Below are 121,896 nucleotides of genomic sequence, written 5' to 3' on the forward strand. Positions count from 1 at the left end.
AAAATTACATTGTCACTTACCTATTAATGAAGACAAGTTTGCAGGCAATCTTTGGTCCATTTTAATTTATATTAATTCTCTGTCAGCACTCGTTATGGCTGTTATTAAACTGCATCCGGGAGCAGAACAACGCTTTTGACCCGTGCACGAGCCGGAATAAATCTCTCTCTATCGTTTGTCTGGCTGTGAGCAGCCAAAATATCTTCACAGACAACCAGGCACAAAGAAGTGTGTGAGGAGAATCCAGACGAGTTCACTTTAACTGAGTTTCTAAGAATATTTAGAAGTCTCTGAGTTGACGATGCAGATTTTAAAGTACAGATCCAGACCATTAAAGAGGAGAATATTGAAGATAACTTTGTGGTGTTTATGCAGTACTGCCATAGTGATGAAAGAATATCACACAGTCATGGAAAACTGTCATGGGACACTTGTAACGACATAATTAGTGTTTAAAGCTACAGTATGAGCTTTTACTACTATGACAAGTCCAAATGTCTGCTATGAAACAAACCCCTCTCAGACTGAATTAACATGATACAAATCGATAAACTGATTCGACCATTATGCACCTGCTTCCTTACCTGTGCTTAAAGTCCTCATAACAGTAATACATTCAAACTGATAACCAAATTTGGCAGCACCATCAGCACTTAGAACTTCATGCAAGGACAGAGTTTGTCCAATAAAAAATCAGGTGTAGCAAAACTACTAAAAACATAACCGTTTAACAGAGGCCAAACAACATGAACTACTTAACTCTTTTATTTCACACAGGTATGATGTATTTACATGTGAGTGATGTGATACAGAGAGAAATATACCATTGTTAGGTGTATTCTGTTGTTTTGTGAAACAGCTTTCCGACATTTCTTTTGCCAGATCAGTCAACTGTAATGTAAGATTAGTAGAATCAGCTTCAGGCTGCTATACTGAGCAGCAACCAGCGTAGCCTCTTTGGCAGTTAGAATCTAAACCTTTGACATAATGTGTGTGAGTAAATGTTTCTTGCTCCAAATTTAAATCTAGGTTTGTTGGCATCTGAAATCAATCACAGGAGATCAATTTGTCTACCCACAGTAACCTTATTTGATTGTCATGACATGCCAGATATACTGTAGCTTTAATAAATCTGTTGATATGGCATTTTTCTGGGGGGGGGGGGGGGAGGGGGGGGTGTACTGCTTTGGCTACTGCATCAAAGTCTTGATGGCTAATGGTGTTGAAGAGAAGGTCATGGCTCATGCCCACAGCAGAAACTGGATCATAACACTAACAGAATTAATGGGCAGTGATTGACTAATGAGGCTGAAACTGCACCATTCCAGACAATTTAACCAAACGTCCGGCCCTATGTTGTATTTTTATCACATAAAAGTACAAAAATATAAGTCATATGTCTACAAGTTCAGTACCCCCAATCCCCCCAAAAAATAAAAGGCTTATTGGAGACCAACCTTAATTGCCATGCTCAGTCATCTTTTACTAACAGTTGTCTTCTTGTCTTCCTGCCAGCCATATTGGTCATTTCATCCCCCCCAACCCTCCACCCTGTTCCAGGAAGAAGGAGCTATTGTTAAATGATCCATTCATTCTCTGTGGCTCCGTGAAGAGCTTCTGGTCAGTGGAGAGTGTCTAATCTGCAACGCTGTCTGTGTTTGTAGGGCCAGTGACTGAGAATTATTTGTATTCCCCATACAACAGTCTACCTGTTTGTCTGACTGCCTGTCTGTCTCTCTGACTGGCACACACATCTGCAATGTCTGCCTCACTATACTGCACTGACTGACCACCTGCCTGAACACATGATTGGGTCTAACTGCCTGTCTGACTGCATCAATATCACATTTCCTAAATGTCCGCCTTTTTTGTCTGAAAACCTGACCTGTTTGAATTTCTGTCCGCAGGCTGGATTGCGTGACTGCCTGTCTGTCTGACAGCTTGTCTGCTTGACTCCACAAACGTCTGAGTGTTTGACTACTTGAGTGCACACCTGACTCAGTTCCCTTCTACTCGTGTCAAAAGCTGCATGCTCGTGAGAGCAAGAAAGTGAGTAACATGCATTCCCGTCCAGTGATAGGAGAATGGATGAAAATGAGGAACCTTTTAATGAAAAGTGGATGTATAGCCTCATGATTTTCGGAAGGAAGCCGATCCTGAAGCTCAATGAAGCTGCAGTCTTTATGAAGGCCGGCGAGGGGCGATTCCATTTGTTGTGAGAAAGAAGTTAAACTGAATCAACTATTACTGGGAACTACTCCTAACTTGCCTTATTACCTAAATACACAAGTCTTCTTTTTCTTCCACTGTCCCAATTTTCTCAAACTAACTGCTCTCAGCTGATGGCTTTTCCCCAGTAATCTAGTTCTTTAAAGTTTCTGCATGTTAAACAAAGTTGCTAATTTTTGCAAGTGTTGCTCATAGATGGATCTAAGTTGGGTTTATATATATATATATATATATATATATATATATAGATAGTTGCTCTACATAACAAAGTGTTATGAAATAACTTAATAGCTGAAAAAAGGCTCATTGGTTGATTGAGTCAATAAATCATGATGTTCATTGGTTTAACTATGCTCCCAGTAAGAGTAAAAATGCTGGGGTGCCAGATAGCCTAGAGGTTATGTCGCCGGCCCCGTGTATGGAGGCTGTAGTCCTCGTTGCAGTGGCCATTGGTTTAAAATCCATCCTCTGCACTTCGCTGTATGTCATCCTCCCACTCTCTCCTGCCAACTTTACCTGTCTCTTCAGCTACCCAATCCAAGAAAGGCAAAAGATGGCCCAAAAAACATCTTTGAAAAAAAAGAGTAAAAATATGAATGCTTTTGTGCATGGCAACCTTTGATGTACAACTATCTATCTATCCATCGAATAGCAATGTAACAATACATATCAACACTCTCTACAAGATACATAGCTTCTGGTTCTAAAACAAATTGCAATTACATCTCTAAAGCAAGAAGGTGACGGCCGAACTTGAGACCACAAAAGAGGGCTCACAAACAATGGGTGAGGTCAAAGTCTACAGATTTAAACAATCTATAATTACAACCTGTTGCTGATAGTTTTCTTTCATCAAATGATTTTAATAATCTGGTAAAGCCACAAGACAATTAAAGACATCTGGCACAACTTCCCTGTAACATACTTTGTGTGCGATGTGACTCACTGCAATTCATTTCTGTCAAACTTCATGCCCTTCAAAGTAAAGTCATTAACTTCTTCGAGCTTTACTGCAGATTTAACTGGACATTCAAGGTGAAATCTCAGTGCCACTGTGATAATCAGAGCAAGACAAACCGGCCACAGCGAGCTCCCGAAAATGGATCTCTCGCCGGGCAAAAAAATTGCATGTGGTGCATTATTATTATTTTTTTATTAGGTCCAAAAAATGCTTTGTAAAGCATTTTATTTCAGCGAGCAGGAATAGCAGATGAATTTCTCACTGGGATAATGTGCAGCCGAGCTTCTTCCTCTGCATGTTGTCTCTATAAATATTCAGACCTACAGTCCAGGGGTCGTGTTGGGCGAGAGGAAAGCGGTGGTTATTCAAATAGTGTTTTTGCTGACGTGTTTTGAAAGGTTGATACAGGTCATGTTGACTGAGTGATCCTACAGCCCGCCTCATTTATCCTTTAATATTTAACATGTCCTCTATTTTATTATTCCTCGTCGCTCACCCCCCTAAACCCTCCACATCCTTATCTTCTCTCATCTTGTGAGATATCTTTCTTAACCACTGTTTACCTGTATTTGTCCTTTCTTCTTTCCTTACCTTTATATATTGCTATCTCTGACTCATCCTCGGTCTCTGCTTCTATGTCTTACTACCTATTTATCTGTCTGGGAGAGAAAACTCTACTTCCCATAAATCCCTGTTAAACTGCAATTCCTCTTCTTTCAGCTTTGGGATCTATAACCAGCACAAGATGATATTTATTAGTGAGCTATAGAGGTGCAGATTGGCTAAGAAGCTACCTTTGAGCTCCTGCCTTTTCCCCCATGTTTCCAGTATTCATGCTAGGCTAATCAGCTGCTAGCTTTAGCTTATTAACTTTAAACAAGAGTGGTAGAAATCCTATCATATATCCCTCAGCCACTGGCCAAAAATGGCAGAATTGTCCAATAATGTTATTCTGAGGTAAGTCCGATTGACTCTGTGTTACTTAAATAGTTTTGGACACAATATCTATTTGTGATGAAAACATGATAACATTGTATTTGCTAAGGGGATAGCTGAGTTTGACACTGGCTGCTGGTCAGTAGGAAACATCATCTGGCTCAAATTCTGATAAAGCCAAGTGTGATAATCTATTCTGACATATCCTAAAATATATCCTGTAAAGTTTTTATATTGTAAAGAGTAAACCTATCCTGGTACTCAAAACTTCGGATGATTTCTTAGATTTCCTGTTGATTAAGCTAAACTTGGGTTTTATTTAAAGGACAAGTTTTTAACTTTATAATGTTATTTGATTTTTAGAATAGATATTTTATAGAAATAGATCTTTTTACTTTGAGGTGAAACACACTACCCTCCTTTTGCTACAGATGATCTGAGGTTACAGCTAGGAGATAGGATAGGATAGGATAATACTTTATTGATCCCCAGAGGGGGAATTCAGGCATTACAGCAGCACAGACAAGAAAGCTAAAAAATACAAATTAAACAGAATAGATAAGCTAAATAAAAATAAAAATAAAAATAAAAACAGGAGGTATATACAGTACAAAATGAATGATGAAGTTAACTGGGGGGAATTGAGAATTGAGACAGTATTTACAGAGAATGACAAGTTAAAGTGACAAGTGATGATTGATAAAGTGATGATTAAAGTGATTTGGTATGATAAATAACAGCAAGTAATGTAAAAACAGCAGAGAAGAGAGGCAGTGTTGTACCACAGTAATGCAGAGTGCAGTTGTATAATATAATGTATAATATAATATAGTGCAATATGAACAATATAGTGTAATATAATGAAATGGTATATAATATAGACTAATATAATAAAAATATATAGAATGTACAGTATATATGTATATTGATGCTAAATAATAATAATACAATGATAATAATGAAGCAGGTCATGTGGGTAGTGTTTTATGGGGGTGAAGTTTTGTGTCAAGACGGACTGTTATTGTTGTCACAGGCTGCTGTTATACAGTCTTATGGCAGTGGGCACAAAGGAGTGCCTGAAGCGCTGTGTTTTGCACCTGGGGGGGATGAGGCGTTGGCTGAAGGAGCTGCCCATGTGCCACAGCTTGTCATGTAGAGGGTGAGAGGAGTTAGCTTAGTTCAGCATTAAAATTGGTATCAAGAGGACGTAGCCTGGCTCGCTGTAAAAAAAAAAAAAACACAGCACTTTTGAGTTTTTTTTCCATTAAGTTAAGAGATACTTGACCGTAAAACCCAATAGATTAAAGGCTTGGTGAAGCACATTATTTTGGGCTGTAACTTCATGAAAAAACCCAGATATGAGATTGGTTTAGATCATCTCCGTAAATGCTCTGCATGAATGCAGAATCTTTCCAAAATGCCAATCTATTCTCTAAAAACACATTATTCTTACTCCCTTTGTTCCTTCACCCAAGTTGCAGAAGTCACCAATTCAGGACATTACTAAAGTGAGTGCATTATAATTTTCCAAAAATACTAAAAATCTATACTTACATGTTCTCTTACCACCACCATATTTGTTTCATTTTATACTGTGTGCTTCATTTTCACAGATCTGTCTATTGTGTTCATGTTTTCCCACCCAAAATATCTGCACAGTTTGATACTATTTCATATTTCAAGAGCTTTGAAAAGTGTTGAATGGATATCTTAATATTTCTCAACCACACTTACACATCATATTTCTTCTGTTTGATACTGTTTTTACAGTTTCTCAGAATCTGATAATGACCTCACATCCCTTACCTTCGTTCCCCTGCACCTCAATGCTTTGTCCCTCCCTCACTCTGTTTTTTCATCTTCTCTTTTTTTTTTTTAAACCCCCATACCTTGTTCAATTAGCCATCTGCTAGCTCAACCAGCACTCGAGCAAGTTGTGTGACCGGCCTGTTTGATGGTGCGACCTCCAGGATCAGAATAGGCGATTGGGCGGCAATCAGCCACTTGAATTACTCCTTTAACCACTGCGGAGCAACCAACCTACCACAGGGTTACGACTGAACCCATTAACCTGTTAGCCCGCACACAAGGCAAGGAAATTGGATGCTGGAGGAAGGATGCTAGTGGTGTTTTCTAATGGAAATCATGTAACATGTGGCCTTCAGGTGAAGCAAAACGAGATAGAGAGGTGGTGTGAGTGCATGGTCCCTTGTGTTACAGTCATCCAAATGCAATCAGGAACATAATCCTAGAGATTACAATTTGAAAAATTACCTTTCTCTTGGGTCCTCACTTTTCATTTTGTGTCTTAAATCCTGGCTTTAACTGATACTGTTGTTATTGCTTTTTCCCTATCAAAAACAAATTTATCGCGGTCCCTGCAACATTAAGTCACATAGAAATCCTCCTACTGTACATGCTTCAGGGTAGAGCCCAAGACCTTACCACAAAGTGTGTGTGTGTGTGTGTGTGTGTGTGTGTGTGTGTGTGTGTGTGTGTGTGTGTGTGTGTGTGTGTGTGTGTGTGTGTGTGTGTGTGTGTGTGTGTGTGTGTGTGTGTGTGTGTGTAATCACAAGGTCAGCAAGAACAGGAAGCAGTTAAAGAGCTGCTTGTAGGCCCCTTAGATTATGCCGTTAATTGTTTTTTTCTGTTGGAATTACTTTGTTTTTTTCCACCACTTGGGAGATCATTTGCATATTCACTGCTTATTATAATTTTGAAGATAAGACCTTCATTCCCTAATGACTTTACAGTAATGATGTTTTCTCATGAGACTTGTGTTATCTTACAGGACAGAAGGTGATAGCTTGAATAGTTATGAGGTAAAATGTGTCATACAAACTATAAACAGCACACCCTAGCTAGCTAATTAAGGCAGTTTGCCTGTAGCCCAAAGCTTCAAAATAAGAAGCTAATCTAGGCAATCTCGCATTAGCCAGTTAGAAATAATAATAATAATAATGCAACATACAGTATGATAATATATAAATAAAGCAATCATGGTAGCTTAAAATACAATTCAAACACCTGGTTAGAGTATTGAAATAAAGCAAAAATTCCTGCTATGCCTATGATTGTGCTGCTGGAGGCGGCTGGTTGCATGCCTCTCTGATGGACCGCTCTGCCCCTTTGTGTTAAAGTGCGATGTGTAAAACAATGGAGGCGGACCCAAGTGCGGAAACAAAAAACTATTTAATATAACGATGAAAATTCCAAAACACGAAAAAACAAGGAGCCATGAAGAAGCACAAGAGACACTAACAAACTGACGACTGACTGACATACAACAGCAACCTACAACAGCAACCTACAACAGCAACCTACAACACAATGAACTGACACAGGGGGGGAAGAAACACAGAGACTAAATAGACACAGGGGTCATCAAACACAGGTGAGGACAATCAGGGCAATCACACTGGGAAACACACAGACAGGAATACAAGAAACACAGAGGACAACTACAAACTAAATCATGAAACACTAAAAACACACAGAACTCAAGAATGAACAAAACACACTAGAACAAGAAGAAACACTAAACACTGAAAAACCAAACTAGAAAAAGACCAAACCATAACACCTTCATTGCTGTGAAGGCTCATGGTGGACGGTGTTGCATTGTAACATTGTGGTTGCAGTTGATTATTATAGCACATTTGTTGTATGATCTCTGTGCAGTATTGTAGCCCATAAGAATTGGAAATATATATATATATATATATATATATATATCATGTTTTTCTTCATGGTTGCATTCTGTGGCCTAAGTTGTGGTTGGCAACTGTGCTTTGGCCTTATAATCATACAGTACGTCCAAATGGACTTGTGATTATTGCATCTGTGTCTCATTATCTTCTAATATGTGCCCTGGGCCTGAGATATGATCCCTGTGCATTGAGAGCATATGTGTGTGTGCATGTTTCTGTGTGTGTGGGTTTGCGAAGGTGCGGATGGGTGGGTACACGTGTGTGTGGGGAGCTGGTACGTTTAACCTGTTATGTGTCTTTAGGCTAAGTATTTGTGTGTACTTGTTTTGGTACTTTTCTTTTGCTTTCAATCTGATTCCTCTCATGGCAGATCTCTTAAGTTCTTGGGTTGTCCATTGCTTTGGCAATTGACTGTCTATATGCCTGTAAAATTGTCCTCCCCATTTTGTCCTTTATGTCACTGTTTTCACTTGTTTTGTTATCTCACGAATAAAAGGGGGGAAAAAAATGAAATAAAGATAAAGTGTATTTCATAAAAATTATGAATACACTTAAATGTTGGAAACGGTGGCAGTTTTGTCAGGTTTGAGCAACACAACTATTTTGCTGGGTTTAGGGAAAGGGTAAAGGTTTGGGTTTAAATAAGTGCAGACGTAGCTTTGTTGGTTGTGCACCTATCATGTTATTTATGTAATGGCTGATTAATCAGTCGGCCTCTAATTCTGTCTTCACATTACACTCAGTGAAGAGTCATGAAGTGGTAACACTGTGAGAGAAATTAGCAGGGGAATCAGTTTGGAGCACTTCATTTTTCAATTTAAATATCAATATTTAGAAATCAGGGATTCAATAGATGTTCCACAGAGGTCAGAACGAATAAATATTATGTTAGTGAAATCTTGTCCCATAGCTCCCTCTTACTGTTTGAAATGATTTCAAAACCTCCATGAAACAAAGTAGAAGAAAGAATCTAGACATAATGCTGCAGGGTTACCTACATCATCATATTTTGACAATGTATGCCAATAATAAAGATGCCATATGCAAATTGGAGAGAAAACTTGTTGATATAAAAACACTTTCAAGAACAGATTCTTGACAAAACGCATTATTTTTATTGTCCCCATTAGGGGAAAAAATCTAGACTGTGTTCAACTGCACCTACAAGAAGTAAGAACTTTAAAAAGTAAACAACTAAAAACATTTTAAAAAAACAGTTCAAGCTCACTATTGAAAATTAGTTTCACATAGTGTGCACACACGCTCTTATTAGAGTTCAGAAGGAGTTCACATCAAGGAGTAGAACTTACTCTGTTAAATAACCAAATGATTTTAAAAGAAAAGTATAATACTACTGAAATAATGGAAATTGTGGGACTTCTGTGAACAATTTAGCTCTACTATGCACTTAGAGTCAATTACAAAGGGCTACACTCTTACGGTAAAATGAGCCCACTGAACAAAGGGATATGATTGGGGGGGAGGATGAAAAGAAAAGAGGGATCAGTTGGGAGTAGTAACAGATCGTTCTCACATCAGTGCAGCGGGAGATTTCACAGAATACTGAATTAGCTCCGAGTGTTGGTGTCCTACATAAACCAAATCCTGCTACTACAGTGTTCTAACAAGGTCCAGGAGTGATGCAAAAAATACTGCTGAGAGAGGGGTTAAAACACGTGTGGTGAGCTTTAAGTTCAAAGCAGCAAGAGTGCAATTAGGAGGAGTACTGGAAAACTTGCATGTGCAGTGATATTCAGCATGACTCATAAGAATTAGCTCACACATTTCAATATACTAAGATCAGTATTTTGTCCTCATAAAGTCACCCTAATGATGTCATCACTAACTAACTCCGTTTGGCCGTGACATCATATTTCTGAGCGAAAGCTACATGTTAAAAACAGGGTTTGCTAAGTTTGTTACCTATTGCTAGGTAGTGCTTTCACACTTGCAGAAAACTTGTGAAAATCTACTGATATTTCCAGCAGTTATGTCTTACGTATGATCGCAAACAGCCAAATTGTTCGCTCAGACTTCACCCAGAGTTTCGCATGCCAGACCCAAGCTGATGTGAGAATGCAGCAGGATATTCTCCGGGGAATTCAGCTCCAGCCAATAGTAGGGGGGAGTGATGTTTATACACTGTACTGTGACATGCTGCGCCGTGCATAGTGTATTCATGTGACCGCTATGATCTCTGTGTACGTAATTTGAAGGCTGCATTACATTTTTCTGTTCACCAGTATGTTGTTCTCCCCTCATTTGTTGATCGTGTCATTCTGGCAAATATTCTCCTTAAAGCATCATATAGAACTCTGCTGCTCCGTCTGCTACTTCAGCATCTTTTTTTTTAAGACCCCCCTGCCCCCCCTCCTGTCTGACAGGGACAGTCTCCCACTGTGAGCATCGAACAGGCCTGCAATGTTTTTGTTTCATTGTGTGTTTCTGTGTGTGAGTGTATGTGTGTGTGTATGGGCCCATAGTTAAATGTGTTTAATTATACTTATTAAAGGTTTAATTTATTAAAGTTAAATACAGTTGAGATTAAAATCGTAACATTTACTATTGTGGTTTTCACATAATTAAGGTGTTGCTAGGTAATTAGTTTAGGCCAGTGCTTCCCAAAGTGTGGGCCCCCTGGTGGGCCGTGTGGGTACTGCAGGTGGGCCGCAAAAAGCCCTCCACCTGGTATAAAAATAAAATAAATATCACAATAATGATGATTTATCATGAGTCATGACTATTCATGGACATAATGTTTAGTAAACCTTCGTGTCCATCTTGCCATAATATCATGTTGTCATGTCCAATAATTTACCCTAACTGAAAGTGATAGCTGTAATCATAATTTTTATTTTCAAACGGGCCCCGACGTACTTTTGTATTTCAAAGTGGGCCGCGGCAGTCTTAAGCTTGGGAAAGGCTGGTTCAGGCTACTATTTGGTGTTATTCTAATCCTAAATGACATTCTTTTCATGTTGATGTTGTTGTTGTAAGTTTCAACTATAACTTCCACAAAGTTACAAGACACTTTTTTAGCCATGATTTTGATGGATTTTCTTTAAAAAAATAAATAAAAATAAGGCTAGCTTTTTTTGGCTTTCAGTCTTTTTACTAAGCCATGCCAGATTGTTGCTTTTTATTAACCTCGAAGATAATGGCATCAGTTTTCTCATTCAACTCTCAGAAAGAAAACGCCTCAACTTTTTAGAAAGTTAAATACTCATTGTCTGCAGTGCCTCTGTAAGATCTGCATGACAGGGGCAAAAAAGTAACCCTGCGCTCTGAGGTCACATGTGGGTGAACTTCAGCACCTTTTGAACAAAAACTTTCGGTCCCCTGATTGTAACTCTTTCTGTGTATCTCTGTACCCTTTAACCTCCCACACACAGCACAGAAATAGATCAAGCTCAGTCTCATACACGCTATCCTGGCAAGTCTCAACTTATTAACTCCGAGCGTCCTGGTTTATGTGCTGCCGTGTAATTCAGAGTGACTCTATCCACTGTTTGCATGTCATGAATCCTTAAGCATCTCTAATTTTGGATGTAGAAAGAGGAGAGCTGGAGGAAGGTGACCCAACTGTTCTTAATCATCCGTTGGTCTGAACGAGGTTAAGAATGGAAATTGGGTTTGGCTCTGTAGTGAATCTATTATCATATCTGCTCCGTCCTCCGCCCCCCCTCCGTCTTTGTTTCTCATCTCTGTTAGACACCATTTCACATCTTGCTCGCTCTTCTTGTCCGTCTCTTCTTTGTCATTCACTCTTTTTTCCCCCCGTCTTTCTCTTTGTGATGTAAAAACTGCCTCAGCATATCGATAATGGGATTTATTTAAATAGCCCTCCTAAAAGTGAAGGACATCTTCTATGACATCTGCAGTTATTATATTAAATCATGTAGGTGTCTGCGTTATTTCTCCTCTTTTACGATTATGTATGAAGGTAACGAATCAGATACTTCCTCTGTATTTATCAGAAATATCCTCACAAAACTGTCAATCACCTTTGGCAACATGCTTCAAACAGGAAGGGAAATACTTTCTGTCTCCGCCCCCGCTCACTAACAGTGTGAGGTTTCCTCTCACTACAAACATTTGTTGGTTCATTAGGAGCCTGTCTGAGTGACGGACTTACCGCGCCTTGTTAGGCTGATTAAACCGTCGCTCCAATTAGCGTCTGTATCACGGCTCAGTTCACAGCTGCTGTAAGCGCCAGAGAGATGGAAGATTCACTACAAGCTTTCAGAAATTCCTCGTGGTTTGCTACAAGCTTTCATGGCTGAGACTGGATAAACTAACTGTGCATGTGATGACAGTTGTCGACATCTTCACCAATCACAGATCTAATAAGAGAGTGGTCAATGTTGTCAAACTACTCGTTTAAAAGGGTGACCTCGAGCTCTCCAGAGGGCCCATTTGAGACAGCCGGAGGAGGTGTTATGGTCAGACGAGACCAAAATTGAACCTTTGGGTTGTCAAAGATAACACTTTGTTTGGTGTAGGCCAAAGACTGCAATTGTTCCATAAAACACAAAACATTCAAGGAGTTGGACAGGGAGACTTGTTCAACTCAAACATAAACTCAAAGCTACATGGGAATGGCTCAAAATCCTCAAACTGAATGTCTTAACAGTCCTCAACATAATGTAACACAACTGAGAAGCTGTGGATGGTCTTGTTAAGGGTTGTAGAACCTTTGGAGAGAAAAAGGTGAAAAAAATCCTCTATCCTGATGCACAATGCGGATAAGAATTTATTCAAACACATTCAAGCCTTTTTTTGCTACATATGGTGCCTGTACTATTAAAGGGATACTTTAAGGGACCCATTAGCATTAAGCTTTGGATCATTAGAAACCTGGTAGTATTTTTGAATGGTCGTGCATCCCGCCCTCATTTTCCACTGAGATGGGAAATCATTGTATTTGTAAGTCTGAAAAGGAGCTTCCAGTGACGCAAAATGACGAAACAGCCAGCTAAGCAGCCGAGACATGAAGCCTGCCTGTCGGCAGCAGTGAGGACGAGGAGCCCGGGCCGGCTCGAGCTGGGGCAGACTGGTAGTGTTGGTGCTCTCACTGTTTGCCTATGGACACAGACATGGAGTCTGTTTTCTGCCAGGAATTTCCAAGATCAATTCAGGAAGAAATCTCTGAATCAGTTGAGGAAATGGCCTTATGTGTTGAAGTAAATATGTCTGTAAATGTTTTTATTACTTTATTTCTGCTGCTATACTGTATATTTTGGAGAAACGATCAAATTTCCTTCTGGGATTAATAAAGTATTTCTGATTCTGATTCTGAAATAGAGGACCTTAGTGGGAGTGGCCTGCAGTGCTGTGCATTCTGGGATTTGGTGTCTTTCATCAACATGAGCCAAAAAGACACTTTCTGCCTTTTCTCAGTCAAGAAGGCACCAACTTCAAAATGTATTTCACATTTCTACTACATATATGACCCAATGTCAATACAGATTCATGTTTCAACAGGTGAAGTATACCTTTAACTTTACCTTTTTTCTGTATCTTATGTGCATGTGGTAGGGAAATCAAAAATGTTCTGTATAATGAGATCACAATAATTATAATTCATTTGAATTATTTCAAAAGGAATTTAAGGAAATGCTTGGTGTTTGTTAATTTGTTAACACTTATTATGTCCACAATCAAAATATTAAGATAATTAGTCAGACATGTTTTGGGGACCTCTGAGACTTATTTAAACTTATTTAAAGAAGTATAATATGTGATCTTTGAAATCTTCCACTTCAGTACAGATCTGAGGCAATACCTACAAACTCAAGTTAAAAAAATAAGCTTAGGTATTGGTTGCATTGGAGGTTCCTGTGGCACATTAGCATAAAGCAAAAGAAAATACCAAATCAGCAGTAAATAGAGCATAAGACTTTGTAGCTGCAGACCAAATACAGCCTCTCACACCTCCCATTAGCATGCATTATAGCAACACATTAGAGGAAAAGTGTGAATCTGCAGTCAGCAATTATCCCAATTAACTCATTCATGTCTAAACAGCATTATAACTGCCTCATTATCCAAATTGTTTGATGCAAATTGTTGTCTTTGCCTTGGAGGGGATAATTTTTTTCATTATGCCAGCTTGCTAGCGTGATGGCTAACACACTTTGCCAAAATAGTCAAATTCTCTTTAAAAAAAAACCTGAAAACATGCTGTCAGATAATACAAACAGATGTGAAAAGAAAGGCGCCACATCCTAAACACGAGTTTACACACAATTCACTTGATTTTTCTTCTCCTGCGGTTGAATGAGGCTGCAAATGAGTCAGCGGGAAGATATCAATAGCAGGAAATAACACGACTCAGCGCGTTGTAATTAGAGATTCAGAGAGATGAAGAGCGAAGATTTGCTCTTTGACACAGGTCGCCCACAGAGAGACACAAATACTATCTAAATGTCATCAGGCATATACTGTAGCTGCAGAATGTGCACCGTGAAAATTCAGTGTTTTCATCTGTTTTTCATCTCTGCGTCGTTCTAACTTAGTCAAAGGAGAGTGTGACTCGCAGGAAGAGAAACTGGAACGCAAAGTGAAAAGTCAGAGCCGACTAGTGTGTTTGATTTTTTTTTTTCCAAATCAAAACCAGAGATGCTCTTTGGAACAAGCCAGAGTCCAATATTAATTTGCCCGAGCAGATTTCTAAGCTGATGAAATGGGACAATCTCTTTATTATATATGACGAGCGGCTAGATTGAAAACTATCTGCTGCTTCATCTCTCCCCCTCGGACTTGCTAGCTGAAGCTATCAGCGTGCGGATCAGTAATTACTGCAGGTTGTCAACAATTTATCACAGGGCTCCCAGGGGCCCCCTGCAACAGAGGCTGTACGTGATTGCACACAAAAAATGTGGGTACGAATGTACCAGCTGTATAAGCGGCCTGTATGCATGAAGACTCAAAGTCACACAGGTGTCACTGTGACAGCGCAGCACCTCTCTGTCCTTTGTGATAGCACAAGAGGTTTGCATGGCTCTTTTACACACATAAACATAAACACACACACAGAATTCCTGTGTGTGTTGATAGGATGTTTTTTGAAGGGGCAAGAAAATTTGTTTCTATAAACATCATGTTTTAATATTTGTATTCTGTCCTTTTGCAAGTAAACAAACGCCTCTTATCAGTGCTACGCAACATTAGCATAAAGATCAATCACATTATGTTTGGCCAATAATTACCTTTTACACATGCATCAAAATTGAATAAGTGTAAAATAAATAGCAGTTTTTTTTTCACTCAGTGGAAGAAAACAGGTGTCCAGTTGTCGTCACACTGTCAAAATAATTCTATTTATGGGTGTTAAACAACAAAGTAATCCATCATCAAACAGCTGAGGTCACGTTGTAAGTCACTGCCGGTACAGCCTACACACACCTCTCGGCACACAGACACACTGATGCGAGCACACACATCCTTTATACGGTACTGTTAAATATGATTTATGAAAAGTGACAACAGCATCAGTGTTTTTAATTATTAACAGGGCCGAGTGCGCGGAAGTCATCTCTCAATCCTCCCACAAAGGTAATGGGGTTATTTTGTTGTGGTGGAAGCTTTTTAACACCTTGATTCATTTGACAAGCTTCTCTTGTGTCAAGTGAAACAGCAAACGACAGGTAGATAAGAAGGCTATTCCCTGTGATCCTGTGACATTGACCTCGCTTACAGGACAGCATGTGCACTCACATGCATGCACATAAACACAAGCTGCACACACATTACATTCAAACCCATTTCATCTTCCTGTGAGTGTGACAAGTCCTCTTATTGAGATACTGACACCACTACAGGAGCTGAAGGTCAGGTGGTGACCCCTTTTTTTAAATTGCACTTCAGGTGAACTGAATAAATTTTTTTTTTAAAAACGCATTAAGAGGTTAAATGAAAAGGTTAAGTGATCCTACAAACAGTGAAATAACCTTCCATAAAACCAAATGTCAACATTACACATTTTATGTTTATTCAGATTTAAAATGGAACTCTGAATGCAGTCTGCCAGAACTGTACACTGTGTTTATCATTCAAGGCATCCTTCAGGCTGCACAGGGGTAGGTGACTGTGCTCATTACAACCCCACTGTGAAGGTACACTGTTCTCCAAAACCTTTTCACTGCTCCTCATGCAGGGCTGCAGGAGCTCCGAACAAATTAGTACTAATAGCTGAAAAGTGCCTCCTAAGCAGAGGAAGAGGTCAACTAGCTGGAAACATGCTCAGGTGCGCTGGGCAAAGGACAAAGCAGAATATGGCTTTTTTTATTTTATTCTGAACAGTGGACAAGTGTAGATTCAAAGACTGGTGTCAGCATAATTGCTAAACGGCCAAAAGGGCCCCATTTGGTAAAAGCCTAATGTCTAAAGCTTCCTGAGCAAAGTGATTTGGGGGATCTCCAAATAGATTTAGCTAGTTATGCGGTGCAAAATCTGAGGTGCAGAAAGCAAAGTGGTTGGATTAAGTTGCTTCATTAAAATAAGGTGTGATTTGAATGAATCAAACCAAACGGTGTGTCAGCTCTCTCACCCTTTCAGACCAAATTTAAATGGTGTGATTTAATTCCATATTCAGGTTAAGAAGTTAAATATAAATATACAAAATACTAATTCAGTTTCTGTTTACACAAATTCCTGCCTATATTAAAGGGAGCGCAAGTTCATTTCCTATTTAAACAACATGAGTGCTGGGAATTAAAATGACAACTACAGGTGGAAATCAGGAAAGACATCTGCACTGCGTGCCAGGATGCTTTGCGCTGGGAGTGCGGTAGGTCTCTAAAACTCAGATTTGAAGTCAAGTTAGAATTATTTTCCTTTACGTTCCTTCCTGTTGCTACACTGTTTTGTCAAAACTTTTTCCCTCAAAGTTTTTTTTTACAAAACATGAGATTTAACAACACATTTTGTGTTCCAACTTTGAAACAAATTAATGAAGACACTAAAGTCGACTAAAGCAGCTTTCTCTTTCACAGTCCACCATAGTCCACTTTGGCCATGACATGTGAAGTCAAAGAAACGCCTTTGTTAACTCATTGGGTTGGCTACCAATGGCATAAGCTATAAGCTAAGCTACAACTGAATTCAACCACATCCTGTTAGCTAGACATTACAGTAGCATGCTAAAATTAGCATTCGCACAATACTACTAAGGAACATGAGCAATTAATTCAACCAAAGTAGTTACTATCCAAATCATTTTAACCAAAGAAAACATCTATTTCTTTCTAAACACTTTACTGTGGAAACACAGTTAACAACTTAATCTAACAAGCAGCTGCCTGCTCGCTAAAGCTGAGGAACACAGCACATGTCAGAAGTAACTTGCTTTCAATTCACCAATTTAACTCACAGTATTATTTAAGGCAGCTCAGTACTGTAGTCCTCTCCTTCACCGTCCTCCTTATTGCCCATCATATTCTCTGAGTCTAGCAGCCCTGTTTCTCCATGAGGGTAGCCAAAGGTCCAAGAATGGTCCAAACCACGCGCCCTCTTGTGAACAGTATTACAGTGGTGAGAGAAGGAGAACAGTACAATGCAATTACAAAAAGCATGCCAGTTTTACTTAAAGATAGAGACAGTAGCTTCCTCCTAAAAAATAAATAAAATACAGAATTAAACAAAAGTAATGCCGCTCAATCATCAGTTATTGGCCTCCATACTTGTGTGGTGGTGACCACTGCAGAGACCCCATCTGCCATTTTTAAAATATCACAGTGAGGCAAAACGACTCACAGATAAAACTCGTTCCAAAATGAGGGTGAATCTCAGGCTGGCAGGCAGGTGCAATACACTGGTGGTTAGCTTGTGCTAGATACAAGCAGTACACATACACACTAACCCTGTAGTGGGCGTGCACATGGTGACAATAAGCCCAGGAGGAGGGGCATAATTTCAATATTGTGTAACAAGCTTTCACAAACATTGATCTTACTCTACCTTTAATTTAACTCCTGGTTGAATGGTTTTATCATTGAATGTATGCAAACCAATAGCTGATGAGAAATAGTCATTTGGAAAGAGACATTAGGTAGATATGAAATTATAATTAAGTTTTGGCTATTAAGCAGAATTAATTAAGATAAGCTATGAATTATGTCAATTACCTGAATATATTTATGATTAAATATTTACATTTAGAAAAATGTAATTTCCTTTTACACTTTTTAAATGAGACTAAGTTTATATTTCCTACACTGTTTAAATGATGCAGTCATTGGAGCGGTAAATATTGTGTCAGCAAAGGTTTCACATTTAGTCTTATCATATCTTCGTATATTGGGCCTATAAGTACGATGCCAGCAAGTTACTTAATTTAAAAAAAAAAAGTTTTTATAATAGTTGAGCTTAAGTTGTAAGTCCTAGAAACAAGTAATCAATATGTGTGTCAAACATTGCTTAAGTTTTTCTCAATTTCAATTAATAACAATGCAGAGCTGCTAGCATTAACATAAACTCTGTTAGCATGTCCGTCGATTACATCCATTTGGTAAATAAAATAGAGTGAATGTACTAGTTATGGCTTCTTTTGAATATAACCTGCAACACAAGACACCAGTATCAGTTCAGTTACTTATTTGACTCTTAGTTAGCAAACACAAACATGGTTGTACTGTTGGTATAGCAGCTAGACATGCTAACAATGGAAGATAGCGGGTAAAACTTGTATCTGCTCTGTAAATGGTTTGGTAATGGCTTAAAAACGATATAAGCATCCTACTCTAAGCTTCATATTCCTTTTGTGGGGTTGTGTAGACAATCAATATATATACATGTTCATCTGGTAGGTTGACTTGAAGACACAAAACTGTGGCTAACTGAAATTTGTTTAATTTATTCACATTTTCCCTTGCCATTAGTTTTCCTAACCCATTTCAATATGTAGCAGCATTGAGTGTCATTTAAGCTTAAAAATCCCATTACCAGTGTGCAACTACTTGCTACACAAACAAAGTCAACCGTGAAAAAGTAACCAGAAAACCCATCTCTGCCTGTCAAAGATCACAGTGCTATCTGTTTGTTCATACCTCTGACTGCATCAGCAAACCAAATTAAAACTCATATCTTAGTGCTCCAGGCTTACCAATATTATTTCCAATCTGTGAGAGAATATTCAGCATTGCGTGACTAGCGATCTGTTATATTTGTTAACGGAGGGACTCCATTACCAGCATTGGAGGTACTGTAAGGACACGATGGACTTTTAATTTTGCAGTTATTTACATTGCAAATTCATATTAATCTCACCTGCTGGCTTTGCTCTGTCAAAGACCTCATTTCTGTTCTGCAACCATCAAGCTATAAAAATATCGAAGTCAGAATAGATCATTATTTTTAGATTCCATATAAGTTTAAAACCATTTTCAAAGTGAAGGCAAGCTGTAATGTGGTCCACTGTTGGTGTCTGATGTTCATCACTAAACATCATTCAATCATTTGACCTGAAAGAGCAGGTGACAATGAAATCATCAGCCTTTTGCACCTGCTGCAAACTTATAGATGAGGGTCAATACTGTATTTGGGCTTTCACACTTGCAGAAAACTCTGATATTTCCAGGAGGAGATGTATGTAATGTACTTCACCTGGAGTCTCTCCTTCCAGCCTCCTAGTATTTTCTCTGCAGCAAGTCCGAGTGAGCTGATGTGAGAGAGCGCAGCAGGATATTCTCTGGAGAAATCAGCTCGAGCCAATGGGGGGAGGTGACTTTTATATACTGTGACCTTTGTTTTTTTTGTTTCTTTAAGACACCATAGAAGTCAACAAAATATTTTTATGTGGCAAATATGTTAGCAAACTTTAATACTAACTTAAGTGTTGAGAAGGAGTGACACAAACCTTCATCTGGAATAGTATTTGTGGCCATTTTTATTCAACAGTCCCCCACATTTTTTTCCATGTAATGGTCTCCTCTGACTTCTAGGTTAATATTTGTCTCTTACTGTAAGCAGCTTGATATGTCACCATGATCATCAGCTTATCACTTACTTTGTGTTTAAATGTGCTGGGAAGGAAGTATACAATGGGTTCCCATCAGCCATTGTTTCGACTATACTACAACTGAATAATGGCACTATGTGGGCTATTAACTGTTTTGTACTGTTAATAAAAGTGATAGTCAAATCATTTGTAACAAAAATGATCTTCTGACCCATGGATTGAAATTTTTACTGTTAAGAATTGGTGTCAATACTGTTGCTGTTATTTCTATTGCAGGCGCATTAGCTCCGGCACCTTCTCATTATTTTCAATTTTTTACTTCTCACACTGCTCTTTCAGTGCTTTTAAAGTCAGAAGGTCTCTTTTTATCTGCAAATGCCACCGTGAGGCGTATTGTCACCAGCTGTTCTTGTTTTCTCCACACTCTTCCCCACACACTCGTCTCTTCCTCTGCCTCTGCTTCGACAGGCTGCTGAGCCACATATCTACACCGGTTCAGGACTAATGAGTAGGTTTGACACATTATTCTCACATTTATCGGGATGAACCTGCTGAACGTCTACCACTCCATCCTCCTCACTTATTGAGTTTGTTGTCTCAAGTTTTAGAAATTTGTGGTTGCACTTGCTTTGACTAAAACTGCCTTGGACTTGAATTTAGACTCTACTTTCACAAGGAGCAAAGTTTTGGAAATTTAAATTTGGAAAAGAATCCTGGAGACTTATTATGACCTAAGACTTCCAGACTGGGAACTTTTTCAATAATTTCTCTCGTCTCTTGATTCTGGAACCATCAAGTGAAGGTTTAAAAGGACATGCTGCATTGTAGTAAATAATAAATATCATACTCAAGCTCCTCAGCCCGCTTTTATACATTTTTCTGTGTTTCTGACCCACTTGGAAAAGACCTACAAACCCCCTTTTTCCCCTCTAATGAATAACAAGATTGTCTTTTACCAGCAGTCTTGTGGAAGAGACATTCATTGACGTTCAGTTACTAAATATGGGATATAACTGGCCTAATATGGAAATCTTTACACTGGGGGCAACAAAATGAGATTTGCGTGACAAGTCAACTCTGTTTCTTGCAATTGTGAGGTAATGGAGGAGATATCCTTCCATGTCTGCAGCAGAATAAGGGATTTGCTTTCACTGGAAAAACATTTTCCGACCTTGTTCCAAAGCCATTTGGGGGTGTAAATCCACCACGCTGCACTCTCAGAAGTCAAATTTATCCCAACTCCCTTGATAATTCCTTCCAATCTATTACCCAGCATGTTGATGTGTTGTGTTGTTTGTAGCTACTGTGCAGCTGCGTCGGGTGCAAAACATACAATCAACCAGAGGCCGACTGAACAGACGAGGAGGAATTTATACGGTAAACAGGGTTTTTTTAAATTTGATTTCCTGTTGTGCCGAGGCGTACAGTAGAGGAAAAATGATATTGTGTTCATTAGTTTATGTGCATTAGTGAAGGGATCTAATGGTTTATGCATACAAGGCCAACAGCAGAGGGCTGGGATGATTTAGGATGATGCTCATTTTATGGAAATCAAAGCAAGAAATAAGAACAGCTCTTTGCAATGCACAGATATTCCCCTCCTCCTGGTTTTTTTCTCCCACAGTTGTCTGTCAAGACTATTCAGTTCCTCCTCCCTCACCCTCTTATCCCCTTCGATTTTTCTCTTTCACCTTCCCTCCATTCCTTTCTCTTGTTGCTGTCAGAACAAATTAGGATGTTGCTAACCAGTGACTTAAATTAGGATCCCCTGCAGTCCTATCCAGGTGTGGGTAATGAGGTGGGAAGACAAGAGATCGGGGGCTCCTCCTCCATTCTTTCACCTTCGCTAAACAAGAAAGAAAGATCATTCAGTTTCTCCGATCAACACATCAAAATTTTCCTCTGTGGGCTCTGAGTTTGGTTGTACGACGGGGAGCGTGCCTATGTTCCCACATTTCCTTTTTCATAAATGACTCTAACCCTAATCTGTGGGAACATAGGGCTTCATTTTGAGAAAATTCTTAGAAATGTGGGAACATAGGTCTGACCCCGTACGACGTTAGCCTTTATGACACATGGACAATGAGCATTAACACATTTTTGTAGACCTTAAAACAAGACTGACACTGTTCAATTTGAGACGACGTTTATTTGTAATGCACTGCTGTGGATTTACGCAAATCTAGAAGTGACATGCACTAACACAGACGAGCTTAATGATATGGAAATTGAAGCCGTAAGTTCGTTGAATTGCAGTCGTGAGCTCTCTCCTCTCAAGGCCATCAGTTAGATCTGAGCTCCCGCTGGCTGATGGGTTGTGATCTGTTATCGTCCCTGTGGCCTGGCCTCTCACAGACGGGCTAAATAGGTGGTCTCCCTCCACTGGAGGTGGAAATGAATCTGGCCTCAGATCCCCGGCTCCTTTCTGCTCTCTCTAACACCCAGCTTGTCTCCCCTCCGTCTACCTATCTAGGCCATCTCACTTTGTTTGACGTGACCGGTGTGAGCAGCAGTTAAATGTGTGAGTGTGCAGTTCTGTGTGTGTGTGGGTTAAAACCTCAACTTTCTGAAGCTGAAAAAAAAAAACCTCAACTTTAGTAGGTTTACAGAATAATCAATCGCAGCTATTATATTTTAAAAGAATTACCTTCGATTCTTTAAAAGGCTGATTTGAAGCTTGGAAGCAGCACAGTCAGCGAAACACCGGGAGGCTCACATTTTTTTGTGCTTTCATCACTGTCCGTCAAGCCAGCCAATTTTTTCAGCATCAACAGAGAGGCCTTGACAAAGTGACATAGTCAAAAATAATGGCCATCTGCCTTGCATGGAAGTTTTTGGAATCTGATTAGCATCTCTTCTTGCTGTCTCAGCATGTTTCTGGTCCGGGGGCTTTCACTGTTTGAGTTACAGAGGAGAAGCAAGAGGCACAGACTTGGACTTTCCATATATACATGTAATAAGGTTCACTGGTTGTCTTGTCTGTCTGCGAGGTTGTAAAGCTGTCACTCCAGACAGTTACAAGGCTTCTCCTCTCAGCCTCTGCACTCTTTTATTAAAACCTTTACACCAGAACTGCTGTGTGAGGATAAAATGTGTGAAAGGCAACTCTGTGGGTATCGCTCAAGGTAATGCAGATGTGTGGCAACTGTGAACAAACCCTGGATCTGTCTCCAAAATTAAACTGCCATTCAGAAACAAAAAAAGAAATTAAACAAGAATTAATTATTAAACCTACTTTAAACTTCACTGAAGGACCTTTATTTCTCATTACTTTCTGCTTCATCTACTTCTTTAATTGTTGTCTTTCAATAGTTCAATAATAAGTTAGCATCAGTAAAATGTGCATTAGCATAAAACAAGTTAGCCTATCTAGCGCGTCTCATCTGCTATGTTTAGCTGGCAGCTAATTGAACCAAGTATCATGGATCATAAAACATGTCTGATGCTTGTTCAAAACAGACCGCTTTAAAATAATGTCATATTTCAAGTTATGAATATTTCTTATCATGGATAGCCTATTATTAAAGATTTACTAGACAGCTGCCCCTCTCCAAGATGGCGGCCGTGTTGAGCATCTCACGAGCATGGCTTTTATCCACTTGCTAGCAAGCACTGTGACATCCATTTATCCCTTGGCTACTAGCTTTGTTTTCCAAGTTGACTACTTAAAAGCCGACTAAGTAACTGTCGAACTTTGAAAAAATGAGTTGAATGTAAAGGAAGTCACATGTAGTACATGTGTGTTCTGCTGAGCTCAGTAACATTGGTTTATATGAAGTCCTGACTGAAGCTGAAAACTAAAACATGAGATGTTGACTTATGATATTCTATTTATCGCACTGTATTTAAAAATGCTTGGAATTCCAACATAACAATTTCATTGTAATTTATTTTTCATTTGTAGTATTTTCCACAAGTTTTTCGGTTGTATATTCCAGGGTAAATGAGGAATCATGTATTTTAAATTCTTTAAAGGAACAATGTATGACTTTTTGATCCAGTAGATGTCGCCCTTGTGCACCAACATGAAACCAAAACAAACTGCTGTTTGGACACAACTCCTCCATACTGAAGCCCTCACTCTCCTCCAGCAACACACATACAATCCCCCTCCCCTCACGTTCACACGAAGGAGTCAAGTGCAAGGGGCGGACGAACATGTCCTTTGCATTTTTGTGTTAGCATGCTAATGTTAGCACTCTTTAGTTACCTTGTAGCTTTACATTTCATGTAAATTTATCCCAAAAATAAAAACGCTTATGTGACTTTCAAAGAAGCCATGAGTATGATATTCTTATTTTCTCTAATCCTCGACTAAAACAGCTTTTATACTAGAGGGCAGGAGCCGGCCGTCCTCTCTATGTAAACATGATGTAAACAGGGCTACGGCAACAACACAGCTAGCGGAACTTGCACTTCTCACTCGTTGTAGAAAGTCATGACTCAGAGAGATATTTACATATGATCAACTTGATTTCTGCTGTATTCATGTGTGAAATGTCACACATTTTTCCTTTAGCTTAACAAAGACCAACTTAAGCAAACACAACTACAGTGTGTTTTTTTTATTCTTAAAAAAAAGCAGCTCTCTTGGGCACGTATTTGTGATCTCCACAATCAAAGCAGAGCTTGAAGATGTGCGCTGACAAAACGAATGTGACAAATTACAGAGAGATCCGTCACAAACTAAAGGACGAGCTGTCTCACCAGAGTCTCGGTGGAAGCTTATTGGACAGCTTGGACAGTCTCCAACACGTTGTTGTGGTGCAGATTGGTCCCCAGCAGCACCTGGTGCTTTGTCTCCACTTTAAACAGCCTCCACCTTCATAGCTGGCTCCCTTCCTGACACAAAATTCCCCTGTGGAAAAGAGAGAAGTGAATTGGTGCCTGCCTTCTTCTCAGGTACATCCTTCAACCCCCCCTACCTTCTCCTCCTCCTCCCCTCCCGACTGCAATCCGCTGCCCACTCAAGCAGCTGTCAAGGTGAGGCGGTTTTACATGGTGAGGCTCCAATGCCCTTGTCCAATTTCACTTTGGAGTGAAGCTGGGCTGAACATGCCAATCCTGATATTACCAAACAAATTAAATCACGCGGTTGGGCACAGAGGTAGAGGGAGAGTGCTGAGGATGCTGGGTTGGATTGGAGAGTGGAAGGGGAGGAGGAGGGGGAACAGTTGTCAACCCTGCTGAGTAGCCCTCTGCCTCCTCTGATCAGGACATCCGAGGAGGAGAATCATTAATTGGCTCTGGATGGAGGGCAACGCTAGTGGGAGACAGCTCTGTTGCTGGAAGCGATGTTCACGACAAAGCCATGATGGCAGCCAATTATGGGCCTTATTAGAAATGAAGGAGCTGTAGTAGCTGCGGGCGAAGTAACAACCCCCACCTGTCACACTGGAAGAAAAACATCTACCTGAATACGGTAATGTAACTTAGCTTCATGTAGCATGCTTGTTGTTTTGTGGTCTACTCTACGGATGAGACGGTATGTGGCCAACGGTGACAGATCTTTTTTGGTATCCTTATTGATATTTTACAGATAGTCATACACTTGAAAACCTTAATAAATGTTGACGATTTATACAGCCATTTGGAAGACTCATCCTAAGGCGAATGAAGTAGCCAGAACAATCTCAGACAGTCACCATGCTTTTGTTGGAATAATTCATATTAAACCCTATTGGCTACTGTAAACTCCAAACAACATTTCAAAAAGTCCCTCCCTTGCTTCCTTTTCAATGAAAAAAGTGACATTGAGGAATTAAATAGCAATAACCTCAACTTAAACAAGGAGAAACATGGTGAAGTTACTTGTTTATTCTACAGCTTCACTAAGTCAACAAGCTCACATTGAAACTAAACATGTTCTAATGGCAGGTTTAATGATACCATGCTAAGTTTTAGTTAAGCATGCTTAAATCTGCTTATAAGCAAAAAGCACGGCCTTGGTTTGGCAGGCAGATTGCTGAATTGAGGTTAAACTAAAACATGCTACATCATGTAATCAAAAGAGGCTGGTTCCAAGAGACCCCCAAAGTCACATACACACTCCATTGAATAATGCCCATTTTACAGCAGAAATGAACATATTTATAACACGGTGGAAAAATAATTTAGGTCTGATCAGTTATTGTCTTCATCAGCACACACAGATCTGTCTGATGATTAACGGGCGGGGTCGATGTAGCGGTTAGCAAAGGGGCTTAAAACCCACCTCAGCTCTAGCTTCAGCTCCTGTCATTAGGTTTACTGAAAGTTGGGTTGAGACAACTGGCCTCGTCCATTTATATTTTCAGTCAGTGGTGAAACTATTCTGGCAGTGCCTACATTGACAATGATGCATTGCAAGTGAGCAGCTGTGGCCTTGGTATTGCTCTGCTGCATCTATTATAACATGAGTCATCCCAAAAACTGGCAACCTCGAAAAAGACAACCTCGTCGATAACATCCTCTGCATCCTTATTTTGGTATTTTCCACTTTACCCATTTTCACTTTTTTTGTGTGTATTGTAGGGTTAATGCTGATTTTCAAAAAAGGTAAAGACCTGTAGTTTATCGAGGTCATCAACTTGGTCAAACGATGGGGCAGCTGATGAACTCAAACATTATAAGAAGTTAAAAATCTGAGAAATGTTCCTTGTTGTCAAGCATAGTGTCTGAAGAAGTAACTTAGCAGTAGGTAATGAATATGCCATGGTTCTAAACTTTTCAATTTCTTTGGGGATATATTTATAACTCAACCATTTATAGTAATTTTCACTTCCTTTGTCACAAACCTACAGTAGTTTTAATGAAAGCCAAATCCTTGTGATTATAAAGATTTTTGGAGCTTTACAAGCTCATACAGAATTTAGAGATAACTTCGAGCTAAAACAGCTTCTGCATTACCTCCTTGTGGATTCAAATCCAAACCCTTTTTATCAGACTCTGACTTGCTGGTTGGGAGCCTTCTTGTTCTCCTCCAGCAGAAACATTGACCACAGGCAGCACATTTCCTGATCTGTATCCCCAAATCAATGTGTGCAGCGGGAGCAGAAAGGTTCACACACCCAGCTCTACCGCACAAGAATCGATTTCTGCAGCTCTGTGATGTGCTAAATACAGTTTGACATCAGGAATCGTGTGAACACCACTCAGCAAGCCGCTTGTGTGGTTAGAACAATGGTTGATTAAAGCAGGAAATAAGGCTCGACCTTAGTCAAGAGTAAGTGGAGAATGGAAAACCAGTGATTTTACATGATGTTCATTCAAAGGAACAAGGGAAGCTCAACACTAAAGTTTAAGAACTAAGTCGTCTGATAGTAGCAAAAAAGAATAAAATGTACTTATATTGAATATATTTCTGTAGTCACTGATCACTTTTGTGTTGTGTTGAAGCTGAAGCCTCAATGTATCTTCTCTGTGTGTAAAACATGTGGTATATAATAACAACATGTTACTCTAACACTTTTTACGGTATTTTACTGTTATTGCTAATTAGAGTAGGTACAGTGTAAAACAACAGTAAGATGCAGGCAAATGGAGCTGTGAGTAGTTCACTGTAATTGAACAGCTGAGGGTATTGTGTTGACTAGAATGTTTAAGGCATGTTTAAGGTACTCTGAGCCAATAGATCAAATAGCCTTTTGTCAATTATTGGGGAAAACATTTAGCTTCAAAATCGTGTATAAACAATGGGTATGTATTACACGTTTAAACCTGACAGTGTGAAAAAACACCCATACACACTTCATACACACTTCCACTAATATCACTTCAGCATAACAGTGCCAAGAGCACTACATAATTAATCACACTTTACTGCTTCACACTCCAGTAAGACCGACGCTGCCAACTGGTAATAGACAACAATGCAGAGGAAGGATGTGATTGTTGCAGATTCAAGATGACATCAATTGAGTTTGGCTCTGCAATACCACTTCAACTTTTCCCCCCTTTTATTCACCTGAAATGTTGCCCTACATTATGGATGCTTTGTCTAACTGTGTTATAGAGGTTAAAGGTTAACTGTGTTATAGAGGTTAAAGGGACGTTCTGTGTCAAAGTTTGCATGTTGTATATTTTAAATTAAGTTAATTTGAGACTACTGCCGGAAGTAAATAAATGAATCCAAGTGTAGTCTTAACAATGGACACATATACATTAGTGAAGATACAGTTAACTCTGAAGCCTCTGTATTACCTACAAAAGCAAACAAGACAGTCAGCAACAAGATTCAAACTGTGTAGTTATTATGAATGCTTTAAGTTGCCTACCTTTGGGGAGTTGCCACAGGAGTTGATTGAGAGAAGATACACCCTTTTCTTCTCACATTTTCCACAGCAAAGACTCACAGTCAGTGATGCGTTAGTAACGCCAAATCAGGATGAGATTTCTCTACAGAAAACACTACTTATATGTTAGGGACAAAAACAAGGAAGAGATGAGAGATTGGCTACTGCTATGTCCACAGTGGTGCCAAAACCAACACAAACTGAAAGTTCACCCAAAAAACGTTTTTCATGTAAAACTTAAAACAGCAAATATAGTCAATGTTAAGTATTACTTAAGCTGAAATACTGTAAATGAAAAATAGCTAGCCGTCATGTCATGGACAGCAAAATCTGAATACTGTCACCTCAAAGGTTTAAAAAAACAAACAAAGGCTCTTTGTCTTGTTTGGTGACTCCATGGAGAAACATGTATGTATGTTGCTCAGATGTGCACATTTTCATGTGACAAAACCTGTCTGTGTGTCGGCTCTCCAGCCTCTATCCTACGCTAAGCTAACCGGCTAACTCTCTGCTATGTTGTTTGATTAAGTAGACCTACTTTATGTGTTAGCATATAGGCTCTATAGACAAAATATATATTATATAATATTACACACATTAAGATTTTTTCTCAGTCCACTGCACAGCTCCTACATTGCACCTTTTGTACATTATGTTTTTTATTTTTTATATTTTACATTTTTAAAGTCTATTTTATATATTGTAATAGCTTCTTCTACTGTATTATTTAAGTTGTTGCTTGTTCTGCTTTATTTCCTTGTCCAAGTCAAATTCTTTGAATGTGTAAATGTACTTGTAATTCTGATTCTGATATATGTGTATGTATAAAAAAAACAAGTACAGTTTTACATGAAATAGACTCAGTAAAAAATAGAGTTTTGTTATGAGTTGGGCTGAATATCAGGTCATATTAAGTTTTGAAATTTTCAATTAATACTTTTCAATTTAAACAACTTTGTGCAAAATGTATCAGATTTTTTGGCCTCTATATGACAGGAAATGTGTGGACAAGGAGTCAACCAGTGCATCTGTGACCAGTGCAATGAGGATTCATTTTCATGGAGCGTCTGGTCTATCAACTGAGCTAAATCTGCGCCAGTGTATCAGTGCATATTTACATCAGCCTGCCAGTTGTTGATGTGCTGCTGCATCAAACTTCCAACAGAAAAAGAGTGACTTTGATGGCTTCCCATACTGCTGGGTATACAGCTTGGGCAATTAAAATCACAATGATAGATTTTTTTTTTCCGACAACAAGCTAATGAGCTCAACTCTTCTGAGTGAAAAGGCCATTAGAGGGTCCTGATGGGGCTCCTTCTCTGCGAAACAAAACAAATCTTCAGCTGCTTCATACGAGATGAGCTGCCTCTAAGACTACAGATCGACACACAATCGTTATTTGATTAACACTGTCTGTTTACACAAAGTTACAAAGAGACGTCTCCCCCTACTGCGATACATGTCTGATACAATGACATGTATAATTGGATTCTGGCTGTGAAAACAGGAAGGAGTTGATGGGCGTCCTGAATCTTGAATGATGAATCGTGAAAAGAGGAAAGAAGAGGATTATGCTGCTTGTAAAATATTATTTTTCTTGTGTCTCCTGTTACTTTTTATTACATTCTTGAGAAACATGACGGCTCAGTTGCCACACAAACCAAACAGACAGTTTCTGAAAAAGTCTCCCTCCTCCACTCCTCCCTTAAGCCCTTCCTCCTCCTCCTCCTCCTCCTCCTCCTCCTCGGGGGATGAGGATCATTGGAGGGGGAAGATTTCATCATCGGGTCCTGCCAGGATCTATTCCAGCTTTGGTGTGTCCTCCTGAGATCTGTGCTCTGTGCCAGGGCTGATGATGATCCAGGCTCTACACCTTCCACTCCCACCGGAGCACATCAATCACCTCCACTCCTCTCACATCATCGGAGCGGGAAAGGGGGGGGGGGGGGGGGGGGTTGGTGAAGACTTAGCCACAACTTTCAGTTATATCAGGAAGATCAGAAAAGGGCAAGAAGTTATGGGTTGGCTGTAGCTGTCGCTTCTACTCCTCTGCTATCTGTGATCAGGCGCACGGTGCAAAGACAAAAAACGTGGAAGGCCAGCTAAGGTGTGTCACATCATCATAGAGCGTGTGTGTGTTTGTGTGTCTTTATGGGAGTTCTGCTGTTCAGGTTTTTCTCGTAATCTCTCACAGATCAAGGCAAACACTTGAGACATGAAATGGATGTTTCAACAGAGGGCTTCCACTAATTCAGGCACTGAACGCACTGGATTTTTCCATCTAGCTAGGTCCTTGTACTTAACAATCTGATAGGTTCCTGGCCATATGGTTAGCCTAGCCTGCCCTGTCCACCTGGTTAATGTTGAAACTAGCATAACTGCTGCTGATCTCTAATCTCAGATTCTACATACAAATACAGAGTATGTAGGCAAATGACACAGACTGAGTCTTGTTTTTGTTTCGATTTATGGAGGGAATTTCATCGTCAAGTGAGCTTTGATTGTACAGAGGAATTGTTTTGTTTTTTTTAAAGCAAAAGAGGCATAACTCATCGGCCATATTGCAATCCTGGATTCCCATCAGCGATCACATGACCACACTTTTTTAATGAATTCCATATTAATGATATTTAATTAATCTATAAACATAGATGCATGCAAATGTAGCTACAAATCGACATAAAAGTTGTCAGTCAACTTTTCTTTACATCACAGACTTTTAAGTTTCACAACTCTAACTTATCGTTGATTTGATTATAATTTTGACCAAGAAAATTATCTCAAAATTGGCTTTTTTCATCTCACAGTTTCTACTTGGTGTATTAAATGAATGACCTTTCACCGTTGTGATATTTCCATTATCAAGCCAAAGTTCTTATCTAAATATTGTTGGGATGCTGGGAATTGACTTCCATACACAAGTGTGATGATAATAGGTTGTAAACACTGCATTGTCATCTTGGCCGTATGCCTAATGAGGACTCTGTATTTTTGAAGCGTTGCATTTTTTACAATGTAATTAAGTTTTGTGAGTTTTAATCAAGTGTGTGGATGTCTGCCAGTTGATTGCAACGTTTCCCCCTCCCCAGGCCTGCTCACAGGAATCGCTGGGCCCCTGAAAGGCCCATTAAATATGCTCTCCCCAGACATCATTTAGGCAACTGTTTTGGGCCCTTGGCCGGGAGGGCCATCAACGAGGTTAAAACTACAAAAACAAACAAAACATTCACACCATTTTCCCAAGAGATGCCTTGCCCCTCACAATGTGCTTTAAGTGAAAGGTGGTCTTTACAAAAATACCCTCAACATGTAATGCATTAGTTTAACAACAGTTAAATGATCACCTACTATTTTCTACACTATGTTTTGAATTAAGGTTTTTTTTAAGGAAAAAAAAAAAGACACAATTCTCCTATTCCAGCCTCTTAGTTGTGATTATCTCAGGTTTTTATATTCCTGTTTTAAAGTATACTGAATACTTTTTTTGGAACAGACATATGAAGTTGTGATAATGTCATTTTATAATTTTCTGACATTTGGATAGATCAAGGAAAAAGAACAGTATAAAATATTCTTCAGTTGCAGCACTACCTCAGAAGATGTCCTGAACTGAAAAAGCCTAAAATCCTTCAGGAGTAAGCTGACATGACTCACCTTTTCTCTCACATGAAAACTCATCAAACATCTCCACTCAAAGTAAAGAGAAATGTGAGATGGAATAACACAGCACTTCCTCTGTACCCTGCAGCCTCATGAAAAACAGGAACAAAAACAAAAGTAAATCCCTGAAACTACCGGTAGGTGTTTCAAGCTGAAAACGACCAGCTTCAGAGAACCTTTAAAAATAACTGTTATTTTCCTGAGCTGATCAGAGAGGAAGAGAGATGTCAGAGTCCGTTTGTAAACATGTTGGGAGGCAGAGTGTGTGTGTGTGTGGATCCTATAGAGGCGAAAGGAGATATAACCTTAGTTTATGAGTGCAGACGGGCTCTCTGACAGTGTGTGTAAGTCAAGCGAGGCCGCCCCACTCGCAGATCTACTGGCACACATTAATCAAACATCGGGGGAGCAGAGTAACACCTCGACATACCTCAGCAGGACTTTCTAACTGCAGGGAGGGAATGACCACGAGGTTATTGTACCTGCATGAGAAACAAAGACGGCAGACTCGACACTGCAGCGCCGCAATGCCTCTCCATAAACGACTTTTTAGCATCAGAGAACGGTTAGCGTGGGGTCTTTTCCCAGCGTGAGTTATTACTGCAATAATATCCAGGAGTGCATCCTTCAGGGTGATTATAGCTGTGACAGTGACGCAGTAGTTGTAAGACACAGATGGGGATTACTTTGCATTACTGCTGTTTTACAACTGCACAAAAGAGCAACTACTGTACAGAAAAAAAATTGTGAGCATTGCTGGAAGTCATTTTTATGATCTATTGGTCTTCATTGTCCTAATAAAAAGTGTGGAGGAAGAGTAAACACAGCGTTTGTATTATAAAAAGAGCATTTTATTAAAACAAAATGCTTATTTACAAGGCGGCAATAACAGTTTGGAAAAAAAGCACTGTACCTTTACAAAAAGGGGGGGGGGGGGGGGGATATGCAAACACAGCCGGCTCAGGAGTGACTGCAGCTGTGATGGCTGATTACAGCGTCTGAGGTCCCGGCAGTTAACACTTTGTGACATTAAAAACAGGCCTGATGGAAAAAGACAAAAAAGTCCCGCAAATGAAAACGGCATTAGAAAAAGTCTGACGTGTTTGTTTGTACAGCCCGGGTAGAAAGTGGGAAAAAGAAAAGAAAAGATCATCATCTGTTATTCATAGGATCACAGCATTTCTCATTGGGAAGGAGTTAAACAGAAACGACACATTTTCAAGTTTAAATATAAAGTTTAGGGGAGAAATTTGCTGATGAAATAAAGAAAAGCTTCACAATTAACAGAAACATTTCCCGTCTCTTAAATAAAATAAGAAAGCATAGGTGATTCTGACACATAAACACATCTTTGTACTGTCTTACTTACAGTCCCTGTTTAGTTAGAAAAATAAATACAAAAAGGTAGAAGTTGTGTTTTCATAGACATTCCATCAGTCCTGATATTAACTATAAACTGGTGAGCCCTGTTCCAAACTATGACTGTGAGAGTCTTTTGTTTCAGCTTGATTCCACTCACAAAACTGATTCAGTGTACTTTGATATAAAACAATCAAAAGACAAAAAAAATAAAACACTTCTCAGTCCGTCCTGGACCTTCATCCTCCTCTTAGAGCCAGGGGTGCCAGGCGGGGTCCATGCGGCAGAGGTTGTCCAGGCTGTTCGCTGCAGCCACCAGCGTGTTCACTTTACTCTCTCCGCCCTCAAACTGCGCCAGGTTGTGGAGGCGGGTCATGATGGCTGTGACGGCTTTCTGGACCAATGACACGAGCTGCTGGGAGTCCATGTTCTCTGGCTGGCCGGCGGGGGATAGAGGCATGGATGTGTCTTCCTGGGTCTTCTTGTGCCAGGCGATGATCTCGTCGCGAAGGACCGCCTTCAGGATGCCATCCACCTATCAGAGAGAGCGAGAGAGAGGAAGAGGAGATGCACATTTTAAAGCTAATGGAGTAGAAATATTTAAACTGAAACATTGAAGTCTTTGTAATAAACCAGATCCTATGAAGACTTTTTGTGGATAAAAACACAGGTGGGTCAAACTTTTGTAAGGATTGTTTTTGGTAAATGTTCACACCTTTCAGAAAAAGACTTCTATGACATCTTTTATTGTAGTAAAACAACTGAATGGAGGCAATATCTTACATATTGAGATGCCTCTTATTTGACATTTTATTGCATCCGTCTGAAGGTAATGTGTGTTTTTGTGCTGCTATTCTTTCCCCGGCTGTGTGAGAGTGTCCAGCAGTAGGAAAACCAGCAATGAAACGTGATAAAAGCGTCTGTTTATATAAACGCCGTTGCCAAATACAACAAAGCAATTAAGGCTGAGTCATCATCCTCGGGGGGGGAGCTCTCTGTTGTTAGCAGCTCATTATGGTGACACAAAACTAAAATACATAACCATGCAAACCATGACGGCACCTCAACACCAGCAATCATCACCTCACTAGGTACACACTGCTGCCCCCCCCCCCCCCTTCTTCTTCTTCCACAGAGTGTTTTGATTTTTGTGTTTTTGTCGTTTTCCCTGGAAATGTCAGCTCTCTGACCACACTGAGCCGTGGTCTCTGGAACTCGGCCTTCACAAGTTTTCATGGGCTTGTGTTGTTTTGTATCTTTAGCGCTCTTGCTGCCTCCACATCTGTCAAGACTTCAAGACTGAGTCAGAACTAAACATAAAGACAAAAAACGCCTGTCATTACTGCCTGTTGCAGATACACTTGTCCAGCCCTCGAGGCTGCCCGTGCTCTCACTGCTTGTTTTTGTTTGCTTGTGTGCCTTTGAGAACTTCCTCTGCGTTGTATCTGGAAGTTGAAGTGCTAAAGAATTTGTGGAGATTTTAGCAGCGGCTGAAGCATCCTCACTGATGCTGCCATGCTGAAAAATATTCTCCTTGAACCCGACCAACTCTGTGTCATATGACAAAACAAACAGTGTTGTCTCTGTTGGCCAAGTTTAAGCTGTTAATTGCTACACTGTGTTTTCACATCTTGCTACTAACTTTGTCTAAGCCGAGCAGGCAGCTTTCAGACGTTGTATCAGAGTTTTTGCTGAAAATAGAAGGCCGCTGCATCTGGCACCATGAGAGTGGTCAGTCACCCTAATGATCATCTGAAGGATGCTGCAACGCTTTGTAGAGCTGTGTTTTGTCAAAATGGGAGACTTTGTTCACTTCCGTCCATACTAATTAAAAAAAGAGAAAAAGCTGATTCAACATTGTCTTTATAAAGAAATTGCAATTTCCTTTTTATGTGTACATGCCATGTTAAACAAAACTCGATTTGACTCAGACTTTTTCCAGCCAGCCCGTTTGTGTGAAGTCGGGCTGAGTAGGCATTCTGGAAAATTCCCCGTGAGCTAGAGGGCAGGGGTGATGGCGTTAATTGTAAATGGCCTTGAGCTTGTATAGCACTTCTTCAAAGCTCATTTTACACCGCAGGTCACACATACACATTCACACACTGTTAACTAATCTCTTTCATTCACATTGACACGATGCTGACCAAGCAGTTGGAGCAACTTGGGGTTAAGTGTCTTCCCATAGGACACTTGGACATGTGACCTACACTACCACTAAGCCACAGCCGCCTCTATACTGGCGAGGTTTATAATACGTGACTGGTGCAACCTTCATGCTCATAATGAAGCTGGGTGAAATGTTTTCTACTTCCACTTTTTCATGTAGCATCACATGCTGTCGAAATGTCAACTATTTCTACGTCAACCTTTTTATGTCATGTCCTGCCTCCTCAGACCCCCCCCCCTCCCCCCTCCCCTCAGACAGAGAAAAGTCTCCTGCTGTGAAGATTTCAGGGGCAGCGTGTCTTTAAGTTTTCTAGAAATGTTCAGGAGTGCATGTAAGGAAGAAGGCCTTACTGGCCTGTATAATAACTCGTCATAATGGTTTTCATTTTCACAGCAGACACGTTACCTTAAAGTTCGGCTGTGCAAAGCATCGTGCCACCGCGATCATGGAGGCAGTGAGCGGCCCGGAGACGCCAATAGTTGTCAAAAACTCGGAGATGTTGGGTGTCAGGCGGAACGGAACGGGGCGATTGGCGTCCAGGTCTCCCGTGGCGTCGTTGATGTCAAAGCGGAAGTAGGAGACGTTCAGCTTTCCTGTGTCCTTAAAACAGAGAAAAGAAAAAAAGGTTAAGGTAAAGAACAAGACGGCTGAAATCAATTTGAAAGAAGTTTTTTTTTTTTTTTTTTTAATACAATAGTGAAAACAGTTCATTGTAGTGTTAGAACACAAAAAGAAGTCTTCTCTTCAAAGACTAAGAGCTACAAAACGAGCTCGCAGCAACAAAATGGCTGCAGTTATTGATCTGTGTGCCCCAGACGCCGTAACACTTCAAACTATCAGCAGCAGAACATCTATAATCCTCAATTCACTCCCGCTCCCCCTCTCCCTGCTCGCTAACTTAAATATATACAGCCATGTTTTCATCCATAAGCCTGCATTTATGTGCGAGAGGACTGCTACACGAGCAGCCATTCCAGGAAGATAAGCTCCCTTATATGAAAAGGTGAGCGGCTCTGACAGCTTTATAACAGAGCGTTTCATTCCAGCTCCTGTTCTCTCTCTCTCTTTCTGTCATTTGCTCCTCCAGGCCCCCGGTGGAGGGCCTGGAGGCAGCGGGCTGAGACACCAGCAAACCCCCCCAGGAGGCGCAGATAAGCCTGCACACAGTTGGCTGTGAAGGAAACACTCGGAATGCTAAATCAGCCAATCAGTAATGGCCGGCGATGGCTTCATTTTTGGGGGGCTGACGCAACAAAAGTGTCATCACATGCAGGGACGTCAGGTTTTGAAATGTGACTGTGGCAGATTTTATTTAATATTAAAGGAGATGAAGAATTCACCACTAAAGGACTATTCCATCATCATAAACCAGATATCTTTACATGGGTTAGCACATTGGTACATCGCTGACTTCTCTCATGTCTACTACACCCCCCCCCCCCCCCCCCCATGGTCTTAGCAGTCCGCTGATCAGCTGTGTCTTGTAGTCACTAAAACGAGCTCCCTCCCACATTAGAGTGGACCCCCCCCCCCCCCCCAGCTTTAAATCTTGTCTTCAAAGTTCTTCTTATTAGAGCTGTGTGGTCTCTTCCTGTGGTTATCATATTGATTACTATGTTTCTGTTTTTACAGGCTCATTATGCTGTATGTGTTTTTTACTGTTTTCTTTTTATTTCTGCTTTTTTTTATTTCACTGAGCAGCACTATACCTTGTTGTTTTTCAAAAAGTGCAATATGTGAAGTGGATTTGAGGAACTGCCCCTAATTAAATCTGTATTTCACTGGAATTTGCCTTAAATACTTAAATACTTAAATACTCCAGAATATAGAAAGTCTTTCTTTGGACCGTATTGTTTTCCTAAAACAGAGGAGGGACACAAAGCTGCTACAGGGCCTTTTAGAAGCAAAGTTTTTTTTTTTTTTTTTAAATCAATCGCTATTAAGTGGCTAAATCCAGCAGCAGCTACATTACAAGATTGATACGATTAGCTTTGTAAATATTTACGATGAAAAAGTTGACTAACTCCGTGAGGATCCATAAAGAGAAATTCTATCAAGTTTGGAATGAAAGGATGGAGGTTACAACTCCCATACGAGGTTCACCTGGTTTGACTGCACCGACTCATTCATTCTGCCTTCCCCCTCTTCTCAACAATAGAAAAGTCGAAGAGTCATCATGGAAGCTGCCCTGCTTCTAAAGTGGACATATGTCTTATATCTTATAGACTTATATCTTGTCTTATAGTTGCATCTTTATGGATGTGTGCTATGGGGGTTTGTAAGAAAAACTTTAGTACAAATGTTGACATTCAACCTAGCTTTATATGTTTTGTAATTGTGGGTATGATGAATTTAGACATTTATGTCTTCTTGGATTAGTCTGTGTGATGAAAATTACATATTACATTACATTTTTTATTTAAAAAAGGCTTTTTGTGCCTTTTTATTGTAGAAATAGGACAGTGGATAGAGTTAGAAAACAGGGAGAGAGAGTGGGGAACGACATGCGGGAATGGAGCCACAGGCGGGATTTGACCCTGGGCCGCCTGCTTGGAAGACTACAGCCCCCATGCACCTGCAAGTGAAGATGGAGGACTGAAGTTCTACAGGACTGAATTAGGACACACAAGCCCTGCAGATTCTAAGTCCTCTTTTCTTACATACTGTAGATATGTCAAAATATCCAAATGGCTTTGTTTGTTTGGGATAGCGCTTTCTTTCAGGATGTTGTTGAAAGAATCTAGTGAAGAAATAATCATAGCTTACTGGATGTCACAAAGTATCACACAGCTTTATTTGCACCTTGCCGGGGGAACTTATGGTCTCATCAAGGGCAGGCTGGGGCACAGGATGTTACAGCTGTGTGATGTCCTGTCCTTGCCCCCCCCCCCTCTTGTTTGTGTGTGTTTGTGTGTGTGTATGTACGCTCTCCGTACCGTAATCCTCCTGTGTCTAATGGGATCTGCCGAGTGGAACAGGCAGAGAGGGGGCTTAATACCAGTGCTTAGCTGCCCGGAGGAACGCCTGTCAGCAGAGGCCGATTAGGATCAGAGGGGAGGGGTGGCCGACTGACACAATCATCTTTAATAATGACTTTGAGAAAAGCCGTCTGCAGACCCTGAGCGCCGGATGCATGCGGGACGTGCGCACACACAAACACGGCCTCTTGAAATTGAAACGTCTTTGATAGCCGTTGAGTGAAGCGACTGAATATAATGTTGTGTCAAAACATTGACAGCTACTGGCTGACTGATAGGAGCAGCGTGAATGTCATGGGGGAGAACGGTAATTCATACGCCCTGATATGGAGAGGGTAATGGTGATCTCTTAATGCATCTATGAGAGTGTATATCTATTGAATTAGCCCTCGTCAAATGGATCCCACTCGCCCTTGACAGCAGTTCGACATGTCTCTGGGTGTATGTGTGTGTGTGTGTGTGTGTGTGTTTGTATGTGTGTCCTCTACCTGTGCGATCTGCAGCATCTCAGGGTTCAGCCGGTTGAGGTGGAGCATGAACTCGGCCAGGCCGATGAGGGCCAGCTGGATGGTGAACATCTTCCTGAAGGTCCAGTAATCTGTGGCGTTGGGGAAGGTGTGGAGAGCCCACTCCTTCAGCATGCTGCGAGGAACCATGTTGCCCTGCACCTCCTTCAGGATGTCCCGCAGCACCTGGTGGTAAACAGAGGGTCAGCAAGTTAGCTTAAGGCCTCAGACAATCATTGATCAGACTCATCAACAAACGCACGTCAAGCTTCAGTATTGAAGAATCTTAGTACTTAGACTCTACATGAGTTGATGTTGAACAATTGTAAAAATGGACATCTATCGTAGACAAGGAAAATATTTCTTAACCCCAAAAAGCCTTGATGAAACAAATTGCTCTGCTGCAACTAAATCATAAAGTCAAAACCTTGGCATTGCTTATTTTTTATGGAGTATTTGGGTTAAATAAAATAAAAGCTAGCCACTAATACAGCATAACCAATTTCAGAAAATATCTATAATCTGTCCTTTTTTTTTTAAACAACAACACAAAGAATGGAACTTAAGAAAGAAAACAGAAAATCCATGAATCACCAAATGAGGTCAAAATCTTCAGAATTAATTTAATAATTATTATTTTTTTTTTCAGGTTTTATTCTCATAATTTGAACTACATAAAAACAGATCAAATGGTCTAAAGGAAAAGCACTGTAACAAAACTAAATTAACAAGCAATTCCTAAGCTCATATAAAATGAAAGTTTTATCACAGGACAGCTGCCTACACTTCTGTTACAGAGATGCATCTAAATTCATAGCGTTTAAAGGAAGCTGTACTACGCCCCGACTTTGTGGTTTGTGTTTGTCGGTTCCTATGATCGTCTTAGTACCTGGTGGCTGGCCTGTGTGCCTCTGGCCTGCACTGTGGCCAGACGGTCGTAATATCTGGAAATGGGGTTGTCATGTTCGATGCCCTTCTTGGCGCAGCGTTGTTTGTAAATTTCCACCAGCGACAAAGATGAAGGGTTGTCCTCCACCAGCCGCATCTGAGGCGACACTGCCACCACTCGGGGCACTGTAGAGATGGAGGGAGTGGGAGGAGGGGGGGAAAAAGGAAAGGACACAGGTGGGGAGGAATAAGAAGGAGGAAAGCCAGACAGGAAGAAGAAAAAAAAGTGGTAAACAACCATGTGAATAAAACGCAAACTGTAAACATATGGCTGCACTTGCAAGCAAACAGTCCCTGCTTTACCACAGTGTAAAACCGCACATCCAAACCTACAACTAAAATACCCCAGAGGAAGGAAACAGCTGCAGTGAAGGCGTGCCACCGCTCAACACCAAGCAGGGTCAGCAGAGGTAACAAAGGCTGCACATGAGTCTAAACATTTACATAGACTGGCACCCCAAAACCTAATCAATACCAGCCTTTCCAGTGAGGAGGGAAATGGGTTGGAAGGGACTGTTGAAATCCCCATCCATATTTCCCCTTAAACAAACCAATCAAGTGTATAAATGGAGAGTGGGCAAAACATCTGGGTGGAGGAAAACCACGAGGGGACGACAGGGGAGGAAACAGCGCATGAAAGGGAATTGAAATCGTGTCTGTGTGTGTGTGTGTGTGTGTGTGTGTGACTTAGAGAGAATAAAAAGAAGATGGTTACTGTTGCCGGTGTGAGGAATCAGAGCAGAGAGAACAGATCTGTGTAAACATTTGCAAGTAAAATAGAATACGGCAGACTTTCCTAATCTCTTCAACAACACAACAACAAAAACCAACAAACTTGTGTGATAAAATATTATATAATAAAATATTATATAATAATATATATAAGTTTATATATATATATATATAAGTTTTTTTTTAAAGTTTTTTCCTAGGGAGATGTTCTCCCTTATACACACAAGCTCCCACTTCTTCTCTCCCTGCTCCTACCGGTGAAGAAGAGGTGTCTCTTGGTGGTCTCCTTCCTCTTCTCAAGGCAGGGATTGAGGAGGCGGAGCAGCTGCAGGACCCTCTCCTCCCGTCGTGACTCGGTCAGACAGGCGTCGTTCATCACCAGGTAAGGGTAGATCTTGCCGTTGTGGCCCCGGATGTACAGGCGCCGCGCCGCTGTGTTGTGTTTCTGAACGATTTCCACCCTCGGCATGAACCTGGAGAGACACACAGAGTATGAAGTTGTGAGCTTATGTGGGAGGGAAAGATATGTGAGCAACACTCCCCTGTGTGATTCCATTCTCCTGTAATCCCATCAATCCAGTCTATCACAGTCAGAACTTTGAAGTCTTTGCATCATGATTTGTTTTTTTAATACCTTCTGTACATGAGGCCAAGTTATGACAAGACGATTCCTTTACCTTGCAATTTTGATGTAATAGTGCGTAGGTTTGGGCATGAGGAACTCCCCGGGGATCTCCACCTCTGCCGTCTGTGCTGAGAAGTTGCTGAGGAAGCGACACTTCTCCTCGATGAGGAAGAACTTGGGCAGCTGTTTGGTCTTGGCCTCCAGGATCTTGATCCACTTCTTCAGCTTGGAGATGAGATTGTGGAGCTTCATGGAGCCTGGCACACTGAAGTCAAAGTCTGGTCGGGGAAAAGGGAGTCATTGTTACAATTATTATTTAAATAGATCTACATTTTTCATTTATTGAAAAATGATTTTCTCTTTTCTGTTTTCATCTATTTTTTTCCAAAAAGAGATGAAAATGTTAAAGAACACAAGTTCTGACCAAAGACTGTATATAAAAAAAATGGATGACAGCTCAACAGAAGTGAAGTCAAAACATTTGGCTTCACTTACGACTTGCTGCAGAAAAGGTCATAAGCCCCGCCTCCTCTAAATTAACAGATAAGACATGAGTCAAACTACAGAATCTGAATGTATTTTATCTCAAAAATAGTTTGTGTCATCATAATTTGTTCTTATCTGAATTATGCTGGACTGTTCACTCTTCTGAGGACTTTCATTTTTAAATAATTATTTGATTCTAAATAAAAATGTTAAATGGCAGGATTGACAGCTCTGTTTTAGCAGAGACGAGGAGGAACAGCGAGAAGGAAACATAACGAGCACGAACACAAAAGTCATTGAACTTTCCATAATCGTGAGTAACTGATGAAAACTGACTGAAGAATCTGTTCAGTTGTGGACGGTACTGACATAAGTTAAGAGTTAGAGGAAGGGACTGGACATCAGTATCGCAGCTTCTCAAACTCTATGTCTACTATATTGTGTCAGTGCCCGTCTTTGGGGATGTTTTGGAGGAGGTGGAACCTCATCATCTATCTGTATATACAGTCATTTCAATGTATAAATTGAATAAGAGAGGCTTGGTTGACAGAGGACAACAAATAAAATCCAAAAGTGATCCAAAAGCTGCTAGAAGAAATCCTCAGGGGCTGAGAAAGTCTTGTTTAGGATTTACTGTGTTACACTTCAACCTCCTAAATCAACTTCCTCAAAATGCCCTTCAGCAAGACACTAACCCCCCAGATGTGTTCCAGTGGAGCTGCCCTCAGCCGCCTACAGTACAAGACTGTAACATCGTGTGCAGCTCCCATGTGTGAACGCAACCTCTGACCTCCTGCTGCTATATACTCGCTCACTTGAGCTCTAAATATGTCTCGAAGTGACCTCATAAATAAAAGACTGTCTATACTTTATAGAAGTTTAAAGTACAATGGAAGCTGCAAACAAAAAAATAAGTCTCAAACATGATTAAAAAAAAACAGAACAGGAATAAATAGATGAGGGAGAACTTTTGAGATATTTGGTTGAATGACATTTCAATGCAAACTTTATAGGGCCCCTTACGGAACCAAAAAACGGTTAAGATTAATTAAAGAGAGATCTGGGTGTTTACTTTGCTGTTATTTACACAGTAACATGAACTGAGAGCACCTTGTATTTCACAGTGAAGGCTCGAGGCAGAGCGGTGCTGGCTACACAAAACTTACATCTGGGAAAAGTCCATTCTAAATATTGTGTCGGGCCGCTCCACTCCAGCGGCGTGCTGCCTTGCTGGAGGGGGAAACTTCATGGGTAAGTTATTCATGGCAGGCCGGCAGCACAAGGGGAACTGTTTGCTCTATCGACTTAAAACTCCCTGGTGGAGGCTGGGAGCTGATTAAATTAGAGCTACAGAAATTAGAGTCTTAAAGTATTAAATTCCTGTTTCAAGTCACAACTCATATTGCACAGAACATATTGTGATGAGCTGCGGCAATAAGGACGGAAAGAGGGGGGAAAGTGAGCCAGGCAAGGTTTTCCATTTTAGACTAAAGCCCCCAGGACAACACAAATGCTAACACACACACACACACATCTACCTCTCCTATTTCAGTACACCCTGTTTGAGCAGCCTCTTATAATGAATCCATGAAACTGCAAGGCCTTGCCATTTCAGACCCGTTCAATCTCCCCCAGAGTGAGACCTCCTAATACTTTAAATAAGCCCTTTAAAACAGCCAATGTTCTTTTCGGAGAGGCCCTATTTCGCCATCCGTCTGCCTGCAATTCACCTGCCTCGATAGCACGGGGGCTAAATTGAAACAGTCCTGAGGAATTGCAACGCGACAACAATTCAGCGCCATAAAAGTGTATAATGCTTAGAAATAGAAAAAAGCAGGACGTGCTACACTCCTTCGAGGCAATGTAGCAATAAAGTAATATAATTCAATCTTTAGTGGATGCAACACATTTTACCTGCCGAAATCTGGAGACAGCTGTACATATTAAGGAGGTCTTACATTTCTACAACTTAAAATATCTCCATTTAGAAACACAAGAATGAATATTAAAACACATAGGGCACAGACTCCCCACCAATATTTCTACCTGTTTTGAGTTCTATTTATAAGTGGCACTTCGCCAATCAGATAATTGTAAGACCCTTAAATGTGTGACATCATTAAACCTGCAGACATTTTCTGACAGGGGAGCTCTGCGGTGAGAGTGCTATACTGCCAGTAAGACCAGAAGACAGTTATTCTCTGTCCCCTCTGACCTCATCTTTGACCCCTTCTCTGCAAGCGAGCAGGGGGAAAGGATGCTCAGAGAAGGAGTGTGATGTGGAGAGAAGCCAGGTTGCTCAATGGCCTGAGTGCAGAAACCCAGGCAGGTATTCTGCTCTGACAGACCGCAGCAGAGGATCAGCGCTGCTGCACCAAATGACGGATCCAGACTGGAGAGGTGGGCAAACCTCTGTGTATTGAGCCCATCATTCCCTCATGACTCAGTTTGGGGTTGCATGGCTGTGTGTGTGTGGTGGCATGCAGTCGACTTGACTTCATTTGATTGGTTCGGTGAACTTTTGAGCGGTTCAGAAGTCTTCACAGCAGTGTGTTTGGAGGTTAGAGGGCTTTCTGACATTTTAAGCGTGTGACTGTCGACTAACTGAGGGTACATAGGGGCTAAGCCAAATTGCTATACAGAATTATATTGAGTTACATTTGGCTGTGCTAAATCATTTTTAGCTTGACAAATGACTGTTGAAAAGGCACAGAATTGAAAAGCCCGGAAACTTGTGCATTTTTGTTTTTTTCAGAAAGCTCTTCTGACAAAAGTCTCTGGAACAGATCCACTGCTAAAACAGTAACTCATGCAAATAGCAGTCGCAGTAATTGGATTTGAATGCCTCCCTGCTGCCAAATGTTATATGTGCACACATAAACCCATATTTTCCGGCCCACAAACCCTGTGAAAGCGAGTGAGCCACTAACGCGGTGTGGGGAATGGGAGCTTGGCTGCTCAGCAGCTCTGTAAACCCTGTTTGTTCCGCTCTGGAAGCCTTGTGTGGTTTTTGGTCTCTGTTGCCCCTGCTCCCACATCGTTTGTGGGACAGCTGGGTAGTGATGGTCGGCGGGCTCCCTGCGAGGCAGAAGCCCCGGTGACGCCTGGCCGCATGAGCACAGCTGGCACGGCAACATCTGGTAAGATTCATCAGCTCTCGCCTGGAGTCATGCTTGCTTTGTTTGTGTTGTTCAATCAGTCAGTACGCGTGCCGTTCTAATGCGTTTGCTTTCGATCACACCTGCCTCATGTTTTCTCTCAGGCTCTCATTTCTATTGTTTTCTCGTCGCTAATTTCCTCTCTTCAATCTTTAATGCTCCTGCCTGTCAGTGTCTACAACCATCAGCTCTGGCTCACCCTTATTACAGCTCTTTTCTCTATAAATCAGGTGATCATTTTATCTCTTTTCTTCTCATTCACTCGCTGCCCTTGTCCTCCTCTAACCCAGGGGCAAACACATTAGCTCTACTGGCCACTCTCAGGAGCAGTGGAGGGGAAAAGCAAAGGAGAGACTGAAGAGCCGAGGGGGTTTGTGGGTTGGGGGGCAGAGAGGGAGGAGCTGCTGCGTGGAAATGTAATAAAAAAGCCGAGACCTGGCCGTTTTCAGTGAACGTGTGTGTTGTAAGTCTGTGGGAGTAAAAAAACCAGTCCGCAAAGAGGTTTTTTTTTTTGGTTGTAAAAGCTGGGAGCTGTGGGAGCTGCAGACAGCAGTTGTTTAAACTGGATCCAACAAACTGCGGTTCACCTCCCTTATGCAATGAAGGAAATCAGACACGTGGCTCCCAAAAACAAGGGGATGATTGTTTCTGAGAAAAAAATGTCTCAGAGGGGGGCCTTGGCTAAACCAGACCTGCACCTGTCCTGCTGCATTCCACAGCTTGTGTTTAAATCTGAACACAGGCCAACATGACCCCCCCGGCTTTTTCTACAAGCATGCACAAGGAAATCACAGAAGTTTGACTCTGAAATGCTTCAATCTAAATCTGAGGATGGGTGAAAGATGTTCATTGTTGCAGAGTGTCTCCATCTCCTGATCTTTGATGCAACATCGGTTTTCTACATGGAAGAATCTAGATTGGTGAAGTGAAGCATGACCCATGCTACCAATGACTCATTTCACAGAATTCAAGATAAAAAAGCAGTCAATTTTATTTATTTTTGGCTCAGCTTTTTCCCTCTGCTGGGGATGAGAAAATCAGGTCAGCAGAGTCAGTGACCACATACTTTAATCGAAGAGCCTTTCCTGATTTCATTGGACTTTATTGATTCTCTTATCGTCTTATTGTGATTTTATGAGATTTGTTGATTTTTATTCCAGAGGGTCTTCTGAGGCAACACATGACGTAAAAAGAACAAAGCGGGAGTGGTGGATGAAGCATGACAGTCCGCTATACAACGCTATAATAAGGGCGTTTTCCTTCAAATCAATGCTGTGTGTAATTTGACAGAGTGGAGTGGAGGAGAACAAACTGGCAAACAGAAAACACAATGCAGCCGTGCACGCTGCACAGAGATCGTACCGGTCGCTTATATAGAGTCTGTGGTCGTACACCGATCAGAAAACTTCTAGAGTGCTGGCAGGAGAGACTCTAGGATAAAGTCTGAGTGAAAAATGTGTCTGTTTGGGTTTACACATGCAACTCACCCCGAAAACCTAAGGAGTACTTAAGTTTTGCCCATGTGTGAAAACAAACCTTTAATGCTCTCAATGGAAGAGGTAACCACCATCAAGTAAAAAATGGACATACCGTAAGTCATACCAGTTCTACATTAAAAACCACACGGGCAAACAATCTGATTTGTTGCATTATCTCATCATGATGAACTGAATTAACAAACATGGATAAAGACAGTTAATATTGGTCATTAGACTCTCTAGAGAATATTTTCCCCTAAAATAAGAACAAAACTACTCTGGAATTATTTCAGAATACCTTACAATGACACAGAGGAAATAAGTGTTTCATTTAGCACAGTAGTGTAAGCAGCAGTATAGACTTAAAGAGGCCTTCCTCTCCAGTATTTATGAGCTATATTATTTATTCACTTTTTGAACAGCGCCATGTAAACAACACTAGGCTCCCTGACAAAGAGGATAAAACTGAGGGTGCAACCTTCATCTCGACCACAATAAAAAAGCACTTGACTGGTGGCGGCAGGTACTTAGCTTAAGTGGGGGGAACACTCCATTTACATTTCAATATGAAATGGCCAAAGTTAGCCAGTGCAAATATGGTGGGTGTTATCTCACTCAAGCTCTAGTGCACTGAAGTCAATTAAACCTGCGTTGAGAATCCATTTCATACTGACACTGAGAGCCGCCAACAAATTGAATAATTACATCACAGCAGCACTTAAAGACATGCATTGTAACCAAGAATGTTTTGCAGACTTTTTAAAGCTCTCGCAGACGCGGACCAGAACTTTTAGAAGAGTTCAGAGTCCCATAGTCTCAGCTGAGGCAAGAGCACTCGAGAGTCGTTTGCTGTATTTCACCAAAGTTAGAAAAAGTTTGCAGAACATCGATGATGCAGCTTAGGTTTGTGATGTAACTAACCTTCATGGAGTCGAAACAAGTGTAGACATGTGCACTGTACTCACAGTGAAATAAAGACAGTAACAGACTCACAAGTGTATTTCTGACCTAAGTGACCCCTACTTGAAATCACATGTGGTTGGAAACCTATTAGCAACACCATGCAGATATAAAGTGACGGGTTAAATGTACGGCTACAGAGGCTGGACTCATCATTTAAAGCAATGTAGACACACTGCAGCACACATGCTGCCCTCGTTTACTGAGACTCATTTCAAGTAGTGTAGAAACACTGCAGCACACACGCTGCCCTTGTTTACTGAGAGGTGGCCGATGTGTGATGTGGGGCTTGAGGGGGGGGAAAGGTAGGAGGTGTTGCTGGCTTTGCAATTGTCGCACCTCGTCAAATAGTTAAAAATAAAAAATAAAAAGGTTTGAAGGTTGAAAACATATGCTTCACATTCAGCGTCTCCTCAAACTCTGAAGTGTTATGTTAAAGTTACAGAAAGGTACAGCAGCCATGCTAAATGTTAACATGGCTGGCAGCCACAAAACTGAGGTGAACAAACAAGTAAGTTGAAAAAGTAAACACAAGAACGACCTCAAAATGAAAGGGTAATTCATGGCTTGTTTTTCTGTCTGTTCTGTATGTTTCTGTGTCTGTAAAACCACATGTGTGTATATTTTCCAAAGCAAAAACCAACCTGTTGTGAACTGTCCCTTCATCTTCTGGAAAACGGGGTCCTGCGCTGTGGCCTGGGCTCGACGGGCTAGAGACTCCGAGGCAGCGCTGGAGAACATGGTGGAAACATTGGAGACGTTCTCCAAGCCGACGCCGAAGGTGCTAACCAGCTTCTTGACAAAGTTCAGTGTGTGCGGTGTGATCTTGGCGTCGGAAACTGCTCCGCTCTTCTCAAAAGCCACCGAGTAGCACTTAGCCAGGCCCTGCTGGAGCTGTCTCAAGACCTGCGAGGAGGGAGGGAGAAGTTAAGTCTGAGGATGATACTTGTGTCCTTAGACAACATTTTTCCTTCAAACAGAATCATTTTTATTTTGACGTTTGTCAAGTTTCTGACAAATTGACAATCCTTTGTGAGTCGAAGTCCTGGATGAAAACGCAACTAACAAGCAGAGACGAGCAGATTTCTTCTGGAACAAAAGGTAGAGCCATTTGATGTCGCACAAAATGCCGAAAGCAGTGGAGCTTGGGGAAGGTGATGATGGCGTAAGCATGCTTCTGCACCTGCTTGCCCCCGCGGAATGAAGCATCAGGCCTGCAGCTGCTACAGAGTTCCCCGAACCATCACAGATAATCACACAGACGCGCACACACATCAACAAACTTCCAGCCCTAAATCCCTCGCCCCATTCTACACGCTGGCTGCACCCATCCATCACCTGTCGCGCTCTGCTGCCTCTGTCTGCCAGCGCTCTCTCCACCCACAGACTAGATACCGACGGGTCGACGCTGCCTAGCACGGCGAAAAACAATTTGTAGCAGCACAGAGTTTAGTTTGGACGATTGTTGCAAGCCAACATCAGGGACTGTCTTAAGCTAGAGGAAAGAATGCGTCTGGCTAAAGAGGTGACTGAAGACTATATACGTTTTGAGGAGGGAAATCAAATTTAAACAATCAATCGAACAGGTTTATGGTAACACACCTGTTCAATGAGAGCTTATTTGTAGACAAGTCAGGACAACACCTCAGACTAAACAGATGTGTCAGCCCACCAGAGAGACAGGATGCGCCAAACTGTGGTCATCTGGCTGACCAGGTGGCGTGACACACATATACACAAGATGTACACATTAACTTGTTTTCAAACTCATACTAGAAGCAGCTGACTTGTTTTTTAAATCACTTTAACAACTAAAAACATGTACAAAAAGTCAGACAAAAAAACAAACAAAAAAAGCATCTTTTGTTCTTCTCACCTCTTCATGCCAGTTCTCCCTGAACCACACCATCTGGTCCACGATGCCCTCCAGGGAGGAGAGCAGGGTCGGGTGGAGCTCCCGCTGCATGTGCATGATCCGGCTGCAGCGCCACATTGGGGCGGTGGCCCGGATAGGCCCCGGGTCAGAGGCGCCCGAGTGAGGCTGGGCCCCGACTGAGGTGGGCTGCTGTTGTCCAGATGCATCTGAAGAGGAGAATAAAGGAAGAAAAGATGAGAGACAAAAAAAAATCTAAATCAGAGAGTAACCAAAAGCAAAAAAGCAAACAAAAGAAAATGCAACATTTTCAGTTTTTAGATGTAAAAAAGTGGAAAAATCAATCAATCTGCAGACCAGGGTAAGAAGGGAAAGGTTTTGTTACAGAGAATATCTCCCATGCTTCAACACAATTTATCCTCCTAAACACACCTTTAGATTTATTAATTTAGCATGGGAGGAGTAAAACAAGCTTTTTTCTTAAAGTTCAAAGAGTAGTTAAGAGGCAAAGCACTACAGCCATGTTTACTCACCGCTTTTGTAGCGCTCCCTCTGCTCGATCTTGAGCGTCAGGTAAAGGGTGCGGATGGGAAAGTAGACAGCCTGGGGGTACACTCGTCCCACCTAGCATATAAAAGAGGGTCACAGATTACATTTCAAAGACTCCCCCTCAGGACCGCAAAGGAGGGCGAGAGAGGTGAGGCAGGCGCGGGTGATGGAGAGAGAGTGGAACAGACAGACTGTGTGTGTGTGTGTGTGTGTGTGTGTGTGTGTGTGTGTGTGTAGGGGGGAGAGAGAGAGAGAGGGAGAGAGAGAGATATCATACTGATACAGCCAGAGATCTCTGCTGTAACACAGGGAGCGTTTGAAGCTCGGAGTCAGGGGAGTTAGGGAAGCTTAAAACACGTCATGGCAGAATTACAAAACTGAATGTGACTGATGATGAAACTGCCCTCAAGACTTTCAAGAAAAGTCACTGACAACATTGGAAGGCTCAGGACATAAGAGACTTGGAGTTTTACACACATAACAAATTCACCTCCAACTTGGTGGAGGACGAGTTCCTTTGATAGGTAATGCAGCAGCAGAATTTAGAGCTTACCTAACATGCAGAGGTGTTTGTTTTCATTATTAATACAAAAAGCAACTTCATTTATTGTTGATGTCTTTCAATTGTTGTCCTAATTTGTGGTCCAGCAAACTCAAACTGCAACATGAATAGTGAACATCTTCATAAACACCTTGGTTAATTTGAGCGAAGGCCTCAGTAGATGAAATGTGGAAATATCCAGCCGACACAGACAGAACAAACACTGTAGTTCCTTGAATTGACTTGAAGCAGCCTAAAACAGGTGAGTCAAGTCCCATCAAGTTCCATGATAAAAAGCCCAACTAGCTAAATTAAAACATGAACGAGATTCATTTCAGTTGTACAGACTTTAAGACATGTTTTAATTTGATTAAACTCCTTCCATATATTTTAGCTTCAATGTGTGCACTTGTTAAAAAGGAGCTGTTTGTGGTTGTTTTCAGTGACAGTTGGGTGCTGCTTGCTGGCGGACTGAATTAGTCGAGGTGATGCTGCACAGACAGTCAGTGAACTTGACATCTTGGTGCCTTTTTGAGGTTCTTTCAAGCGAATAAAGGACAAAAAAAGATGTCTTGATGTGTGGTTAATTGTACCAAACAGGCCGAACAAAGAGTGTGTGTAGCGACTCGATTTGAGTATTTATATGTTAGTACAGATGAGCAGTTATTCTAATACATCATCTAAGTCATTATTTATAACTTCACTTTGATTTTTTTTTTTTTAGGATTTTTGTTGGATTTTCCTACAAGGACAATGGGCGGCTCTGTGATGTTTTTCAAATAAGGGATCTCATTCTGTGCAGAATTACAGTTGTTTACTAAGGTAACGAATACTGTACAGCCCATAGCTCCGCTTCTATTTAATGGTCTTGTCCAAATATTGTCTTTTCTGGCTCCATAAAAGCAACAAAGCATCGGCCAAAACGACTGATCTAAAGGCTTCAAAGTGACATTTATATAAACCAGTAAGTGATGACAAGATGGTTCAAATACAGAGAAAGCTCTGAACAAACTTCCAGACTCTCCTTTCTTGTTGGAGCAACAACTCCGACTCCACACGTCTGTAAATACATTTTCAATACACAAGAAGGGGACCACTGTTAAGACATCACAGCCAAAGAATGTTTTAAAGGAAAGCAAAGGATCCACCCTCTGAATGAGAAAGGTGACCTCACCTCGACACCGATATGTTTGTGAGTGTGACATGTAGCGATCACTGTGACTGCACAAAGCGAGCGCCTAGAGGTGTAACACGAGCTGTGACAAAGAATCCTAAGTACCTACAGAGGCAAGATCAGAGACCTGCCATATTCAAAAACTAGAAGCAGAGGCAAAAAAAGATTTCCGCACATGTTCTTTCTTTTATGAACATTTCTCTGGAGGGTTTTCTTGAAGGAAATTCCTTTTATCATACATTCACTGTATAGATAAATAATTTGTAGAGATGTAAAGTTATCAACGCTGACAACAACAATAACCAAGTTGTAAAAAACAAACAAAAAAATTAAAGATTTTTCCTTTTAAAGATTAAAGATTTTTCGTGCTGGGAGAGGTCGTCCAGCCTGGCTTTAAGCCCACTGGATATTGGTGGATGACCAAACCACAAAGTTCTCTCAGGTCTTGGAGCACAATTTCATAGGCAACAATTAGACAGCTACTTGATCCCTTCTAGAGCCTTTATACGCCTGCAGGAAGAAAGAGATACCACCACATCTCAACAACCACAAGGAGCTCAATATTTGACAAAAAAAATTGGGTCGAAGGTGGATGGTGCTCAGGGAATACAAAGGAGAGAACGAGAAAGAGAAGAAGAGGAGAGAAGAAGCCTTTTCTCACTGTAGCCTAAGGCTAAATGGATGTTGTCCCTCTTAGCCTTCTCTGACTGTATCCACATTCCTCTGTAATCTCACCAGAGTCTTCAGAGGGATTCCCTAACTGTCCAATTTTAAGATTACAAAAAAAATTGGCTAAGGTTAAAAGCTGCAAAGGACGCGAGTGGATCGGTGAGCAAATGAGCAGATCACATTGTACTTCTCGTTAGACTGGACTGCTAAAAGAGTTGTTTCAGATCCAGGCAGGTTTAGATACTTCAAGGATACTCACGTAACCCTGAACTCTACATGGTCACTCATTCAGCTGTGGTTGTGCTATAAAGGCCGCACCGCCGCTGTGGAGTCAGATAGGATTAACTAAGTGGTGAAAACGGGCTGCTGTTGTTGCTGCTGTATAAGCCTGAACATCCTGGTGAGGACACAGACGTGAAGAATGAAAACTATTATTAAGTTGAACTACATCTAGGAAAACCCCTTTCCTTTTCCTCAATGGTGAGGTAATTCAGCTATGGAGAAAGCTTCAGCCTGACACCAAAGGCCTCTAACTGCTCTTTTGCGGCCCTAAGTGCAGCCTTGTGTGCAATGCTTCCAGTAGGTGAAGCCACAGCCTCAGTCATGAAGGACTCAAGTGAAGTTACAGTCACCTCCTGTTGTGAATATTTGTGTGTCCAAAGGGTGCTATTGCAAATTAAGTAAAATGTGAGCACATTTAGAGGGGAGGCGCCGGTAGCCTAGCGGTTAAGCACTGAATCCGACCTGTGTCTCCTTTCCCGCATGTCATTCTCCACTCTCTCTCTCTTCCCGGTCCTTAGCTCTATCCACTATCCTATTTTATATATATATATATAGATACATTTCCTTTCTTTCTTTCTTTTTTATGTGACCACATTTGTAAATCCTTTATTTATATATATATATATATATATATATATATATATATATATATATATATATAAAGTTCTCTGCAAATATTTACACGCTACCTTCACCTAATCCCTCATATTCCTTAAACTCATAAATTTGAAATGCAGTTATTGTGCAATTTTAATGATTCTCCTTTCAAAGTCGGAGGAGAAAGACACTCTAAAAGTGAAAAATTCACTCCTGAGATGTTAAGTTTGAGGACTGGAGTTAAGAGTAATAGTGAGAGGGGGGCTCTAAGTGGCTTCTAACAGCAGCATTAAAGATGAAAGAGGAAGGAAGGCAGAGAGGAAGAGGAGGAACCACAGATCAGGCGGCTAATGGGAAGATAAGAAATGTCATATTTTTTGGCGAGGCCGAGTTGGGCCGAGGGAAAGAGGGCGAATGGCAGACGATGAGAAACCGACAAGGGAGGGAGGGAGGGAGGGAGGGAGGGAGGGAGCGCGTGTGTGCGGGGGAGAGGTGTTGAGATTCTCTGTTAACTTTTGATTCATCTTCCCTCCCGCCCCCAGGCGCTCTTCTCCTCACCTTCATCAATATTTCAACATACGTTTTTTAAACATCCCGCCGCCGCAGAGAAACTCTAAATAATTCAGGTCGGCGGCAGAGACAAAAGCCTTCCATGCATTAAAATGTGGTTTTCTTCTAACATGGGAAAAAAAAAAAAAAGGAGATGAAGGAGAAGGTGTCAACCTTTTAGTCTTCAGTTATTACAAGTTGACGAGGGGGACCAAAGCGAGGGCTGAATCTCTGTAGTCGTCCCTCCGACTTCCATTCATAAGCATTCAGAAGGTTGGCTTTGGTCAAAGTGAATCTACTGTAACAGAGGATTCTTTGAACCTTGTGAAAAAACGTGCGTCCTCTACATCACCTAAAAATATTTAAATAGCTTGGCGTTATATAATCCCAGAAGCTGAATCCATAGTAGAGGATTCCTTCAGCACACATTCGGTCCTTCTTCTCATTCATCTCTCTTCAACACTTAACACTTGTATTTTAAAGCCCAAGTCTATTCCCTCTTCTTTTTTTCCCCTCGTCCACTTTCTCTCACATCCTCCATACGATACTCCTGCTCTGCTGAGAGGACGGCTGTTTGTTATAGCAGACTACTCTTTGAAGATCACCCACTTCAAATTGTGCGGAAATAATACTCCATTAAGCAAAGCAAATTAGTCCTCGCTTTAATTACCAGCTCTGTTCCCGCAGTGCGGATGCGTATGATATTAACTTTAGAATCATTTCTTGAACAAATAATTTAAAAGCCAAATTACGGGGGGGTGGGGGTTGGGGGGGGGGTGGGTAGAGGACACCAGAGGAAGCCAATAAATTGCTGTAAAAAAGGGACAGTGGGGGAATCTGAATGCTTAATTTGGTAAATAGAAAACAGGAGAGAGGCCACTTTGGCGTGAATGCGGTTAATTTATCTTGATTAGAAAGACGTGCATGAGCACTAATGCTAACGCAGCAGCCAGATGTGCTGCCCCGAATGGATGATAGAAGCCAAGGGAGCAAAAAAAAAAGGAATGATTGATGGGAGAGAGCAGGGATCCAAACATGAAACTGAATGAAAAAGTGACATAAAAAGACGACTTTGAATGGTGAGCTTACTTTTTTAAAAAGCTGTTTCACAGATGTTTTCATGATAGAGAAAGTAATTTACAAGACCCAAGAAGATTTGGGCTTAAGCTGCACGGGGATCTAGATCTGGCTTTGGCAAAGAGGTTTTGGAGAAAGGCCTCACCTGGCTGATTAGGTTGAGCAGAGGTTTCCCTTCTGAACCAACAAGGCAGGTCAGGAGCTGTGGTATCCATGCCAACCACTGGATGGGCGGGACTCCAATGCAGTACTTGTCCACAGCATCTGCCAGAGTGTTCTTGTCGTCAAAGCTGAGAAGCCACAACACCTAAAGAAGTGAGATTGTGGGAGGAGGTGAAGACAGGAAAGAGAGCAGGTAAGAAAAGGAGGGGAAACGTCAACAAATGGAATGCAACACTGTGCCAACAACTGTAAGACAGCACGCAGTGAGAGGTAAGGTCTCTGTCATTAATCAGACCAGTCCTGCTCTGAATGCCAGGCAGCCTCTTGGCAATCCCTCCTATGATCAAAGCTGCGCCAATGTGGAGATGATCCCCGCTCCCCTGGTGTGCTTGTGTGTGCATCTACATTATGATGAAGACATTAACCCCACTCAGCCCCCCCAGGCTCCCCTTAGTGAGCCGACCAGGGTACACAGATTGTGTATAATTACTGATAATGACCGGTCACCTCACATCCCTGCATCAGGACTAAGCTGTGCCAACCCAGCTTGGCAGCACGATGCCGAGGGGGGGGCATAGAGGTAGCTGCTCTTTTGCTAACAACAAGATGAGTCGCTCTAACGTGACTCATGTGTGCCGCTTTGCATTACGCAGAGACCCAGCAGGCAGATTGGTCATGTTTTCACAATCTCTCCACTCCCTTTGGTTCATTATTTTTTTTTTTTAAATGTTTTAGTTAATTTATTGATTTTTATTTTGATTTTTTATTATTTATTATAAATTTATTTAAAAAAAAATAAAAAAAATAAAAAACTGAATCCTCAGGATCTATAGCAACAAATAAATAACTCAAATAATTAAGTTCATGTTCAAAAGGGATAGGAAGAAGTTCAAAACTTTTCTGGTCTGACTCCTTCTTATTTTTGTGCATTATTCACAGAAAACAAAAAGTGTTCTCATCAATCAGTGTATGATGTTAGACTTGTTGGCGAAAAAAAATTATGTTTTCAGACAAAACAACAACAATGGAACAGATAGTTCCCATTTTAGTTTAAATATCGTGTTGCATGTTTTCAGCTCGTCATCACAGTTGCTCCACAGACTAACACCTTTAATAATTACAACTAAGAAATGATGTTTGTAAGATGTTTAATAAAAGTAAAATGAATTAGAGACTTTTCTTAAAGCTGTTATTTTCTTAGATTCTTGTTTGTACGATCAAATACAATATGCTGCACACTGTGAAAATTGATATATTGCAAGACCATCATATATTGATAAATTACAATATCTGATCACCTGGACAATAAAGAAATGCCTCTTAAAAGGTCAAATCCAGTGTTGGTGTGTCTTTTTTATATCGATATTTGGCACAATGTATCGCCCAATTTAGGACATTACATTGCTGTATTTTGTGACACCTCTAGTTGACACCTTTCTGATTAGGAGGACCACTTCAATGGCAGAGCACATTACCCATTAAAAGAGCACATAGAGGTCTTTCTTTACTAACTCCTAAAGGGACTGGAGGGGCTGTACTGAAAGTGTGTGTCAGTGCAACACAGTGGGATGCTTGTTAGTGAGGAGGAGCCCGTCTTGTTACCTCCCGGTACAGGCGATACTGCAAAGTTTAAGTTCAGCTGCATTTGGCCTGACCGTTAGAGAGAGGTCGGTCCAGGTAGAGGGTTGGTGAGATTGCAGTATCAGGGGAGGCCATTAGTCTGTTAACCCCCCCCCCCCCCTCCGTGCCAGAGGATGGCCTTCCCTCTAACATCGATCTGGCGTGGGAACCCATCTGCTCTCTCTACCGCTGGACTGTAATCGATCAAATTACTGCTCTCTGCCTGTAACTGTGGCAGAGTCTGAGATGGAGAAAAAAATAATGCCTTTCTTCTCATCAGCGCAAATAATGTACGGCCTGGAAGGGGTCAGGAAACAAGGGAATTAAAACTGACGGTATCTGAAAGGAGATGTGATAAAGGATACTGGTGAAATAGAAAAGAGCTGGCTGAAGGAGTACTTCCAATTAAACCTGCTTGTTTCAAAAATATATTTATTTACTATGTGGTAGATGGAGACAAACAGAAAAAAAAACCTTGTTCCTTATTCCTTTTCTCACCTTTGCGAGGTATTTCCGCGACTTGCTCTCGTTCTGGTGGCGGCAGGCGTGGAGGTAGCAGGTGATGGCGGAGACTCCCAAGTGCAGCTGTCGGTCCTTGACGAAGATGTTCTCCAGGTAGTCGCCCCACATGGCCCAGGCCTTCACCAGGACGTCGTGCATCTGTACAGCAGCAGAAAAGGCCTTATTGGCCTCCTCTGACCTGGAAAAGATGGGCGGGCGGGGGGGGGGAGAGAAAGGTGAAGAGCGTTAGAGAGTGAGGGTGACACTGAGTTGTCAGCAGGTGAGGGAGCAAAAAGGGAGGCAGGGAGAGGGAGGAGGGGCGAGGGAAAAGGGAGTCAGAATGAAAAATAAGAAAAGATACAAGATAGGAAAGGACACTAACAGAGGGAGTGGTTTGAAAGAGATGGATTCAATACTTGTGTGGAAAGCGGAAAGAAAAGAAGAGAGATGGAGTGTGCAAGAAACAGATTATGATGATCAAATTTTGAATTATGTACTACACATCAATAAGCACCATATTTCATTTGCTGTAATCTTCAAGGCCCTCCCTCTCAGGCTCTACAGAGTAAGCATTTAACCCGGCATGAATTAATGTCACCGAGGGCTCAGACATTCTGCTATGTCGGAATATGAGTTAAACCCGGCCCTATCATACTGCGCAGATCGATCCATTAAATACAGGGTGACACACGAGCTTAGCATCTTCCTATTTCATCAGAAGTGACAGGGGCTGCAGCAAGGTAAAAAACCTCCGGGTAATGGCTGTATTTATCTGTACACAAATACTTTGACCGTGAAGAGCATTGCTGAAGCTTAGAGAAATCTGCAGGCTGATAAAACTTGAGCACCCTTGGTTTTTTTTTTTTTCATCCTGGTAGTGCAATCTAGCAGTCAGTGTGAGTATTCGATTTAGAAGCTGTTAAATAGCAGGTGAGAGAAATAAGACAGGTGAGATCTGGCAGTGCCCACCCCCCCCCCCCCCCCCACATTTTGACTGCACCATTTATGCTGACAGAGAAATATATTCTGACTCATCAGCTGTTTGCTCCCACGCCAAGCGGCTTCTTACCCACTCGTTGGCACGCGGTGTGAATAATTTTCTACACACACCTTTCAGCGTTTGATTAATAAATAAGATGCAAGAGGCGCAGCCACCCTGCAGTCAAAACAAGGAGACAGGCCTGTCGATATGGAGAAGCATTACTGAGCCACAGCTTGCAAACGGACCTTCTCCATTCTAGGAGCAGTTCCAAAAACTGCTCTACCACTAACTTACAGTGAAATTCCTCCCCAGCCAATCAATTAAAATGCGTTATTATAAAAGGCATTTTGGCATGTGATTAAGAAATGGGAGCTTGATTGCTATGGGAGTCAGAGCCGAAGACCCCTCCAGTAATACTTAATAGGGTTGCCTCAGTCACTTTGCCAATGTTAAAGTACATTAACAGTTTCTACTACCCGACTCGACAGGAGCACAGGCACCCAACAGACTGTCAAATCTCTGACACCCATTTAATTGAGTGATCCCAAAATCCTGAGCATATGTGGTTGCACATGCACACACATACACACACACACACACACACACACACACACACACACACACACACACACACAGAACACTCAGCCCCCCCCCTAACCCCCCCACTCTGCTGTTAATTCTCCCCACGGTGTAACGGGAAACTTAATGATTGCAATAAACCCTGCTGAGGTGGAGGCAAGTTTTGCTGATCCCGGTGATTCCTGCAAATTGCCTTGAGTTAATTATTGAGCTGCATATACATTTAATAAGCCCTCCTCAATTTGTCTTTCACCCCTCAGGACGCCATGTAATGTCAAAAGTGACGGGCGAATAGGGGGTAGCTAAAGGGGGAAGGCTTCGGGTATCAAGCGAAGCATGGAGAGCAGTTGTGCCGCTGCGGAGGCAACCTCTGCAGCTAAAAGAAAAAAAAAACACAAAATCTAATGGCAAAGACGTCAAATGGAAGCCACACGAAGTTGAGGTGAGTAAGCTGGAGGCAAACAGTGCAGATTAGATATGACTTCTAAATCCTGACATGATAAAACACCCACACAGTCAGGGGAGCCCTTACACAGTTTGAAGGCAGTTTTTTGATATCGATGTGTTGTAGTACTTGAGCACAGGAATTGGAATAGAGCCCAACTCGAGTCCTGTTTTTTGGGACTCGTGGCTCGACTTGGACTCGAGCACTGAGGACTCGGACTTGAGCGTTGACTGCATTCAGAGTTGGAAGATGGCGAGTAGGGGGACTTATGTATTGGCAGAGACTGTTTTACTGTTTGAGCTGACTCCTTTTATTCTAAGGTGACTCAGACTTGAACTTTAGGGACTCACGACTTAACTCTGACTTAAGGTTTGGTGACTTCACTACAAAAATGTGATAATGAACACACACTAGGGCTGGGCGATATGGACCAAAACTCTTATCTTGATATTTTTTCACTGAATGGCGATACTTGATATATATCGATATGTCTTTTTTAACAGTCAGTTGCACAAGTTCAACATGTACATGAAAACAAACTACCTGTTTGTGAAATTAATTAATTTTCTGTATAACAAAATAAACACAGTTGTGTGTTTTGTTATCCATTTGGACTTGAGCTTAGTTTAGCATTTAGTTTTTTGAGTTTGGCTCAGAGAGAGAGAGAGGGAGAGACAGTGAGCTGAGAAATAGGTGAACGGTCAGCTCTACATAAGAAACGTATAACGTTATTTTAATGCAACATGAACTGCTGTATATCGATATTAACAATATTGTCCTACCCTATATCTGGATTGAAAATATATCGATATATCGCAAAAACTCGATATATCGCCCAGCCCTAACACACACTGACAAGAAGTTGAGAGTAGCACATCTGAAGTTAGCTATTATGTGCCAACTACTGTACAGAAAGACCGGACAGCTGGGGCGTTGATGGACTTACTTGTTGATTTGAGCCAGGAACATTCCCTTCAGGGCGTAGAACTCGGCCGTCATCTCCTTAGTGAAGTACTTCAGGTTGGTTGACTCTATCACCTCCAAACCCTAACAGACAGAAGAAAAGAAACAACACCGTTTGAACTACACACTGAACTGCCGAGCAGAAACTTTGCTAAGAAGACACCCCGACGTTGTGTTTTAGACAGGGCCGTAATCACAGGTGAAAAACAAACAAACTGCTCGCTGTTCATTAAGAAGTGAGAAAAGAGGTGTTAAGGGAGCTAAACTTCCATTATGGTGAGCCTCTGATTAGGTGTCCCCCATGTGCTGCTGTGACAAACGATGTGTAGCGGTAGAGAGAGAGACCGAGAGAATCAGAGCAGATGAGATAGAAGAGAGTGAGAAAGAGAGAGAGGAGTGTCTGCTGGCACTTTTAATGACTTGTGGTGTGCTGAACTGCTTCTATTAATCAGAGTACTCCATGGGCTTAAGAGCAAGCTCCTGAGTAACGCTCTCTTATAAGTCTCCCTGCTATAGCTTGTCACCCAGAGCCACCCCAAACGCTTTTTAGCTCTTACTGCTTTCCCAATCGAAAGAACCGCTAACTACACCTCCGGCAACTGCTAACAGAAATCAACCCAAGTGCTTCAATCACATGAAGTGCATCCAATGTGTTGTTCTTTAGGAGAACTTTTCTATAAATTCCAACATGCAGGACCCAGATCCAGATTTCTTTCTGCTTTCTTGTATTGTGGTGCAGCGCATTCGAGAACACTTCTTAAAGGCGTCTTAACATGATCAGAGCGTGTACAATAATTGCATCTGTACGTTGTTATGCAGATACTTAAAAACTGTACATTTAGTGCAACAGAAGTAAAGCAAAGAAGTTGAGAAAAGGAAGACCCCAAAAGAAGCTAAAAATTAAAAAAAATTAAAGAAAGTCAAATATTTTGACAGATTTGCTCACAGGTCATCCGAATCAAACATTACACACCTAGAAATCCTAGCTGCCACACACATACCAGGCCTCTGTATTAGCAGGGTTGGAACATGGGTGCTATTTATTTATCAAGACTTGATCAAACATGATTAAGATTGAAACATCTAAATTATGTTTTTTCTCTGACGAGAAGAATTTTGAACATAACATATTTCATGTTTTACTATCATCAGTGTTATAAGTGTGCATGTACATGATCATTTATGGGCGGAGTTTTACCAGAAGTGACGCTGTGGTAAAAGGTTGTTGTAAAGCATTATGGGAATGAGGGGGGACTAAAAGGGTCAGCAACGCCGGCTGACGCATCCATACTTAGTAAATAATTCAATCCTTTGTTAGCTTCAGGCACACTTGACAGAGTAACAGCTTAAAGCGCCCTGAGTCACACTGCTCAACAGGCAACCAGCAGAACCTGGCCCCCGTTGATCAAGTCGAATGCACAGTGTTATAGTTGTGTTTTATTTTTTTACCTGCATGCACTCGTTCTTGCCCATGACGCCGGCCAGCTGCAGGTAACATTTGACCTGCTGTCTGATCTTCTGGAAGCAGTCGACGATGGGCACCGTGGGGATGGTGTGGATACGACTCAGGATGTCCAGAGCCACATTCACCAAACCCTGAGGAAACATCGGTGTTAGAAGGTTTCATAAACACAGTTAAAAATATATATTTTAGGAAATGCACTTCAACATAGTTGGACATCAGCTTAAGCCGGTACCTGTTTGCGTCCTATCTTGCCGTACTGAATGATAGCAGAAGCCGAGGCGTGAACTCCCAGCATGGCGTTGTTGTTGTTTGGATCATGCTGTGTGTTTGTCTCGTACGCCGTCACTATGGCTGTGGACGGAGACAAAGAGTTCAGAATAGCTTTGCTCTTCACTCAAACGCTGTATTTGAAGACTAATAAAAATGGAGGAGAGCTTAGAGCAGTATGAACACTGGGGGCCGTCTAGCACTCTCAAAGCCCAGCTATCATAATGCAGAGGAGAGCACTGGGGACACTGAACGTATTGAACAGTAAATGGGCCATGGCGATGGATTTCATCAAGAAAATTCCATTTCACTTTAACATAAGTTTGAAAGCTGTCACGTAAAAAATGAAGTGGATTTTTATTGGCATGGTGCTGCAGAAATCCACTGCTGTCATTACTGCAGCGCCTCACAGAGAGAGTTTTGAGCTCAAGTTGCTTGAGACATCACATTTTGCAGTGGCTGCCTCGCTGAATGGTTTCAAAGTCACCGCAGGAGAGAGCTGAGCACTGAGCAAGGTAAATATGTGTGTGTGTGTGCGTGTGTGTGTGTGTGGGGGAGTTATGTCCTGCAGTGAGAGAGAGACTACTTTAGCGAGCTGACATTTGGAAATGTACAGAGACCCTGAGGGGGTTCTGCACATTGTGGCCTTTCAGAGAAGACCCCATTCTGGAAGTAGGAGAAACCTCAGCAAGAGTCCAGATACTTCTGCAGGAGACCCTGAAAACATGTCAAGTGTGTGTGTGTGCACGTGACAGGCATTACACTCACCTTGGTAGTGGTGCTGGCGCCACATGAAGATGCTGCTCCAGTGGGACAGGTCGTCGGAAACGATTGGCAGTCGGTTCCTCCATGTTTTCACTACAGTCTTCATATCGTGGAGGCTGGTGTTGCGGCCCAGGTTAGCCGGCTGAAGCCCCGCGTTGATTTGGGCCGCTTCCTGCAGCTCGATGATCTGCTGCGCCGCCTTGTGACCAGAATAGAGAAAGTTAAAATCGGCTCTTACATTTTAAACAATACGGTTATTGTCTCATAGTGCCAACAGTAAGTGCAAAACATTTACAAGACAATATAGACTTAACCAAAGTGTGCTAACATAAGCCTGCTAACACAACAGTGCAGATCACAGGTGATTGCAGCTCGAGCCAATGACCATTTTGTCCACTGCTTGCGCTTAACAGTGGTGCGTTCTAGGGCGATATCTACTGGATCAAAAAGTCGCGCAGTCCTGCTTCAACAACTTACTTTAGTTTAAAACCTTTTTTTTTTTATTTGAACAAGGTGGCAGATCTGCAGCAGAAGCCAAATGGCAAACTCTTCTGATTGGAACGTTTTGTGCTTTTTCTTTTTGTACGTTTTTTTTTTTTTTTTGGTTTTGTGTTTTCAGGCTCACTCTGCAGCCTGCTTCAAAGACTCACTTCAGACAGTGAACCAGCTGCGCTTAATATTCACACAGTTCATCTAAACAAACGTATTCTACCAGCTACATTTCTTACTTTGTTCAAACTGCATTACACACATCTTGCCATCTGCCATCAATCAGTGACTCTCTCTTTTTAAAGAAATCCTGTGTACATCATCCGTTTTCTTTTTGTGTCTTTTTAAGGCTTCTCTTTTTAAGCGGTGCATTAGGGCACTTTGACATGCATGCTAAAAGCCTTCTGATTTATTTTTCTACAGTAGTTCTTGTTGTGTTCAGAGTGCGGGGTGACACATTAAAAAAAGGAGAACATCTCTGGAAAAAAACATCAAAATGAATTGAATTAACTGGAGCTAAAGGAGAAAGACCTGGAAAAAGGGTCAGAAAAAGATGATGACAATATGCTTAGAGACAGGATGAGGAGGAGAGGGACATTAGCAGGGAAAGGTGAGAAAAAAAGAAAGCATGAAAGAGTGTCAGGCCACAGCATGAGTGTTCAAAATGACTGTGAGAGAGTATTATAGCAAGAGCATCAAGAGTAAGACACGTGAAGGATGAAATAAAAGGCAAAGAGACTGGAATAATAACAAAAAGAGGACTGTTTCTGTCAAGCTATTGACAGGCATGATGACAGAAGACAGACTGCTGCTGTTCACTTCTAGGTCACTGGCTTGACAATCATACTCGACTATCCCAGGGACTGAAAGCCTCCACACATAGAAGGAACAAAGTGACCAAACACATTTCGATCAAAGGACAGGAACACATGAAGATCCCTCACACAGCTTGGAGAAAATCATTGTGCGGATCTGATAAAATATATTTTTTAAAAGAATCTTGCTGCTCTCTTTTACGTTAAGGATGCATCAAAAGCCGTAACAATTTGGCAGTATTCTTTTCATTCCATAAAAATAATTTGGTAGGGGAGAACCATTATGCCCTCTAACCACAGAAAAAGGCCTGTAGTTTGAGAAAATGATAAGCGAGAGCTTCGATCTCATTCTGTGAAAAAAAAAAAAAAAGCAGAAGCCACATCGATCGGCCCAAAAGCTGCTTTGTGAACATGTAATCAATCATTCCATTACAACTACTCATCAATCAATATTAATGCCAGGCCTGGTAATCGATAGTGTGGGTGATAATCCATCGATCGTCAGTCACAGCTGAGAGCTGGGATTTGATGATAACTTGATTCAGATGGTATTTGAGCCCGTGTGTATTTGCAGAGTCTGGGCTGCTCGCTCATTCTCCGAGGCTCATGGAGTCGTGAATATGAGATATAGAGTTCGGAATGGAGATTTACAACAGGCCGCATGGCTGGGCAGAGGAATAAATAGCTTGTTTTCCCTCGGCTAGGGTAAATAATTGGACTGCACATATGCAAGCACACGCACGGCCAAAACACACACACACACAAACACTAACGAAGAACGTAGTCACCCAATTCAAATAGCCATTTTGAAAAGATAAATGTAGCGAATCAGAGCTGTGCAGAAGACTTAACCCCCCCTGCCCTAAAATCAAATCTCCCAAAACAAAATAAATTAGGCAATACAATATTTTTCACAATTATCTGTTAATATCAGCTGATGGCCCATTTCGAACCTTCATTCAGAGCGTCCCATTCATCATGTAAATGTAATTCTGCTGCAGGTATTTAATCAAATGGTATCTGATGGCAGGGAAGTAATTACAGCCATTCTGAACTCACTCTATTCTTTTCTCTCTCTCTTTCTCCCTGTGCCCCCTTATTTTGTTCACTTTCTCCTTTTTCAATTTTCAGTCTACCTTCTTTTCTCCTTCTCCCTTTTCATCTCTGCCCCTGTTCTCTTGTAATCTCTCGTGGTGAAATCAAAGAGGCTCAAAGGTTTTTTTTTAGATTTCTTTTTTATCATCTATCTAAATTTTACAAAATGGAGTGAGAGAAGGAGACAGAGGCCGTTATCAGCGTTACTCTGCGGCACAATGTCTCGGGGCAACTGATGATCTCTCAACATGATTCTCTTCAAGTGCTGGGACAATAAACTCACTTCCCATCGCTACCCTTCCTGGTTTCCTGACTGCCACTTCTGCCTTAAATAGAGGCTTTCAGAAAGAAAGAAAAAAAAAAAGACATTGCAAAACCAACCTGCAGCAGTGGTGTGTGCACGTGGGAGACGATGTGAGGCAGCCTCCTCCACTCGCGGATTGCCAGGCTGGAGGCCATCTCTACCAACCGCTCAATAAAGTTGAGTTGCTGCTCCTCTGGGTGGCAGATAGCCAGGTAGCCGCGGTGCATGTTCACCTTCCAGGCCATCTCCTTAGGGCAGCTCATCTCCACCTGGACAAGCAGACAAAACTTCAATGTGTGCATTGGAACAAATATTAGAAGCAGCAAAAGACTGTGGTGTTTGTTTTCCTAAAGGATTACAGGTAGAAAATGAATAAAACTTAACAAATGAAACATAATTATGGGGCATCGGTGGCACAGTGGTTAGTGTGCGCGCCCCATGTATGGAGGCTATAGTCTTCCAAGCGGGCGGCCTGGGTTCGAGTCCAGCTTGTGGCTCCTTTCCCGCATGTCATTCCCCACTCTCTCTCCCTGATTTCAGACTCTATCCACTGTCCTATCTCTCCAATAAAGGCACAAAAAGCCCAAAAATAAAAATCTTAAATTAAACATAATTATCAAATTTAAAAAAGAAAAAACAATTAAGGGCAGAACCCACTTTCATTACAGAACCAATGTAGTTCAGCACTTTCAGCATCCTTAGCTCAAAAAAGGCCCTCAGCATCAGCTGTGCTCTCAGTTGAAAACAGCTCAGCTGTCACTTGTCACAATCATGGAGGGGCAGGACTTCTGATTTCACCTTTGTCAAATGGTGGAGGACCGAATAATCTGACTTGTCTTTTCGAGGGTAAACTTTCCAGGTGTAGAGCTGCTACTATTTTTATCTGGAGAGCATAAATGTGGTTTACTTTGTTCCTTCCATCACAGTTTTCCTTATCCTTCCATCTTCAATGTCCAGGTAAGTTTTACTGATGTACTAGGGGTCAGCTCAGTTTTGTTCTTTATGTTGGAAAATAATTGCCACTTTGCCCCAGAAGTTGCTGATCACTAATAGGCATGTCAGAATTAAACGTTTTCAATTTTGCAATAATTTACAATTCCTGCATGCAAAACATTTTGATGCTATTTTAGTGTGAGCGGCCTGTTTCTGTTTGGGTGGGGTTGGTTGGTTGGTTGGTTCTGTCTGGCTCTGCGAACAATCGGTAACTATTATTTGCAGCTAAAAGAAGAACACAGATCAAACTGAACTTGGTGACGTATTGATGACGTATTTCCCTTTCATGCCTCTGCTTTGGATCTGAACACATTAGTGTTTACACAACAAAAGATATGTGAATCAAAAAGGAGTCCCTGACACCCCCCCCCCAAAGAAAGTGGTCTGAGTGGTCTGTTGTGAGTGTTAAAAGGGTCTGGTTTGTGTGTGGCATGCTGTTTTTCATGCGTGTGTATTCTGTCCCAATGACGTTAAGAACAGCGCACACTTTTAATTAAATGTAAACATTTGAAGGTAAAGGGCCTTTGATACTTATTTTGCATAATAAAGCACTAAACAAAATGCACGACAATACTGTTTCCATTTCATTTTCTGAAAGGTTTCAGCACGACTTTTGTAGTAATGAGTAATCATCTTGGTGAGTCTGACAAAGAGGCGGAGGAGAGTAAAGGCCCCTGCTATTGATTAAAATGCTGAGTGCATTAACACTAAACAAACAATAGCCCAGGGGGGTCTGCTATGTCAAATCTGTGGGTTTGCCGCTGAGTGTTTCTAAACGAGTGAAAGACGCACAGAATGAGAGAAGACACAGAGGAAAAGTGAATAAGAACCCCTCGGGTGTGTATTTGTGTGAGCTTCCCCCAAAGTGTCGGAGAAAATTACAGTGATCGGTCAAAGCGACCTATCAAGGGTGACACTTGATGAATAACCTGGAGACAGGGCCGCCCTTATCAAGAGCTGGCTTTAATTGAAAGCAGGGACATTTGGACTGCGCCTCTGAAGTGGTGAGCGGGCGGTGGGCAACTGGAAGCCTTGCGCCTTTCCTCCTCCATAAAACAAATCACCCTGCAGCAGATGCCGGGGTAATTATTCACGCACACTGCTGTTGTAAATATTACCCGCTAAAACCCAGAGCTGCAGAGTGAGGGATAAGGAGATGGAAGTGGAAATGGTTGAAGAGAAGGGCGACTGTAACACAAAGACAAAATAAATAAAGGAGAGAGGTTGGGAAAGTAAGAGACAGAAAAAGAGGAATAGTAGGAAGTTGAGGGAGGGAATGAAACACAGAGGAGAGGATATAGCAAAGTTGGAGCTGCCGTCCAGACAATTTAATTAGGTGTCACCTTAGGACAGAGCAGCTCAATGGATCGGTTCCAAGTCTCCTTGAAAGAGCAAAGCCGGAGTATTTGTTATACGTCAGGTGCTATCACACGCTCGCCACCCGTCTTCACTTTGTTTTAGGAAACATGAAGCCAATAAATTAACTGGCCAAATGGCTGAGCAGCATTTCCACAGCTTTACGGACGTCTCTCTCATGGGGCTGTGCAGGGACTAAGACGGTCCCAATATCAGGTTTCTATATTCCACACTGACATGAGGCCTTGGAATAAAATGAAAGAAAGAAAGAAAAAAAGAAAAACAAAGAGTCAAGCCTCTGGTTCACTGGGTTCAAAACCTGGAGGCTCCACTGAGTCTGTGATTGCAAGTGAGAACTTGCGCTCATGGTTGTATTTTCTGTGGAACGGTTATTGGGTTTAGTGCGACCTTTGGGAGGACAGTGAGAGTGAAACCTTGGAGTGTGGATGTGTGTTTTATGCGTGTAGACATTCATAAATGGATACAATCTTACATGGCCACTGCGGACTGCTTACCTGAACCAGAGCCTCCTTCATGGCAGCCCAATTGGACACCCTCCAAGCACACTCGAGCATGAGATAAGGGTTTGAATGGCCTTTGGATTGGCCATATTCGGTCAGCGGTTCCCACTGGTTCAATTCCTTAGAACAGCTGGACATGAGGACCAGAGGGATAAAAAGTTTAGGAAACTCTGAACTGTAAACACGCTTGTAAAGATTTGTAGCATCAAGATTTAAGTGATAAATTGTAACTTTTATTAGACTGACTTGTGGCATGTCACTGTGGGAGGTCTACCGGGCTAAAAATGTACTGTTTAAGGGTGTTCTCGCACTATGCACAAGCAAGATTGTCTCCCCCTCCCCAGTAACCCCATGGGCCTGCACTCACTGCACCAAGTCCAACCGGGCTTCAGCATGGTTAACTCTTCTATACACATCATCACCATAAATGTAGTGCCGCTGGAGAGCACTGGAACAGCAGCTTGTGGACTTATTTTTAGGCGTTTCGGGTCAGATACGGCACTCTAACACTCCTGGATTTTTCAAATATGTGCTTGTGCATGAGCAACCATACCGTGCCGAAGCTCACTCTCTTCCAGCCGTTCCAGGGCTAAAGAAGTTTTGCGTGCTTGAGCACAGTATGGAGCACTCAAACTAGTCAAACATACAGGACTCTGGGAGTCAAACGTGCTTGAGAAAGGGACCTATTGTACAGTGTGAGTGCGCCTTAAAATACCCCTTTTTGGTTTTTCCCATATGCATAGGCCCAGTAAGGCTCCTTAGACTGACACTAGAGTTGAGCATCTCCTTTTAATGTCATGAATGGTATTTCCAAGAAAATCCTGTTGCTGGATTCCCTGCTGTATAATGGGAACTAGCCTGAATGAATCATATCCAGTTTGTTCTATAAATGCTATACAGCAAATATTCATATATGGTGAGACAATAAAAATCGACTAAGGCTGTTGTGATCTTCTGGCTCTCTCGATGTGTCAAACAGACTGCCCTCTGGGACTGCAGCATCTTTGGTGTTCCAGAAATCTTACCGTATCCAGTGGTCCTCCCACAGCTGGTACTCAGGGAAGATGGCTGGGGAGACGTTACTCCTCTCATGCTCTTTTCTTGCCTTCTCCATTGCCTTCTCGTAGCTTTCTTGGGCCTGAACAACACATTTTTGACATTTTGAGTCAAAGCTTTTTGAAGCTAATAAAATGAATCAGAACATGATCTCTGCCTTGCTGCAACATTTAGCCTGTCCTCGTTGATATACTATTAAAAAAATATATTCCACATCTCAAGAGACAAGCATTATGATTAACAGCAACACAAATAACTGCCTCCACGATGATAAAGTTAAATAACACCATTTTGTAAGTAGGATTTCTACGTCTCTCTCTCTCTCTCACCTGTTCAAAGAAGCCATGCTGCTCGTAGGCGATGGCTGTGGCAGTCTCAGGGAACTTGCACCTCTTCTGCCACAGGCCGGCCCACATGTCCTCCTCCTGGAGCAACGAGTAGAGCTCTGCGAGGGAGTCCAAAATCTCCTAGAGAGCAGTAGAAAAACACGAGAATGGAAGAGGAACAAATAAGTAACTGGGGATCGACTTTATTTTAAATAAGCCTTGCTGATGAGATGAAAAAAAGAGGCCACTATGCCAATTTTAAATATGACTTATTCATATCTCTGGATCCTCTACTTTTGAAGAAAGGGATACAAACTTAGCAGTTTCAGAAATATAAAAGGTGTAATATTGCATTTCATCTGTTGATGATTTGTTCTTTTTTCTCTGAGTTTTGGTTTTATGATTTGTCCAGGAGGAAACTCTACAGTATATAATGATTGTCATGAAGAGTTAAAATCAAAACACTTTACCTGCTGGGGTGGTGTGATGCTCTCTTGCTCGTAGAACTCGGTGCTCTGCTTTGGTTTGCTGTGCAGGCTGAGGCCCTTCTCAAAGGCCTGCTGCTCCAGCATTAGAGTTGAACGCAGCCACAGGTTGTGCGTCTTCCCCAGGTACTTGAGCACGCAGGGCCGGATGGGAATAGGAGGCACACACTGGGACATGGCCTCCACAAAGCAGTTAAGGGCGCTGGGCTGGCAGTCCCTCTGGGCCTGGTGGCTGCCGCTGCACAGGAAAGGACTCATTTCTCCTGACAAAGCCTAAAGAGGAGAGCGAGCAAGAGAGAGAGAGCTCATGTAGTGACTATTTTCACTTAAGAAGCAGTGAACTGATACAGCATATTGATAAAGGCATTCTGTTGCATGTATGTGATGCAATAAGACGCCCTTTTCCAGTAAAAGAGCTGCTAAGACACAGGAAGAGAGTAACTGGAAAGGGACAAATCACACAAGTTGTTTGCAGCCTTTATGTGTGCTTTGTAATAAGACCACAGGAAACATAATTGATGTCATTGTAAGATTGGCAATCTACTTTAAAATGATTTTTGTGGATTTTGGAGCCCCCTGTGGACAAAGCAGCACCTCTCATCTCTTTGCTGATCTTCTCCCTAACGTCCCTATGTGTAAGTTCTGTTTTCTGAGAAAAAATCTGAGATTTTTCTGAGAAAAATGTAAACAAAGTCTGTTCTTGCAGAATGCTCTGTTTAACTTTGTCTAACGCCTTAGTGGTTACAGGCATCAAAAATAGCTATAAGAAATGATCAATCTTGTTGCTTTTGTAGCTCGTATGGAAGCATCAATATCAATTTCAGTCTGTTTCATAACCAGCGAAAAACTTCCCACAGGAGCTTTAATAATGAAAGTCATTAAAATCATTTATCTCAATCATATTCACACATTTTGAATAAAACCAAAAGTATTTAGTACTTTATCTTTATTTGCTTGTTTTAACTGGACTTTGGCACTTTCTGCAATCACAGCCTCTTTGAAAACCAACAGAAAAGTGTGACAGCGGGGTTAATGCTCTGATAATCATGACTGACACACACTCAGAAATAAATGATGCAGTGGTAATGAATATAATTTTCGCTGCCCGTTGACAGCATGGAATAATTAAGTGCCTTGATGGTGACTTAAATGAGGTTGGTGGTGGAGAAGGCCAATAATGTGAATGGAAGTTAATTCCTTCCTAAGAAGAATATATTTTCTGTCATTCCCATGTCATAATCAGGCCTCGGCTAGAAAGCCTGCGCAGTAGTAATCGCTCAGTTTTGAACAGAAATTGATACGCTGTAATATTGGGATGAAATGCTGACAGGGAAGCAGACATCAGAGTAAGCACTTGTGACATCTCAGTGACTTCAAGCCTTTTATGAGAACGTGATTATTTTGAAGCCATCTTTCGATCGACTTTATCTTTAAGAGTTCAATCACTCCAAATCAAAGCCTTTCAACAAGTCTCATATACTCCCTATGCATCGGCTTCATTAAACTCATTACAGCTTTCTGCACTCAGTCTTCTCCTTTCCATATTTAGCATAAATAAATCTGTCCTCATTTGGTAGAAATTGCATATTTTGGGACATGAACGAGGTGGCCAAGGTCAGAGTCGCTGTCTGTTTGCGAGCGTCACTGATGGGATACAGAAATAGATACAGGGAGTAGACGAGAATGTGTGTGTGTTTCCACACAGTGAGAACAAAAAAGGCAGATGTGCAAGTCAAAAATACTGGAGCTGGGGAGTAGAAATAAATGTTTATCTCTGAATATTACTGATATTATCATATTTAGGACACTGACAGGAACTTCCTAACAAGTGTCGCAAGTTTTTTTTAAAGCACTGATCATTATGTTAGATTTTATTCACTTAAAGTTGATGCTTTGGTTAAGGGCACATTTTTGGTGCAAAGCTGTTTGTAAATGCGTAAATAGTTCTACCAACGTGTACACAGACTCCATGCATAGATCCTCAAATGTTTCACCACCAGCCTGGTGTGCATCGCTAGGTATCCCAGCATGCTTTGAACAGGCTTTCAACTACTTGCAAGACACAATGAATCAGAATTTACTCGTGCCTCAGTTCTCAGTGGGTCCATATTACCTTTATCCCTCATAGTGTCATTATCATGAATTTTAAGAAATCTGTGATTTACTATTTAGCGAGCTATGGTAAAGCCTGTGAGCCTAAGCTCAGGGCAAACAAACCCTCACCACACCTTTGTGCAGAAGTCACATGTATAGAGACAGCCATTTGAAAAGCATTGTGTGTGACTATTCAGCTCTGAAAAAAATTGCTTTTCAGCTGTGAAGAACTATGTATGCATTCCCAAATTGGCCTTAATATTTGCAGATCTATGTCTACACACATGTAGAGCTATTCAACCATTAACCAACTTTTTTGACTTTATAATATTTCCATACTTTTAACTGATACATCTTCAGTAAAATTACCAAAAATTAAGCATTTCTCTTCACTTATTGATCATTTACAATCTTTACAAGTTTGATGTCTTGGTTATACATTTAACCTCAACCATCTGCACCTCTATGTTGTACTCGCAGCGACACTTAAACACACTTTATGTAAAGGGGAAGTTATGTAACTAGTGCATCTTTGCTCTCGTTGTATCTACATAGAGGTCTCCGAGTTCTACTCACGTGCTGCTGCCTGTCAGAGAGGATCTTCCAGAGACGAGGGAAGAGCTGGACCCAGGTCCTCTCGGCCAGCGGAGTGGAGATGTGACAGAGCTGGACCAGAGCGTTCAGGAGGGCCCCGGTCTAACACAAAGCAAAGCACAATGTCAGCTGCTGACTCGACGAGGCAACTGCTTCTTAATCCCTGTCTTCAGGGCTCAAGACTACTGCTGATGCACTATCATACTGGGTGGTTAATTGTTTCCCACTAATATCCTGGGTCAGAATCGCTTCCTGATGTTACAGCTGGAATAAAAAAATCAGCAGGACTTTTGATCATAAAAAAACTTCTACACTAAAAGTCTAAAAAACTCAAACACTACATTTCTATTACTTCCACTTTGCAGACTAACTTTAAGGAGTTCTCAAACCTACCTTGACCTCCCGTAGTGAGTCAAGAAACTTGTCATGGCGGTTTGTGAGCATGTGCAGCTGGTTGCCCGCATCTCTCTCAGACTGCTCTTTACTCTTGGGGATGGCAGTCTGGTCTCCTGGTGCCAACTCTATGTCTATCTCCACATCCTGCAGGAAGAACATGAAGGAAGAGAAGAAACAACCGTCTTTAAAGAGAGCTTTGACATTTAGTCTCACTGTTGGAGATAAATCATTTTTGGCATCAGACGTTAAAGGTTTCTAAGTAACAGGGGAGAGTTGGAAAAAAAAACAAGGCTTTAATCTTAGCACCAAAGTTTGTCGCTCATGCCTAATGTGATAATGTGCTCAATTATGTGAGAGTGCATGTCTCTTGATGCGTCGAGATGTGTGTGTGCGCGTGTCCCACCTCCTCCTTGGTCTCACTGTTCTCCCTCTCACGCGGCTCCTGCTTGACATGCGTCGCCATGGCGAAGGCGGCGCGGTCATGGCTGTCAGCTAGGTTGATGACGTTGGTGATAGACGGCAGCATGGATCCTTGGCAGCTGGTGCCGATGATGGTGTTTCGTTCACACACTGCCAGCAGCAGCTAAGACAAACAAACACACACACACAAAAGATCAGTGACAGTAAACGACATGACGAGTGACGGGCATGACAAGAAGCTCACTGAGACAGAAAGAAGACGTGTCTTATGAGTCAACAATATTCTTTTTTACTGCTGTCTAAAAGGGTATAAAGGCTCTGTCTTGTTTACCTCAATGCACTGTTTGATCCAGAAGTGGCTGCCCATGGCTTCCCAGTTCTGAGAGCAGCAGATGTAGAGCAGCCTCTCATAAACACGTCGCTTCATTGAGGCGTCGAACACCTCAAAGAACTTAGCTCTGATCAGCGGCTGGCTGCACCGAAGCCCTGAGAGGAAGGCCGGCTCCAACTTGGATGTGATGTCACTTCCTGAAAGGCTCTCATCCCTGAATAATGTGATGGACAAAACATGCATTTGTATTTGACAAACTGGCTCCCCTTTAGTTTAGCTCAATGATTTATGAAGGGTATTGTTGATGATACTTGGAACATCTGTTATCAGAGATGTGATTGGGAGCCGATAAAAAAAAAAGGCTGATGTCTATTGATAACATTATAACACATCAATTACGTTCATTATCTGGAAATAATAAAGCTTGTTTTCTCTTGATAACGGGATCATTTTCAGTTGATCTGGAAATCAACAGGCTAATCATTGCTTCATACCAGACCCCGACATGTCATACTGTCATTGCCAACACGACTAAGGTAAATTAAGCAGAGATAATTTAGTAAAGATGCACTTAGAGCCTCCATAGTTATTATTGTTTAAACAAGGAATCAGACTGTTTTCATTTTAAAGCTCAGACATGCTTCATTCCTGTCTTTACTTTCTTAAATTCAAAATGTTAGATCATTAATAATCTTAAGAATACTGTCAGATATTTTTTTTTCTCTCCACAGCTCCATTTGTTCTTATTTTGCACATTTGCATGCTACTAATATGCAGAACACAAATGATGACTCGGGGGGGGTTATTTACAAATATGGCAAGCAGGTGAGATACTAAATGTATCACAACACAAAAAGTGACGTTAAACAGCTGCATCACAGAACACTGAAGATCACTGAAGTGTGAGGAGACGGCAGTTAATGCTGAATGTTAGGTGAAATTAAGCGTTTTTCATGTGGAGACGGTGAAGCATTAGACACTTCAATAACAATAATCCTCATTTCTACATCATCCTTCTGCAGTGAACAAGCAGCGTGGGTTATATTTCACACAACAGAAGGTGAGAGGGAAGGTGGGATAAAAGCGACAATGCGGCCAAGGCCTCCACAGCTGCACATTGTTCCCTATTTGTGCTCTTCTCCTAATCACACATTGTTCAAGCACAGCTGCTTTATCATTTCATTCTCATTACGCGCTGTCCATCACGGCTCTAATGCTCGTTTTTAAATCTTTTGGCATGAGGAGCAGATGGGCTGGAGGGATGCGGGCTACATTTGGCTGATTAAATGTGTATGTGTGGGAGACAGGAAGACAAAAGAGAGCTGTGGTTTGATGGATAGTGGGCAGTGAGACAGTCTTTCCCCTCTGGTCCTCACCTGCTGTGTGTCCTGTCAAGAGTCCTGACACCACTGTAGGCCTGTGAAAAATCCTGCTGCTTTATCACAACCTGCTAGTTATCTGACCCCTTCTGCAAAATCCCACACAATCCTTCCTTTTTCCTATCTGAAGTTCTCTAATTTTTTTATCAATGAGCACTCTGTTTCCATGTACAAACAGATTATTGAAATGTAAATGGAACTACCATGATCACGTTTCTCTTCTTCCCTCAATTAAATAAAAAAAAAAGGAAAGGTATACCCGGTAGTTCTCCTTCCTCATCTCCAATTTTCCATCATTCCTTCTCACAACTTCCTGCGACTTTCCCCGACTAACCCCCCCCCACCCCCTCCGACCTTCATCCCTCCCGTTAAGATGGATGCAAGGGCAGCAAGGCAGGCGGTGGCACGGCCATTTGGCCATGTGATGAATGGCAGTAATTACCTGTAGACGTAATTAACGAGGTCCAAGAACTGGGCGTTTAACTCAAGTTCATCTGGAAAGCGCTTCTCAATGTAGGTCATCATCTTCACCAGCAAGATGGACTTCTCGCGGATGTTGGGCATCTGGACAGAGGAGGGAATAGAGGGGTTCGGGATAGAAAGGAGAGACATATTAGGAAGTTTAAAGAGAGGAAAGGAATTTGGGAGAAAATAAAATACATGTACAACTCAAATGTATTTTCTCTTATTACATCTCTCTGCTTTTTCTTATTCTACAGCTTTAAAGATTATAAAGACACCTTTGTGGGTGGTATGATAATGTTTGACTTTCTGAAAAGAGGAAATGCGCTTTGCTTGTCGTTTGCCCAAAGTTTTAACAAAATTGTAAAATGTACATTGCTGATTCAGTTTTCTAATTCACACCAAATAAATAATGCAGTGATCTGCTGAATCACACATTTCCGTGTGTGTTGATTATATTTGTAAAGAGTGAAACTTTCTGAACGCTCTCCCCGAGCCTCCTTCTTACCTGATTGGCAGCCATGGGAGAGTTGTTCTTCACCCACTCCTCCACGATTTTGACGACGGCGCGGAGGATTTTGGGGTCAGGCGACTTCTCGATCAGAGAGGTGAGGATGACCTGGATGAAGTTCTTCCTCATCTCCATGCTCATGACGGACAGTCGTGTCTTCACCAGGTCGAGACTCAGCATAACCAGCTCACTGGTCACTAGGAGAACAGAGAATTAAAATGTCAGAGGAAGGAGGGGGAGGAGTCAAATATTTGCAATGTTTGGATAAATGGCGATTGGAATTTTTGGATGAAAATTGTGTAAAAACATCATCTGAGCTTTGTTATACATATGGTTAAATGAGCTTTACTTCCCAGTTTACATTAAAAATCATATAGGATTCTTTGCCTGTGTTTTTGCCATCTAAAAATCAAGTTGGCCTGCAAAATCATCAATTCAGCATCTGCTAGTCGAGTGATTCATGGAGGTGGTCGTAGGTTTTCTTCTACACATTTTCAATACATAAGAGTTGAACGACTTCAGTAAAGCTTTGGAGATAAGTGAGACATAAAACATCTATAGGAAAAAGGGCCTTGTTGGTGAGGAAGCCTTTTGCTTTCAGTGACAATAACTGTGCCTACTGGACAGTAAATGTCTGTGTTTCCCGATATAGTCATTAGGGACCCATTTAAAGCACTGATAGCATCTTATAGCCATTACCTCCCATCTGAGAAGCAGCAGCAGGAATTATGTACTGTCTTTACTTCTACAGAGCTGCTGAATCCAAGCTCAGAGAACAAAGTTAACAAGGAACCTTACAGTCGCAAAACGCTTGAACTCGTGAACCTCTTCCCTTAACCTTTGCTGGCTGATTGAAATGGGATTATCAAATCATTTGTCATGAAACCGAGAGTGCTGTTTCAAACGAAGCGAAACAGCACAAGGTGACCATCTGTTTGGGTTATCCAGAGAGAGAGACTCAGATAATACAGGAGAAAACATGAGCTGAGGAACACTCCCTGAGAAACAGACTATCTGTGCGGAGGATCTCCCCCTAACGGCAACGGCTTCTAAGGACATAGCCGAGGCCATTGATAGAGAAGTCCTGATACGGTCTTTGTGTGGAGCCAGGTACTGCTGAGACACACAGGATATCCGAGCTCTGAAGGAGTCTGTGGAAGGTCGCCATGCGAGTGTGTTTGATAAAAAGTGATCTCACAGACAGACACAGCATTGTAAGGATCAGGGTTTTTGGGGAAAGTACACACACCAGTCCTCCTGATAATGTGAGTCAGCTGTAACGACAGCCCAACAGCAGAAAAGAGTTCAACTGAAATGAAAGTTAAAGTCGGACGGGAAATCTGAGCTCTAATGGTGACTCAGGTGCTGTGAACTCCAAAGTGGGTTTAATGATCCAGCAACATAGGGAGAGCTACTGGGAGAAAAGAAAAGCTAGACAGGCCTGACTGAGGAACAACTAAAAAACACTTTGAAATGGGCTTACATCAACAGCACTATTTGTTGATATCCATCTTTGTGAACCCTTCATTTTGTGAAAAAAAGAAGTAATTACTGTAAATTCATTTTAATCCTCATTTTAAGCCAGATCCCGTAACCCTCCCACTGTTTCACTGTGCCTGAAGGAGACCGTGTTCTTTCTCAAACTTTTTTTTTTTTTTTTTTTTTAAATCGGTTCCCCCTTTTTATTCTGCTCTTAATTCTGCTCTGTTGACACATTTATATGCACTCAGAGACTAGTATCCACTCATTTCTATTAATCAGACGGGCTAGGTTGGTAGTAGTTATGGGTTTGGGGTCGAGTGAATATGGTTGTGTGTCACTAGGGACCTGTATGTGAATATATATCTGCTTGTATATGGAGGTGTAATTATTCCCTTTGCGTGAAGGTGTATTGGTCAAGCACTTATAATGGTGTGCTCTTTTTTTCTTCATCGTTTCACCCAAATGCGCACACGTTTGCAGGTCTTTTTTGTCATCGAACACTATTTATAATAAACTCAAGTTGCGGTTGCACACTGAAACAAACAGCTCAGTCACATGAGTCTACTGGTCTATGGTTTTACTATGTATTCCAGGGGAAATGGGTTGGCATCCTCCACTACCAGAATAACAGTAGAACAACCTCTCCATAGGGTCTACAGTTTTTTGAACCCTTCATGGGTGTGTGCAATCTTTTTTAATTCATCCTATGTTTTCATAAAATATACAAAATTGTGGTACTGAACGATTATCACACTGTTTTTCTTCAGCAGTCTTTGTTTCTATGTTATAGACATCATGTATTTTGTGATTTGTACAAACGGTGGTTTTGTATGGATGCTTCTTTTATGGCTCAGACTGGTTTTCTCATGTACTGTACACTACATTTTATGAGGTTACCTGTGCTGGTTTCCGTCACCCCTGGGTTGGCCTGCTGCGGGCTCAGGTGTTCCCGCACCATCTTTTGCAGCGAGCGCATGAACACTGAGATGAGGCGGTCGATGTAGCTGGCGTTGTAACTGCAGGCTGACTTCAGGATCATCAGTGTTCCTGGAAGACCAACGAAGGGGAAAGTTGAAGGATGAGGCGGTGAAAGAAAGGGTATCTGAAAGGAGGCTGTGGCTCTTTGGGTGGGGTCACTCACTCACTCACTCACTCACTCACTCACTCACTCACTCACTGTTAGTGCTCACAGGAAATGAGGCAAATGTTAAAAATCCATCTGCCGTCAGTGTTACCTCTCTTTGCAATAGCAGGCAACAGCAAGAGCTGTCATTTATGAAAAACATATCAGACAGCGCTTCCTGTAGATAGTACTTTGATAGCCCTTTATTTGAAAAGCTGCTGTATATTTCAAAAGGAGGGAGAGAAATCAAACATCAGTCTCCTTGAAATAATGTGCACCCTTTTTTTCCATGAATGCGCTCTGACATCTGGCAGGATAACAGTAATGGTCACACAGGGAGGGCGGGCCCAAAAGCAGCATTCTTCCCCGAGACAACCTTTCCCAAACCGCTGGACTGTGGCCTCAGTTTAAACACAGCAGATGTTAGCCCGAGCAGCAGGGCCCGTCGGCTTGCATTTTAACGACCCACTCACTGGTATAATTGCTAAGAGGGAGTGAGTTAGCTTGGTTTTGTCGGGAAATGAGTGAAGGTGTGAAAAAAAAAAAAATGTATATGGGTTTATGACCAATAAAGGGAGGGTAACAGAGCACAGGAGAGCAGACAGGGATACATGAGAGGAAGAAACAGGGAGCGATGAAGGTCTTACCAAAGAGCTGTGTGGGATTAGTGTTGCTGGTTGCTTTTTCGTAGTTTGTGAGTCCTTCATAGATGACCTTGCCCACAGCAGCATAGAGACACTCCAGCTCCTCGTACTTAGATGCCACAGTTGATGTACCTATAGGATGAGAGAGCAGTGTTTGAAGAATACTAGCTGAGAATCTAAATCAATGCCTTTTGACTGAAAAATAGCCAATTTTTCATCAAAAAAATAAATAATCACAAACATTTTGGTAAATGAAAAATGATGAAAAAAGGGGAACAGACAAGAGTTTTTTAGCCGATCTGACTAAGACAACTTACTGGGCTCAGTGGGGAAGATGCTCATGAGACGGGAAAGCAGGGAGTGGACGGCCCGCAGCACTTTGGTGTTGCCGCAGGTCATGCATGCAGCGATGCCCCGCTGGAGGGGCTTAAAGTGCGCCAGGATGGCGGGGGACTGCAGCACTTGTAGAAGGAAGCAGAGAATCTCCAGCCCCGTGCAGATGTTGGAGATGTTCGCCTGAGCTGGCTGCTCCTACAAAGATAAACAATGACAACAAAAGGTGAACTGAGAAATTAACTAAATTTATCACAGGAATTATTAACCTCAGGTGCAATAAGAGATGTAGAAAGTAGAGACAAGAAAACATGTTTATAATTTCATTTCATTGTACAGTGTTCCCCTTTGTTATTGTTTGTATTATATCTTTGTTTTAATACAGTGTATAGCTTCTGTACAGTATTTTAATTTACTTAGCTGTTACTATAACTTATTTATTTATTTTATTTAGTACTTTTCTACTCTTTTTTTCTTATAATGCTATTCTATTTTATACATCATTTTAACTTTTTTGTAGAAGCTGACTCAGGGAGAAACACACAAGAATTCCAATGTACCTGTACTGTCCTGTACCTGTGCAGGTGGAAATAAACATCTATTCTATTCTATTAGCACCATTATTAGTTTCTTAATAGCTGTAATATCTTCTCAGAAAACTAGCAGGCTTTTCTTTCTTGCTCTAAGCATTACTCCTCAAAACTAAGCGAGACAACTGCAGAACAAAATTCCTTAGCAGATGCATTAATCATTTAACTTTTTATTCCATACGAACTCTAGACAACTGAGAGATCAATATTCCACACACAGAGGTATTTCTCGCACAAAATGAACCGGGCCGATGTGATTGCTACTAAACTAAAGATCAATGGCCAACATCGGCTCCCTAATTTTGTCTAAATTGCAATCAAGGTTTACAAGATGGCAAGGCCAAGAGGATAATCTGGGACAGATCCATGGCACTAATCTCAGTTAATGAACAAGGTGACTCCTGCGATAAGGCTTCTGGTAGATATTAGGGGGGTATTGATTTGGCACTGTATTAACAGAATGGGATCTTGTATCTGGTCCCATGTAGATAGTGGTGTTTACGTGTATGTGGATGATTGTTGCCCGCTTCCCCTGCCCTCTCATGCCACTCCCTCTGACTCTTAATCACTGCCATGCTACTACAACGAGATGATGAAATGTAATCCGATTTAGAGCATTGTTCCTTAGTCTGAGGAAGATGGCTGGGCAGGTAGAGCATGCTCCCGAGGGGGCGAGGGCCCCGTGTATGTGCATCTGCATAAGACCCACATAAAGCCTTGTTTATCACTCTATTCCCACAGGATCTGGACAGGCTGATTGGTTGTGTGTGTGTGTGTGTGTGTGTGTGTGTGTGTGTGTGTGTGTGTGTGTGTGTCTGGTGTAGGCAAGAGAGGCAAAGGCACGGCTCATGCAGCAATCCCCAAAAGAGAGAAAGGGAAGTACGTGACAATCGCGGGCAAACGGTGATAACCTTGTCTGAACCGTCGCGCCGAATCAGACCAGAGAGAGATGATGAGAGAAGGAGAGGAACAACAGATTAAAAGAGAGACACAGAAGAAAGAATGCGATAAGAGCCTGAAAAGAAAAGTTAGAGATGAGAGGAGGAAACGGTGGCAAGAGACACAGAGGGAAAAGGCGAGGAGAGATTCAGAGAGGCACAGTGGGGCGATACAGAAGGAAAGGATGAAGAAGAGTGTGTGTGCGTGTGTGCGTGTGTGCGTGTGTGCGTGTGCGCGCGTGTGTGTGTGTGTGTGTGTGTTTGTGGGGAGGGAGGGGGGGGGCAGGCCAACCCGGATAGTCTCCTGTTATCTCCCATTGTCATTATTTTGTCATTATGGTAGTCTGCGCCTCACTTCATGTATAACTGATAAGGGACAAAGGACTCAGTTAGAGCAAACACATAGGACAGACTTGGACAGCATGGACAGGAAACTTCTGCAGTCTGTTGGAAGGCAAACTCCAAAGATACATTATTTATCCTTACGGTTTTTTTCATTTTATTTAAAGTTGTTTGCCCAAAATACTGTTCATGATATAAACGTCAGCAGAACTTTCTGGGATGAGAATCTACAAAATCCTCATGCAAACAAAAATTGTTTTAATATTTCTAGTTTGCATCTACGTTTGGAAAAGATTAGCCAGAGTGTGTTTGGAAGTTAAAACTACAGTAGGCAACATTACCCAATTAGAATTGTAGTTAAAATAGATGAATTTTGGGGGGGCGCTGTATGTCCCAGCGGTAGTGTTACACACCACATATGATGTATGGAGGCTATAATCCTCATAGAAAAAGACATTAAAACAATACAACTATGGACATGATCGAGTCATTTCAGTAACATCCAAAGGGATCCAGAATCATTATGTTTTATAATATCGGCTATTAAATGTTGCTCCCATTCTTCTTAAACTTCCCCCCCTGACAATTTTCACAAATCTTTGCTAACAAGGTTGTGGATGAACAGGAGCAGCAGAGAGAGACACTTCAGATAATGCAGAGTCAAGACTAAAATGTGTCTTTCTTTGCTTGCAGTATTGCTCTGAAAATGCTTCATAATTTTAATTTTCCAGAATCCTCATCCACATGGGCTGGGGTTGTTTCAATCGGACTACAAACCAGTCAGGGTAAGCTTGCATATTACTAGCTAATCACAGCGTCTCTGTAAAAAAACTAGCATCATCTGTCTTCTAAGTGAATTGTGTCTCCCACTCTGTCTCAATCGCTCTCTCTCTCTCCCCGCCCCGTTGGTGCTGACAAACACAATGGCTGTGCAGCACACACAAGTCGGTATTTCTTTGGGAAGTATATTGATCACCTGTCAGTGTTTCTGTCCTCTGAGTCCAACATAACCCCCTGACCGGAACAGTTTGCAGTGACAGCGGTTGTGCTTGCATGTTTTGTGACTCATATAGTGGGCGGGGCTTAGCAGAGTGATACAAAGTAACTGAGGAGACAGGACATTGAAATGTTCATGTTACTTACTGCCACTTTTATAGTTATAAATGTAAAATCCAAGCAGTTATGTTTGTGATTGACAAAGTGGTTTCTGGGAATTGCAAAAGAAGACACAAAGTATGGATGGCCACTTTAACATGAAAAATGCCACTTAACAAGCTTAAGCGGAGCTACATTAAGCATGAAGGCATGTTTGAAGTCATTCTGAAAGCTGATGAAATCTTACCACTGTCATAAGCAGCTTGTCAAACCACTGGAGCTTGAGCTCAGCGCGAGGCCACATCTCAGGCCTGAGGGCGGACTTCATCAGACTAACACAGCGACGGGACAGCAGCTCGCCTGGAGACCCCGCCACGTTGGTGCTGTCATTCACCTGCAAAAAAAAGAAAAGGAGAAATGTTGGTATTATTGACATTATACCATAGACCAGGGGTCCCCGAAATATTAAAAATTGAACGTTGCCCAAAGCTGCACGCACCAATAGGCCTATCCAAACACTGGCATAAGAACAGCACTAAAGAATACAGCAGATCCTTAAAATAATTACACAAAATAAAACAAAGAGCACAACTGATACCTACATTGTTACAGTCAAATGTTTGACGTTCATTTCAGCACAAATCTCACTAATGGACTTTTTCACAACAATGGGTAAAATATGCTATTGCAAGAAATTTCAAATTTGTTTTTGGAAGGCATCTCGAAACCCCCTCCAAGTGTCTTACGACCCCCACTTTGGGAACCACTGCTATAGGCAATAGAGCTTCTTGAAAAAGGACTTTCACCATGTTTCATTTTGGGTGTGGTGTCCTTGTGGTTAATAGTAACCCCACTGAGGCCAGCTAATTGATTCACTGATTTCTACAGGGATCAATTAAATGTAACAATACAGTGTAATCAGGAGGAACACAAAGAAAGGACCATGTTTTCTAGTCTCTTCTGTGAGCAGCTAGTGATCCGAGAAGGTGAAATTCAACAGAGATGGTTGGATGAACAGTGAGAATGGAGGCCGGCATGAAAAAGAAGGAACGGAGAGTCAAGGTGAGGGGATATCTCGACAGTCTATTTCAGGCCCGTAATCAAGGTCATCCCTGCCACCAGAGCGAGGGACAGCTGTGTTAGGAGGACACACATAAAAGGACTGAGTGAGTGTGTGTTAGTGGTTGTGTTCAGGACAGCCACCAGGCGTGTCCTACCTTCACCTCTGAAGGGGGTTAAGGATACGTGCGTGCTACCTGGCAGGCACTGTGGATGGCAGAACTGTACTCAGTGTGTCTGAGTGTTAGTGAGAGATGGAGTGCTGTGTTTGGGTGGAACTTGCAGTGGAGGTGTTACCTGGCATGCAATCCTGATGAGGAAGTTGACCACTGTGTCCGTATGTTGTTTCTCCACCGGCTTGGTGAGCATGGTCTCTGTTCCTGGCATGGACTGGCTACGTCCGAACACCTAAAAACACAAAAAAACATCAATAAACCATTTTTAAATAAATCAGATTGTTTCTGTTTGAATACAGAGAAGAGAGAGATCCTACTAACAACCAGGGTTTTTTTCACATCTCGTAGCAAAAACTTTAAAATCTTCATAACTCTGTGACAGCTTTGCAAACTCTGCAAAGACTCCGTCGTTTGGAGAGAAAGTTAAAAAGAAAACAGACTGCACCTATTATTTACTGATAAAAAATAATGACAACGTTATGAACAATAACAGTATCTTGGCTCAAGCACAAACATATACTACGTCTGCATTTTTCTGCTGTCATCAGGTAGAAGAGGATGAAAATAAGATGGTCATGAATACTTAAACTAAAGCTGTGGGACTTTCTGTAAGCACTAGCACTTTTGTTGTTTAAGTAGAAGAATCATTTTCAACACATTAGAGAAACTAAACAATGTAAAAATGCACAGTGTGTTTTCATTCACAGAATGCTGCAGAGAAAGACACCTACAATTCTTTACCTTCAAATAAAGGTGCATTTTGGTACAGGAAATTGTATTACAAAAACTTTGGACTCGTGTGTACTGACTACTGAGGTGGTTACTCTACTGATGTTCTTTGAATTTTAATGTATACGTGAATAAAGACTGTATTTTGATTAGGGCCTGACTGATATGAGATTTTTTGGGCCGATATCCTTATTGGTGAAAGAAAAAAATCTGATACTGATATATCGGACGATATCTTTCTTAGATCTATCTGTACAGATACATAGATTTAGATACACACATTTGCTACGTTTACCGCTCAAATGCAGTTATCAAACACTTGTGGAAAAGATTTAGAATGAAGACAAGATGGCCACCCAACTGGAAAGTAACTGTTCATGTAAGTGCATCAACGCTTCACACTCAGGAGGGTGATGATGCTTGTTGTAATCCATATAGCACACTCTGCTGGTGACAGAGAATTGCTGATATGCTAATATCGGCCGATATTATCGGCTGGCCCATTAATCGGTCAGGCTCTAATTATGATACGTTTATTTATTTTACAATAAGTGAGGCAAATAGATACAACTTTATGTCCCCAATCATGACTGTCTGAACTACAAAACACAGCCCCTCAGTCAGTCCACTGTGGCGCCCGTACTGCAGATGCAATTTGGCACTATCATTCGAGGGCAAGCAAAACCTGTAGGCCCATGATAACGAGCTAACAGCAAATTATTTATAAAGTCAAGAAAATTGTCCCTCTCAATATTTACTTTTTTTTTTTATGTACCAGAGAATGATCATTGTGTTAATCAGACACTTTCACTTAGATTTTGAACAGGCACAACTTGCAACAAAGGCATCTCATCAAGTTTTGAAATTGCAAAAACAACAGATCACAGTGGGACTGAAGATGAAACAGATGTGAAGCTGAGATTCTTTTTTAGAAAAATGGATTGAGGCATCAACAACCGTCTTGTTCTCTCCTGTAGGCAAATTTAGTTTCAGAAGGATGTAAAAATGACTGTTTGATCAGAGTATCTTTCAGACTGTTTTGCAATCATCAAGAAAAGCGAGAAACAGAAACAATAAGCATATCTTTGAATAATAGGAACATTTGTGGGTGTAATAGAAAACATGTGGATACTGAGTGATGCGGGACAAGGCTTATACCGTGGATGCAGCTCCTGTTGCCGTGCGGAACCTCTTGACATCTTGTCCGGCAGCAGTGGCAGCGGCTTCCAGAGAGAGTCCTCTTTTCACAGCACCCGCACTGGTCCCCTCACCGCCTGTCGCTACTTCAGCCTCAGACTCCGGCTGATACACACACACACACACAAAAAAAAGGAGAAGAGAAGAAGAAGGGTTGAAGAAGACACAAATGAGCAACATAAGAAAAGTTTGTACGAAGTATGCATAAACTATCAGGGATCATGACCAATTCTTAGAGGGCTGTGAGGGAAGTATTTATGGATGGGTCTTTTTCTTCTGAAATAATAAGATGCTCTATTGGGAGCAATCCAAAGAAAACCTCCTTAATACAGAGCATAGGTCAGTGAGCATCAACTGGCAGCCCTGCAGGCCACATCGGGCCCCCAGAATATAAATGATCTCGGGTGATTCAACAATTAACATAAAAATACACAAGGCTGAAATACTTGCATTAGGTTAATCGGACAAATTTGATTTCCCGTCTGACTTTTGTCCAAGCATATTATATTGTCCCGCCCCCACAGTGTCTGTCAAGAAAAAAGCTGGCCCTTGTACAAATGTAGTTGATGACCCCTGGCACAAGACATAATCTAGTAGCACGGTTATGTCAATTCAAGTTAAAACTGTTTAGCTATTTAGCTTAGACAGCCTCTTTTGCCTAGATGTTGATGTGATGCATGTGTGTGTGTATTTATGGCAGTCCATGAACACACCTGCTGGTCTTTAATCCTCTGTAACTCCCATTTGATGACCACCTCGGCCAGGTCCACAGCCAGTTTCCTTTGCTCGATGGTCACACTGGGGGTGAAGCCCAGACGCTGCATCGCGCTGATCATGTGCTGCACAAGGTGATGACGCACGGGGTAGTACACCTGGAGAAGAGACCCAAGTACGAAAACAAAGATTTGAAATAAATGTCATGTGATTATAGAAATGAAAAATGTCTACAAGTCATCGAACACATCTTGTTCCCACAAAAAAACATCCATGTTTGGTATTGAAAATATGAAGTTTAGGAGAGGACTTTGCAGCAATTCTAAGAGGAGATAAAGAACGATGCTTTCAAAATATTAGCTGGCAATGTTGCTAGCTTGAAGCCTGTTGTTTTGTATGCTTTACTTCTAAAAAATAGAAAATTCACAACTCTTAGCCTCCTTCTCTTCTTTTAAAAAAACAGATGCAGAATTTAAGTTTGTAGGAGTGGAAAAAGAATGACAGTCTGAAGGATGAGGCAATATTATGAAGACAATCTACTCTATAATTAAAATATGAGACGTGAGGTCAGTCTATGTATCTACAGTAGTAGCTGCATCCATGCTAAGGGCCAATTCTTGCCCTTGTGCCCAACTTTGTGATTTCAAATATGTTGCAGCAAGATGGATTTGTCGTGAGGAAGGACACTCTGTGGTCAGTTTACATGGCTCAGTGGATAATTGACAGTTTAAGGCAGCAAAATAAGCAATCAAATGGCACATAAAATCACTTTCAATGTGATGTGTGTGTCTGAGTCACAAGTCTCTGACTTGAGCTGGGTGGGTGTGGGCTTACTGACACAATGCTTCAGACTCATTATTTATCAGTGTCATCTACCATTGTTTGTCACTATATTAAGAAATTTAAATAAAGAGTTGAAAAAAAAGAATGCTTAAAAAATAATTAAGTGCATCTTATTTTTGCTCAACGACTGATCCTTGGAACTAGATTTTTAAGTTATGCCACATGCAAAGCTCCACCAGAGTACTCAATCACTTCGATACCTAGAGTCACAAGTGGCAAACTCAGAAGTCGTATTTCCACTTACTCTCAAGGACATGATGACACACACTTAGCCCTGAGAATTCACACTCTCCAGCGTCACACTCAAGAGTCACTTAGCCGCGCCGCGAACTGAACTGGGACTCTCGAACACACAGGCGCACGCCGACAAAAGAGCAAGAGATGAGATGTCTATCTGAGGGCTGTTGCCTGTGTCAAAGAATATTAAAGCTTCTCACTTTGAGGGTAATTATAGCCGATCGAGCGGGGGCTTCACAGCTCCTTAATGACAGAGTGGCTAAGCCCTGTCCATCACGTGTGCACACAGACAAACACGCACGCAATCTCTATTTCTTTATCAGGCACACACACACACACACACACGCACACACACCAAGTCGCTCATCTGTCTGTCATTATCTTCTCCCCAGTGTAATTATGCTGATGTGATTACATTAGATTAGTCATCTGGCCCAGTGAGAGCAGCCTGTCAGTGAGATAGAGAGGGGAGCTGAGGGAAATGTCACTCTTCTGCTTAAAGACGGGAGCCTTCTGACCGGCGAGGCGGTGAGCATCGGCTGAAGAGACGAGAGGGCACAAAGTCTCCAAGAAGTTTGGAGAGAATGAAGAACATAAAGGCCAATGATCCTTTGCTGGTGCAGACTTGTGAACACACAGGGTTGCTCTTTGACTCTGCTGAGGAGATTTTGTCGAGATATGTATCTACATTAAAGCCATTACAGGCAGCAGGCAGGTACCATCTTCTCCTCTGCCCAGTGATGAATGATCCAGCTTTTTACAACATGATTTAACAGGGCACATCATCCCCATCAGGACTACTGTCAATATGAAACTCAAATTGTGTTAACTAACTTGTATCATAAAAACTTTAAAAAGCACAAATTTGATAATCCCACTCTTTTTAAGATGATGCTCCATTCCCCCCCGAGGACTGGTTAAGAGGCATCATGTAATTCAGGGCACTCAAATAATCAGTCAAAAATAGCTTCTCAACTGTTCTCCCCCCCATGTGGTTCCCTGCGGTTACCTAAGTCACACTGAGCAGGAAGCTAGCAGGTGTGAGAAACGGTCGTGGAGTGTTAGTTCACCCCGTTTTAGAATATAATCCTAAAAAACTCAAATCGACGGTGAGGCATCTTTTTATTACAATGGCCCCCCGTCTGTGGAACAATTTACCTGGAGACCTGAGGGCGGAACACACCTGAGGGCTTTTTTTTAAAAAGCAAACTCAAGACCTACCTTTTCAGTCTTTAGCTTTTAACTGATTCTTATTTTATCTAGTTTTATTACATTTTTAACCTCCTGAGTTTCCACATGATGCGTCATGATAGCGTTTCCTCAGTACCTGTTTTTATCCAGTTATTTTACCTTAGTTTTTGGATTGTGGGGTAGGGGTCGGGGGAGGGAGTCATGTTGTTGCTGTTTGATTTATGTTGATGTAAAAGCACTGTGATACATTGTTGTATGTAACGTGCTATACAAATAAAGATTGATTGATTGATAATCATCAAAATGCTGATATTTGATACTCATTGATGAATTATCCTTACAGGAGATCTATTATGCTGATTCACATTTAAATACATGCATATATTGTTAGAATGTTGGATGTATATCCTAAACCAAGGCAATGTTTTTTAAACACAAGATACACTGTTGTTGGCCTAATCCCCGGACTTTGTTTCCTGAAACTCTGAACGAGACGTGGCCAGAATCTGACGTCATGTTCTGTCTCATTTGTTACCATTCCCTCATCCCTACCCAGCCTGTATGAAAACTCTGTAGCTTAATGCATTCAACAGTGGCTGACAGAGGGTCTTGTGATTATTTGCTCACCCTGAAGTGCTGTACAATGAGATGCAGTATGTGGACCAGCTGCGGTACAGTGTGGCCCTCCTCCACAATGATTTTACGAGTCCAGTGGGTCAGCATCTGGTGGCCATCCTCCATTCGGGCTGGAACAGCTGGGGTCAGGATGGCCATGGCCTGCCGCACGATGGCCCGGGCCTCCATGGTGTGGGCCTTCAGCAGACTATGGAAGACCTGCAGACAGAAGAAAACAAAAAAAGGATGAGATTTTTCCAATGAGATTGTTGCCTTCCATTTCTTTCCATTTCCTTTTGAAGCAGCCGCCGTCGACTAAGCTGTATGGCTTTTCTCTTTGTTGATCCTGTGCTGTACAAGCAAAATGTAGTAGTCCATGAAAAACATTAACAGCTGCTTCCTTTCAAGTGGCTTACATACTCCTCACTGTGGAACTTGCACACAAAGGATTTTTCAATCTGTAAACTGTGCACACTTGATCATAATCTAACTCAATGACAGTGGTGACAGACAAAGAATAACTATGATATACTTACCTTAGGCTGATGGTCCTTTTTGCTTTTGTAGGTCAAACAGATGCATCAGTATTAAACTGTGTTTAACAATAAGTCTATAACTCTTCAAAGACCTTAAAGGACCCCATACAAACTACTTAATATGTCTGTTGTCTGTCTTTGCATCCTCACCTGCAGGACGATCTTCTTATGAATGGCAAACTTTGCGATGATGTGGGCCAGGAGTAAGTGACCACTGTATTTGCAGGCCGGGTCCACACAGGCTTTGGGCAGGAGGCATGGCCAAGCGAAGGTCATGAGGCGCCGCAGCTTGCTGTTGCGTGACTTGTTGTTGTCGTGGATGTGGTGGGGTGCGTGCTCCACCAGCAGGGTGGAGAACTGCAGCAGGCAGATCCGCAGCGAGTCCAGGAGGTCAGCCTGCTTCTCTGGATCCAGAACCTTTGAGATGGACAGGAGAGATGTGGGGTCAAACATGAGTTGATTAAAGACGCACACACATAGTTTTTTTTGGCTATCCATAGAACGGCTCTGGAATTATTAATGTGCAAACTGTTGGTCAATAAAATCACACCACTATCTATGGTGTTGAGATGTTTTGTGCATTAAACAAATACATATTATTTTTTATGCAGCTCACTGATTGTAGAAGAAGATGGATAACATAACAGCTCCCTGAAAGTGAAGCCAAAAAGTATGGCGCTCCCCCTATTGACGGCCTGCAGTATAGGTCATAACCGCCGACTCCTCCATGTTGCCAGATGAGACATGGATTGGACTTTAAAATTACTAATTCATGTAATACCCACCCCCTTGCTCCCTATCCCTCTTCCTGCATTTTATCCCTTTTCTCCCCCTATCCCTTTCCAAGCCCGGTGCAGCCTAGTCCTGTGAAGGCTGTTTCATCATGAGCCAGGGATCCGGCCGAAGATTTTTGCCCTTTAATAAGACAGTTTTTTCTTACCACTGTAACTTTTGCTGCTTTGCTAAAGTGCTCATGATGGATAGACCAGGTCTTTGTAACATAGAAATGAGTAAGGTCTTTTACCTGCTTTTTGTAACATAACAATGAGTATGGTCTTTTACCTGCTTTTTGTAAAGTGTCTCGAGATAACACTTGTTATGAGTTGACGCTATACAAATAAAAATTGATTGAAATTGATTGATGATGTTAAATTAAATTCTCTCAAACCCTGTTCAATCGTGATAGTAACTTATTTTGTACGAGTCCCCTTTCCTGGGAAGTTTCTATTTAACACGTTATTTGATGTAAAGGTGTGAACTAGCATGTTTTACAGCTCTGTGGATGAGTGCGGCTCCTGTGGCGCTTACAAACACAAACATATGAGTCACTGGACTCTGCTTCAAATGGACACATGAATCTGTTCTGCTGTAGACTGTTAAACTTGTGTTTTGGTTAGCGGATGGGGGATGTTTTGGTGTCACTTTGGTACGATAAGTAGAAAGTCAAAGTGGAGACACTTGGCTCATTTTCATAAACAGTCAGTGGTGCAGCTGTAATGTAAGCCAGCAGAAGTCATTAGAAGACTTTGATTATTTCTGCAAATCAAAAGCGTAAAGAAGGAAGATAAAAACTCTTTTGAGTATCATATTTATCTGCTGGCCAACCAGAATTGCAGTTCTGGCTAAGGTTTACTTCCATTCATTGACACTGCACAACAGCGTATACTATACTGTCACATATCAGAAATTGATTACATGAAAAGCTGTTTTCAATTCAGAATAGCCATCACCATGCGAGTTCCCTGGAGAGGTAAGGATTGGAAGAGAGCACACAGAGGGAGCGAGGTGAGTGAGGAAGCGTGTTTTAACCAGACTGGAAAGGAAGCCATTAGCAGCCATTAGTACTGGTGTTAGTCAGTGATGAGATCTGCCACAGCACAAACAAACACGCTGACCTTTAGCTTGGTCACACGGTGACATTTACACCAGGAATTATAGTTTAGCCTGATGAATGAAACGTGATGGAGAGAGGGGGACCTGTGGGGGCACGATGTAGAGAAGACAAAGATGGTTGGAAGGAAAAAAGAAGAGGAAAGAGGTAGAAAGACTACAATTAAATGACCTAGAAGTTTGGAGGACATGAGAGAGGAAGAATCAGACTAAGTGGGATGTAGTTGATGATGACTGAGAGTATGGAGATGTGCTGACTGATAAGACATTATGAGAGGAAGTGCACCAGGTAATGAAATTAGAGAGATGGATGGGGAGACAAAGCTGGTGAGTAATCAACAAAGGGGGCCGGATGAAGCAGGCTGAATGGAAAGAGAGATGTTGAGACGAGTGAAAAGAATGCATGTGAGTGCACGTGTGTGTGTGTGTGTGTGTGTGTGCGTGTGCGTGTGCGTGTGCGTGTGCGTGTACCTTTGTGATGAAGACACTGGTAATGCTCTCAGGATTGTCTCCCTCAGGGTTTGGCGGTCCGAGCAGCTGCTCCCCTTCCCCTTTCTCAAAGCTGTGCAGGAAAGCTGGATTCAGGATGTGCTGCAGCACCTTTGAAGTCAGAGAGAGAAAAAAGATGCATTTTTACTGATGTTATTTTACTTTGGGAAAAAGTCAACTTTGACTCCTTCAGGTTTTCAAAGACTACAATGGATTTTACTTACAGCACACCATCAATAAAAGGACAAAGGAGTCAGTGAAATCACTTGCTGTGATCTGCACACTTTCAGTCCTCCATGGCACATCATTTAGTGATGAAAAAGTAGTTGACTCTTGAAATAGGGGGACACAGGTCCTTTTTTTAAAGATGAATAATAATGGGGGTTTGAGCTTTGATTCAGTAGAGATAGCTAAAGCATATAGAAATACTTTTTTTCCTTTATTGGGTAGGCCAGCTGAAGAGAGACAGGAAATGCTGACAGGAGAGAGAGTAGGAGATGACATGCAGCAAAGGGCCGAGGACGGATTCAAACCCACAGCTGCTGCAACAAGGATGACAGCCTCTGCACATGGGGCACATTACAGAACTGCTAGACTATCGGCGCTCCGAGCTTATAGAAAGACTTGAGGCAGATCAATAACAAACGTCAAAAACAAAAAGTACATTCACGGGGAGACTTTTAAAGAATCAGAAAATAAAGCTTTTCTTACTCCTTTGAGAAAAAAAACAATAACTATCTGAATAAAGACAAAGGCTTTATTAGCTGGTATATTTCAGAATAACCAAACCACAATAAAGCTAACGACTGCATTTATTCAAGAAGCTGCTATCTGTTAATGAACCCCTCCGATTCAATCAATCATTGGGGAGGACGGGGCATCGCTCAGTGGAGAACGAGCTGTGGCGGCATATGTTCAGGCTCCTCCATTAGCACATTATTCACACTGGCTTTGAACAATGTAACATGCATGGTTAACAGAATCGCACACACATGCTGAAACACACACACACACAGAGCCCTAAATGAAGACGCAAAGAAAATGCATGGAGCACCAGTGTGTTTTTCCATCTCATCTGTTCCTATTAATTCTAAGCTTCTCTTACATCAATCACTGTAAGATCTCAGTAGTGCTCTTCATTGTTTTGCTCTTGCAGGCTATGTGTGTGTTAGATGTGTGCACAAAACAATACGTCTGGGTATAGCAGCTTAGATCTTATTCTACTGGAGTCTTAATAATCTAACATCCCATTTTCAGTCCCTTAAACAAATCATCAGTTTGAATATAGAAGTGTATGTGTCCGTGTGAGAAATTCAAAGAAAGGAAAAAATAAAATAAAAAATACATAAAGAAAACCAATCATGTACATCCACATGGTCCACAGGTACATCATATATATGTAAATATATTTGTTTTCAGACCCTGCCTGATAATAAATGTATTTGCTTGTAAATTCTGATGAATCCATAAATCGTTGTCTTTGTAACTGTAGCTGTTATACACCTTAAAACAGACAAATGGAAAACTGAACTTTGCCTGCAATAATACAACTGCACCACCACATAGGCACATTATGATGTTTGAGAAAAGTTTGCTAAGATGCTCGACTTCTCCGGATTTAAAAAAAAAAAAGTAACAGAATGTGAAGCAGATGAGCTTTGCTTAATTAATTTTGTACACTTGTTTGTCCGCTTGTCTGTTTTAAATGTATCCCATGTGAAGCACAAATGCAGTTTCTTTAAGAAATCTTAAACAAAAGAGCAGCATGAGGTCAGTCTGTGCCATCAGAGATGATTCACTGCTTCTCTCTCTCTATCTCTCTTTCTTCTTTCCATTACACACTCTTCTAGTGTCAGAGAGAGAGAGATATTCTCCTCAAGTCCTGTGATGCCACACACACACACACACACACACACACACACACACACACACACACGACTGATATTACGCTTCCGGTGAAACGCTAAAGGCAATTATTTAAATGTCAGTGGAGGTAACACCCACACTCACGACTCATACACCAATCAACACAAACATATTCCCACAGGAACACAGCCTCTCTCTTTCTGTCCGTCTGTCTCTCTCGGCTCGTACACACAGCCAGCATCTGCTGCGCACCAGAGGAGGACAATTAAGAGAAAAACAACATGAGCAAACTCCTCATAGGGGGTGGGGCTGATGCGGCTCTGCTTGCTAAGAAGCTAAAGTCCGCTCTGTTACAAATTCTTAATCAGCATTCAGGTGTATGAAGACACAGCAACTGTAATTTAGCTGAAATGTAACTACTGACTTTATTTTCTTTCAAGTAGGCTGTTGAAGCAAAATAAGTGAACATGAACAGAAAAGAGGAGGGTTTAGTGTGCAGCATAATAAACACCAGCTTATTTCCTTGCTTTTAAGAGTTTGTGAGTTCATGCAGGCTTCTTGTTTGTGTCTGTGTGTGCACAGTTGTATGTTCTTGCCACACAGCCATTTGGCTATAAGCTACCATGGCCTTCCCCCACTGACCCGTTTGTACTTAACAGCAGTGCAGCTGCTCCGCTGTGCCAGGTCGGGCGCCTGTTGCAGCTGTGCACAATGTGTGTGTGTGTATAAGCGCTAGGGCATGAATGTGAGCTTAATTAAAAAGCAGCCCTAATGATTTTAAGGTTTGCAGGAAGTCAGGTAAAGAGGACAGAGGCATTCATCTGTGAGCCTCTGAGGGTCTAGAGCCAGACAAAATGACCTTCCTGCTTTCTGTCAGAGAACTTCTGCTACAAATCAAACCAAGCGGAGCACTACCATAGATCAGGTCCCAAACCGAGGAAGCAAACATGGGAAAAAATGCTCCTTAAATAAAATAAAAATGTTCCTTTACGCGTAACAAAATAAACACAGCTGTGTATTTTGTTATGCAGTCTGTTTTCTGAGTTTTGCTCAGAGAGGTGAAGCAGGTTGATGAGGCTCAGAGAGAGGAGAACTGTGTGACCTGGCAGCTCTAAGGAAGAAACGTATAGTGTTATTTTAACACAAAGTAAACTATATCGATATAAACAACATTTTCTTACCTTTTAACTCGTTGGGAAATATATCCATGTATCTTAAAATCTCTATATGTTACCCAGCTCTAACCTAAAGTTAAAAAGCAGCATACAACTATTCTTGTGTGTCATAATGAAAAAGAAATACAACAGCTAAGCAGCCACCCTTTATCCTTCTCTTGTAACTTTCACTTATATCACTCAAAACAAGTCCGTTTCCACATTTAGACATCTCAGGCATTCAGCAGAAAAAGTGCTCTGGAGGTCATCCATCAATTCAATCCAAACTCTCTCTCTTTTTCTAACAGACTCCAGACTGTTTTTTTTTATGGAACAACTTGAAACCTCAAATGTTTTTGTGTTAGTAGGACCGTGTAGAAATATTTCATTTCCAGCTCTGATCGCTCGTCTGTGTACCTTTGCTTTGAGCTCATCGTTGAAGTGCGGGTCGTTGAACTCCACAAAGCGGAAGAACAGGGACCGTTTCTGGGCAATGGAGTAGTTCCTGGGAATCTCCTCCTCCATGTACTCCTTCAGGAAGGTCATGTTGCATAAGAAGCGACCTGTGAAGGCCCGCAGCAGCTGGAACAGCAGCTCGATCTCCGAGTAGTTACGCCTATTGAGGAGACAGGGGGTCAGTACACAGACACATACCGTATGTCTAGTGTGAGCAACCTGAGATTGTACAGATGATAGTACTTATGATATATTAAGAGTAACACATTTTATCAAGTTTTAAACTCAGATCTCATGTCTTCTTAGTCAAACAAAATCTCCGTAATTTCATGCCATTACAGTTTGAATAACTGCACATACTTGCAGTAGCTGAGCAGGCAGAATGCCAGCAGCTTGGGCTCCTTCCAGTTGGTGGCAGCCATGTTGTCTTTGCGGTGTCTCTCCTGGAAGGCCTCGCTGACCCAGACTCGCCTGAGCTGGCTGACCAAGGAGTGCTGCCCTGCCAGCCAGCCTTCATCATTCTTCACTATGATGCTGATAATCTGTGGGGAGGAGATGGAGCAGGAAAAAAAGGTTAATGGTGGAAACCTTAATGGTGGTGCTGAGGGTTATCTTATTACATGGATACATCTAACTTGACAAGAAATAAAACTGTAATGATATGCATGAATACTTTGATAGCCTGAAACTGTAGGTCCAGTCTGGCTGTGGTGGTGGAGGGAGAGCCAGGTCGAACAGTTGCTGCAGTTCCAGCAGGAACCAGCAGGGGGACGAAGCGGTTGGGATTAGAGGCCAGGACATCTCTGAGAGGCTTGGCATCTTTGTGTTTCAGGAAGCTCTGTATATAAACAAACAGATTGTGTCATTAGAGGAACTCACTGCTGCTTAACAGACTGCATCAACAGTGTTAACTGAATAGAAATAAACATGATGTTTTCACTAAGAGTGATCAATCTGTATATTGACGACTGAGCATCAGATCAACAAATTCAGCCCTGATTGAAGCTAATTGCTTTTGATTGATTATTCCAATGTCTGACCATGAACATGCGGCTCCACTGGGGGTCGTTCAGCGTAGCCTCCATCATGAACAACTCCACTGTCTGAGATGGGTGACGGGTCAAAAATTTGATCAAAGGCTCCCTGAATGGACTGCCAGCCTGATGCAGGATGAATGAAAAGCAAAACAGAGAAGGAAAAATGCAGAAGAGACAGAAGGAAACAGGCAGGAGAAACATGGATTAATGCACAACAGAAAATGCAGCTTTAGATTCAATCATTTTTTTTAGGACTTAATTGCAGGTTTTCATGTGCGGACAATATTCACATGGGAAGGATCAGACAGGACTGGGAACTTTATCCCAGGATCAATTTCACATCCTTTAAAGCAGTGGTTCTTAACTCGTCTAGCCTCAGGACCCACACCCAACTCCTTCATGAAAAATTGCAAATGTCTGATATTTTTCAACCAATCAGATTTGTTTAATGGAAAATGTGCAGCATGGACCTCTGAAGTTACAAAACATGTGACACAATAAATAAATATGTTTAAAAAGCGCTTCATTGACTTTTTGAAAAAAAAATCCCACAGGCACACATTCTCGACCCACTGAAAAGGGTTTTGCAAAAAACATTTTGGATCCCGACCCACCAGTTGAGAACCACTGCTTTAGAGTATAACAATAGCCCTCTTTGTCTCAAGCCATTTTTTTTTAACATTCTTTTTTGCATCTTTTATTAATAAAACACAACACAGCCTCCTGTTGAAAGGCAGGATGACATTACAATGTTGACCATTGAAGAAGCTCCAAGGTATTTTTTCCAGTTTGCTTTAAAATACTTAGCGTGTACTATATAAAGTACATGCTAATCCTCTAAAGGTCTTAATTGATTGCTTGTCTATGATAGGATTTTTTATCAACAGTGTAGTTAGGCTCCTACCTCTATGAGCATGGCCCGCTCTGTCTTCATGACCACCTCCAGCAGAGGTTTGACCAGAGTCTGAGGTGCGGCTGGGATCAGGTGGAAAAGGTTGATGATGGCAGAACAGATCTTCATCTCCTGGACAAAGAGCGAAGAAAACAAAAGGAGTGAATGATTTTTTTTTTTTTTTTTTTTTTTTGAAAGGCGATTGGATTTAAACAGGGACATATTTTCTGACAGATGGACAGCCACTGTAGAGAGACGAGGATGCATCTTGGTAAACCATGAACAATGCTCATCAGTAGGTTAATCCCACACTAGCTTGGATTCTTGGTTAACATTCGCACAGGGTACAAATAATAACATGGCAGTTATAAACCTTCTATTTTTTTTATAGAGTATGACACATAAGGGCCAAAAGGAATAGGGGAGTATTGCAGAATACTAAAACAGACAAATTATGGAGGTAAGAGAAATGTTTACGATGACAGTAACATTCCTACAGACAACTACAAACACAGAAATACAGGGCGAGTCAATCACTACCACAACATAGGTTTAATTCACCAGCAAGACATTGGTTCAACTATCACTGACTGAGAGTCACCAACAGAGGGCGCAGCACCAGGTCACATCTCACCTCAACGCCCTCCAACGCAGGCTGTGCCGGAACGGGGGGAGACAATGATCAGAGTCAGCAGAGCAGTACGTGTGCATTTTGATTGTGTGTCTGTGTGTTGTCAGTCTTTGTTCCATAAGGGGAGGTGAGCAGATAAGACAGGGTAATGAAACGGGACGATGGCAGCAACCTTTACAGGTGACCTAGTGGACACCTTTTTTCTCGGGGGGGGATGTGTACAAATCTGTGGCATTTTGGAGGAAGAATGCTCTTCTGATAGATACCAGGTCAAGAATGCAACACCTGACATTTTGTTTTTGTTGAAACCCTTTCAGTCAACGTAAAAAAAATCTCTTACTTCTAACTGACACCTTGTTACTCCTCTCACTATTCTCCTCCACCCTGATAACCCTCTTCTCCCCCTACATGTCTTAAACCATCCTCCTCAGCCCTGCTCTGTCCCTCCTCCTTCAAATTTCTTTGCCTTCATCAGACCCCGCTGATTGACCCCCTGACCCTGGCTTTTATTGTCACAGCCAGCCTTGCTGTCAACACCCACAAAGACCACGAGTTGGACGGAAGGGAAAGACAAAGGCTCAATTTGCATCTAATTAAGCGCACCAATTTGAGATAGAGCAGAATGAGTTCACATAAAGTGAAGGGAGGGGGGGAAAATGGGCATTATTTCTATGAGGAAGAGGCAATGGTTCCCCCCTCCTCCCCCTCCTCCTCCTCCTCCTCCTCTCTCACCTTTTCTCTGCCTTTACAAGGTTATCTGTCGGGGAGATAATGAGGAGACGCAGCGCTGGGCCCTCCACCGCCTGCCTGGCGCCTAATTAATCATTGATTGTAATATGGCCACTCACAACTCATCTGGGAGGAGGCCACATTGAGGAGGTGTTGACTTCATGTGACTGTGGCTTTGAGTGTGTGTAAGGGGCAATTTCTCTGCCCCCTTCAGTGAGAGCTGTCAGGCTCAGGGGGACAGATGAAAAGGGGCCAGTAGACGGCTGTGTTGACCTGCTCCCACCGGCTGTGACTGCTACGGTGTAACAATCAAATCAGATTACTACAGAAGGACTAGAAGAAAAAAACATCTACATATACTGAGTGGGGGGAGCTGCTCATTTGTATTCAACGTGAAGAGTAGAGAGATGTGTGCATTGAAGTGTCGGGTCTGTGTGTGCTGTGTGAACTTACGCTGCCATCGCTGCGCTGTCCCCCCTTGTGCGTTATTACAACCACCTCCATCCACTTCCTCAGGTGTTGCTGAGAATAAAAGAGACAGACGTGATATCGGTGATTCATTTGTGTGTGCATGGCCACACAGCTCAATAGATAGAATGTGGCACTAACAGGTTATAAATAACCGTCCCTTGAACTTTAGATTTGTATTGCTATAATGTGTTGTTCATATATCTCTTGAATGCCGACTCTCTCGTCTGCACAACAATCTGACCTTTTGGAGGAACTAATAAAGAAAAACCTTCAATCGTTAAAATGTTTCTTACCATCATCTGGTCGCAAAACTTGTCATTGAAGGAGTTGGGGAAAAGTCGTGTGACGGAGGTGAGGCGGTTCACCACGTTGAGCGTCAGGCTGCGGTAGTCACCGAGCATCATCAGCAGGGGGCGCATGTGAGTGTGGATCTGGTCCACCTCGATGGTGGCACCTTCCAGGAACTAAAAACAAGAGCGGAGGGACGCATCATTCAAGTGTTTACACATCTCTTGAAATCAAACAAGATATCATGGTTGAGGAATCAGAGCTGCACTTTATAGATTCAGATTTTTCTTATATTATTATCATCAGTCTTGTTTTGCACTGCTGTTGTACAATTATATGTTTCCATTCGGGCTGGGATTCTTTGGGTGTTTCATGATTCAATTTTTAATCTTGGGGTCACGACTCAATTGAGCATCTATTTTTCGATTCAAAATGATTCTGGATTCATGATTCAAAGTCTATTTTTGAATGAGTACATACTTCAGGATTTACTTCAGTCATCTGTGAGACTGACATTCTACTGAGTAAAGAGCTAGCCTTAGCACTTAGCAGGAAGTGACTGGTTAGCCCCAAAAAATATATTTTTGGAAGTTATGAATAAATTTAAAATCTCAGAAGAGAAGAACCTTGATTTTTTTAACCACCTTTAGTTTCCATGATGCATTTCAGTCATTGAGGTCACATCAAATAGAGCTGTTCATTTGTGTCAAACTGCCACTGCTGACTTCTTTTGACTAAAGTTTGCATTTCAACTAACCAGAGTATACTCTGTGATTGAAGATATTAGCGTTTAGCCTTGTGTCTTCACTCAGGCCACTCAAATGAGGGCACGACCAGCCATAAACAAGCACACATGCCAAAAGCACACACTGATGATGCACAGCCTCGCACAAGAAGGGAAGGGAATGATGAATGGCAGCCACATTCATTTTCCTCTCAGAGCTGAGAACAAACACTCCATCCTGTATCGACCGGCCCATGGCAACGCTCATTAGTGCTAGCAGGCTCGAGATGAAAGAATGGAGAGAGCAGGGAACGGCTTCCAAAAAAAAAAAAAAAAAATCACAAGATAGTGACAGTGGTGAAGAAAGAAAATGAAGGACACAGGAATGGAAAGAAAAGGGGACAAAGGATAGATGGATGGATACTTGGATGGTATGGATACTTTGATAAATAGAGCCGGGACTGGTTCAGAGGAGAGTGTGATTAAAGAGAGGGAGGTCCATATGAAGATGGTGGGGTAGGGAAATGGTTTGGGTGGGGGGGGGCTAACAAAGGATTTATTCCATGGCATATGTCATGAATGATTAAGATCCAACAATAAAGACACGAAAAGGAAAAGAAGGAAAATAGATAGAGAAAGAATCTACAGAACACATACTGTTATATCAGAGGGTAAATGATACACAAGTGGTTAAAACAAAAAGAGAGAGAGTGATGCCTCAGGGCTGAACAGTAGAAAGAAAAGTCAAAGGTGTGGAAAATGTGTTTTTACAAAGGATTAAAAGGGTGCCAACAAATTCACAAGTCTGATCTTTGGCTTCATAGCTTAGGGGCATGGTCTTTAATCCAGATTTAGAAAGGTTACGTCTGTAGGTCTCTGGCTGGAGTGGAGTCAGAGATTAGACAGCATGTCTGAAAGCTTTCATTAAAATCTTTGAGCCAATTCTAATCAATCTAAAAGTAACCATGAACCAAAAGATATGACTGAACTAGAGACTGTATAGGCAGCTTTCAAACATTTCAACATCTTATCCCTTTACAGATGATACAGAGGTGTCAATTGAATAATGTAACCATGGAGGGGAGAGAAAGAAAGCCTATAGTAGCCGAGCAAATGTGAATGGAAGGACCTTATTGGTCAAATAAGGTGTCAGGTGGATCTTTTTTTAATGTAACAGATAAAACGTTTGGATACAATCTTTTACTGGATTTGGATCGTGGGGACCCTTGGCGGACCATTTTGTTGGAATATTATGACCAGAAGAGTTCAGTACACTTTCAGATGGTATGACAAATAAATCAGAAAGACTTGTTTTTTTGGTCGGAGGTCTGACAGATGTGTAGAATTTGGCTACTGTGTTGGATCTTAATCTGGTTAATTTGGTATACATGGTCAAAATCACAAGAATCATAGCACTCTAGCGATGTATCGAATGAGTGATACTTATACACAGTTATTGATTACACAAAAGTGACAATCAGAAAACACACTTAAGGGATGTGGGGAGATTCATCAGAAAAGTTTCTAGTATTTGTAGATTTCCAATACAGATGTGTGTCATTTTGAGTTTTCTAAACCATCATGGCCTCTGAAGAACACAAATCTACGGACAGATTAACAGTCAGGCCTTGTGAAAAAAGATATTCTGATGTTGTATAGGAATATTTTCATAGAATACTTTTGAAAACTTTTAATGTGTTTAATCTACAACAAAAGTTACAGTAAAAGTTAAAAGTCCTGTGAGGATCTTTAGGTTTGTGTTCATTTTTGCACCCACTGTGGACACATGTGGTGTTTTTTGCTTTTGAAAGTCATACAGAAGGATCAATTTACATTTTAGTGCTGGTTAAAATCTCCTCACAAGGCAAGGCACCAAACCCTCAACAGCTCTGGCGTGCTCCCTGTGTGGCAGCCCCCTCACTCTGACATCTCTCCATTAAAGCATGTGCATAGGTACTGTTTGTGTATGTGTGTAATACCGGCCTATGTGTATGAGAAGCATGTCTCTAAATAACCAGAGTTTCCCCTCGGGGGTTAATAAAGTATGTGAAATTAATACATCTGGTGAGCCATTGTGTAACGTGTTTTCATTCAAATGTACACCAAGTATGAAACAATTTTCAAAAAAGGGAGGAGGGATGTTGCACTGACCTTCCTCATACACGCCTCGCCTGCTTCCTGCAGCTCATTGTTGGTGGAGTTGAGGGCTTTGAACAGGGCAGCAATGATCTTCTCCCTGGACTGAGGAAGGTAATTACACGCTGCCAGGGCATCTAAACAGAAGAAAGAACATCAGGAACATCTGATATCTTTTGTGACATCATGTATACATCACAAACTAGATCATTAAAATATAAGTATCACATTTAAAAAGATGTGTTCAAAAGAATTATCACAACAATCTATGCTTCCATGACAACAGTTAGATCACTAAACTTAATGAAATGTCAATTGTTTGTAAATTCCAGGTATTGGGCTTCTTCAAGAACAACTTTCAATAAGGAAAAAAGGGTAAGCATCAAATGCAAAATGAATACAATAATCAAAACAAGGGACTTCAGATATTCAGTTCTGAGGGCTTTACTCACTGAGCGCTGCGATGCGAAGGGGTACCAAAGAGGGAAGGCTTTTGTAACAGGGCAGCTTCATCAGAGCAGCGTCCTCGGCCTCACACAGGTTCAGTAGCTAGAAAAATTAAACAGACATTGGAGGTCAGGGGTCAATAATGTGATTGATAGATGTCATGAGTTAAATAATGAAGAGGAACACAGAGAGATTCCTCGATTGCTCCATCTTCTTTGAACATAAGATGTAATCATAAAATGCCCTTTTTGCCATATAACATTAAGTAGAATTAAATTAAATCTATTTTCAATATAGAAAAAGAGCCAACAATATGATTTATTTTTTCTATAAAAAGTCACAAAAACAAGAACTGAAACTACCATTTGAAAAAAAGAGTCCATTTAATAAGATTTAGGGCCTTTTGCATCTGCCTCACCTCTGTGTAGAAGACCTTGTGCTCCATGACGTTGAGGTCCATGGTGAAGAGGCGGGGTTGCAGGGTGGTGCAGAAGGTGTTGCCCTCCATCAGGCCAATCTGGGCGTTGGCAGGCTGGTGGCGGAGCAGGTGTTTCTTTGGGGGAACCATATCTTGCAACACCTGAAAAAAGAAAAGCGAGGGCAAAAAAAAGGTACGTCATGTGTTCAGGGTGATCAGACAAACTTAGTGATAGCGGTATGTTCTGCACATGGCATGAAAGGTGCGTTTAAACATGAAAGTCTTCTAGGGAATTCAGTCCTGTTATACAGTTTTGTCCTTGGTTTTACCTCTTTGTGTGGTTCCATGATGACAGTGACACTCTTGCCGGTGACCTGGGCGAGCACCTGCAGGGAGTGCATGGCCTGCTTTCTGACAGTGGAGTTTGGGGAGGTGACCTCTCGCACCAGGTCGTGTGTGACCATGTGGAACGACTTGTCCTGGGCGGCCAGCAGCTCCTCTGTCTTCTCTTCATCTTTTAATGGAGTGGCACAGCGCACAAGCAGCTGCTCCAGGGTGGTCTTTGCCATGGCTACTGCTCCGTTTGACACCTTATCGTGAAAATCAATAAGTTAGTACTACAAGGCTACTGCAGTGCGGGTTATAAGTCGTTCCATTGCACTAGCTGCAAGCTTTGTAATATGTGAAGGCAGAAGCCGACGTCAAATTCAAACTTGTAAACCTGCTTTAACTTTTTTGGAATTATTTTTTGGTAATTAAGTATTTCCTCTCACCTCTCCTGTGAGGTCCATCATGACAAAGAGCAGGGCCTTGAGAAAGGTGAGCTGGTTCTGCAGTACCCAGATCAGAGGCAGTCTCTCCATCAGGAACTTGATGGACACCACACCCCCAAGCTTGGCGTACCAGGCCTGCTCATAGCAGCAGGCGCACAGACGCTCCACAATGTAGGAGAACAAAGGCAGCTGGCACGCCTGGAAATGTAGACAAGAGGTTGGGATGATAAACTGATTCCAATTTAAAACTATGAAACACAAACGAAACAATACATCAAACGCAGCGACAATTAATCATGAAATGACAAAAAGTTTGAGTGATTAAAAGTGTGTATTTATTGCAAATGTTTATATGTAAATGCAAGAAATCAATTTGTCAGAATGTTTGGAACCAGAGTTAGAGTGGAATCATTTTTTATGTTTTATTAGTGGCCAGAAAATGTTCACAATTCCCAATGCATTCACCAATCTCCCTCCAACAGCCTCCAGGCAGTGACTCACCCTCTCCTTAGAGCCAAGAATGATGCTGGCCACGTCGAAGATGACAGCCAGAGCCACTTCTCCAATCTTACACAGCTCCTTCTCCTCGTAGGCCATGCAGATGGCTATGGCATCGATCAGAACCAGCGGGTCCATGCCCTTTGAGCCGTTCTCCTCGCTGTGGAACATAGATGTGCTCGGCTGGCTGCCCAGCTGGTAACAGGGCAGCAGGAACGGACCTGGGGATCAAAAGGGAAGAATGAGAGGGACTGAAGTCGTGTTCATTCTGGACTTCATGAATTTAAAAATACTTTAAAGAAGCTACAACTAAATTTTTGTGTTGAAGCATATTAACTTGAATTTCTTTCGTTTTTTTCTTTTTTCTTTTCTTTTATGAAAAACTAAAGCCGGAATTTGAATAGAACAGGCAAAAAAAAAGGGCAAAACTTGAAAGTGATACATTTCTCATGCAGCAGGGAATACAAGTCAAAGCCAGGACAAAACAGAAAGCTAATATTAGACGTAAAGAGAATAAAAAAAACACAAGTCCCTCACCACACTGCTGAGCTACAGCAACCATGGTGTAATGGCGAATCAGGCTGGCGACGAAGGGCAGCGCACTGGGCCTCAGGTCTTTTATCACAGCAGACATGAAGGCCCCGGTCAGGGCCTGCTCGAAAGTCCTGCGTGCAGGAGTGTCCTGCGCTTTGTAGCGGTGAGAGATGATGACGTTGGGAATCCACTTCTCAGCGAAGCTGGTGGGGGACAAAAAACACACAAATAATTAAATGGTGATTTATTTATTGGAAAATATGTGAAACCATTTTTATGCTGAAAGCACAAATATTCTTCAAAGGTTTGTGTTCAATTTAAAGAATATTTCCAGTTAAAAGATCCCTTTCAGCTGCAGTCCCCTGTAACTTTGATTCTCCTCATATTTCTGCCTCTTCTTAGCTCCTTCCTCCTTTCTATTTCCTCTTCCTCCCTTTTTGTCCCATGTTTGTTATTTACTGCAGCTGAGGGCAGCCGGGCCGGGGTGTGATTGAGCAGCTGTTTTCTCCATGCTTGAGCTTGTGTTTTATAACGGCACACGCCAGGGGCAAACCTGATGGATCGCTTCATTTCATTATTGCCATTTAAAGAACTACTCTTTTGAGGGGGGAGGATGAGGAAGGAGAGGAAGTGAAGGGAGAGTTAGGTTAGTTAGGTTCAGGGGGAAGTAAAAAAAAAAAAAAAAAAAAAAGGGAGTGAGGATCCTGTGCAGAAAGTGGGTTGCGATTGTCAGATCAATTGCCCTTCACTCATTCAGAGGCATGCCAGTCCAACACAGCTCTGTTTGCTCTGCTTGACATTTACTTGATTCAGTTTGTGTCTCTTTCTTTTTAAAACGGTAAGGTTACACTTACAGTGACCAAACACAAAAGGGGAGGCAGAGAGGGAGAGAAAGTAGAAGACGAAACCTTTTGAGAGAGAGAGGATGCTGGAAATCCAGACATCTGATGAGAGGAGGCGGCAGGTGCAGCCCCCCTGATCATAACTGACACACTTCATTATACCCAAAGAAATGTGCACACAGACATATTAGTGTGCATGTGTATGTGTCAGTGCATAGTGACAGGACAGTGTAAGGGGTCTGCTGCAGCGTAAACAGACAGGGGAAAGTCAATTAGCCCTTGCCCGGAGATCAATGATGGTAATGCGACTAACCCACCAAACATCCCCCCCCCCCCCCCCCCCCCCCCCCAGACATGTGTCTGATGTGTTTGTCTCCAACATACAATGAAGCCTGCCAGATGGGGGTATGAGTGTGTCACTAACCACTCCTGCTGAGATGGAGTTGATGAGATGTGTGTGGTGGGAAGTGGGGTAAAGATGTGACATGACAGGGTTAAAGGAGGGCATGTCTACAGGTGGAGGGCCAAAAGTTGAGGAAGTGGGGAGGTGTAACAATTCAAACAGCTTGTACGGTGGGGGAAGAAGTGGTCATGGGTAAGTGTCATGGTCAAGTTAAGGCAATTAAAGGTTAAGGATGGGGATGACTGATTGGCCACTTTGCTTTATTTGAATCTGAATTGAATCCAAAAATAAAATCAAAATGTTGTTTTTATTAACAACTAAATTGAAGCAGTTAGTCTGAAGGGTAGCAGACAGCTAGCTTTAGCTTCATCTGACTGCATCAGAATAGTTTTAAAGCGTGGCCATTATTCTACACACAGCTTCATCCAATAATCAAATATACACATATGGAGTGAGAAAGCGTTGCTTCTTTACAAAAAATATTGTGTTATTCATGGTGATAAATTTCAACTTTTGCAATGTGTTTATTGTGAATGATGAAATCAGAATAACAGTTAAATTGCGATTCATTTTGCAGCACTACTGACTTCACAACCAGAGATGTCCTGAACACAGCAGAGTAATAAGAATAAGCAGGCAGATGGCAGGCTCTCTGCAGGTACAGACACCCACACACTCACTTCAGAGAGAAGTGAGGATGGACATTATTTTTTAAGAGCCTTGATTTAGTGCCATGCTTTAAACTAATATCAGAATACATTTAAAATCCTGGTGTTGTGACATTTTCTTACATAGCTATAATTGAGTGATGCTTAGTACAACTGAAAAAAACCAATCACAATATCTGATCATAAGCCAAAGCCAAAAATCAGAGCCAGACAATTTACTCACTTGGGATGAGACAGAAGCTGGTAGAGAGCGTGCTTGTTGTCATCCAGACTTGTCATGGCCACCAGGAAACACTTAATGACCTCCCAGGCCTGCCGCCTGTAGTAAGGCTCCGTGTTGGCACTCTTCAGGCAGTCAAGGGCCGTCTCTATCGCCTTAGGGGAAATAATCCAGACACATTCTTACTTCAGTCTTCAGCGTTTTATACTCATATTTTATACTGAATCCAATGTTGCAAACTGCTAATACCCCTGTATTGTTATTATTATTATGGGAATTAAAGTGCAAGGTATGACTATATATATGTGATTAATGTGCAGGAATTAAACAGTGCGCCATCTGGCTAAGCAAAGGTCATTTTGATTTAAACATTATGGGCTGACAAACTACAGCAGTGAGGCATTTTTAAAGGAGGAAAATTGACTAATTAATGCCACTCAGAGCAGAGGAGAGATGATGAGGAGGATGCAAGGAAAGACGGAAGGATGAGCGGAGAGATGAGGCACAGGAGAAATGGATTACAGACCTGTCAGGGTATAATTATATATAAGACAGGAGAAATGCTCAATTACTAGTACTTAGCTATGAAAAAACTATATATATTTGAATGCAAACTTGTGAGGAAAAACTACTAATGTAACATTTTTAAGAGTACAGAAGTGTTTTTGAAGTATAAGATAAGAGTCAAGAGATACATCTGAACAAGAACAGAGCTTTAAGGATTAAGCAGAAGTTAGTCAGATATGTACAGCTCAAAAGGTAATGATAGTGAGTGCCTCAGTGGACTGCATTGAAGAGATTCAGATCAGTGATATTTGATCTCTCTGTCTATCTTACAGCACTTTTCACTGTCTCTTCCTAATGTGCCAACTAACAGTATGGGTGTATCATGAGCCTGATAGAGATTCATGCCTTCAGCAAGAGCATGCGTGTGTGTGTGGTCTGACGATAGAAAACACACAGACAGATAGCCAGAAAGAAGAGGGAGCAGCCATTAGTGGGAGTAAATAATGCCGTCATGGTGGCCCACACTAGATTGATGATTACTGACTGGGGATCAGGAGGAGAAACAGGAGATGAATTTAATTACCTGGAGGACACACACACACACACACACACACACACACACACACACACACACACACACCTCCCCACTCACTCGCTCTCTCTTACACACAAACCCCTGACAAGGATATATTGCTCTCAGCTGGGAACAATAATGAGGAATATCAAGCTCTTTTACGTTTACTTCTTTCTTTCTAAAACTAAAAATACAATGAGAAAAAAGGAAGAGAAATGGTCTTCAGAAAAGTTCAAACAAAGTAAAGAAAAACAAAACTTTCCTCCTCAGACCACTTACACATGTACCATTAAGAGCAGCGAGGTCTTACCTTCTCCATGGGCAGCTGTATGGAGGCCTTGCAGTCAGTGAACTCGGCCTTGATGCTCGGCCCCTGGACTTCAGTCACCACGTAATGAAGCCTCTGAGACTCCTTCAGCATCTTCCTGTTGCTGCCGCCAAACTTTCCCAACACCCGGTAGGCTACATGCGAGATGCTCTCGGCTGGGTTACGCAGAGTACGCCACAGGGCCTACAGCACGGGAGGACAAGAGGAGAAACAATAAGTATTGTGATGTGTTGATAGGGGGTTGGAATATTTCATTACGAGCTAAATAAATGTCAACATCGCGGTTACAGATTACGAGTCTTGATGCTGCATTTCACTGCATGTTACAAAGAATTCTGGGACAGTTAATGGTGAATACAAGCAAGAGTATTTTGATAGTCTTAATAAAATCTAGATTTCTATGTTTCATTTCGTCCATATATTTCACTGAAGAGCAGTATAACGTAAATTACAAGTAGAATGTACAACTGAGTATTAAGTTAAAAAAAAAAAAAAAAAAAAAAAACATTAATAAAAGATAATCCACAACATAATTCAAGGTAAAGATATTGACATTGTAATAAGATTTGATTTTGGAGAAGTCAAACTTCATGCTTTTCAGCAAACGGTTATGTGGTTGATTCCAATTATATTGCCATATCGTCATTTCCACTGTTGGCCACTAGAGGGCGCATGAGCTAAGTAATGTCGAGAAAAATAAACTGTTGAATGGATACAAATAAGTTGCATTTTGATTTAAAAGTATGCTGCCATGCCTTGAGACAATTTGCAGTGAGTGAGCAGTTTGAATTTAAGAGCGACCACGTACCTGCATGAGCTCTGCCCTGACCGGCTGAATGTGGTCGTAGAGGAAGTCGGGCTGCAGGTTGTCCACACACAGCTCCAGGGTGCGAAGGCCCTGGCTGACCAGAGTCTGAGAGCCGTTGAGGGCGGACACAAGTGGATCCATGAGCATGGGTAAGTAGGGCAGCAAGGAGCTCAGACGCACGGGCACGGTCAAACACAACTCCACAAAGAGATCCTTCATGTGCTGCTTGTGAAGGCCACTCTGCAGCATGTTCAGACCTGATAACATGGGAGAGGTGAAATTGGAAAAAATGTTCCTTTTACCTGTGTTAAGTACAACTCATCTCACATAAGTTACGGCGTGCAAAAGGTTTACCTTGCAGTAGGTTGGGTAGAAGGGGTAGGAACTCCTGGTAGAGCAGGTCATGACTGCCTCCTCCAATGGAACGGAAGAGAGCCCGAAGAAGAAGGAAGTAGTTATAGGGTTCCTTTGCCGATTGCGCCAGCTCCATGGAGCTGTTTACTATCTTGTGGAGGTGTGGCTAATGAAACAGGGACACTCTAATAAGTATAGTGCAACAAAAAAAACAGTAACACAAAAAAATGCAAAGGTGCATGTTTACCTTCAGCATCTGCTCATTCTCTGCAGCAAACAGTGACACTGAGCCAAAGACCAGTTTGAAGAGCTTGAGGTAAAGGTTGGAGAGCTCAACATTGGAGCCCATCTCTGGCAGTCTCTCAAGAAGATACTCTACCAGGATGGTCGCAAATAGAGCTGAGGTTGACAGGTTGGCCAGGAAAGAATTTGCCACAATCTAGGAAACAAAAGAATACCAAAAAAAAAACTGAAAGTGAGGACAAATGATGACTTGAGAGTATAAGAAAATATGTCAACCATGACACAAAACAAATGGCAACTTTTGTTCTTTGTGTGTGAGCCCAGCATGTACCTGCAGTGCGTAGTTTTTCGAGATCCTCTCCACCATGTACGGTACAGTTGTCTGAAAGATCTCCTTGAATGTGAGGGGGTTCATCATGGTGAAGACCCCAGCAAAGTGCTCCAGAACCTCTTTCTCCTCCTTCATGCGTACAGTCTGACAGTTGGCCACCCTGATGTACGTCTGCTGGTTGTTGGCAACCTGTACCTGCTCAGGGGAAACAGAAGGATTCAAATCTTACAGTGTATCCGAGCCCCAAACACATTTATCTGCCCATCTGGACAGTTAGAAATACTGATGGGAATTCAACCTTCTCCTGTACCTGGTAGATGTCCAACGCCTGCATGGCATATTTCACCAGCTTAATGTAGATTTGTGTTTCCTTTGGCTGAAGCTGCTTGTTTGGAATAAACTGAGCCTCTGAAAAAAGAATTGGAAAGGGGGAATAAATGAATGGTAAGATGTGCATTTATATGCTATACCCCCAGCTAGATGTGGTTTTTCAGCTTTTAACTTAATTAGCACAATTTTTTTATAATTTACAAACAGTCTGTATTTGGCAATCATCATGTTAGCACCCATACAAAGTGAAAAACAAAACAAAAACAAACAAATAACACCAAAAATCATCACCATGTGTACAACCTATCCCACCAGTTTGATTTTAGATAAGTTGTTACTATACTGTCCCCATGTTTTTCTTTGTCCTGTTTGCTCATTTACTTATTTTGTCCCTCTTTCTAATTCATTCATTTTATTTACTGACCCTTTTCCTTTTGTTTTGTTTGTGTCTAAATCTGCTTGCAAAACTGTATCGTACCACAGTTCCCCTCTTGTTTGTATCTCTTTCTTTTTATTGTGTGAGTATGCACATTTTGGTGAATTAAAGTTAAAAAAAACAAAAAACAAAAAAACTGTGTCCTCTCACCTCCCGGGGCCTTGCAGGAGGTGATGCCCCAAGTTATCGTCTTCACTCCGCACACAAGAGTCTTCACCAAGCTGCGGCAGTCCGACACCTGAAAGGTCTGCTTGTCCTCCTTCTCATTGGGTCGGTCGAAGGACGCTGTCTGGGACGGAGGCGCTGAGGGAACAGGTGTGGGAGGAGCAGGAGGGGGAAGGGCAGGAGTGGTGGATGGTGTCGGTGTGGCTGGGACCCCGGGTAACGCCACTGGGTCGACCACCCCCATCTCTGACTGGGGTTTGCACTTCTTGAAGATGGAGACGAGCTGGTAGCGTGCGATGGTGTGAAACTTCAGCACAAACACCTGAGTTAAAGAAAAGGAGAGCGACAAACATAATTAGGATTTCTTTCCAAGTAATTAAGTGCATCTTTCTTTGTCGATCCGAGCTCTACCTCAAGCATTCTCATCAGGATGTCGCGCCCATTGCCGTTCTCCTGCTCCGACTTCGAGCGGATGCAGTCCACCAGGTTGAGCAGCAGCTTGCAGGACATGGTCTGGATGTTACTGGGAAGAGACTCGTCGTCAATGTTCTTTGCAAAGAGCTGCACAGCTAGAGATAAATCCGTCAGGGGCAAGTTCTGGCGGACGTGGTGGACCAGGTCGGCTAGCGTGCTGTAGGCCAAGGGTCTAGAAAGCAAGAGAGACATGTAACTATGACATCTTGAGCTAAATTTATGACTGTATAGTCGTGAAAATTAAGAAGGCTGTAAACAATTAAAACCTACATTTTTAACAAAAAGGCTAAACCAAAAAGCAGAAGTCAGAGAAAGTTTGACAGATATGGAAAGTGGCTCGGAGGTAAAGAGAGAGGTATGCCAAGTGTCCTTCACCTTGTTTAAAATGTGGTTCTAATGTGAAATGACAACTACTTTGCTGAGCGTGCAGTATTAAGCTTCTGAAGAGGGTCAACAAGGTCTTAAAATGAACAAAAGGGAGAATGGGTTGGCAGCCTACACTCTGGTGATGCAGGTTAACATGACAGCTACCTGATTAATCTGAGAGGACACTTAACATGAACCTGGCTGTGCAATCAGCCACAAGAGAGTGAGAGAGAGAGAGTGAGAGTGAGAGTGAGAGAGAGAGAGAGAGAGAGAGAGAGAGAGACTGACACAAAAACACTACATGATCGAGAAAACACACAAAGCTCACCTCAGAGTCTCCCGAGCCGTGTAACCAGAACCAATCAGGATGGATTCATCAAAAAGTTTGTCCATACAAGGTATGAACTCTGAAACACAGTAAGATACATTTCCATGGCATTATTAAAATAATGAATGTATACCTGAAGAAATTATGTTGATGGGAGAAAAGGAAAAAATCTGTAGAGAATTTGTGTAGATGTGTTGCTAAACACTTGGACATATATTTTTATTCAGATAGGATAGTGAAGAGTGACCGAATGATACGCTGCAAATGTCGAGGGTCTAACTCAAACCCTTGACAGCAGGGAGGGGTATAGTCTCTGCATATAGAATGCATGCTCTAACCACTAGGTCAAACCGGCTCCCCAGTAAGGCAGTTTTAAAGTAGAGGATAATAACTAAGCACAAAATGATAGAAATATTATAACTGGATCATATAAGCATATGGGACAAATCACTGAAAATGGTTTTAGCAACAGAAGCGGAGGTACCGCACAATTGAACTCTCATCGTTAAATCACAAAAATGTGTGTCACTGTCTCATAATTTCACTGATGGTCTTCCTTTTTTGTCACCAAATGAAGTTTGACCACATATAAAAAAAGGTTATATCCGGATTGGCATGACTAAGCAAGAATCTTGGTTTCAGAGTAAACCAGCTTTACAGTTTCTTCAATGTTCACCTTGGAGAAAATAAGTGTGATTTAAATTGTGGCTATTTAACACTTGTTTTCCACTCATGTGTGTGCTCGCCATGTGTGTGTGTGTACATACGACTTCGCAGGTCAGTCGTGAGGATGTGCTTGGCCGCGATGAGCAATTCCTTGCGGAGGTGAGCGGTCTCCGAGGGGCAGTTGGATAGCAGCTGCAGCATGCCCTTTACCATCTGTTGAGAGTATTTTCCTACCAGGTCCTGAGAGGGCAACACAGACACAGAACTGTTTACTTTCTTTTTCTGTTAAAATGCACATGCGCAAAAACCTTCAAATACAAACCAAATGATATGCCTATACTCAATATGTTTTATTTTGTATCTTTTCAATTAATTTGGACCAGCAGGGTGTCTGTAACAGCACAAGCTGAACTAAAACACCCCCACACCAACAGAATTCTTCTAGGTGGGTTTGAAGGTACTTCAATGGTGTTATCAGAAGTTTCTGATGTTTTAAACCAATTGTCAGTTTTTCTGTCTGTTTTTTTAATAATGTCGGATAATGACTCAGTGGGTGTAGCAGGAGATAGCTTCAGAGAAGAGATATTCTTTTCATAATTACAAATGAATCCTGGAAGTTTCACAAAGTCTAAGTTTAATTTTGGGTCTGTTTCTTCTTAGGACTTCACAACTTGTTTTTATATCAATGAGCACTGCCTCCTGTCAATCACCCAACAACCACAAGAAGGAAATATATTTAAAAACATGTCTTTGTGCTTTTTTGCATCTCTACAGTCAAGGACCTTTATCACTTGTCTGCCCTTTCCTTCATTGACAGGACAGCAGAAGACAGAGAGGGAATATGGAGGAGAGAGTGGGATGTCATGAAACAAAAAGGATGAGGGTTGGAGTCTCACCCAGAGCCAGCAAGGACTTTGCCTCTGCATATTGGGCGCATGCTCAACCCAGCTTAGCTAAAGTGATGCCTCTTGTAGAGGATCTCTGATAGAAGTAAATGATGCAAAATGATGCAAGGGAAGGCTGAAATAGATGTGACAGTTATTTCCTAATAAAGCTGGGTAAGTCATTGAAACTATTCATCCACAGTGATGAAACACGGAGCCATCAGACAGGTGTACCTGGTAGATCCGGATGATGTAAGCCAGAAATGAAAGAGTCTTGATCTGCGCAGCAATGAAGTCTGCATACAGCTCCTTGTTATACAGCTTGTGTTGCCTGCAGAAGGAAACAGCACTATTAACATACCAAAGCCATTTAGTGACATCAAAGCGTCAATGATTCTGCACACCTGCAGCAGTTGGCAATTACAGAGGGTTAAAATAGTGAGTTTACATACGGACCGTTCTACATGGTGGACTTGTTTTTTCTGCATCACAGCTGCTACTGCACGTCAGAAAACGTTCTCTTTACCTGCCGCAGTCTGCGGATGTATTCTGGCTAAATTAGTTCTGCTCCATTTCCTTCCTGTTATAAATGCTAAAAAAAAAAAAAAAAACCTCATCCTACCCTGAGGTTTCACCTCCTGCTAAGCCAATTTCTCCAATTTTAACTTCCACAAATGGATCTTAACTCTGGCTTTGGCAGGCAAAGCGCCTTGCAAAACTACCAACAAACTTTAGTGCTAGAGAGGAAGAGGGGAAGAAAAAAGAAAAGAAAATGATCTTTAATGTTCCCAAATCACTTTAAAGGCTGTAAAGTGAAAACTTAATCTGTTTGAGGCACACTTAAAGTCTGAGGCAGGTTTGCACGGCCGACATGTGAGCTTGCAGGGACATACACACACAAACACACACATCCTACCTGGCCTGAGGAGACACCTGCAGCATGATGGTGTTCATGATGAGGGGCACAAACTCTGACACCACGTTGTGAATGTTCAGCTTATAGAGCTGAGGGGACAGAAACAAACACAGTTCAAGTCAGAATAAATTGAACTAACCTTTTCTTTTCTTTTTAAACAGTCAAAGTGATTTAACTTTAACTTCTTTCAAATGGATGTTTAGGAGGTTTGTTAAAACTTCCACATATCCATTTATCTCAATGCAGAGCTCAGTTTGAAAATTATGGCAGCTTTATTTCCACCACAATGCAGAAACAATAATTGACTCTAAACCTCGTGATTCAAACCATTACAAGAATTGATTTTGCATTTTAAGAAGGCATAGAGCAGAAAACACACTTTGCCACATCAGCAAAGGTTCCAGAGAGATTTTTTTATAGGAATATTCATGATGATGTCACTAACCTGGTACATCAGCACCACTATGATTGGCAGCTCTGCCAGGACCTTCAGAGACAATGAACCCCGTGGGATGATGGTGTGCTAGAGGCAGAAAAAAAAAGAGGGTTGTAACATAATGAGGATGACTAAAAGAACTGAATGACGCAGATGCTGGACATTAACTGCATCCATCTACAGCTAAAGTAAAACCCCATAAACAGAGAGATTTTAAAAATGGACTTGTGTCTCAGTAGTCCATGAGGTTGTCTGGTTGAAAAATTGTCCGTTATCCAACATTTGGATCCATTTTGAAATTTAGGAAGATAAGCAAGAATTATTCTCTAAATCAGTGTTTCATCATGTTTAACTGATATAAATATGAAATATGTCAAGGTGTTACAATTATTTTATATCACAGGACCAAAACTGTCACTTTGATATATTTTTTTGTCTAAGGGTAACTATACATTTTCTTCTGAGCAGTGGTTTCTTCTGTAAGTTTTTGCAACATGATGCAACAGGACACAATATGACCATTAATCAAACCTGCTAATGACACACTTCAACTTTGTATGGCTAAACTTCATACTTTTCAATGGGGATTCTCAGATCTTATCAGTTTTACTTTCAGCGTCCAGGTTGTTCAAAAGGTACTTTTCACACTCACACACGCACGCACACACAAACAAGCACTCTCTCAGACACACGTACCTTTGACTGGACTAAAGCACATCGCTCTCATCACATCGCCCATTGTAAGCACAAGTGCCTCATCTGTGCTGAAGTAAAACCCCATAAACAGAAAGAGATTTTAAAAATGGACTTGTGTCTCAGTCGTCCATGAGGTTATTTGGTTGAAAAATTATCCGTTATCCAACATTTGGATCCATTTTGAAATGAAAGAAGTTAAGCAAAAATTATACTCTAAATGATTTCAGTGTTTCATCATGTTTAACTGATATAAATATGAAATATATCAAGGTTTTTAAATTATTTTAAATCACAGCTGAAAGAGCCAAAAGTGTCATTTTTATATATATTTTTTTTAATTTAAGAGTAACTATACATTTTCTTCTGAGCAGTGGTTTCTTCTGTAAGTTTGGCAACTTGATGCTCTACTCCCATCTAGTGGTTCTACACAGTACTGCACTGACATTTAACATGTCTGCTGGTGTAGTTTCACTTACTGTTCTTGTTTCGCTGTCTTCCCTCTCCGGTGCGGTCTTGACCAAAACGGATGTGATCATGCCAACCATTTCCGGGGAGGGAACCGTGTTCTCTGCTATCACTTGCGGGTTCTCAAAGTAACGGGCCTGGTCGGAGCACACAGAGACATGGGTTAAAAGAAAACTGCAAACTGAGACACATTTAGAAAGACATGTCATGTTACTCAGTGCTTTTAGAAAAACCTAATCAGAATCAAAAGGTTCTTCATTAAAAGCAGAGTCACCTGACAAAGAGGACATACTTACAACTACTTTCGGCAGGTCTTTGTAAATCTGCTTCACAAAGTCCAGGAAGTGATGAATCTGAGAAAAAGAAGGATAAGAAAACAGCTTTCAGACAATGTTCACATGTGTCTTCTTCATAAACAATGACAGGAGACACTTTATTTCTGAGTTGTATTTGTCCTGCTGAAATCACTTTTGTCTTTTGTGATTTCACTACAACGTATTGCTTCAGGCAGTGAGGAGGAGAGTTTTACCTCCTGAGAGATCGGAGGCCGAAACTGTTTGTGCAGCTCTATAATGATGCGCAGGCATATCAGGACATTTTCCTCACTTTCAATCTGTGACGCAAAAGAGAGAGAGAAAAAATAAACACAGTGCAGTTTTGACGTAAAACAAAACACAAGATGATCAAATAGTGGCATAGTCAGATTTTCTGTTTTAAGGGAAACCATCATACCTCTAGGAAGCGGAACATCACAGACAGGATGTTCTTGGTGTGAGGGCGAAGGTGTTCATTTGTTGGAATGCGGTGGATGATTTCCAGCACCAGCTTCCTCAATTGCTGAATGAGGAATGAGGAAGAATGGAGAATATTTTAAAGCAAGGGTTAAGCGTTCAGTACAATAAGGCCATTTGATATAATAACATGATCGTAGGGGATGTTTAATTGACTGACTTGCTCAAATCCCTCTCAACAGTATCGATAAAGACAATAACTTGCGCGTGTGTGCGTTAAGATTCATAACAGGTAGGTCAAGTAGTTCTTGAGTTTTTGTTTACAACTGCAGTAATGATACTAAGTGAAATGTGTTTGGGAATTCAAAACAGATTTGTGTTTCTGCTGCAGTGGACAAGTCGGTACAGATGTCCAACATTCAAGCAGAGGTTCAAATTGATGAGCATAGGAGGAAGCCTGAAATCGTGTCTTTAGCTACACACCTGTGTAGGTTTCTCTTGTAGAAACTGCACCTCTCCATCCTGAAGAAAAGTGAGGAAGCGTGGGATGATGTGTTCCAAGAAGGTGGAGTACTGAGGCGAAGAGGTCACGTTCTGAAAAGGAGCAAGTTCAAGATATTTTAGGCTATTTGGAAATTGCAGATGTTTTGATAATTGCTTGTTTTCAGAGAAGACAGTCAGGATTTTTCTCCTCTAGGTTATGTCAAAAACAAAAATGTCCTTAAACTTTTGTGGAATCTATTAAACCTCTAAATATCCGTCAGCAGTGATCCAAGAAGTTACTCTCCTCCATCATTTACACACTGGGTGCAGCAGTCATCAAACGTACCTCAAAGTTCTCGCTGACCTCCTGCATCATCTTCAGCTTAGTCTCATCAGCTGGAAGATGAAGGACACAATATGACCATTAATCAAACCTGCTAATGACACACTTCAACTTTGTATGGCTAAACTTCATACTTTTCAATGGGGATTCTCAGATCTTATCAGTTTTACTTTCAGCGTCCAGGTTGTTCAAAAGGTACTTTTCACACTCACTCACACACGCACACACAAACAAGCACTCTCTCAGACACACGTACCTTTGACTGGACTAAAGCACATCGCTCTCATCACATCGCCCATTGTAAGCACAAGTGCCTCATCTGACCCTTCATTTACATAGCTAACACTGAGCAGAAAAGAAGTTGCAATGAAAGTATCACCTGTGTCACACAAAATATTTCACTGATTTTTAAATTAGAGACAAAACAAGATAGTTTTTCTTTTCGACGGGAATATACAGACATGAATATCAAAGACCAAAAAGGGCTAAGCTTTATTCAGACTGATCCATATCACATCTGATCATCTTATCAAACTTTAAAGAAGGACACCAGCCCTAAAAGAAAGCTTAAACAAACAAAAGCTCAATATCATTCCAGATAAACATGTAAAAGTAGTTTTTGCTGTAAATTTGTATTAAATGTTGTGTTGATAATCCTTTCAGCTAGTAACTTTCTGAACCTGCACCATACCTACACGCATACACTGGAGGTCAATAAACTTACGTGTGTTGGCGTCTGTGAGTGCTGCCACAAACTGCAGGTACTTCTTCATGAGTGTAGTCTGATCCACCACAGTGGGGCTCGGTGCTGGCACAAAGGCCATGGTGGCAGCCGGGGAAGACTCGCCTGCTGTGGGGGAAAGGAGGCAGACAGCAGCCTGCACAGCACTCAGTGGGATATCATGCACACTGTGGAGAGGGAATGAACAAAACAACAGCTGTAGTTGTAAATCTATACGATGGTAAACAGTGTGTTTATCTCTGGTATCACAGAACATATATTACAGCTGAAACAGGGATTTGAAGAGTTTGAGTAACAAACCGGTAACAGACACAAACATGCCTCCCAACGGGCGCACAGTGATGACATCATCACAGGCAGCAGTTAGCATCATTTTTGTTCACTCCGATAGTCCTTGTGAATTAAAAAAATGCTCTATAGGGTCAAAATTGGATTCATTGGATTATTAAAAGTCCGAAATTGCGTATTTGTTCACCAGATGACGACAAAAACGAATTAAAATGTATATATTTTGCAGAACACGGTAGCAACGGTAGGCTAACGAGTTAGCTTCCCCAAAGAAAGAAAGCGCCCGAGCATCCCTTCACATTAAACTCTGTTTAAAGGAGGGAATGGCGACTAACTTTAAAAAAAGAAGATTTTCTCCGACAAGTAACTGACCCAAATCTATTCGCATGCACAAGGTTGTGAAAATTACATATCCTTTCGCGTGTGTTTGTAAGAAAAGTCGAACAGTTTGTACTCACCGTGCAGCACAGACAGGAAACTGTCGCTCGCTCTAGACCCGCCGCGCTGCTGCTCAGCTTCAGACCTGCACACACAAAAACAAGTATATCACTCCGCGTTAACCTCCACTTGCATTATATTATCGTTATAATGCTTAAATACAATATTTTAACACATAATTGTCCTTAGCATGCACATATCTCTTGTACAACCATTGTTTAGTATAAAGATAATCTGATTATTGTCAAAAACGTTGTATCATAGTTCCGGCGGAATGATATCCATTGAAAACGAGTGGATATAAGACCATCGTTTTCGATGGTCTTCTTTGTCAGGGTTAATAGCAGAGAAAGTAAATTTGCGGGTAACTGCGCATAAACACTGGCGGTAGTATACGATCAATGCGATCCAGAGGTTTATTTGCAAAAATGCACGTCTATAAACAACATGTATTTTGGTATTTGTTACACTTTTAATAAATTGCTTTAAAGTAATTGCAAGATTATAACCATTATCAATCATAAGTAAACATTTCTGTGGTGTATGTTTGGAAAAAAAAAATCTTCCATTTGCTGTTCTTATAATTTCATATTTATGAAGACTGATTCAAGTCTGAGATTCTGCAGTGGCCATATTATTAAGATCATCGATAATGAGTGTGTTCCTCTAAAGAGTTATTTGGGTGTTGTGCATTAATTAAAAAACTGAATTTTCAGTAAGATGACATGTTAGATGGATTTTTTACAAAAGGCAAACCATAGAATTCTCATTATCAACTCGGACATAAAAATGATTAAAGATGGACGAGACGGAATTGTAGGCATCTACAACATAATTATTTATTCAGAACTTTTTCCTTTAGATTGCATTGTTTTTTCTTCACCACAAGATGTCAGTCCACCAAAGGAGAATAATGGGTCTGTATACTCTGCCCCTTTGAACAGTTAAGTTGTAATGATACCTTCAAATAAAACTCTTAATAAGAAAAAAATGAAGTACATCTTATATCATGATATTCATAGATTTTTTTAGATATGAAATTTTAACTAAAAAAAAAACACTGTGCAGCATCTGTATGTGCCAGTTGTCTGAAAGTGGAGTTTTGTGTTGTTATTGTTGTTTTATTGTTTTCAGTATATTCGCATGGAATAAGTCTAAAAACTAAAGATAATTCAGAATATTTTAAATCTTAATATGACATATTTAACAGTATTTTCAGGTTTATTCTCACTTGTTCTTCTTTTTTTTACCTTAATATTTACAGTATATGGTTAAAACATAATTAAGAAAGAAAAGTATAGATGTTTTGTTCAATGGTTGTTTTGGTTTTCATTGATTCTACACAAGACTGTTTTTTTTCTCTTCCTTTATGCCAGTCAAACCAATTCACTTTTTTCTTCTTTTGTTTTGCAGTGGATTACCTTTTATGGTCATGTTAAAGATGCTTATTTGATTCATATTAAGATTTGATGCCAATTTGTGGTCATGCACACACTGTGACTCATAATGAAAGTGTATGAGATTTGGGCTTGAGATTTGTTTCATAACGCTCCTTTTAATGGCTTTGGAAATAATGAAGTCTGGTTGAAAGATGCTCATTATTTATCTTGCCTGATCCATCCCGCCTGTCTGCTGCCTGCTTGCTCTGCTAATGGGTTTTAATTCACAACTCTCTCCTTCACAGCCTCCTCGTCCATGGAGTGAACCCAGTGGCAGAGGACTGCAGAATGAGATGTTCCTTTCACTGAACGTCGTCTATAATACACAAGCTAATTTGACACATAGTGTGACATTTTCATTCTCTCTCTGCCTCTCTGCTCCCTAACTAGTAATGATCTGCTAAAAGATGTTTGTCTCAGGCTTATTGCACTGTCCGGATTGTTTCATAGGTGTTTTTTTTTTTTGTTGTGATGGGGGCTTTATTCTAAGAGGGGAGAGTGGATGACACACTGGTTCTCCGGTTTTGCAGAACCCCTCAGCTGTCCATTAGATTTGTGTTTCTCACAAACTGTTGCTGCTGCTGATGCCCTTATGATGAAGCCGCGCCATGCACCCCGGCTTTATTTCTCATATAGAAATAAGTGCACTCTTCTTGAGGCTGAGTCTGAATCATCAACAATACCCTGAAAATCCATTCATGCACTCAAAGCCCCCATGTACATTCGCTCTTTTCACACACATGATCTCTGCTAGATACACAGAGCATGTGTGTTATAGGAGATGTTAATATTATCATGTGCTGTACCCAGAGTAATCCCAGTTATTGTTTTGTTTGTTTTTCATTCCCAGGAGCTGAATTGTTACCATGTGGAGTTATATTGGACTTTGGTGTTCCACCTGTT

The 121,896-nt window shown here is 41.6% G+C and overlaps 1 protein-coding gene across 2 annotated transcripts; it reads right to left on the reverse strand.

Moving 5' to 3' along the window:
* Window positions 1-32,925: 32,925 nt before the first annotated feature.
* Window positions 32,926-118,957, reverse strand: trrap (transformation/transcription domain-associated protein). 2 transcript variants are annotated; one of them, XM_029281564.2, is made up of 72 exons: window positions 118,811-118,957; window positions 118,090-118,139; window positions 117,744-117,854; window positions 117,262-117,366; window positions 117,059-117,142; window positions 116,826-116,882; window positions 116,541-116,666; window positions 115,378-115,455; window positions 114,933-115,021; window positions 114,251-114,347; window positions 113,234-113,372; window positions 112,467-112,545; window positions 111,710-111,944; window positions 111,284-111,620; window positions 110,678-110,775; window positions 110,368-110,562; window positions 110,041-110,232; window positions 109,794-109,959; window positions 109,440-109,696; window positions 108,614-108,814; window positions 107,226-107,377; window positions 105,093-105,292; window positions 104,559-104,776; window positions 104,058-104,255; window positions 103,614-103,874; window positions 103,285-103,446; window positions 102,872-102,968; window positions 102,435-102,556; window positions 99,565-99,735; window positions 99,254-99,322; window positions 98,075-98,095; window positions 97,453-97,572; window positions 96,552-96,671; window positions 96,185-96,349; window positions 95,872-96,053; window positions 95,473-95,671; window positions 92,018-92,146; window positions 89,807-90,073; window positions 89,133-89,339; window positions 86,234-86,392; window positions 85,482-85,625; window positions 83,716-83,826; window positions 82,607-82,753; window positions 79,379-79,592; window positions 79,065-79,193; window positions 78,192-78,341; window positions 75,810-76,009; window positions 75,282-75,403; window positions 73,461-73,674; window positions 73,113-73,292; window positions 72,707-72,853; window positions 72,296-72,415; window positions 69,611-69,898; window positions 69,144-69,281; window positions 68,784-68,896; window positions 67,753-67,888; window positions 64,966-65,157; window positions 62,189-62,384; window positions 61,386-61,504; window positions 61,138-61,284; window positions 59,672-59,772; window positions 56,717-56,918; window positions 54,582-54,743; window positions 49,532-49,622; window positions 49,002-49,207; window positions 47,770-48,031; window positions 41,096-41,321; window positions 40,674-40,891; window positions 39,628-39,812; window positions 38,721-38,924; window positions 35,660-35,854; window positions 32,926-33,622 (listed from the first exon to the last, which is right to left on the reverse strand). In XM_029281564.2, exons 1-72 carry the CDS (start codon window positions 118,908-118,910, stop codon window positions 33,338-33,340), a joined length of 11,559 nt encoding a protein of 3,852 aa, XP_029137397.1. In that variant the 5' UTR covers window positions 118,911-118,957; the 3' UTR covers window positions 32,926-33,337. The 2 variants fall into 2 exon arrangements, with proteins under 2 accessions (XP_029137397.1, XP_029137398.1); XM_029281565.2 differs by lacking the exon at window positions 98,075-98,095.
* Window positions 118,958-121,896: the final 2,939 nt, after the last annotated feature.

The sequence above is a fragment of the Labrus bergylta genome, chromosome 21 (genome assembly GCF_963930695.1).
Source record: "Labrus bergylta chromosome 21, fLabBer1.1, whole genome shotgun sequence".
NCBI classification, from domain to species: Eukaryota; Metazoa; Chordata; class Actinopteri; order Labriformes; family Labridae; genus Labrus; species Labrus bergylta.

Coding starts and splice junctions, on each gene's coding strand:
- trrap (XM_029281564.2), bottom strand. CDS start 118,910: ATGGCCTTTGTGCCAGCACCGAGCCCCACTGTGGTGGATCAGACTACA. Junction 105,293..107,225: donor CAGCTTCTGTCTCATCCCAA/GTGAGTAAATTG, acceptor GTCCCCCACCAG/CTTCGCTGAGAAGTGGATTC. Junction 82,754..83,715: donor TCATCAGGATTGCATGCCAG/GTAACACCTCCA, acceptor TTTTTTTTGCAG/GTGAATGACAGCACCAACGT.